At 45.2% G+C, this 123147-nt stretch overlaps 3 protein-coding genes across 3 annotated transcripts; all 3 read left to right on the top strand.

Annotated features, from left to right (window-relative positions):
- Positions 1-3054: 3054 nt before the first annotated feature.
- Positions 3055-38866, top strand: C5H1orf115 (chromosome 5 C1orf115 homolog). The gene is made up of 2 exons (XM_069768470.1): positions 3055-3425; positions 34619-38866. Exons 1-2 carry the CDS (start codon positions 3132-3134, stop codon positions 34739-34741), a joined length of 417 nt encoding a protein of 138 aa, XP_069624571.1. The 5' UTR covers positions 3055-3131; the 3' UTR covers positions 34742-38866.
- Positions 3441-11784, top strand: LOC138681175 (uncharacterized). Its single transcript, XM_069768469.1, has 4 exons — positions 3441-9360; positions 9866-9975; positions 10069-10215; positions 10690-11784. Exons 1-4 carry the CDS (start codon positions 9178-9180, stop codon positions 11609-11611), a joined length of 1362 nt encoding a protein of 453 aa, XP_069624570.1. The 5' UTR covers positions 3441-9177; the 3' UTR covers positions 11612-11784.
- A 4909-nt stretch (positions 38867-43775) lies between the features above and the next one.
- Positions 43776-70540, top strand: LOC138681174 (mitochondrial amidoxime reducing component 2-like). The gene is made up of 7 exons (XM_069768468.1): positions 43776-44030; positions 60565-60738; positions 61144-61309; positions 62002-62142; positions 67598-67662; positions 67761-67832; positions 70332-70540. Exons 1-7 carry the CDS (start codon positions 43813-43815, stop codon positions 70456-70458), a joined length of 963 nt encoding a protein of 320 aa, XP_069624569.1. The 5' UTR covers positions 43776-43812; the 3' UTR covers positions 70459-70540.
- Positions 70541-123147: the final 52607 nt, after the last annotated feature.

Here is a 123147-nt window from a genome sequence, read left to right as displayed (position 1 = left end):
CTGTGGCCACCCGCACCGCTCCCAGGAAGTATCGGATGCCCCGTTGGCATTACGCTGTGGCCACCCGCACCGCTCCCAGGAAGTTTCAGATGCCCCGTTGGCATTACGCTGTGGCCACCCGCACCGCTCCCAGGAAGTTTCGGATGCCCCGTTGGCATTACGCTGTGGCCACCCGCACCGCTCCCAGGAAGTTTCGGATGCCCCATTGGCATTACGCTGTGGCCACCCGCACCGCTCCCAGGAAGTTTCAGATGCCCCGTTGGCATTACGCTGTGGCCACCCGCACCGCTCCCAGGAAGTTTCATATGCCCGTTGGCATTACGCTGTGGCCACCCGCACCGCTCCCAGGAAGTTTCGGATGCCCCGTTGGCATTACGCTGTGGCCACCCGCACCGCTCCCAGGAAGTTTCGGATGCCCCATTGGCATTACGCTGTGGCCACCCGCACCGCTCCCAGGAAGTTTCAGATGCCCCGTTGGCATTACGCTGTGGCCACCCGCACCGCTCCCAGGAAGTTTCAGATGCCCGTTGGCATTACGCTGTGGCCACCCGCACCGCTCCCAGGAAGTTTTGGATGCCCCGTTGGCATTACGCTGTGGCCACCCGCACCACTCCCAGGAAGTTTCGGATGCCCTGTTGGCATTACGCTGTGGCCACCCGCACCGCTCCCAGGAAGTTTCAGATGCCCCGTTGGCATTACGCTGTGGCCACCCGCACCGCTCCCAGGAAGTTTCAAATGCCCGTTGGCATTACGCTGTGGCCACCCGCACCGCTCCCAGGAAGTTTTGGATGCCCCGTTGGCATTACGCTGTGGCCACCCGCACCGCTCCCAGGAAGTTTCGGATGCCCTGTTGGCATTACGCTGTGGCCACCCGCACCGCTCCCAGGAAGTTTCAGATGCCCCGTTGGCATTACGCTGTGGCCACCCGCACCGCTCCCAGGAAGTTTCAGATGCCCGTTGGCATTACGCTGTGGCCACCCGCACCGCTCCCAGGAAGTTTTGGATGCCCCGTTGGCATTACGCTGTGGCCACCCGCACCGCTCCCAGGAAGTTTCGGATGCCCTGTTGGCATTACGCTGTGGCCACCCGCACCGCTCCCAGGAAGTTTCGGATGCCCTGTTGGCATTACGCTGTGGCCACCCGCACCGCTCCCAGGAAGTTTCAGATGCCCCGTTGGCATTACGCTGTGGCCATGCCCCTGCTCCATACATTGTCCATAGCACCGCCGGAGATGGCACAGCGCTGTTTTTTCTGTTTCATGGGCAGGAGATTTTTGGAACTAGGAAATGAGGTATTAATATGTGAAATTGCTTCGATATTTCCATTCCGTGAGATCCTCATTAATGTCACCTGGGGCTGGCACGGTGCGATAACTGGAGGGGGTAGAAAGTTTATAGAAGAAATAAACTTCAGAGAAGACGGATGTATATCCTGGCAGACGATCCTGCGGTTATAATCTCCCAGGATTCGGTCGGTCACAAGGACTTTATTAATAGTATAATGAGAGCGGGTCACATGCCGGATTGTGTTGTCTGCAGCAATGTGCGGATTAACCCCTGGAGAACCACAGTTTACACTCTGTTCATTCTAACAGATGTAGGGATTGGCTCAGGTGAGCAGAGGCAGGGCCGCAGTAATAAGGCAACACACAGGCTTACAGTCCAAACTTCAGTGTTTATTGGCACTTTAAACAGTCCGAGACAGAAAGAAAGAGAAAAAAACAAACATACTCCAGCTTGGAGAACCACTGGTCTCAGACTCACCCTTTCACGGGACGGGCTTAACTAAGCGGCTGCCAGGTCAGCGGCTTCCGCCAGGTGCCATTCCAGGGCTGCTAACAGTCATGTCACCAACCTTTGTGACATGTGTGGCAGAGAAAACAGTTCAGGCTCCTTCCAGCCTAGCTCCACACCCAGACTAACATGTGCCAAACAAAAGAAACCCCATTACATAGTCTATAGCCACACCCACAGGTGAGGTATCCATCACATGGGCTGATCACATGATCGTGACATCACTGCAGGTCCTCAACCTTAGGAAAATAACAGGCCAAAACTTATCCTGCTGGGAGAAATATATCTCCCGTCCAGGGCTTCATATTGTACCGCCATATAGTGCGAAGATCACACTTTGATATTCAATCAGTGGTCACATATTACTGCCATATAGCAGTCTCTAAACAGCACCCCTTTAAGGTGCCCACTTAAAGGGATTTTCTATGTGATTGCGATGTGCGCACTGTCATGATTCCCCTGTGGGGTGGTCACGGGCCGACTCAATCCTCCTGTGTTTAGAACTTTGCAAGAAGCGGATGAAAACACTTCTTCTGTCCATAGTGTATGTATAAAATAAGATCTTCAGCTCCCCCTAGTAATATCAGATTGGTGGAGGTCTGACACCTGGCGCTGCCACCGATCAGCTTCACATGTAAATATTATTCACAGCTCCATACACCATCCAGTGGCCATTCCTGGGTACTGCGACTCAGATCACATCCACTTTAATAGGAACTGAGCTGCCGTAAAGGGGAACGGGCACTAAGAAATTGGTGATAATCACTTGTGCAAAATTACATCAGTGAAAATATCCCAGTGACTAGACTGCCATGGGAAGTGTGTCTTATTTTTAGCTCCATACTCCCTGTTTTTACAGTGATGGGATTAGGAGAATGGCACTGATAACAATCCTGGGACAGGGAGGGGACATCCTGTACGAAGATAAGTAAATAAACAAAGTATGAATGAACAATGGGCCATAAGACCCCCACTGTGTAACTAGACAAAGGGTCTGCTGCAGAGCCAGCCTTGGACAGGGTCACATGGGAGACACAGAGGAAATAACAGCAGTTCTCATCAGCTACCACCAGGTGGAGTGCGAGAGCAGACACATTCCTGCACTGTAGGAAGTAACAGACGCTGCATTTCTCCATAACCACCACTAGATGGAGACATAGAGCAGACACATCTGCGCCATAGGAAATAATAAGATGCAGTTTTTGAAAGGCACCACTAGGGGGAGAGGTGGAGCACACAAACATTCCTTTGCTGTAATCCTATCAGAAGCAAAGTCCATGTTATTGCTGCATTTACCTGCTCGGTGCTGCAAGCTGAAAGCACAGACTGATCCTGAGAATGGCAAGAGGCAAGAAGAAAAACAAGTACAGAAAAATGCACCCAGACAAGGTGCAGGGGGAGACTGCAGAGAAAGAGGGGAGCAGGATTCAGCTGGAGCTGCAAGAGCTTTCAGAGCAATGCAAGAGCAAGAAGAAGAAGAAGAGGAAGCAAAAGAAAGAGAGGAGCAGTAAGAAGGTTCACCTGTCCCCCCTGCCTGACAGGTATGAACCCCTGGAGGAGAATGTGGAGGACACTGAGTGCAAGGAGGACAAGAAGTATAAGAGGAAGCAGAAAGTCAAGAAATATGCAAAGGTGAGAGGGGAGCAAGGAAAGGAGCATGTGCAGTTTACCGGCAGTCCTATGTAAGACCACAGGTGTTACACAAGAGACACCGATCCTACACCTATGGCCTTACATAGGACTGCCGTATCATAACAAACTCCGCTCTGCTACATGTAACTGCTTAGAGCAAGCTCTGCTCTCGGCTTCCAAGACTATACTGGACAGAGGCCATGCTTGGATTTGTAGTCCCCCAACAGCTAGTAATAATAGACCCAGATCAGATGTACACTGTTGTGAGAAATGTGATTATTTCACGCTGTGCCGACGCATTTTAGCTTTCGCTTATGTTCTAGTATAGGAAAGTCCAGCCCTGAGATTTTGGGATCTATTGTTTTTCCAGGCATATCCTGTGTACGTGGAGCGTGGACTATCGGGGCACATTCACATGATACAATAATGATGCATTTTTTTTGCCATCGTCAGCGATCATTGAGAACCGATAAAAAGTCCCAAATATTCTCAGATTGTCAGAAAGTGTTCATCCATTTACACAAATCTCAGGGACAATTAATGGCCGATAACGGTGGGGTTGAAGCCAAACGTGTGATTTGAGAAAATGTGACCGACCAGCTAATGTGTATAGACAGGGGCATAACTATAGTGGGGGCGGGGGCTCTGGAACTTGGCAGGGCCCAATATATCCCTGTGACCCACATAAGAAGACCAATATCATGAAAGTTTCAAGATGGTTGGGGGCCCCCAGATTGAGATTTGGCATTGGGGCTCACAAGCGTAAAGCTACACCAATGTTTGGGGTCTGAATGAAGATGTTGAGGCAAGAAGGATCGGGCTGTTTTATGTTGATATGCCCAGTCCTCTTTGATCTTAGAGGAGATAAGCAGCTGCCAGAGGTGTCCTCAGAGTATGGGGTAAACCGCCACTGTCATAGTTTGCCCAAAAAAGTGTTGAAAGAATTCCCATATCGCCCAATACACAGCCCTAGTAAAACCATTTAGGGGTACGGTGTTCTGCCTCCTAAGAAAGGAGCACGTGGGTCACAGTCCGGAGGAGACCTCTATAGTCCGCACCCTGGTCACTGAAAAAGCAGCAAACACCATCCCAAACTCCATTGTTCAAAGGTATTTGGGGGCTGATCGGGGTCCTTGCCCTCAACACCTTGGTTTGCCCCTTGTCCTCATGACACTGGGAACTGTCCACAAAATCCTAATCCCAAACAACCTCCTTCTTGTTACTTTTATGACCCATCATTCAAAGGGGCAATAAAAGCGAGTTAGGTGGGGTCCAACGAATGCATGCGGACTATCAGTTTGACTAAGTAAGGAAAAAGTTAAAGACAAACAAAAACATGAGTGACGCTGTTCCTGTATTAAAAATGTCACGCTGTGACAGTCTTCGGTAAGGAAGGGGGGAATCAGACTGTCCCTGGAACTGGGACCCTAACTATCCCCATCCCTGGGGTACTCTTGAAGGTAGAGAGGCCCGAGTCTCCAACCTTACTATGCTCCTGTTAAGCCCTGATCTGTCACCTCCCACCCTAAGAGAAATGGGACAGAAATGTAAGACAGACAAAATAGGGAAACCCAAAAACCTCTATCATACAAAAGCACTAACCAACAATAGGGAGGAGGACAGGGACAGGGAGGAATAAACTAAACGGGAACAGGGACCAGGAGATAAACACACACGAACTACCGCAAACCACAGATAACTACTACAATAACTCCATCCAACCACTTAGCTTTAGAACATAGCACAGAAAGGCAAATCTTTCACAGGCAGGGACAAGGAGGTCTGACCAATTTTTATAGGCAGAAGTAATGACCAGATCAGAAGCAGCTGAAATAAAGCTGCAAGTTTCCGACGAGCAAAGAAAGTGTCATTTACCTCTTCAGCACTAGAGGAAACTAAATCATTTTAATATGGGACACAAATAACACCATCTCTACAGAAGACCTGCGATTTGTTACCCAACGTGACCTTCTAACTCCGGGAATTCCAGGGGTACGTGACACCCTTCTGACAAAAAAATATGCACGAGTTGTCGTTGTTGGATAGTGTGTAGCAGAAAGTGAATTTGTGGGCATTTATGGGGTCCGTGACTGCAGTAAGGCAGGACTTAAATGTCCTGTGATTTACCAAGTTTGGGAATTGTCTCAAGAACCTGGAGGGGAAAACAAACACCAAGGGCCGATTCATCATTTTTAGTTTTTCTTTTTTGTTAAGTCACTTTACTTTTTTGACTTTTTTTGTGGTTTTCAATGATGTTTTTTGAGCAAAGTTTATCAAAACGTGATTCATGAATTTTGCTCAAAGGGAAAATTTTTCTTTTATTCCTCTCTCTAATTGATTTTGTGACTTTTTAGCGGGAAAAGTCAGAGGTTTCGTTAACTGGAGTAAATAAAATCGCTATTTTTTTTTAATTTTTTGTTTTTAAAGTTGCATTTCATAAATCTGTCTGAAATACCTGGAAGAGCCACATTAATATAAAAAATAAGAAGAGTAACTAAACCACGTAACACAACTGGAAAAACAGAGCTAATTGTTAGATGAATTTGTTACAAATCAAAAAGTCCCTAATTGAGAGGCGGAAATGATGAATCGGGCCCTAGGTCTTTACCAAAACCTGACATGATGTGCGGCTTGTTGTAAACTTGGTTATGGGGCTCCAGGTGACCAGGACCAATGAGACTGGGGACATTAGGTCGCCTATATTGTTCTCCTGATACATTGGATTGTGGATCTATCATTGTCCAAATGTTCCTTTTTCTTTATTTCTTGCGTTAATTAATTATTAAGTCACAACACTCATGTTTCCTAATCGTAAAAACACAAATCAGTGAACTCTAGACTATGACCAACTAAGATATGTCAACGGTGAGATCAGCATTACCCAACTCATCCACCTTAATAACGGACTGTAAAATGACAAAAAACTTAATGTATGTATGTATGCACTTCCCGTCACCGAAGCTTTCTAACTAATTTAGCTTAATACATGTTATACTATGTACAAGAACAACTACAGTAATACTGCCCCTATATACAATATAACAACTATAATACTGCCCCCTATACACAAGAATATAACTACTATAATACTGTCCCCTATGTACAAGAATATAACTACTATAATACTGCTCCTATGTACAAGAATATAACTACTATAATACTGCCCCTATGAACAAGAATATAACTACTATAATACTGTCCCCTATGTACAAGAATATAACTACTATAATACTGCTCCTATGTACAAGAATATAACTACTATAATACTGCCCCTATGAACAAGAATATAACTACTATAATACTGCTCCTATGTACAAGAATATAACTACTATAATACTGCCCCTATGAACAAGAATATAACTACTATAATACTGTCCCCTATGTACAAGAATATAACTACTATAATACTGCCCCTATGAACAAGAATATAACCACTATAATACTGCCCCCATGTACAAGAATATAACTACTATAATACTGTCCCCTATGTACAAGAATATAACTACTATAATACTGCTCCTATGTACAAGAATATAACTACTATAATACTGCTCCTATGTACAAGAATATAACTACTATAATACTGCTCCTATGTACAAGAATATAACTACTATAATACTGTCCCCTATGTACAAGAATATAACTACTATAATACTGCCCCTATGAACAAGAATATAACTACTATAATACTGTCCCCTATGTACAAGAATATAACTACTATAATACTGCCTCTATGCACAACAATATAACTACTATAATACTGCTCCTATGTACAAGAATATAACTACTATAATACTGCTCCTATGTACAAGAATATAACTACTATAATACTGCTCCTATGTACAAGAATATAACTACTATAATACTGTCCCCTATGTACAAGAATATAACTACTATAATACTGCCCCTATGAACAAGAATATAACTACTATAATACTGTCCCCTATGAACAAGAATATAACTACTATAATACTGCTCCTATGTACAAGAATATAACTACTATAATACTGCCCCTATGAACAAGAATATAACTACTATAATACTGCCCCTATGAACAAGAATATAACTACTATAATAGTCCCCTATGAACAAGAATATAACTACTATAATACTGCTCCTATGTACAAGAATATAACTACTATAATACTGCCCCTATAAACAAGAATATAACTACTATAATAATGCTCCTATGTACAAGAATATAACTACTATAATACTGCCCCTATGTACAAGAATATAACTACTATAATACTGGTCCTATGTACAAGAATATAACTACTATAATACTGGTCCTATGTACAAGAATATAACTACTATAATACTGCTCCTATGTACAAGAATATAACTACTCTAATACTGCTCCTATATACAAGAATATAACTACTATAATACTGCTCCTATGTACAAGAATATAACTACTATAATACTGCCCCTATATACAAGAATATAACTACTATAATACTGCTCCTATGTACAAGAATATAACTACTATAATACTTCTCCTATGTACAAGAATATAACTACTTTAATACTGCCTGCTATGTACAAGAATATAACTACTATAATACTGCCCCTATGTACAAGAATATATCTACTACCGAGGCCCTTGAAGAAAAATGGGCTGCATGGTCGAGTCACCATAAAAAAAGCCATTACTGCGTAAATGCCACAAAGTATGTCACCTACAATATGCAAAACAGCACAGAGAGAAGCCTTAAATCTTCGGGAACAAGGTAATTTGGAGTGATGAGACCAAAAGTGAACTTTTTGGCCACAGCCATAAACGTTACATTTGAAGAGAGGTCAAGAAGGCCTATGATGAAAGGAACACCATTCCTACTGTAAAGCACGGAGGTGGATCGCTGATGTTTTCGGCATGTGTGAGTTACAAAGGCACCGGAAACTTGGTCAAATTTAAGGAAAGATGAGTGCAGCACTTTATCAGCAAATATTGGAGGCAAATTTGCAATCATCAGCCCGGAAGCTGCGCATGGGACTTATCTGAACGTTCCAACAAGGCAACGAGCCACAACACAAGGCCAAGTCGACCTGACATTGGCTGCAGCAAAACAAAGTGAAGAATCTGGAGTGGCCATCTCAGTCTCCTGACCTCAGTATCATTGAGCCACTCTGGGGAGATCTCAAGCGCGCAGTTCATGCTAGAGAGCCCAGGAATCTACAGGAACTGGAGGCTTTTTGCCAAGAAGATGAGCAGCTTTACCATCTGAGAAAATAAAGAACCTCATCCACAACTACCACAAAAGACTTCAAGCTGTCATTGATGTTAGAGGGGGCAATACACGGTATTAAGAAATGGGGTATGTGAACAGTTGATCAGGGTCATTTGGATGTTTTGGGTTGTCATTATGATTTAAAAAGAGAAAACACAGTAGTTTGACAAAAAAATGGCTTCACCCAACCACTAACCATGAGTGGAAAAAAAGTTTTGGTGTTATCATTTATATTCTCTGAAAAAAAGGCCAAGAAAGCAAAAATTCTGCTGGGGTATGTAAACTTTTGAGCACAACAGAAACTACTATAAGGGTATGTTCACACGTTCCTGATTTCCCTCCTTTTTTTTTCAGGACTGAAACCGCAGCTCTTTGCAGAAAACGCAGGTGCGGTTTTTGGTGCGTTTTTGGTGCGTATTTTGATGCGGTTTTTAGTGCGTTTTTTGATGCAGTTTTTTCTGCAGATTGTCTGTGTTTGACACAAATAAAGCTTACTGCAGTGGGGGAAAAAAAAAAAAAAAATGATGTCATTTCCTTGTCCAACCCTTTTCTTCTTCCATCCTCCATTTTGGAACTTACACATCAAAATGAGTGGACGTGCTGAGCGTAGGCCAGATGACAGCCCGCGGATCCAGCTCCGCACGCCACACCGGATTGCGATCCTGGGGTTGATGATTCTAATTCTGAATCGACATGCACGTCAGGTAAGCAGATGTCTGTTTGTTTTATATATTGGGTTATGGGTACATGTCCACGTTCTGGAAACGCTGTATGTTTGGCGCTGCGTGTGGCCGCAGCGCCAAACATGCAGCGTCCACATGTAACAGCATAGTGGAGGTGATTTCATGAAATCACGTGTCCACTGTGTGTCATCCGTCAGCCCTGCGACTCCGGACATGCTGCGCGTCTTTTATGATCACAGCATGTCCGTGTTCCTTGCAGAGAAGCTGCGGCTCCGCAAGGAATAAAACAGGGCCCTATGCGTGGGGTGCGATGATGCTGGATTTGTACAATGAACACATCTGGCATCATTGCGTCCCAGAAGGGGGTGGGGCTTTGCACATAGCGGCTTTGGCGCTCCAACGATAACGACGGCCATCCTGAACGTGGACACGTACCCTTACATAATCCGCATTGCTTTCCAGGCATGTTTGATATTTTTTTCTCATTGTTGTGTTTTACAAAATATATATATTTTTTTTACTTTAGAGGCAGCGGCGGCAGAGAAGACGTGCGCAGAAAAGGATGTGGGTGCACCCGCTTGTAGCAGAGCGAACACAGAAGGGGCACTTTTATGTGCTGTACAATGATTTGAGGAGGTAAGTAGAAATGTATTGAATGACTAATTTACAATTTTTTTGCTAACAATACTTGTGAAGTAACCCTTTTTGTGTTTCTTTTTCAATTTTCAGATATCCTGAAAAATTTATCTCTTTTTGTCGGCTACCAATTATGGCATTTGACAGACTGCTCACCATCCTGGCACCCCATTTGACACAGCAAGACACAGTGATGAGGACGGCCATCTCTGCAGAGGAAAGGCTGCTCATCACCTTGCGGTAAGTAACAATTTTTTTGGGGGAATGTCGTTAGGTCTCTATTTTACACGTCTCTGTGTCCAGTATGTGTGATTAAACCCACCCAGTCCTCCTGTTGGACAGGGAGCACACATACACACACACACACGTGAGATACGGGCGAGTGTTGCATGGTAAACCCCGGCTCTGCCGCCTGCAGTCTGGAGCGGAGTCTGCACCCACATACCAATACATGGAGCCGCACGCTCCACAACAGAGTGCATGCAGCAGGTCCGGGGATTACCATGCAACACCCGGTCATATCTCGCATGCGTGTGTGCGCAAGTCCCATCAGGCCTTTTATTAATGTTTTTTAACACCCTTTGTGTTGTGCTGGGTGTTAATGCCATCATTATTGAATGGTGCTGGACGCATATTATAGCGGCCTTAACTTGTGACATGTTGTAATTACCTTTTTGTGTGACATTTCTAATTTTCTTTTTTGTTTCTTTCCAGATTTTTGGCCACAGGAGAGAGCTATACATCCCTGCACCTCCAATTTAGGGTTGGTAAATCCACCATCTCTAACATTGTGAGGTGCACATGTACCGTCATCTGGCAGAAGTTGCAGCCTATAGTGATGCCTTCCCCAACCGAGGAGACTTGGCTGCAGGTTGCAGCAGGCTTTCAGTCTGTGGCCAATTTCCCAAACTGCATAGGTGCAGTCGATGGTAAACATGTTAGGGTTCAGCAGCCACCACGATCAGGATCACGCTTCTTTAATTATAAGAAGTATTTTTCAGTGGTCCTGATGGCGGTGGCTGATGCCCATTACAAATTTGTTGCGATTGATGTTGGTGTCTATGGTAGTACTGGGGATTCTCGGGTGTTGCGAACGTCACAGATTGGGATGCAAATTCTTCGAGATGGCGCCACGCTCCCAGCCCCAAGACCTTTGCCGGGTTCCACACATCCAGTACCCTTTGTGATGGTATCGGATGAGGCGTTTCCCTTAACGACGACCCTGCTGCGCCCATACTCACGAAGAGGACTGGATGCCCGACGGAGGATTTTTAATTATCGGCCGAGTCGTGCACGCAGGTATGTGGAATGCACCTTTGGGATCATGACTAGTCAGTGGAGGATCTTTCACACTGCCATTCAGTTGGACACAGACACCGTTGATGCTGTGATAAAGGCTTGCTGTGTACTCCACAACTATGCTCGTGAGTACAACACTGACGTAGATGTGGAGTACCAGCAGCCAGTATTTAATCCAGTTGTCAACGGGGATCTGGGCAGGCCGTCCAACTCTGGTGTGCGTGTGAGAGAATCCTTCACTGACTACTTTATGAGTCCAGAAGGTGCCGTGCACTGGCAATACTCCTGTGCTGGTGTTGAGCAGCCTGACCAGCAGAGAAGGATGCATCTACACTGACCGTCCCCAAAAAGTTGCCGACATCGCTGCTAACAGTTTTGAAAACATCCCGAAGAATGATAAACGACAGCAATCAACACAAAAAATTAAAAAAAAAAAATTTTTTTCATGTTACCCAAAAAAAAAAAAAAAAATTTGGTTGTAATATAAATAAAAAATTTATTTTGGTTTAATTTGTTTTGTTTTTTTGTATGTCAAAAAAATGGTTGGTGTTTTCATAAATTAACAGCAGTATGAGATATACAATAGTTAACACATCAACCCTTAAACCACTAATCGATAGCCCATAAACCCAGGACAGCGGCCTTGTCCCCATTGTCTAAAAAGAAGAGAATATTTTGTGAAAAATAAAATTTATTGTAGAGAACACAAATTAGTGGTAATTTTTACAAATGATTTTTCAATTTGAAAAAAAAAATATAAACAGCCCCTTTCAAATTCAACAGGCAACTGGAGCTAAAAAACAAAAAAAGCTCATGGCCGGACACCAGAGTCAGATAAAAAAACACAAGAAAACCACAAGAAAAAAGAAGTACATTATATCTCGGATAATCATTAAAATTGTCAGTTTTTTGTTGAATATTAAAAATGACCAAAATATGACAGAAAAACCGTATTAACTGAAATATTCGAATATTAGGGAACGGGTGCACCACAACATCCACTATCACATAACAGGAGGGGAGAAGGGCAGGAGTTGTCAAAGGAGTTATATGTCCCTGTACATCTGTATTGAGACCTCCAGTGCCAGGACTCAGTTATATTTTTTACTCCTTTGACAACTCATGTCCTTCTCCCCTCCTGTTATGTGATAGTGGATGTTGTGGTGCACCTGTTCCCTATTATTTGAATACCAATACGGTTTTTCTGTTATATTATGTTTTGTTCATTTTTATTATTTTCAATAAACTGATAAGTTTAACGATTATCACATATGATGTACTTCGTTTTTCTTGTGGTTTTCTGTGCAACTGAAAACTTTTGCCCAATTCACGTTCAATTAAGAAAGGTGTACTCTGGAGAATTGAGGAAATTTGTTCCCTCAGTTTCATACGTTGCTCCCCCCAGCTGCTGCGAACTGCCTCTATCTCCATAACTTCCTTGGCTGTTGGACAAATACAGGGGTCTTGTAGCTGGTGTTTCAGGTGTTCTGTGTCGGGGCCTGAAAAGTCCCAACACCCCCATCAGAACCTCATTGTATGGAGAAATAGGAGCAGGGTCCTCCAGAGCAGTGAGGAACATCTGGACCATAGACATAAAAAGAGATTGTCTATCCGGTGGCAGGGAGCGTGTTTTTCTGGCGACAGTTAGTGCAAAGGAGTCGCAATGGTCATCGGTAGTTGATTTTTTTTAATAAATCCAATGTGTCACAGGCAATTTGAACCGTTTGGTCCTCTTGGTTCTTCTTTGTTTTTTTTTGTTTTTTCTCTGCTGCCACCGGATAGACAGCTCTCTTCTCCACTCTCACAGCTTCTACGGAATCAGATGCTTCAGCAGCTGCTGAAGCAGATGTTGATGCAGCAGCTGCTGAAGTGGATGTTGATTCAGCAGAAGCTGTGGGAATGGAGGGAGAGATGGTCCCTCCCACTCCAGAGGAACTGCCTGCTCCATCCTCTGTGTCGCTGTCCTCTAAATCAGCTGCAGACATGTTTCCTTCCGTCCTGTGGGGGGAAAAAAAAGATCATTAATACAATTGCACAACATATTATATATAAATAATCTTGTGGAGTGGATTTTAACTTACTTTCTCAATGTGCTGCTGGTCACAATAAACTGTAGCTCTTCACTGAAGGGGAATTTTGTTTTGCTTGGCGAAGAGCCACTCCTTGAGCAATCATTTAGAAATTTTGTGAATCGGTCTCTGATGGAGCGCCAACGTTGCCTCACATCTTTATCTACCAAAAAAAGGTTCCAAAAAAACAAACAATTTTTTAGAGATCTAAACAAATTTTATTTTTAATATACTCAAGGTTTACTAAATAAATGTAATTATAATTACCTATTTTCTGCTGTGTTGCCCCAGGATATTTGTCCCAATCCGGGAACAAGTCGCGAACTATTTTGGTCCACGCAAGTTCCCTGAAGTACTTATCCTTATAGGATTCATCGGAAGGGTCCCACAGGGCCGGATAATCACGAACCTACAATGAATACAATAGTGTCATCTCATAATCTATAGCACGACCAAGTAATGTTACACAAATGCTTTTAAAAAGTTGAAATATATCAAAGTAACCCCTAATAAATGAACACAAGCACAAACTGAAAACACAAACACCAATAAAAACGTTCGTGTGCAGTTGTTTTACTACTAGCTCTGGCGCCATCAATCCTGAGCGGTGCGTGCGCCAATCAAAAACATTAAGTAAAAAACACACTATAAACTGAAATAGTTAGGGTAGGGTTAGGGCTCATAACCCTAAGGACCCTACCCCTAAAGGGATCCTAACCGGAAAGGGATCCTAACCCTACCCCTAACCCTACCCCTAACCCTAAAGGGATCCTAACCCTACCCCAAACCCTAACCCTAAAGGGATCCTAACCTGAAAGGGATCCTAACCCTAACCCTACCCCTAAAGGGATCCTAACCCTAACCCTACCCCTAACCCTAAAGGGATCCTAACCCTACCCCAAACCCTACCCCTAACCCTAAAGGGATCCTAACCCAAAAGGGATCCTAACCCTACCCCTAAAGGGATCCTAACCCTAACCCTACCCCTAACCCTAAAGGGATCCTAACCCGAAAGGGATCCTAACCGTACCCCTAACCCTACCCCTAACCCTAAAGGGATCCTAACCCTACCCCTAACCCTAAAGGGATCCTAGGGTTAATGATAGGGTTGCTATTGTAAGGTGGCATTGAGCACGGTTAATAATTGAGAGGCGTCAATAAGACGCCTATCCATTATTAATCCTATTAAAGGTTTACTATAATATATGTGGACCTCCTAAAAAAAAAATACATAGGGTCCACCTATATTTTTAGTCCAGAAAGGCTAGGCAGACAGCCATGGGCCAATATTTGAGGCCCGGGAAGGGGTTAAAATACCCATGGCTGTTCCCAGGCTATGAATATTAACCCACAGCTGTCTGCGCAGCCTTTCTGGCACTAAAATATAGGGGGCCCAGAAAAAAAAAAAGTGTTGTGGTCCCCCTATATTTTTAGTCCAGAAAGGCTAGGCAGACAGCCGTGGGCCAATATTTGAGGCCCGGGAAGGGGTTAAAATACCCATGGCTGTTCCCAGGCCATGAATATAAGCCCACAGCTGTCTGCGTAACCGTTCCGGCACTAAAATATAGGGGGCCCCGAAAAAAAAAGTGTTGGGGTCCCCCTATATTTTTAGGCCAGAAAGGCCTATCCATTATTAAGCCAATGAAAGGGTTAAAAAAAACCCACAAAGACTAGAAAAAAATATTTTAATGAAATAAAGACACACACTTTTTGACCATATTTTATTCTTCGCTCAATCCACCTGAAGACCCTCGACCTGAAAAAGAGGCAAAATAAAAAAACAAATTCATACTCCCTGGCCCTGTCCGCAGAAATCCATCGAGGGTCCCACGAAGATCTTCCATGGAGAACAGACACATCCAGAGATGTGTCTGCTCTCCACGGCTGCAGCAACACACTGACAGGAGCCGTAGTTCCTGTCGGTGTGTTACTGCGCATGCGCGAGCGAGTTTACCGGCGGTCATTGACCCCGACACTCTCGCTTAACGGCAGTGCTGCGTGGGAAAGTTCAACGCAGCTGTACTGCCGTTAACCGAGACGCCAGAGCCATTGAACTCCGGGACAGTACGCGATACACTGCCAGGAGCTTCGCTCCTGGCAGTGTATCGCCGGAGAGCAGCCGATCGGCGTGGGACACTCGTTTTATGGATTCTGCGGACAGGGAGTATGAATTTTATTTTTTATTTTGGGATTTTTTCCTGGAGGATCGAGGGCTTCGCCTACAAGTGTGCTGTTGGTGAGTATATACTCTATGTTATGTGTTGTATGTACTGTACTGTGTGTCATGTATGTGTATTGTGTGTAGGTGTTTTGTGTAACTTTACAATTGTGCTAAGTCGCCGGACACAGGGACAACTCTCCCATCCTAATACCGGATGGGAGTAGTAGTCCCATACGGCGACTTAGCACAATGGAGGCACTATCGTCGCATGGGGACACACACACAGACACACACACAGACACACACACACACATACATACCAAATCAATCAGACGCCCGACATCGATCCCCATGCGACGGTATGCCTCCATGACAGTCTCTTCGGGAACGACACTCCGCCCACGCACTTCCGCCCACGGACTTCCTCCCGCTTCCCCGCTCTTCCTATAGCAGCGTTTCTGCACCACAAACCACAATAAAACCCGCAGATATATTTTTGATCTGCGGGTTTTACTGCGGGTTTGATCTCACAATGGAGGTCTATGGGTGCAGAACCGCTGCTGTTTCGGAAAAAGAAGTGACATGCTCCTTCTTTTTTCCCGCAGCTATTCAGCGCGGCTTTTTATGGGAAATTCAGGATCATGTGCACAGCGGTTCCTGTTTTCCATAGGGTTACATTGTAATGTACCCTGCATGGAAAACAGCTGCGGAACCGCAGCGGCAAAACCGCTGCGGTTCCGCAGTAAAAAACGCACTGTGTGAACATGGCCTAATACTGCTCATATTTACAAAACTATAGATAATAAAAATAAATACCCTTAGGACCTGAAAATAATTACACATTCCATAACAGTAGGTGGTGCATTATCTCATATACATTATTAATGCAGGGACTTCCTGAATATAATGGGTTTTCCTGAGCTGTAGACATAGCGGTATAACTATACATATTACCGTCCAGTGGAGAATGTCACATACAAGTTCCCAGACAAGGTGAGAGTCGCCCTTTGGGATCAGCAGTTTGACTGTCCCCAATAACGAACAACAGAGATGTAAGGAATTTCTTCCAGGGGATACAGACAATTTGGCCATTATTCCGGGTGATCGGTTATGTAACAGTATAACAGCATATATTCAAAGTGTAATAATTTGGGCTGTAAATATGTCTTTGGCAGTATTATATTGGCACTATTATATTGGCACCGTGGATGTCATGTTATAGTCCTGTCCACGTTATAGTAGCACTGTGTCACGTACTATTTCATGGACACTGTTAGTCATTACATGGCTCTTACATTACTGTGGCAGACACTAATATAATGTCCTCCACTCTGGAGTGCAGTATTATATGGAATTTGGCTGCCACTTTTTGTTGCATGAAGGCGGCACTATTACAAGTTTACTGTGGCAGACTTGAGACAGAACTTATTTTGTATGAAATGTAGTAGTTACTTTGTTGATAATTTCACTATCAATGTAGGGGCGCTGTGGTAGGCACCTTGTGGACACATAAGAAGACACTATTATAGGTGCACTGTGGCAGGCACCTTGTGGACACATCGGAAGGCACTCTTATAGGGGCACTGTGGTAGGCACTTTGTGTATACAGAACCAGAAACACATGGGCTACTTGCACAATGAACAAGTCTGTAAGAACCTGTTCACACACCACCAAGAAACTTGAAGACACAAAAGAGCACAGTGAGGTCAAAAATACACAGTTGTAAAAAAAAAATCACAGTAATAAGCAAGTGCTAGTCAAAAGATGGAAAAAACAGGGTATTTAGTTGATACGTTTTTTTGCAAAAAAAAGTATACTAAGCTGCTCCACCAATCGTCAAGGTATACACATATAGAGCAGTCCTACATAATGTATATAATCCCTATCTGATGTATTTAAAAACCTGATCATCTGTATAGTACCTGTATAAGCAGGGTTCAGAGAGGGAATTTTCATGTGGACATACTGGATGGAACAGCTTTGATGCAAATGACCCATAAGGAGTGATGGACTCCCTAGTCTTGTAGAAACAAGAGAACAATTACAGTACCAGAACCACATGGGCTACTTGCACAATGAACAAGTCTGTAGGAACATGTTCACACACCACAGAGTATTTTTGACCTCACTGTGCTCTTTTGTGTCTTCACCTTGTGGATACATCAGAAGGCACTATTATAGGGGCACTGTGGTAGGCACCTTGTGGATACATCAGAAGGCACTATTATAGGGGCTGTCACGATTCACACCGTGACCGTCACCCCCACGTCACAGATCGGGGTGACTTTAGGCCAACAGTCGGCTATCACATGTGCAGGGGGGCTTATCTTAGTTATCCCTCCACTCCACAATGTGATGAAAAAACACACACAAGGCTATTGACCTCTTAGTTTACAGCAGGGGCTTATTCTAGGTATCCCACTGCTCTTCAATATACCACGAACTGCAGGGATTTATGTATATCCCGCTTACAGTTCCACTTAAAACTTGCAGCTCTCTGGCGCCCCCCTTACGGTCAGGTCAGATTAGGTACTGCACCTAGGGTAATTAGTCGCCAGAAAGGCTGCCTGCTATGTACTGACTATTGGGCATGCTGCAGCGACGCGATAAACTACTCCCACTCAGGCAGGAACAATAATTATCAACGCCGCAGTCGCTAAAACAACACCCAGAGGCCTGCACACGGTAAGCTGCCACCAGCTTCGATTAAACGGGTCCGAAATTAACCCAAAACAGTAGTGCAATTCGCTTCAGGAGACAGGGTACGTTTTAGAACAGGAAGAACGACTCTAGTATTAAATATTATACTCCATCAAAGGTTTCAGGCAGTGTTTATAAATTAAGTCATATAAATATTGAAAATATGTACAAGGTAATTATAAAAAAAAACAGGAGTTAAATGAGAAATAACACTTACATGTGTTCAGATCATGTGGGCAACCAGGCTAGTGGAGTTTCCATCTGTCCCAGTGCATTAGGAACAGCTCTTCAGGTCAGACTCACATGGGTTCCAGCAGACAGACTCCCTGCTGGGGTCTGGCCAAAAACTTATAAACTGCAGCCTGTGACATCACAGAAAGGGCTGGCTATCCCAGACCGTCCTACCTTTTCAGTCTTACTAGATTTAACACAAGTTTGTCTAATGCCTGTATCTCCGCTACAGAACACGTCATAGTCATAACAAACCCAGCATCCATCTTGTATTAACATTGGCATTCTAATGAGATCAAATATGTCCTATTTGTGATGCATAATTACAGAGAAATCCCTACTTTTTTACCTGATGGAGTTAGAAGCTCATGTTTAGAGTGGTTGACAGATCCGCCGAGGGACATAAAGAACATATATTTTTTCCTTTTTCTAGCCTAACTCATTAGCCCAATATCTTATCATATTAGAACAAAGACTCTCATGGATTCTGGAAGCTTCTAAACCAGTTTCAGCTAGTACACTCTCCTGGCAGCTATGCCAGTCGTAAATACCTTTCTTCAATAAAACTCTTCCACATGCATTGACAAGACACGCTCTTGCCTGAGTGAAAGGGAAGGGGGGGGGTATAGCCCACAGCCTGGCTAACAAGAGAAACTAAACTTATATGATATTCCATACAATATCGTGACACCTCCCCCTTTTGGTGTGCGCTACGGAGGCAGAACCCCTCGGTATGCCTCCATGTGCACCTCAGTAGGTTCACCCTGGCGGGACAGTCCATCTGTATTTCCATGCTCCCTGCCCGTTTTGTGTTCAATGGTGAAGTCAAACTGCTGAAGGGCAAGGCTCCAGCGTAGCAACCTGCCGTTGCTTCCACACATGGCGTTTAGCGAGCGCAGAGGGTGGTGGTCGGTCACCACAGTGAAGGTGTGACCGTACAAGTAGGGCTGCAAGCACTGCAGGGCCCAGACTATGGCCAGGTACTCCTCGATGGTGGGGTAGGCCACTTCCCTTGGCAAAAATTTCCGGCTCAGGTATAACACGGGGTGCTCTTGGTCCTCCGAGTCAACCTGGCTGAGCACAGCACCAAGGCCAAACTCACTGGCATCAGTCTGTACCAAGAACGGTCACTGCTGTCGACTGCTTTCAACACAGGGGCATTGCACAGTGCTGTTTTCAACGCCTGGAAGGCCCTTTCACAGCCATTGGTCCAGTTGACGATGTGGGGTAGCTTCTTCCTAGTGAGGTCCGTCAAGGGTTTTGCCAGGCTACTATAGTGCTGCACGAAGCGCCTATAGTACCCTGCAGTGCCCAGGAAGGACATCACCTGTTTCTTGATCCTGGGGGTGGGCCAGTTCACGATCACTCCCACTTTCTCAGGCTCTGGCTTTAGGGTGCCTCCGCCTACCCGGTGCCCCAGGTAGTGGACCTCTCTCATGCCCATCTGGCACTTTCCCGGCTTGATAGTCAATCCTGCTTGGTGAATTCGCCTGAGCACCTCCTTGAGATGCTGCAGGTGTTCCTTCCAGGAGGGACTGAAGATGGCAGTGTCATCCAAGTACGCCACTGCGTACTTCTCCAGTCCCTGAAGCAGGAGGTTGACCATCCGCTGGAAAGTGGCTGGGGCATTCTTCATGCCGAAGGGCATGACCGTGGACTTGTACAATCCAAAGGGTGTGATAAAGGCGGACTTCTCCTGCGCCTCGGGGCTCAGGGGAATCTGCCAGTATCCTCGACTCAGATCCTTTATTGTCAGGTATTTTGCGCCAGCTAACCTCTCAAGCAGCTCCTCGATGCGCGGCATTGGGTGTGCATCAGAGGCTGTGATGGCGTTGAGCCCCCTGTAGTCCACGCAGAACCGGGTGGTCCGGTCTTTCTTTGGCACGAGAACTACAGGTGAGGCCCACACGCTCTTTGACCATCGAATCACCCCCAGCTGTAACATCTCATCGATCTCCTGGCGCATAATCTGCTGCACCTGGTCGGAGATTCGATAGGGTGTCCGCCGTAGTGCGGCGTGATTCCCGGTGTCCACCTCGTGGACTGCTAACTCAGTCCTCCCAGGTTGGTTGGAGAACACGACCCGGAAGGGTTCCAGTGTGGTTTGCAACTGCAACTGCTGGGGTTCAGTTAACGAGGCGCTTACCTCCACGTCCTCGATGGACCCACCGGTCTTGGCTTGGGCCAGCATGTCCAGGAGGGTGTCTTCCTCCCCGTCTTCGGGCAAGCCGCAGACCGGTAGGACGAAAGGTTCACGTTCATGATGAGCCTTCATCATGTTGACGTGAAAGGCCTTTTGCCAACCCCGAGCGTGGTCAAGCGTGACCACGTAGGTGACCGGGTTGAGCTGTTGGGCCCTCCCAGGCTGCCTGAAGCTTATCCTTTGGTACGGGGACCAGCACCCACACCTTTTGACCCATGTGGTAGGTCCGCTCCCGGGCGTTCTGGTTGTACCAGTGCTTCTGGTCAGCCTGAGCCTGCGTCATGTTGTCATGCACCAACTGCGTCAAGGTCTGCATCTTGTCACGGAAGCGCATGACATACTCCACTATGGACACTTCAGAAGGGTTCGGCTCCTCTTCCCAGGATTCTCTTACCAACCCAAAGGGTCCCTGGACTCGCCTGCCGTACAGGAGCTCGAAGGGGGAGAACCCCGTCGAGGCCTGCGGAACCTCTCGGTAAGTGAATAGCAGGTGTGGGAGGTACCACTCCCAGTCGCGCCCTTGGGTCTCAACCAGCATGCGTAGCATCTGTTTGAGGGTACCATTGAAGCATTCACACAAGCCATTGGTCTGTGGGTGATACGCACTCGATACCAGGTGCTTCACCTGCATTCTCTTACAGAGAGCCTCCATTAGGCGAGACATAAATTGGGTCCTTTGATCAATAAGCATTTCCCTGGGAAGTCCTACACGTGAAAAGATGGCCAACAGGGCATCCGCCACCTTATCTGCCATAGTTGACGACAGAGCTACTGCCTCTGGGTACCGGGAAGCGTAGTCTACCACAGTAAGGATGTATTGCTTTCCAGAGCTGCTGGGGACGGCCAGCGGGCCAACAATGTCCACTGCGATTCTCTGGAAAGGCTCCTCTATCACTGGTAAAGGGATCAGGGGAGCCTTAAGAGCAGGCCCCGCCTTCCCCACTCTTTGACAAGTGATACAGGAGCGGCAGTAGTTTGACACATCTGTCCCCATCTTAGGCCAATAGAAGTGTTGAGACAGCCGGGCCTTAGTTTTGCTGATCCCCAAGTGTCCAGCTAGCGGGATCTCATAGGCAATCCGTAACAACTCACCCCGGAATTGCTGTGGGACGACCAGCTGTCTTTCCCTCAACCACTCCTTTTGCGTTTCTACGGGTACTGTCTCCCGGTATAACCTTCCTCATTCCCAGAACACCCTCTCCTTATCAGTCTCAGAGGTGGGCGTCTTGGCAAGTTGTCTCAAACTCTCTAGGCTCACATCTGTGCGCAGAGCGGCCTGAATCTCCTGGCTAGGGGAAGCCAGAAGCGATGCCAGGGTCCCTTCCCCACGGGAACCCTCTGGGACCTGCTCTGGGTCCACCTCTAGTTCAGTCACACTGATGACTGAGGAGGGTCCGGAAGGCAGACAGATATCTGCGTTCCGGGCACTCTGACTGCGGGTGACAGCAGCTACGTAGGCTGTCTCCTCGGGGGTTTCTACAGACCCATCAGCCCGGCGCTGCTATGGGCTCTACCTCCCCATCCACCCCCACCACTTTAGGGGCAGTGCTACTTCTGGGCCAGTTACCTTCCTCGGTGGCACTGGTCAATTTCATGGAGTCACCTCTCTCACGGTTCCCATGCATCTCCCCATTTCCTGTAGCACTGACACTTGCCCCTGCTAGGGGTTCCTCAGCCATCTCACTCCGCAGAGCGACGAGGCTGAGCACCCCTGTACCTATGGATACATTAACCTTTGCAGAAAAATGGTTATCAGGTTCAGTTGGCACAAGTACAACATTTTCACCATCAATCCTAGGGAAAAAATGGTTATCAGATGCATCATTACAAGATAAAGCATGGTCAGGTAACACATGCGATTTCCCATCATCATCATCATCATCATCAGGGTTAACGTTACCCTCATTAGTAGATTGGGGAGGGGTGTCAGGGACGTAGTATGCAACCATCCTCCCCAAATCAGTCCCCAACAAAACATCAGTGGGCAAATTATCAGACAGCCCCACTTCCTTCACCCCGCTCCCGGCACCCCAATCAATATAAACCCGGGCCATCGGTAAGGGACAGCTGATGCCCCCAATCCCAGTGACAGTTAGGGTTTTCCCCGGAATGATTTCTTCAGGGGCCGCCAGTTTGGGTCGGATGAGGGTTCGTTCAGCCCCGGTGTCCTTGAGGCCTGTAGCAACATGGCCTCCCACAGTGACGTGCTGTACGTTGTCACACACCCTCCCAACCACACCACCCACCAAAAGAACTGCTGCATTAGGCCATGGGGCCTTTGCTGAGGGGTTCTTTGGCTTGTCTGGACAGTAGTGACTGATATGACCAGGCCGCCTGCAGTGGTAACACTGGCGAGGTTTGGTGGTAAATCTGGTGTTGTTGGCCACGGGGACAGGACCTCTGGTGTGTTGGCTGGCAGGGGTACTGGCGTTGGATGCAGGCTTACCCCCTCTCCAGCTGGTGTTGACTGGCTTCCGCACTTCCGATCTACGGTTGGCCTCATAGGCATCGGCAATCTGCGTTGCTTTCGTCACATCTTTGGGTTCTCTGTCCATCATGAACTGTCGCACCTCAGCTGGGCAAAGATGTAAGAACTGGTCTTTGATCATCAGGTCTCGCAGCTGTGCAAAGGTGGTCACTGACAGTCCTTGGGTCCACTGGTCAAAGTGGGTCCCCAGTCCATGCACCACATCACTGTAACTGTCGTGTGGGCCACGTTGGAGGGTCCGGAGCTTTCTACGGTACACCTCGGGTGTAAGCTGGAACTTGGCTATCAGAGCCTGCTTGATGGCCTCATAGTCTCCATCTTGTTCTTGAGGGAGGGCAGCAAACGCCTCCAGAGCTTTGCCTCTCAGCCCTGGTGTCAGGTATCGGGCCCAATCATCTGTAGGCAGCCGGTACTGTCTGCAGGCTTTCTCAAAGGCCCGCAGAAACGTGTCCAAGTCCCCGTCCTTCTCCATAACAGGAAAGTGATCGGGCCGGGGCTTCGGTATCTGAGCGCTGCTGGGCACACAGCTCTGGGTGGTGGAGGGCATCCCCCTGCCAGAGCATCTCCAGTTCATGTTCTCGCTGGGCTTGGCGCTCGGCTCTCTCAGCCTCTTCGAATTGCAGGACCAGCTGCAGACATTTCTCTAGGTCATCTGCAGAGCATTGTTGCAGAGCCAGCTGCAGGTGGATGTCTGAGCTCCCCTGGTTGCAAGTAGCGCCGGCATTCAGTGTTTGGAACTCTGCTGCAGCACCACCTCTGCTCGTGCTTGCTTCTGCGGCCACTGGTCTCTGAGAGCGGTCTAGAGCGGCTTGGTCTGCTTCAAATTGCACCAGTTCAGCGACCATTTGAGCCTTGGTCTTTCCCGCACAGTCATGCTGTGACATGCACAAGGCCATAAGAGTGTCCTTGGACTGCTTCTTATAAAAGGTTTCTCCCAGCACAACCATGGTTGCCAAATAAAAGATAGGATAGAAAAACGAAGAGAAAGGAGGGGATAATTATCAGTACACAATTGTCTCAAGACTAATAAACACTGAGTTCGTTCTCCAAACTTATTTGCGCAAGTCCTCGCAAGAACTTTGCAAGTTTTTAGTGAGATGAATGATTACTCAAACCAAATCACTAATGCTCTAAGATCCCACCGCTGCCACCAATATGTCACGATTCACACCGTGACCGTCACCCCCACGTCGCAGATCGGGATGACTTTAGGCCAACAGTCGGCTATCACATGTGCAGGGGGGCTTATCTTAGTTATCCCTCCACTCCACAATGTGATGAAAAAACACACACAAGACTATTGACCTCTTAGTTTACAGCAGGGGCTTATTCTAGGTATCCCACTGCTCTTCAATATACCATGAACTGCAGGGATTTATGTATATCCCGCTTACAGTTCCACTTAAAACTTGCAGCTCTCTGGCGCCCCCCTTACGGTCAGGTCAGATTAGGTACTGCACCTAGGGTAATTAGTCGCCAGAAAGGCTGCCTGCTATGTACTGGCTATTGGGCACGCTGCAGCGATGCAATAAACTACTCCCACTCAGGCAGGAACATTAATTATCAACGCCGCAGTCGCTACAACAACACCCAGAGGCCTGCACACGGTAAGCGGCCACCAGCTTCGATTAAACGGGTCCGAAGCTAACCCAAAACAGTAGCGCAATTCCCTTCAGGAGACAGGGTACGTTTTAGAACAGGAAGAACGACTCTAGTATTAAATATTATACTCCGTCAAAGGTTTCAGGCAGTGTTTATAAAATAAGTCATATAAAGATGTTACAATATGAGACAATTGAATATATGTACAAGGTAATTATAAAAAACAGGGGTTAAATGAGAAATAACACTTACATGTGTTCAGATCATGTGGGCAACCAGGCTAGTGGAGTTTCCATCTGTCCCAGTGCATTAGGAACAGCTCTTTAGGTCAGACTCACATGGGTTCCAGCAGACAGACCCCTGCTGGGGTCTGGCCAAAAACTTATAAACTGCAGCCAGTGACATCACAGAAAGGGCTGGCTATCCCAGACCGTCCTACCTTTTCAGTCTTACTAGATTTAACACAAGTTTGTCTAATGCCTGTATCTCCGCTACAGAACACGTCATAGTCATAACAAACCCAGCATCCATCTCGTATTAACATTGGCATTCTAATGAGATCAAATATGTCCTATTTGTGATGCATAATTACAGAGAAATCCCTACTTTTTTACCTGATGAAGTTAGAAGCTCATGTTTAGAGTGGTTGACAGATCCGCCGAGGGACGTAAAAAATATGTATTTTTTCCTTTTTCTAGCCTAACTCATTAGCCCAATATCTTATCATATTAGAACAAAGACTCTCATAGATTCTGGAAGCTTCTCAACCAGTTTCAGCTAGTATACTCTCCACTGCAGCTATGCCAGTCGTAAATACCTTTCTTCAATAAAACTCCCCCACATGCATTGACAAGACACGCTCTTGCCTGAGTGAAAGGGAAGGGGGGGGGGTTTAGCCCACAGCCTGGCTAACAAGAGAAACTAAACTTATATGATATTCAATACAATATCGTGACAGGGGCACTGTGGTAGGCAACTTGTGGACACATAAGAAGACACTATTATAGGGGCACTGTAGTAGGTACCTTATGGACACATCAGAAGGCACTATTATAGGGGCACTGTGGTAGGCACCTTGTGGACACATCAGAAGTCATTATAATAGGGGCACTGTGGTGGGCATTTTATGGACACATCAGAAGGCACTATTATAGGGGCACTGTGGTAGGCACCTTGTGGATACATCAGAAGGCATATTATAGGGGCACTGTGGTAGGCACCTTATGGACACATCAGAAGGCACTATTATAGGGGCACTGTGGTAGGCACCTTGTGGACACATCAGAAGTCATTATAATAGGGGCACTGTGGTGGGCATTTTATGGACACATCAGAAGGCACTATTATAGGGGCACTGTGTTAGGCACCTTGAGGACACATCAGAAGGCACTATTATAGGGGCACTGTGGCAGGCACCTTGTGGACACATCAAAAGGCACTGTTATAGGGGCACTGTGGTAGGTACCTTGAGAACACATCAGAAGGCACTATTATAGGGGCACTGTGGTAGGTACCTTGTGGACACATCAGATGGCACTATTATAGGGGCACTGTGGAAGGTACCTTGTGGATACATCAGAAGGCACTATTATAGGGGCATTGTGGCAGGCACCTTGTGGACACATCAGAGGGCACTATTATAGGGGCACTGTGGTACGCACCTTGTGGATACATCAGAAGGCACAATTATAGGGGCACTGTGGCAGGCACCTTGTGGACACATCAGAAGACACTATTATAGGGGCACTTTGGTAGGCACCTTGTGGATACATCAGAAGACACTATTATAGGGCACTGTGGTAGGCACCTTGTGGACACATAAGAAGACACTATTATAGGGGCACTGTGGTAGGCACCTTGTGGACACATCAAAAGGCACTATTATAGGGGCACTGTGGTAGGCACCTTGTGGACACACCTGAAGGCACTATTATAGGGGCACTGTGGTAGGCACCTTGTGGACACATAAGATGACACTATTATAGGGGCACTGTGGTAGGTACCTTGTGGACACATAAGAAAACACTATTATAGGGGCACTGTAGTAGGTACCTTATGGACACATCGGAAGGCACTATTATAGGGGCACTGTGGCAGGCACCTTGTGGACACATCAGAAGGCCCTATTATAGGGTTACTGTGGCAGGCACCTTGAGGGCACATCAAAAGGCACTATTATAGGGGCACTGTGGTAGGCACCTTATGGACACATCAGAAGGCACTATTATAGGGGCACTGTGGTAGGCACCTTATGGACACATCAGAAGGCACTATTATAGGGGCACTGTGGTAGGTACCTTGTGGACACATCAGAAGGCACTATTATAGGGGCACTGTGGTAGGCACCTTATGGACACATCAGAAGGCACTATTATAGGGGCACTGTGGTAGGCACTTTATGGACACATCAGAAGGCACTATTATAGGGGCACTGTGGTAGGTACCTTGTGGACACATCAGAAGGCACTATTATAAGGGCACTGTGGCAGGCACCTTGTGGACACATCAGAAGGCACTATTATAGGGGTACTGTGGTAGGCACCTTGAGGACACATCAGAAGGCACTATTATAGGGGTACTGTGGTAGGCACCTTGTGGACACATCAGAAGGCACTATTATAGGGGTACTGTGGTAGGCACCTTGAGGACACATCAGAAGGCACGATTATAGGGGCGCTGTGGTAGGCACCTTGAGGACACATCAGAAGGCACTATTATAGGGACACTGGTAGGCACCTTGTGGATACATCAGATGGCACTATTATAGGGGCACTGTGGTAGGTACCTTATGGACACATCAGAAGGCACTATTATAGGGGCACTGTGGTAGGTACCTTATGGACACATCAGAAGGCACTATTATAGGGGCACTGTGGTAGGCACTTTATGGACACATCGGAAGGCACTATTACAGGGGCACTGTGGCAGGCACCTTTGGACACATAAGAAAACACTATTATAGGGGCACTGTAGTAGGTACCTTATGGACACATCGGAAGGCACTATTATAGGGGCACTGTGGTAGGCACCTTATGGATACATCGGAAGGCACTATTATAGGGGCACCGTGGCAGGCACCTTGTGGACACATCAGAGAGCACTATTATAGGGGTACTGTGGCAGGCACCTTGAGGACACATCAGAAGGCACTATTATAGGGGCACTGTGGTAGGCACCTTATGGACACATCAGAAGGCACTATTATAGGGGCACTGTTGTAGGCACCTTATGGACACATCAGAAGGCACTATTATAGGGGCACTGTGGTAGGTACCTTGAGGGCACATCAAAAGGCACTATTATAGGGGCACTCTGGTAGGCACCTTATGGACACATCAGAAGGCACTATTATAGGGGCACTGTGGTAGGCACCTTATGGACACATCAGAAGGCACTATTATAGGGGCACTGTGGTAGGTACCTTGTGGACACATCAGAAGGCACTATTATAGGGGCACTGTGGTAGGCACCTTATGGACACATCAGAAGGCACTATTATAGGGGCACTGTGGTAGGCACTTTATGGACACATCAGAAGGCACTATTATAGGGGCACTGTGGTAGGTACCTTGTGGACACATCAGAAGGCACTATTATAAGGGCACTGTGGCAGGCACCTTGTGGACACATCAGAAGGCACTATTATAGGGGCACTGTGGTAGGCACCTTATGGACACATCAGAAGGCACTATTATAGGGGCACTGTGGTAGGTACCTTGTGGACACATCAGAAGGCACTATTATAGGGGCACTGTGGTAGGCACCTTATGGACACATCAGAAGGCACTATTATAGGGGCACTGTGGTAGGCACCTTGAGGACACATCAGAAGGCACTATTATAGGGGTACTGTGGTAGGCACCTTGTGGACACATCAGAAGGCACTATTATAGGGGTACTGTGGTAGGCACCTTGAGGACACATCAGAAGGCACGATTATAGGGGCGCTGTGGTAGGCACCTTGAGGACACATCAGAAGGCACTATTATAGGGACACTGGTAGGCACCTTGTGGATACATCAGAAGGCACTATTATAGGGGCACGGTGGTAGGTACCTTATGGACACATCAGAAGGCACTATTATAGGGGCACTGTGGTAGGCACTTTATGGACACATCGGAAGGCACTATTACAGGGGCACTGTGGCAGGCACCTTGTGGACACATAAGAAAACACTATTATAGGGGCACTGTAGTAGGTACCTTATAGACACATCGGAAGGCACTATTATAGGGGCACTGTGGTAGGTACCTTGTGGACACATCGGAAGGCACTATTATAGGGGCACTGTGGTAGGCACCTTATGGATACATCGGAAGGCACTATTATAGGGGCACCGTGGCAGGCACCTTGTGGACACATCAGAGGGCACTATTATAGGGGTACTGTGGCAGGCACCTTGAGGACACATCAGAAGGCACTATTATAGGGGCACTGTGGTAGGCACCTTATGGACACATCAGAAGGCACTATTATAGGGGCACTGTTGTAGGCACCTTATGGACACATCAGAAGGCACTATTATAGGGGCACTGTGGTAGGCACCTTGTGGACACATCAGAAGGCACTATTATAGGGGCACTGTGGTAGGCAATTTATGTACACATCGGAAGGCACTATTATAGGGGCACTGTGGTAGGCACCTTGTGGATACATCAGAAGACACTATTATAGGGGCACTGTGGTAGGCACCTTGTGGACACATCAGAAGACACTATTATAGGGGCACTGTGGTAGGTACCTTATGGATACATCATAAGACACTATTATAGGGGCACTGTGGTAGGCACCTTGTGGACACATCAGAAGGCACTATTATAGGGGCACTGTGGAAGGTACCTTGTGGACACATCAGAAGGCACTATTATAGGGGCACTGTGGTAGGCACCTTGTGGACACTGTTGTGAATTCTGTTTTCGAACTCCCTCCTGTGGTCATGAATGGTACTTCGGCGAGTTCTGTCCATGGACTCCCTCTGGTGGCTGTGAGTGGAGCTGCTGCTTCTGAGGTTCCTTCCACAGGTGACGTAGTTTATTCTTTGGCTGGCTGTTCTATTTAACTCCACTCAGATCGTTACTCCATGCCAGCTGTCAATGTTCTTGTACTGGTTCAGTTCGCTCTTGGATTTTTCTGGTGACCTGTCTACTCCAGCAGAAGCTAAGTCCCTGCTAGTTAATTATTTGTTCATTGTTTCCTTGTCCAGTTGGCTATCATGATTTTGCCTTCCTAGCTGGAAGCTCTGGGATGCAGAGTGGCACCTCCGCGCCGTGAGTCGGTGCGGAGGTCTTTTTGCACACTCTGCGTGGTCTTTTGTAGTTTTTTGTGCTGACCGCAAAGTTACCTTTCCTATCCTCAGTCTGTTTAGTAAGTTGGGCCTCCCTTTGCTGAAATCTGTTTCATTTCTGTGTTTGTGACTTTCATCTTTACTCACAGTCAATATATGTGGGGGGCTGCCTTTTCCTTTGGGGAATTTCTCTGAGGCAAGGTAGGCTTTATTTTCTATCTTTAGGGCTAGTTAGCTCTTAGGCTGTGAAGAGGCGTCTAGGTCGTGTTAGGTACGCTCCACGGCTATTTCTAGTTGTGTGATAGGATTAGGGGTTGCGGTCAGCAGAGCTCTTACTTCCCAGATCTTGTCCTGTGTGAGTTTAACCATCAGGTCGTTCGGGGTGCTCCTAACCACCAGGTCCATAACAGGACACATCAGAAGGCACTATTATAGGGTCACTGTGGTAGGCACCTTGTGGACACACCTGAAGGCACTATTATAGGGGCACTGTGGTAGGTACCTTGTGGACACATCAGAAGGCACTGTTATAGGGGCACTGTGGTAGGCACCTTATGGACACACCAGAGGGCACTATTATAGGGGCACTGTGGCAGGCACCTTATGGACACACCAGAAGGCACTGTTATAGGGGCCCCTTGGCAGGCACCTTGTGAACACATCAGAAGGCACTGTTATAGGGGCACAGTGGTAGGCACCTTATGGACACATCAGAAGGCACTATTATAAGGGCACTGTGGTAGGCACCTTGTGGACACATCAGAAATCATTATAATAGGGGCACTGTGGTGGGCATTTTATGGACACATCAGAAGACACTATTATAGGGTACTGTGGTAGGCACCTTGTGGACACATCAGAAGGCACTATTATAGGGGCACTGTGGTAGGCACCTTGTGGACACATGAGAAGGCACTATTATAGGGGCACTGTGGTAGGTACCTTGTGGACACACCAGAAGGCACTATTATAGGGGCACTGTGGTAGGCACCTTGTGGACACATCAGAAGGCACTATTATAGTGGCACTGTGGTAGGCACCTTGTGGACACATCAGAAGGCACTATTATAGGGGCACTGTGGTAGGCACCTTGTGGACACATCAGAAGGCACTATTATAGGGGCACTGTGGTAGGCACCTTGTGGACACACCAGAAGGCACTATTATAGGGGCACTGTGGTAGGCACCTTATGGACACATCAGAAGGTACTATTATAGGGGCACTGTGGTAGGCATCTTATGGACACATCAGAAGACACTATTATAGGGGCACTGTGGTAGGTACCTTATGGACACATCAGAAGGTCACTATTATAGGGGCACTCTGGTAGGCACCTTGTGGACACATCAGAAGTCATAATAGGGGCACTGTGGTGGGCATTTATGGACACATCAGAAGGCACTATTATAGGGGCACTGTGGTAGGCACCTTGTGGACACATCAGAAGGCACTATTATAGGGGCACAGTGGTAGGCACCTTATGGACACATCAGAAGGCACTATTATAGGGGCACTGTGGTAGGCACCTTATGGACACATCAGAAGGCACTATTATAGGGGCACTGTGGTAGGTACCTTGTGGATACATCAGAAGACACTATTATAGGGGCACTGTGGTAGGCACCTTGTGGACACATCAGAAGGCACTATTATAGGGGCACTGTGGTGGGTACCTTGAGGACACATCAGAAGGCACTATTATAGGGGCACTGTGGTAGGCACTTTATGGACACATCAGAAGGCACTATTATAGGGGCACTGTGGCAGGCACCTTGTGAACACATCAGAAGGCACTATTATAGGGGCACTGTGGTAGGTACCGTGTGGACACATCAGAAGGCACTATTATAGGGGCACTGTGGTAGGCACCTTATGGACACATCAGAAGGCACTATTATAGGGGCACTGTGGTAGGCACCTTGTTGACACATCAGAAGGCACTATTATAGGGGTACTGTGGTAGGTACCGTGTGGACACATCAGAAGGCACTATTATAGGGGCACTGTGGTAGGTACCTTGTGGACACATCAGAAGGCACTATTATAGGGGCACTGTGGTAGGCACCTTGTGGACACATCAGAAATCATTATAATAGGGGCACTGTGGTGGGCATTTTATGGACACATCAGAAGGCACTATTATAGGGGCAATGTGGTAGGCACCTTGTTGGCACATCAGAAGGCACTATTATAGGGGCACTGTGGTAGGCACCTTGTGGACACATCAGAAGGCACTATTATAGGGGCACTGTGGTAGGCACCTTGTGGACACATCAGAAGGCACTATTATAGGGGCACTGTGGTAGGTACCTTGTGGACACATCAGAAGGCACTATTATAGGGGCACTGTGGTAGGTACCTTGTGGACACATCAGAAGGCACTATTATAGGGGCACTGTGGTAGGCACCTTGTGGACACATCAGAAGGCACTATTATAGGGGCACTGTGGTAGGCACCTTGTGGACACATCAGAAGGCACTATTATAGGGGCACTGTGGTAGGTACCTTGTGGACACATCAGAAGGCACTATTATAGGGGCACTGTGGTAGGCACCTTGTGGACACATCAGAAGGCACTATAATAGGCGCACTGTGGTAGGTACCTTGTGGACACATCAGAAGGCACTATAATAGGGGCACTGTGGTAGGCACCTTGTGGACACATCAGAAATCATTATAATAGGGGCACTGTGGTGGGCATTTTATGGACACATCAGAAGGCACTATTATAGGGGCAATGTGGTAGGCACCTTGTGGACACATCAGAAGGCACTATTATAGGGGCACTGTGGTAGGCACCTTGTGGACACATCAGAAGGCACTATTATAGGGGCACTGTGGTAGGCACCTTGTGGACACATCAGAAGGCACTATTATAGGGGCACTGTGGTAGGTACCTTGTGGACACATCAGAAGGCACTATTATAGGGGCACTGTGGTAGGCACCTTGTGGACACATTAGAAGTCATTATAATAGGGGCACTGGTCGGCACCTTGTGGACACATCAGAAGGCACTATTATAGGGGCAGTGTGGTAGGCACCTTGTGGACACATTAGAAGTCATTATAATAGGGGCACTGGTAGGCACCTTGTGGACACATCAGAAGGCACTATTATAGGGGCACTGTGGTAGGTACCTTGTGGACACATCAGAAGGCAGTATTATAGGGGCACTGTGGTAGGTACCTTGTGGACACATCAGAAGGCACTATTATAGGGGCACTGTGGTAGGCACCTTGTGGACACATTAGAAGTCATTATAATAGGGGCACTGGTAGGCACCTTGTGGACACATCAGAAGGCACTATTATAGGGGCACTGTGGTAGGTACCTTGTGGACACATCAGAAGGCACTATTATAGGGGCACTGTGGTAGGTACCTTGTGGACACATCAGAAGGCACTATTATAGGGGCACTGTGGTAGGCACCTTGTGGACACATCAGAAGACACTATTATAGGGGCACTGTGGTAGGCACCTTGTGGACACATTAGAAGTCATTATAATAGGGGCACTGTGGTAGGCACCTTGTGGACACATCAGAAGGCACTATTATAGGGGCACTGTGGTAGGCCCCTTGTGGACACATCAGAAGTCATTATAATAGGGGCACTGTGGTAGGCCCCTTGTGGACACATCAGAAGTCATTATAATAGGGGCACTGTGGTAGGCACCTTGTGGACACATCAGAAGGCACTATTATAGGGGCACTGTGGTAGGCCCCTTGTGGACACATCAGAAGTCATTATAATAGGGGCACTGTGGTAGGCCCCTTGTGGACACATCAGAAGTCATTATAATAGGGCCACTGTGGTAGGCACCTTGTGGACACATCAGAAGGCACTATTATAGGGGCACTGTGGTAGGCCCCTTGTGGACACATCAGAAGTCATTATAATAGGGGCACTGTGGTAGGCCCCTTGTGGACACATCAGAAGTCATTATAATAGGGGCACTGTGGTAGGCACCTTGTGGACACATCAGAAGGCACTATTATAGGGGCACTGTGGTAGGCCCCTTGTGGACACATCAGAAGTCATTATAATAGGGGCACTGTGGTGGGCACCTTTTGGACACTGATGGTGGCGACATGGGCACTGTGGATGTTATTGTAATAGGAGCCGTGTGGCTGTATCGGGGACTCCATGACTTGCACTGCAATGTATGATGTCCCCGGAGGTGTATGGATTCCAGCCTGTCTCTCTCGGCGGCTCTCTGCACCCTGTGACTCAGCCTGTGATGACCTATAATGTCCATTATTGTATCTTGTGTTACTTGCGCTGTCTGCAGATTTCAGGGATTACGTAATCCGCACCAGATTACGCCATTAATGGAGAGAACTCCAGCAAAGTTTTATGTGATGTCATGTGACCAGTGAGCAAATGTCGGTGCAAATGCAACTTTCGTCCCTGATCAGTGATTAAGAGGGGTTCAGGGAACCATTAGGAGGCAACGCTAAATTTCAGCCTCGGGTTGGTGCGTTTAGTTCTCCTCTTAAGAGTCATTTAAAGGGACATTGAAGCCCAAGTCTGACTTTATGCTCCATTTTAGTTCTTCATTGTTATGTAATGTATTTTTTCTTCTTGATACTTTTTTTTTAGAACTTTGGAAAAGCCTTGAGAGCCGCCGGCCGCTACATGATTATTGGCCTGCAGGGACTGGCGAACGCCTATGTGGCTCCGTTCGGGGTCACTTCAGTCGTGCTTTCAGCGTCATCTCACTAAATCCGTTTGGAGAACTGTATTCCGACATTTCATAGAAGAAGAGAAAAAAATGGACCAAACAGTGGAAGTTATAAAAATGACACGATGAAGAACCGCGAGGAAGGAACATGGTGGCACCTGATCATCTCTTATATTATACCATAGACAGTAGCCACCGGCTCCTCCTAAAGAATGGCGGCAAAGTCTAAAACTGGAAATATTGACTTTGAGCATTTACCCTTTAAAAAAATATATGAAGTCACATGACAACCAATATGGCTGCCATGAATTAGACCATGCTGCCGTCTATCAACATCTATGGCAACCCCTTGAAGGGCTGTCATGGTGGCCATATTGGTTCCCAGAAATGGTACCAAGGTTGTACTTTCAACTGACATGTAATTCTCCATTTCACCTTTAGAGGCCACTATAGGGAAAATTACTAACCGCTCCTTGCTTAAAGGGGTTGTCCATCATTGGCGACAATTGTTTTTTAAAGGGGTTGCCTAGAGCACTTGTCATGCTCATGTGAAAACGAGTGTATGGGGGTCTATGTATAAAACAATGTCTATCAACTTTCCTGTAGTGAATTTTTAGGGGCTGTAGTCACAGCTCGGGCAGATTCTTGAGTGGCCCATGGGTCGCCATTGCTAAGAGGAGGGCAGCACTATCTGTGGTGGCACAAGGACACACCCTGAGGAGATATGTGCATTTTATGAAGAGGATCAGAGAGATTTAGTATGTGGCTGAAGGATAGTCGTAGGTTTGTATTATAGTAGAGCGTAGAAGAAGGAGGAGATTTTATTACTTGTGGCGAGAAAGATAGAGGATGGAGTATGTGGAATTAGGGTTAAGTTTTGACTGTTTAGCATACTAGAACCAACGAGATATTTCAGAAAGATCCCCTCAAAAACAAGCTGATCACAGGTGATCCTTTGGTGGATCTCTGGTGATCAGATGTGATAGTGATCAGTTTCCCCGCAGTGCCTCCACAGGTGAAATGAGGTATTACATAGCACCCATTGAAATCTAAAGGTAACTGATGTAGTACATAGACATGCTGGGTCCTCCAGAAAGAGGCACTCTTTGTAGCAACTGATCTCCTCTCTGGGTCATACATCGTGCTCCTAAACTGCTCCTTCTATTAACTCAAGATAGTCTTGAAAATAAATTATATAAACCTTAAAACCCTTTTAAAAAAAGACCTGTCACCCGGTGAAAAGTAGTTTGTTTTGCTCCCATTTTATTTCCACTGATCCTCTGAATTTTCCGCTTTTTATTTTTTTTAAATCCGCCAAACAGTTCCAGAGATATGGGTCTTTTTATTTACCGCTGTTTACTGCTAAGGGGACGTGGCTCGCAGGATTTTTTCTGGGGGCGTGTCTTTAGGCTATCTTGTCCTGTGAGTCACGCCTCCTTGCAAAACACCAAAAACAACAGCAGCAAATCGAAAATCCCATATCTATAGAACCGAATCTCGGATTTGAAAAGCGAAAAAACTCCAATTCTCAGTGGAGCAGTGGGAATAAAACGAGAGCAAAAAACTGGCCACTTCTGACCTGGAGACGTGTCCCCTTTAAGCAGTGAATATATGCTAATCTGATGTTTTGCTCCCTGTTTTAGAGGCAGATCATCTGGGAATGTAGATTACACTGATTGTTCTTCTGTTTACAAATGGGACTTTATATAAATGGTAGTTATACCATCGAGTAACCGGATAGTATTGAGGATGTCTACCTCGTCCTTTATGTGTTAATGAGCAAAATTGAAATAATATAATCTAAAACAAAAACATCCTGTACATTTCAAATAGATTTAACATTTTTCAAAATTGCTGCTTGCTGTTAGTGAATGGAAACCTGATTTTTATCCAAATGCTAAACAGCAACTGTCCTCTCCGTCATGCCCTGCTGCTAAAGGCTCATTACAAGAAAGATACACTGCAACTAATCATTTTCCTGAGTCTGTTGGACATAATCAGAAGAGATTTTCAGCCTCTGGATGCAAATAAAAGCATTTATAGCCAATAAAAGTAAGCAGAGATATAAACAATAATGAGAAAAGTGTATTTCTGAAGAAAAAAAAATTATATATATATATATATATATATATATATATATATATATATATATACCGTATATATTATACATTGAAACAGCTTTAATTACATAAACCCCTTTAAAGTGAAATGAAATGCACTCTAACATATATTTGTATATCAGAATCATCTCTTTAAAATAAAGTTTCATCTTTAAACAGGTTGAATTTTCATCTAAAACACTACGCTAATTTTTTTTTAAATGAGTCTTTATGAGTTTCGGATCAACTGTAAAAGATCATAACATTTTGTTACCTGCAGTCACTACTAGAGGGAGCCGAGATGTTTACTGCATACAGTGTGCAGTGACCTCTAGTGGTGGCGGAGGGAGACACTATTTTATCGGTTATTTCTATGTCTATGCAGATGAATTGGAAATTCTATGATAACTATAAAGATATAGTAATAAATAAATCAATACAGAGCACTGAACCTTAATAAGATTAAGAACACAAAATAGTGTCCACTTAGAGACATTCACATTTTGGAGAAGGTGCAATTCAAAAAACGCCAAAAATATAGCAATGATAGTTGATAGATAATACTTGTTTTAATAATACTTGTATTTTTATCTAATATATCATATATGTACAAGCAATATAAATAATAACACAGACATGAAATAAAAAATACCAGAAATTATGTAATCAAGTCCGCCCCTCCCCCATCAAAATGAAGACCTCCTCAAAAATGAGGAAAAAAAATTTTTTACATACCGTATGTGTGTGTGCAATTCCACAATTTTTGGTGATTTATTTTAGTCATTTTGTCCTAATTTTAATCTTATTTGTGTGACGATTTTTTTTTTTTCAGTTTTTTTAATCATTTTGTCCTAATTTTTTATCTTATTTGTGTGATGTTTTTTAACAATTGTATAAGTTGAGATACTTTTATGAAGATTTGTATACTTTTGGATATTTTGGTTAATTATCATGAAGATTTAGGTGTAAATTGAGAACCAATGGGCTGAGCGACAATTTGAAACATTTCACGAGTCATGAAAAAAATTGTTTTACTTGTCAAATACCAATTTTGAATTATGTAAATGTTTTCCTGAGCTGTGTTCATTTCTCAAAGGAACAGTGCACCTATAAATTAATTAAACTAACCTTTAAAGGGTTTTCCCTATCTTCTTAGGTGACTATTGTTGGATAGAGCTAGTAAAAACAAGCACTTTTGCAATTTACTGGTTAATAAAATTTGCTGCCGTTCTTGAGATATTACCATTTTTCTTTTTTTTTTACACCTTGTTGCCTAGGAGACCGACCGCCGCTGCTATTTAACTTACAAGCACTGGGCTGAACCTGGATGTGATTAGTAGGTAAAGGCATGCACCAACAATCAAGAGCATAAAGAACTAGTTTTAAAAACTTAAGCACAAAAAAACAAGAATTTATTTATTTTTTAAAAAAGCTCAAGCACAGCACGTGTTCTGCTGTCTAGTAGCAGTGGTCGGTTTCCAAGGTAACAGCCTGTAAAGAAAAATGTTAATATCTCAAAAACGGGTGAAAATTTTTATAAGCAGTAAATTGCAAAATTTCTTTTATTTACAAGCCCTATCCAACAATCTGACATTTATGAAGATGGAAATAACCCTTTAAATAAAAAAAATGAAATAGAATTGACCTGGCTGTTTGTCATTTTCTGTATGATCAGTCTTGTAGGAATCCTGAGGTTAATTTGCTGATGATCAGTTCCATCTTTTGCTGCTGGTGGAATGAAGTCTTGTTCTCATAGCCTTAGTAATATTTTGTCCTACAGCACACAGGTCAGAGGGGAGAGGCTCCTGCTGCAGCCAGGAAAGTGAGGGGGGAGGCTCCTGCTGCAGCCAGGACAGTGAGAGGGAAGGCTCCTTCTTCAGCCAGGACAGCGACTGGCAAAAATAATGACATGGTTTTTATAGTGAATGAGTCCTGCAACCACAGTTTATTCTGTATATTTGTTCTGTAGGAAGACATTTTAAAGATAATTAATAATTAACCCTATAAGTATTGTATATTGAAGTCTTTGTAATGTACATTCTGTGTAAATAAAGTTTTTTTCCCCAATCTTTTCAAATAGAATCTTGCAGAAAACTAACAACTATTGTTAATACAAACAGGTCTCTTGACTGTGTGGACCAATCAAATAACAGATGTCTCCGAAGTGATCTGGTGAGAGGCAGACGCTTAAGTTCAGCTACACAGGGGCCCATGGGGGAGGGGGGCCCAACGAGGGAGGCGGTGGTGTGTTATTACTTATTATGGTTTATGTAGACTCCTAGGAATCATAGTACACATCCAACCACACAGGACACTAGTATGTTCATTATCTCCCTTTGTTGCGCGGGGAAAGTGGTCCCTCCCTGTGTGGGAATTAATCTTCCCCTAGATAGATTTTGGTAAATTTTATAGTACCCTGAATTCAAACTCAGGACCCCTAACCTGGAAGGCAGAAACAGTAACAATGAGCCAAAGGCTGCAAGTGTAGGAGAATCTTCTCTGCATAAAGATCTAAATAGTTTTCTTCACCTATAGTACATAGAGGTAAACCGTACATTAGGGATAAAAAAAAAAAAAGTGAAAATTAAAGAATAAATATTGTGCACGAGTAGTGCAATGTTTGGAGCTTGCGCGCTTAGTGCAATGTTTGGAGCGTGCACGATTTGCACAGTGTTTGGAGCGTGCACAATAAGCGCACTGTAGCGTGCACGATTAGCACAGTGTTTGAGGCGTGCAGGATTAGCGTACTGTTTGGAGTGTGCACGATTAGTGCAATGTTTGGAGCGTGCGCGGTTAATGCAATGTCTGGAACATGCACGATTAGCACCGTGTTTGGAGCGTGCACGATTAGCGCACTGGAGTGTGCACGATTAGTTCACTGTTTGGAGTGTGCACGATTAACACACTGAAGCGTGCATGATTAGCGCACTGGAGTGTGCACGATTAGCGCACTGGAATGTGCACGATTAGCGCACTGGTTTGAGTGCACGAGTAGTACCGTGTTTGGAGCGTGCACAATTAGCACACTGATTGGAGCGTGCACGATTAGTGCAATGTTTGTAGCGTGCACAATTAGTGCACTGTTTGGGGCATGCACGATTAGCGCACTGTTTGGAGTGTGCACGATCAGTGCACTGTTTGTAGCGTACTCGATTAGCGCACTGTTTTGAGCGTGCATGATTAGCACCGTTTTTGGAGCGTGCACGATTAACGCACTGGAGCATGCATGATTAGCACCGTGTTTGGGGTGTGCATGATTAGCGGACTGCTTGGAGTGTGCACGATTAGTGCAATGTTTGGAGCGTGCGCGATTAGTGCAATGTTTGGAGCATGCACGATTAGCACCATGTTTGGAGCATGCACAATTAGCGCACTGTTTGGAGCGTGCACGATTAGCACCGTGTTTGGAGCGTGCACGATTAGCACACTGGAGCGTGCACAATTAGCGCACTGGAGCGTGCACGATTAGCGCACTGGAGCGTGCTTGATTAGTGCCCTGTTTGAAACGTGCTTGATTAGCGCCCTGTTTGGAAGGTGCTTGATTAGCGCCCTATTTGGAGCGTGCACAATTAGCGCCCTGTTTGGAGCGTGCACGATTAGCGCCCTGTTTGGAGCGTGCTCGATTAGCACACTGTTTGGAGTGTGCACCATTAGCGCACTGTTTGGAGCGTGCACGATCAGTGCACTGTTTGTAGCATACTCGATTAGCGCACTGCTTTGAGCGTGCACGATTAGCACCGTGTTTGGAGCGTGCACGATTAGCGCACTGTTTGGAGCGTGCACGATTAGTGCCCTGTTTGGAGCGTGCTCGATTAGCGCCCTGTTTGGAACGTGCTCGATTAGCGCCCTGTTTGGAGCGTGCACAATTAGCGCCCTGTTTGAAGCGTGCACTATCAGCACCGTGTTTGGAGCGTGCACGATTAGTGCACTGTTTGGAGCGTGCATGATTAGCACACTGGAGCGTGCACGATTAGCGCCCTGTTTGGAACGTGCTGGATTAGCGCCCTGTTTGGAGCGTGCACAATTAGCGCCCTGTTTGAAACGTGCACGATTAGCACTGTGTTTGGAGCGTGCTCGATTAGTACCCTGTTTGGAACATGCTCGATTAGCGCCCTGTTTGGAGCGTGCCCAATTAGTGCCCTGTTTGGAGCGTGCACGATTAGCGCCCTGTTTGGAGCGTGCCCAATTAGTGCCCTGTTTGGAGCGTGCACGATTAGCGCCCTGTTTGGAGCGTGCTTGATTAGCGCCCTGTTTGGAGCGTGCACAATAAGCGCACTGTAGCGTGCACGATTAGCACAGTGTTTGAGGTGTGCAGGATTAGCGTACTGTTTGGAGTGTGCACGATTAGTGCAATGTTTGGAGCGTGCGCGGTTAATGCAATGTCTGGAACGTGCACGATTAGCACCGTGTTTGGAGCGTGCACGATTAGCGCACTGGAGTGTGCACGATTAGTTCACTGTTTGGAGTGTGCACAATTAGCGCACTATTTGTAGTGTACTTGATTAGCGCACTGTTTGGAGCGTGCACGATTAACACACTGAAGCGTGCATGATTAGCGCACTGGAGTGTGCACGATTAGCGCACTGGAATGTGCACGATTAGCGCACTGGTTTGAGTGCACGAGTAGTACCGTGTTTGGAGCGTGCACAATTAGCACACTGATTGGAGCGTGCACGATTAGTGCAATGTTTGTAGCGTGCACAATTAGTGCACTGTTTGGGGCATGCACGATTAGCACCGTTTTTGGAGCGTGCACGATTAACGCACTGGAGCATGCACGATTAGCACCGTGTTTGGGGTGTGCATGATTAGCGGACTGTTTGGAGTGTGCACGATTAGTGCAATGTTTGGAGCGTGCGCGATTAGTGCAATGTTTGGAGCGTGCACGATTAGCACCATGTTTGGAGCATGCACAATTAGCGCACTGTTTGGAGCGTGCACGATTAGCACCGTGTTTGGAGCGTGCACGATTAGCGCACTGGAGCGTGCACAATTAGCGCACTGGAGCGTGCACGGTTAGCGCACTGGAGCGTGCTTGATTAGTGCCCTGTTTGGAACGTGCTTGATTAGAACCCTGTTTGGAAGGTGCTTGATTAGCGCCCTATTTGGAGCGTGCACAATTAGCGCCCTGTTTGGAGCGTGCACGATTAGCGCCCTGTTTGGAGCGTGCTCGATTAGCACACTGGAGCATGCACGATTAGCGCACTGTTTGGAGTGTGCACGATTAGCGCACTGTTTGGAGCGTGCACGATCAGTGCACTGTTTGTAGCATACTCGATTAGCGCACTGCTTTGAGCGTGCACGATTAGCACCGTGTTTGGAGCGTGCACGATTAGCGCACTGTTTGGAGCGTGCACGATTAGTGCCCTGTTTGGAGCGTGCTCGATTAGCGCCCTGTTTGGAACGTGCTCGATTAGCGCCCTGTTTGGAGCGTGCACAATTAGCGCCGTGTTTGAAGCGTGCACTATTAGCACCGTGTTTGGAGCGTGCACGATTAGTGCACTGTTTGGAGCGTGCATGATTAGCGCACAGGAGCATGCACGATTAGCGCCCTGTTTGGAACGTGCTGGATTAGCGCCCTGTTTGGAGCGTGCACGATTAGTGCCCTGTTTGAAACGTGCTCGATTAGCGCCCTGTTTGGAGCGTGCACGATTAGCGCCCTGTTTGAAACGTGCACGATTAGCACTGTGTTTGGAGCGTGCTCGATTAGTACCCTGTTTGGAACATGCTCGATTAGCGCCCTGTTTGGAGCGTGCACAATTAGTGCCCTTTTTGGAGCGTGCACGATTAGCGCCCTGTTTGGAGCGTGCTTGATTAGCGCCCTGTTTGGAGCGTGCACTATTAGCGCCCTGTTTGGAGCGTGCACGATTAGCGCCCTGTTGGAGCACTCGGCGGACTTTTTTTTTTGCGCATGCGGAAAATTCTTGATGTCTGAATGAGGCTATGGCTGTGTGCACACGTTGCTGTTTTTTCGCGTTTTTTTTCACGGTTTTTCCCAATAAAAACGCTATAAAACCGCAAAAAAAAAAACGCATACAATAAGCATCCCATCATTTAGAATGAATTCTGCATGTTTTGTGCACATCGCGGTAAAAAACGCAGCATGTTCATTAATTTTGCGTTTTTTTTTGCGGATTTCCCACTACAAAATGCATTGGGAAATGTCCGGAAAAAAACGCATCAAAAACGCAACAAAAACGCACCAAAAACGCGGCAAAAACGCATGCAGATTTCTTGAAGAAAATTTCAGGTTTTTCTCAGGAATTTTCTGCGAGAAATCCTGAACGTGTGCACATAGCCTAAGGGTATGGGCACACGTCAGGTTTTTTTACTGACAAAATCCTGAGAATTCTGCCAGAAATTCGCGTTTTTTTCAGCGCGGATTTCTCGCGGAATTTGCGTGGTTTTTGCGCGGATTTTTTGCGGAATTTTTGCGGGTTTTTTTTTTTTCCCTGAATGTCAGTTTTGCTATTAAATCCGCAAAAAATCCGCAAAAAGAATGAGCATGTCCATTCTTTTTGCGGATTGCGTTTTTTTTGCGGAAAAAAATGCATACATCTGCACAAAAAATGCGGAATGCATTCTAAATGATAGAATGCATAATTTTAGCGTTTTTTATGTGGATTTATAGCGTTTTTATAGCGAAAATCCGCAAAAAATCCGGACGTGTGCACATACCCTTATAGGTGATGTTCCCTGAGCAGTCTGGAAAGTAAATAGTTAAAACGGCCTAATAATGAGATTAATGATGCCGAATCACTGATGAGCCGCAGAGGTTTTTTTTTTTTTTTTTAACTCTATCCGATCCAGAACGAGAGGGAAGAGTGGCTGGAGGAAATGACCTGATGGACTAAGTTAATGATTGGAAATTGTTAAATAAGAAGCGATCAGCGGAGGCCTCCTCCTGGGCCTGAAGCCAAGCTTTATGAAGAGGTGAACACTTGTTTTTCAGAGTTGGCTCAGAGGTCAGTTGGGAGGAATTGGACCCTTCCCTTAGTTGCAGCGGTTTTGTTATGGAGGCCGTCCGCAAGCAGCGCAGTCTCCTGGTGTGCGCGGCCGGGCTGGTGGCGGTCACCTGGCTCTTTCTAGTTAGAAGGAAGAAGAAGCAGCTGCGCAGGGTGGGCGAGGTGTCCCAACTGTTCCTCTATCCGGTGAAGTCGTGTAGAGGAATCGCCCTCGAAGAAGCAGAGTGTAGAGAGTATGGACTGAAAAATGGACCCCTCCGAGACAGGTATGGGGGGATGTCGCCACCTGCACAGCACCGTGGCCTAGGACTGTGGTCTCCAGCTGGTGGCTCTCTCACTGTGGTCAAACTACGACTCCTTGTCCACTTTGGTAGTCGCGAACTGTCGGGATGTGTTAGGAGTTGGAGTTTTTCAACCCCTGCGGAGCTTCAAATAGAGAAGACCAGTTACCTGGGGACCACCGTGACCGCACACGCTGATTGTAAAAGGGATTGTCCACTGTCAGGAAAGTGAGGCCCAAACTGTGTAAAACGTGTAAACCCTGCCGGTATCGCCCTCCCTGGGTCACCACTGTGGTTCCAGGCCCTGTGTTTTGGCGTCACTGAGATCCGTGGCTGTGCCAGGGTTGGCCGCCCTCAACAACCCCCTTTTAATGACTTATGTTGGGTTAGATTTTATTTCTAGTAGTGAAAGGAACGTTTTTTTTTTTTTTTTTTTTTCTGTGAAAATAACTGCTTATTATAAGGTCACGTTCACACATTCCGTATTTGTAGCCAAAATCAGGAGTGGAGAAATCAGAGGGAAAGTATAATAGAAACACGTCACCACTTCTGTATTTATCACCCACTCCTGGTTTTGGCTACAAATACTGAATGAAAATACTGACCATGTGAATGTGGCCTAAAGGTACCATCACATTTTAGCGACGCTGCAGCGATCTAGACAACTATGCCGATCGCTGCAGCGTCGCTGGAGAGCTGTCACACAGACAGCTCTCCAGCGACCAACGATACCGAAGTCCCCGGGTAACCAGGGTAAACATCGGGTTACTAAGCGCAGGGCCGCACTTAGTAACCCGATGTTTACCCTAGTTACCAGTGTAAATGTAAAAAAAAAAAAAAAAACAGTACATACTTACATTCCGGTGTCTGTCGCGTCCCCCGGCGTTCTGCTTCCCTGCACTGTGTAAGCGCCGGCCGTAAAGCAGAGCGGTGACGTCACCGCTGTAATCTGCTTTATGGCCGGCCGGCGCTGACAGTGCAGGGAAGCAGAACGCCGGGGGACACGACAGACATCAGAATGTAAGTATGTAGTGTTTGGTTTTTTTTTTTTACATTTACACTGGTAACCAGGGTAAATATTGGGTTACTAAGCGTGGCCCTGCGCTTAGTAACCCGATGTTTACCCTGGTTACCAGTGAAGACATCGCTGCATCGGCGCCACACACGCCGATTCAGCGACGTCTGCGGGAGATCCAGCGACAAAATAAAGTTCTGGCCTTTCTGCTCCGACCAACGATGTCACAGCAGGATCCAGATCGCTGCTGCGTGTCAAACACAACGCTTTCGCTATCCAGGACGCTGCAACTTCACGGATCGCTAGCGATATCGTTAAGTTGTTCAGTGTGAAGGTACCTTTACAGTAGAGTCCAGCAAAAATTATTTATCTTTTTTTCAGTCGAGTCAGTTGGGTCTTGAGTGTCACATTTCAATTTACCATATAATGTACTGGCAAAAAAGTGGGGTGAAATGGGACTTCCTATATTTTTTATTTTTTTTTTATCCTAGCTGTAACTTTTATTGTTACAATTTTGTTGTCCTTATGACATTTAAATTATTATTTTATTTTTTTTTTTTTGGTTACGGATGCCCGTGATTTTCTGGCAGCTTAGATAAAAAGGGCCAAAAAGTCTGTAGAAAACGCGTGCAGCAGACCAATGACGTCTTTGTGCTGTAGGTGTCTAACATTGCAAAGTACAGGAGAAGATCTGTAACTTTAGCAATACCGCGGTCTTATACGCGAATGTGAAGGGGGGGCCTTCGGCTGATGAAGGGGTGCAGCATCAGAAAACAAGTCGCAACCTCCAATACTAAGCTACAAAAAGCCTGACAAGCACCTGTGAGCAGAATAAAGCTAGTGTGAACAGGTGCAAGCGGCTATGACTGCATCTACTATATAATTGTCTACGGGTCACTTCCGTCTTTGTCTGTCCCTTCTGTCACGGTTATTCATTCGCTGATTGGTCTCGCCAGTTGCCTGTTATGGCTGCCGCGACCAATCAGTGACGGGCACAGTCCGGAAGAAAATGGCCGCTCCTTACTCCCCGCGGTCAGTGCCTGGCGCCCGCATACTCCCCTTCTGGTCACTGCTAACACAGGGTTAATGCCGGCGGTAACGGACCGCGTTATGCCGCGGGTAACGCACTCCGTAACCGCTGCTATTAACCCTGTGTGTCCCCAACTTTTTCCTATTGACGCTGCCTATGCGGCATCAATAGTAAAAAAATGTAATGTTAAAAATAATAATAAAAAAAAATACAAAACCTGCTATACTCACCCTCTGTAGTCGCTCGCGCCAGCCGCCATCTTCCGTTGCAGGTTCCGGTGGCAAAGATGGTATGGCAGAAGGACCTGCCATGACGTCACGGTCATGTGACAGCGATGTCATCACAGGGCCTGCGCTCATCCAACCCTGGGATCGGAAGCTGCCGTGGACTACAAGGGGCCCTCGGAAAGGTGAGTATATGTTTGCTTTTTTTTTTTTTTTTCTACCTGTGACAAACCTGGCTGGTCAATATACTACGTGGCTCTGTGCTGTATACTACATGGCTGGGCAATATACTACGTGGCTCTGTGCTGTATACTACGTGGTTGGGCAATATACTACGTACTACTACGTGTATACTATGTGGTTGGGCAATATCAGGGCCGGACTGGGACTAAAATTCAGCCCTGGCATTTGAAGTCACACAGGCCCACTTGTCACATGGTGACTGTATAATATCTTTGTACACTTGTAGGTTACAAGAAGTGAGGAGTGTAACACGACTATATAACATAATTACAGCTGTATCCAGCATTAGAGCTCAGTCCCCATAGAATGTAATGCAGCACAGCCACCATACAATATAATGCAGCCCAGCCCCATAGAATGTAATGCCAATAGCCCCACAATCCAGTTATCACTCATTGATATAAATAATTAAAAAAAAAAAAAAAAACACTCACCTTTCCTCTTGCCCCGCGCTGCTCCGGTCTCAGCAGCTGCAGTCTGCCCGCCCGGTCACACAGCAGGTGCGCGATGATATGACGTCATTGCGCACCCGCAGTGTCAGCAGCAGGCAGAGCGGGGAATGATGGGAGAGGGAGCGACAGCAGACGCTCTCTCCTCCATCATTGCATTCAACTGTATCGGCGTCTGACGCCGGTATAGTTGAATGCGGGGCCGGGAGTGTGCCGACAGCGGCACACTCAAGCGGCCCACTACGGCCACTGGCCCTTCTGGCATTTGCCAGAACTGCCCAATGGCCAGTCCGGCCCTAGGCAATATACTACGTGGCTGGGCAATATACTACGCGACTGTGCAATATACTACGTGGACATGCATATTCTAGAATATCTGATGCGTTAGTGCAGCGCCCCAGAGATCTGGTCGTTGCAGTATGACACTCTGCCGCTAAGGGGAGTTGGAGTGCCCCCAGACACAGGGCCACGCGTTCTCGGTACCGGGCCTCTCTGGTTCGGTTCTGAGGCTGTCACGGTGGCTAGACCCGGTCCGCGACCCTGCTAAGGGGCGTCCAATAAAGGTATAAAGGTGGTGCAGTCTGTCAGGGGTTCGTGATGCCACCTGTGGTGTTCGGTCAGGGTGACCGACGCTGCTGTGGGGTCCGCTGGGGTGATGGAATGGCAGCTGGATGGTATACCTTCCCACAGGTGAAGTATGTCCCCAGGGCTTCCCAGTGAGGTGGATGGTAATGGTGTAGGGTGCAGTCAATAACGAGGACACAGGGTTGCAGTCTCTTTACCTCTTTACTGAAGACTTCAGGATCCTCAATCGAGAGCACAGTTAACAGGGCTATCTGAGACCAGCCGGTCCGATGGGCACATCCAGAGTTTCCTTCGCAGATGGAAATCGTTGCCTACCACTAGCGCCTGTGTGTTGTAGTCCTACCTTGCTGAGCATTCGAAATAGTCCTCACAACTGCTGTTCTCGTTCGTTCATTCTCTACAGCTCTTTCTCTTTGGTTCCAGATGTTTCTAGTTCAACGTCCCCCAGGTATGTTATGGCTAGGACGCACCCATATGACGGGAAGGCCTGGAGGTCTTCCGGGACCCTAGAGACGCCCCTCTCCCACTGTTGCCCCCTATGTCTTTGTAGGTGTAGTAAGGTAGACAGCCAACCTATAATTAACTGTCCTGCGGAGTTCGAAGTAAGGCCTAGAGTCAGTTACTCCCGCGGTGTACCAGCTATGCGCCTCAGTAGGATGTTGCCTCGGTCTCACGGCACGACTCCTACTGGCTCTCCTTTGTGCTTGATCTCGTTTACACTGTTCCACAATATCCTTCCCTTCGTGTCTTTCTTAGGATACCGCCGCGTGGTGTGCAGGTGCGGTTACGTTCTGTTCTGTTCGCTAGGCTCCTGCCAGGTTCCCACGCCTGACAGGGACCCCCCTGTGTCTTCTCCCTGCAACACCCACTGCCACGGGATGTTGCCTGAATCCAACCCAGTCAGCTTCTGACTAACTTCCTATCCAACTCCTAGTTTTACCAGTGTGAGGAGTGGCCCAATAAATAAAGCCTTTTTCTCCCTCTAGTGGCTGGAGTGTGAAGTGTAATGTGTGCTGGTGATACCTGGTCAGGAGAACTCCTTAGTGCCATCAGACGTACCATCACTCCCCTTAGTGGCAGAGCGTCATACTGCAACGACCAGGTCTCTGGGGCGCTGCAGAGTGATGGTACGTCTGATGGCACTGAAGGAGTTCTCCTGACCAAGTATCACCAGCACACATTACACTTCACACTCCAGCCACTAGGGGGAGAAAAAGGCTTTATTTATTGGGCCACTCCTCACACTGGTAAAACTAGGGGTTGGATAGGAAGTTAGTCAGATGCTGACTGGGTTTGATTCAGGCAACATCTCGTGGCAGGGGGTGTTGCAGGGAGAAAATTCAGGGGGGTGCCTGTCAGGCACCTAGTGAACAGAACGTTACGGAACCGTGCCTGCACTACCTTGCGGCGGTATCCTAAGCAAGAAACGAAGCGAAGGATATTGTGGAACAGTGAGAAACGAGATCAAGCGCAAATAAAGAACCAGTAGGAGTCGTGCCCTGAGAACAGCAACATCCTACTGAGGTGCGTGGCCGGAACACCGAGGAAGTTACTGACTCTAGGCCTTACTGCAAACTCCGCAGGACAGTTAATTATAGGTTGGCTGTCTACCTTAAATTTCCTACGAAGACATAGGGGGCAACGCGTGGAGAGCGGCGTCTCTAGGGTCCCGGAAGAGCTCCAAGCCTTCCCGTCATACGGGTGCGTCCTAGCCATAACATACCTGGGGGATGAGAAACTAGTAACATCTGGAACGAAATAGAAAGAAAGAGAGAGAACGAACTAGAACAGAAGTTGTGAGATCTATACCGAATGCTCAGCAGGGTAGCACTACAACACACAGGCGCTATTGGTAGGCAACGATTTCCACCTGTAAAGGAAACTCTGGATGTGCCATCGGACCGGCCGGTCTCAGACAGCCCTGTTAATCGTGCTCTGGATTGAGGATCCTGAAGTCTTCAGTAAAGAGGTAAAGAGACTGCAACCCTGTGTCCTCCTTATTGTCTGCACCTCACACATCACCATCTACATCACTGGGAAGTCCTGGGGACACACTTCACCTGTGGGAAGGTATACCATTTAGCTGCCATTCCATCACCCCAGCGGACCCCGAGCAGCGTCGGTCATCCTGACCGAACACCACAGGTGGCGTCACGAAACCTTGACAAACTACCATCACCCCTTTTATTGGACGCCCCTTAGCAGGGGACGGACCGGGTCCAGCCACCGTGACAACCCCAGAACTGAGACAGAGAGGACCGGTACCGAGTAACCTGTGGCCCTGTGTCTGGGGGCGATCTATTAGAATCGGGCCACCATCTAGTATACAAATAAAAGCCTAGAGCAGCACTCTGTAAGCGCTACGATGTATGAAAATAGGCTGCTATATTGGTTTTTCCCATAGATATATGGTGGTTGTCATTTAAGGGGCTAAAGGGGTTTTTCCATATCCAACAAGACAGATTATCAACGCAAGAGTGCCGACAGCCAGAAACCCACCCCACTGATCACAGGAATGGAGGAGTAGCGCACATGTGGGACCACTCGTCCACTGATACAGGGTCCTGGAGATACCATATAGTTATCAATCTGGTGCATAGGATATTAATGTTATTTAGAGGGCAACCCATTTAAAGTGTAAATCCACCTTATGCTTTAAAGGGAACCTGTCACCAGGAATAATGTTAACCTGCAGATATGGGGTTAATCTGCAGGTTAACAGCGCAGCCAAATACAGTGGGAAATAATTTGGTTATTCCTGTGTAATATGCCCATAGCAGGACTGAGTAAGACTAAGTATGGAGCCAGTTGTGACATTATGGGCCCATGTTCAAGATTTTGGAGGGGTCTGTTGGAATTTTTGCCCCTTTATCCAGAAGATCATTTGTGAGGTCAGACCCTGATGATGGGGAGAGGCCAGGATCACAGACCCTGATGATGGGGAGAGGCCAGGATCACAGACCCTGATGATGGGGAGAGGCCAGGATCACAATTACCTGTCTAGTTGTTGGATGGGGCTGAGGTGCGGGCTCTGGCTAGCCGCTCATGTTCTCCCTCCATGTCTGTATGGATCTTGTGCGCTGGGGAAACTGTTCCGACGAAGCTGGAAGCTACAATTGTCCACAATATCTTGTGTTAAAGAATTAAGATTATTCAGTCGCCATGACAGCACAACGAGAGAGGGGATCCGCCCTTCAGGGACAGGAAACCTACAGACATAAAAGGGCGGTACCTCTCTCCCACGTCAGTTGGTTTCCTGTCCCTGACAGCGGAACCTCTTCAGACAGGCCTGTGAAGAAGGTCGAAGGTATGACACGTCCCCACCCCTGGCAGGCTGATACTGGTAGCGGGGGGCCCCCTACCTCGGCCTGATCAGGGGGCAGGAAGCACCACACGGCAGGGGGACTGTTGGTGTAGGTGGTAGCAGGAGGAAGCAGCCTCACACAAATAGGCTGGCTTCTATGGTGTCCGCAGTAAATGGGTACCTGTGGAGGATCTGGAGGAGGGAGTCTACGCTTGGTGCGGCTGCTGGGTCCTCGGAGTCCGTCTGTGCCTAGCGGGGGTCGGTATCGGTCCGGTGAGGTGTCTGCTGCCGTCCCGGTCCGCGTGTCTGCTTGGCGCCGCTGCCGCGTTCGGAAGGGGCGTGTCCGGATGACGCGGCGCGGCCAAATGACGTGGCCGGGGATGCGCAGTAGCTGGTTTCTTCCGGCCAATGGCGGCGCCCAGCTGGGGGCAATCCGGGCTTCGGGGATGGTCTGACGGAGGTTTTTCTGTCGGGCGGGGGCGGCGCAGCACGGAGCGGTGGCGGTCCCTCATCGATTAAGGCGGCACCTAGGATTCCCTGCTAACCCCCATCGGGGGCGGTACCCTGGGGGCCTTTTTTAAACGCTGCACACATGGTGGCTGGTGTTCCATTCCGTAATGGAGTCGCCAGAAGGAACACAGAGCTGCCAGCAGCACCAGCAGCAGCAGGAGCTTCAGCAGTTAGAGAAGCCCCGGAGGAGCTCCCAGCATCGGTCTAGTGGCAGTAGCCGCGCTGGTGGAGCTAAGGAGGCTCAAACTTTAAGACCAAAGTCCTCAAGCCGTAAGGAATTGCCGGCTGCGAAGGACCCCACCCCCCCCCCCCCCACATCTACGGTACCACTCATTACTGGCGGGGTAAGTGATCTTCGTGAAAGTTCACTTAGTGATTATTTGTTCCCCTTATTTTCCCTCTCTCCTTATTAGGGGAGGAAAAGTTTAACTAAGGCCAAACATAGGCAGTGTGCCGAATGTGCAGAGCCACTTCCAGAGGGGCATTTAAGGAAATTGTGCAAAACATGTATACAACGTTTACTGGAGGAAGAGGCTCCTGATCTGACCTCCACAATTAGAGAGATGGTTAGACACGAAGTGAGAAGTTCTGTAAAGTCCAAGTCTCGGGTGACGGAAGTTGAAAGGTCATCCCCTTTACCTGATGAAAATTCGGACTCTGGTGAGCTGAGCTCTGGGTCCCTCCCGTCTTCCTCCTCCTCTGAAGATCTGGAGTCTAGTTGGGCCTGTTTGTCCTTAGATAGGGTTAACCATCTTGTTAAAGCAATTAACAGTACAATGGGGATAGAGGACGCCCAATCAGAATGCTCCATTCAGGATGTAATGTTCAAAGGTATTGAGCGGAAGTCCCGTAGAGCCTTTCCAGTGGTGGACAAGATAAAATCACTAATTTCAAAAGAATGGAAGAAACCCGAGAGAAAGGGGTCACTTCCGCCTGCATTTAAAAGAAGATATCCCTTTGAGGAGGAGGCTTCATCCTCATGGGATAAGGTTCCGAAGCTGGATGCGGCAGTCGCCAAAGCATGCAAAAAAACATCTCTCCCCTTTGACGACTTGGGGAACCTAAAGGACCCATTAGACAGGAAAGCTGATACTTTTCTTAAAGGAGCTTGGGAGACTTCGGCTGGGTCCTTGAGACCAGCTATAGCAGCCACCTGTACAGCCCGGTCCTTGATGGTATGGTTAGGACACCTCGAAGATCAGCTCAAGGATAAGGTTCCCAGAACTGAAATATTATCCTCTATGCCTATAATCCAGGATGCGGCAGCTTTCCTTTCGGACGCATCAGCAGACTCGGTCAGGTTGGCCGCCAGGTCCTCAGCGTTATCTAACGCGGCCCGGAGAGCACTATGGATAAAATGCTGGCCAGGGGACTTACAGGCCAGAACAAAGTTATGTAGCATCCCCTGTGAAGGAGCTCACTTATTCGGACCGGTCCTAGATGAATTATTGGAAAAAGCAGGGGATAATAAACGCTTCCCTTTCCTAGGAAGACCCTTTTACAGACGGGATTACAATAGAGGATGGTCTAGCCGTAGAAGGCCGTATAGAGATTCTAACAGGGAATCTACCAGATACGACAGCAACAGAAGAAGGGGTAAAGGATTTATGTTTAATCCTTCACGAGAATTTAAGAAACCGCAATGACTGGCGGACCAGGTGGGGGGTAGGCTTTCGGCCTTCTACCCGGCCTGGGTACGGATCACGAGTAGCCCATGGATTCTAGGCATCGTGGAAAAAGGCCTAAAGTTTGACTTCCACCATATTCCTCGAGACAAGTTTATGTTGACACCTGTTCGTTCCTCCTCTACAGAGCAGTTGGCGCTGGAGTCTGAGGTCCGGGAACTTCAACAAAAGAAAGTTTTGGTCAGAGTCCCTACGGGAGAGGAAGATAGGGGGCTTTATTCCCCTCTATTCCTGATCAAAAAACCTGACTGTTCATATCGCACTATTATTAATTTGAAAGGCCTGAACAATTTTTTTGTTGGTTCCCTCCAAGATGGAGTCGGTTAAAACAGCAATAAAGTTACTCTTTAACCATTGTTTTATGGTTGTCTTAGATCTCAAAGACGCCTACTACCATGTTCCTATACATGTAGATCATCAAAAGTTTCTTAGGGTGGCGGTTTCACTAGCTGGCACGATAGAACATTTTCAATATCAGGCACTTCCCTTCGGAGTCGCAGTTGCACCCAGGGTGTTCACTTAAATCATGGTGGAGGTTATGGCACACTTACATGAACAAGACATATTAGTAATCCCATACCTAGATGATTTACTAATTGTAGGTCACTCAGATTCACATTGCAAGGACCAGCTAGAAAAAGTGATGAGAGCTTTGAACGACTTGGGCTGGATAATCAATCTCAAAAAGTCACGTCTTCAGCCCCTAAAAATACAAGAGTTTCTGGGATTTATTGTAGACTCTAGTCGGCAGGAGTGTCGCCTGCCGGACGCAAAGGTAGCTAAGGTTCAACAGCTGGTCACCAGGGCGATTGGCAATCCCTTAGTGTCAGTTAGAAGTGCAATGTTTCTCTTGGGCACTCTTACGTCTTGCATCCCGGCGGTCCTCTGGGCCCAGTTCCACACAAGGACACTACAATGGGACGTTTTACACAATTCCCGTTGTCTAGGGGCTCACCTCGATAGTAAATTTACACTTTCTGCGGAGACTACACATTCACTTGTTTGGTGGACTCACACTTCAAATCTACATAGGGGAGTCCCTTGGATAAATCATGTTTCTAGAGTTCTGACTACGAATGCTAGCCCTAAGGGATGGGGGGCTCACTTAGGGGAGGATTGGGTTCAGGGGCTATGGCCTCAGTCTGAAGAGGACTCCTCCTCCAATCTAAAAGAGCTGTTGGCTGTAAAACATGCCTTAAATAAATTCCTTGTACCCCTACAGGGTCGACACGTCAGACTATTATCGGACAATCGGGTAACTGTGGCCTACATTAATCGTCAAGGTGGTACACGATCCAGTTCATTGATGAAGGTCGCAAATCATATTTTTCAGGTGGCCGAAGAACATCTTCTCTCTCTGACGGCACTTCATATAAGAGGAAGTATCAATACCAAAGCCGACTACTTAAGCCGCAACAGACTCAGACAGGGAGAGTGGTCGCTAAATCCAGCCGTCTTCAAGCAGATCATTCAGTTATGGGGTTGTCCAGAGATAGACCTTTTTGCCAGCAGGGGGAACAAAAAATTGCACCAGTTCTGCTCCCTAAATCCAAAAGACAACCCATATGCGGTGGACGCTCTACTAATATCTTGGCGTGTCAGTCTCGCATATGCCTTTCCCCTCTAAACCTAATGCCATTAGTTCTGAGGAAGATTCGGGAGGACAGGGCCCAGGTAATCTTGATAGCCCCATTCTGGTTCAAGAGGCCATGGTTTCCTTGGCTGAGGAAGATGTCTGTCTGCCAACCATGGATTCTCCCAGAACTGCCAGATCTACTCTCCCAAGGCCCAATCCTCCATCCACGAGTAGCCAACTTACACCTAGCGGCATGGAACTTGAAAGGTCTTTACTGAGGGGGAAGGGATTCTCTCAGAATTTAGTAAATACACTCCTTAAAAGTAGGAAACCCTCTACAACGAGCATCTATGTTAGAGTGTGGAGAAAATTTCTGTCATGTTCAAGGGCTCAAATTGACCAGAAACCATGTATAAACCAGATTCTTGAATTTTTACAGAAAGGACTAGAGATGGGCTTGGCCACAAGTACTCTCAGAGTACAAGTGTCGGCTCTGGGGGCACTATACAATCTTAACTTAGCCAGTAATCACTGGATATCCAGATTTTTCGAAGCAGTCACTAGGTCCAGACCAATCATCAAACAAAGGTTAGTCCCATGGGATCTGAATCTGGTTCTCTCAGCCCTATCGCAAGCCCCATTCGAGCCTATTGATACCATTCCTATAAAAATCCTTTCAATCAAAACAGCCCTCTTGGTTGCACTCACATCTGCTAGAAGGGTTAGTGATCTGCGGGCACTTTCCAGACATCCACCATACATACAGTTCAGGGAGGATAGAGTAATCTTGAAACCCGATCCCCCTCTATCTTCCGAAAGTTGCGTCAAAATTCCACATGGTACAGGAGGTAGTCCTACCCTCATTTTGCTCCAACCCTGCTAGCGATAAAGAACGTAAATATCATTGCTTGGATGTAAGAAGATGCCTCCTTAGCTATATTACAGTTTCAGATACCTGGAAAAAAGATAACTCTGTTTGTAGCCTATCAAGGGGTGATGAAAGGTCTTAGAGTATCTAAAAACACTCTAGCTAGATGGATCAGGGAGGCAATCTCTCTCGCTTATACAGCAGGTGGCAACGAAGTTCCAGATGGTATAAAGGCACACTCCACGCGGGCTGTAGCATCTTCCTGGGCGGAGAGGTCAGAAGTATCGATCGAAGACATATGTAAGGCGGCCACATGGTCTTCTCCTTCTACCTTTCTTAGACACTACAGATTAGATCTGGGTAGTTCCTCAGACCTTACGTTTGGGAGAAGGGTGCTGGAGGCTATTATCCCCCCCTAGTCTTCCTTGTTTTCTCTGAAAGTCTCTCGTTGTGCTGTCATGGCGACTGAATAAATACGTACGCTACTCACCTGGTAGCAGTGTTTTTTCAGGAGCCATGACAGCACCCTTAGATTCCCTACCCTATTTTTTGGATGATTCAATACCCTTTCGGTTTTCCTTATAATTGCTTGTTCACTTACATAATAAAATGTATTGGTTTATATGCTGCATCTGTGTTATTAACCTTGGTGGTCCTCTCATGCTCTGGAACCAACTGACGTGGGAGAGAGGTACCGCCCTTTTGTCTGTAGGTTTCCTGTCCCTGAAGGGCGGATCCCCTCTCTCGTTGTGCTGTCATGGCTCCTGAAAAAACACTGCTACCAGGTGAGTAGCGTACGTATTTTCTCGTCATTGGAGCTGAGGGGCCCTACCCTGACACCTGATAACGGCCCCATAACATAATTAGGACCCAGTCCTTTATTTCCATATAGTGTGTAAATAAAGGGTATGACTGCAGGATCAGACTACACAAGGTTTGTTTGTAGTCTGTAGCCATGGAAACGCATAGGTCTGTGTAGAAGATGCAAACACAAAATGGTAAAAGCATTTCAAACAAAACTTGTATTTTTCTTATTACTATTTTAGATGCATTGTCATAATTAATTAAAAAGTTCTCCATTCTGAAGGCTTTTTTTTTTTTTATATTATAAAGGGACATGAAGGGTTTGCGGATGGATGTGGGTACTCTGTCAGACTGAAGTCACATGATTACTGCAAGTCAGGTCATGTGTGGTCAGAAGGCTTCCTATACTGAAAATGCAGCCTCGGGTCTCTATGTATGAGGGGAGTTTATAGGTGTAGTCATATGAAGAGTTAATGCCTATAGTGGGGTCAGATTAGGTGACTCTGACTCATGTCACATAACAAATATACAGTTGCCAAGATAAACCCTGGAAGGCTCAGGAACTCATGGTATAACATAACCCTTCTAGCAATTGTAAGACCTTTGCTTTTAGACAGTACATGCATCGGCTTACGAGAGGATTCCCAACGAGTCCATGATTCTCTCACAAAATGTCTGTCCAATGCCATCTGAACCCCGCTATAGAACAAAATGTCCAGGATTTCTATATTGTGTTGGGTTTTTGAGTTTTGTGACCTTGAAGTAGGAGATGCCGGCTGGCCACCTAAACTTGAACCACTGCCCTCCAGTCGTGACTCTAAACTGGATATATATATATGCAGCGCCCCAGAGACCTGGTCGTTGCAGTATGACGCTCTGCCACTAAGGGAAGCAGCGGTACGTCTGATGGCACTAAGGAGTTCTCCTGACCAGGTATCACCAGAACACATTACACTTCACACTCCGGCCACTAGGGGGAGAAAAAGGCTTTATTTATTGGGCCCCTCCTCACACTGGTAAAACTAGGGGCTGGGGAGGAAGTTAGTCAGAAGCTGACTGGGTTGGAACCAGGCAACATCCCATGGCAGGGGGTGTTGCAGGGAGTAGGCACAGGGGGGTCCCTGTCAGGCGTGGGAACCTGGCAGGTGCCTAGCGAACAGAACATTACGGAACCGCGCCTGCACACCCTGCGGCGGTATCCTAAGAAAGACACTAAGGGAAGAATATTGTGGAACAGTGTAAACGAGATCAAGCACAAAGGAGAGCCAGTAAGAGTCGTGCCGAGAGAGAAAGGCAACATCCTACTGAGGCGCGTAGTCGGTGGCCGGATCACCGTATGAGTAACTGACTTCAGGCCTTACTTCAAACTCCGCTGGACAGTCAGTCATAGGTTGGCTGTCTACCTTCTACACCTACGAAGACATAGGGGGCAACATTGGGAGAGGGGCGTCTCTAGGGTCCCGGAAGACCTCCAAGCCTTCCCGTCATACGGGTGGCGTCCTAGCCATAATATACCTGGGGGACGTTAGAAACTAGTAACATCTGGAACCAAAGAACAAGAGAGCTGAAGAGAACGAACGAACGAGAACAGCAGTTGTGAGGACTATTCCGAATGCTCAGCAGGGTAGGACTACAACACAGGCGCTATTGGTAGGCACTGATTTCCATCTGTGAAGGAAACTCTGGATGTGCCATTCGGACCGGCCGGTCTCAGATAGCCCTGTTAAACGTACTCTGGATAGAGGATCTTGAAGCCTTCAGTAAAGAGGTAAAGAGACTGCAACCCTGTGTCCTCGTTATTGACTACACCTCACACCATCACCATCCACCTTACTGGGAAGCCCTGGGGACATACTTTACTTGTGGGAAGGTATACCATCCAGCTGCCATTCCATCACCCCAGCGGACCCCACAGCAGCGTCGGTCACCCTGACCGAACACCACAGGTGACATCACGAACCCCTGACAGACTGCAATACTACTTTCATTGGACGCCCCTTAGCAGGGTCGCGGACCGAGTCTAGCCACCGTGACAGCCTCAGAGCCGAACCAGAGAGAGGCCCGGTACCGAAACGTGTGGCCCTGTGTCTGGGGGCACTCCAACTAATATTTATATTATATTAGATCACTGAGCCCTCCAAATTGTGAGCTGAACATACACTGGCTCCCAGATGAGAAGTCAAGCCATGGAAACAAGAACTTTTCCAGGAATGTCTAGTCTCTGGTCTATCACCAACCCTTGGTCACCCCTAGTTGGCTTCTACAGAACCTCTTCTCCATTTTGAGTGAGAGGAGATATCACCATACACCACTATTTGGGCATCTGAAAGGGCATTGTGTATGGTGGGTGGCCATATATTTATTTATTTTTTTTGGGGGGGCGGGGATTTGAATGAGGCTGGAGTCACACTCAGCGTAAGACAATACGGTCCGTATATTATGGCCGTAATACGCTGAAAAGTCCCCAAAATAGTGGTCCGTAGCTCCTCCGTAGGCAGGGTGTGTCAGCGTATTTTGCGCATGGCATCCTCCGTATGTAATCCGTATGGCATCTGTACTGCGTGTTTTTCTCGCAGGCTTGCAAAACCAACATACGGCTATACAAGGGATCCATGTGTTAAAAAAAAAAAATATATATATATATATATATCTCTAAGGGTTTTTCTGTCTGTCCTGGAAATCCCGCGTCTCTGATTGGTCGAGGCCTGGCGGCCTCGACCAATCAGCAACAGGCACAGCGACGATGATGTCATAAAGGACGTAAACATCTCACGTTTCTGATTCAGCGACGGGCACAGTATCGACGTAGATGTCATAATGGATGCAATGGCGACGATTATGTCATAAAGGTTGCCTCGACCAATCAGCGACTGGCACAGTCTGCCGCGAATTCTGTAATCATCATTGTCCATATACTACGGGGACATGCATATTCTAGAATACCCGATGCATTAGAATCGGGCCACAATCTAGTATATATATATATATATATATATATATATATATATATATATATATATATATATATATATATATATATATATATATATATATATATATATATATATATATATAAATATATAATTAGTCAGTAGAAACATATATGTATATATTATTACTTCATACAGCGCTAGATAGCTTTAAAGCTGGTAATTCAATTACCGGCTTTTGCTATCTCCTGCCTAAACCCGACATGATGAGACATGGTTTACATACAGTAAACCATCTCATATCACCATTTTTTTTGCATATTCCACACTACTAATGTTAGTAGTGCGTATGTGCAACATTCGGCCGTTCTAGCTATTAAATTAAAGGGTTAAATTAAAAATTGGTGTGGGCTTCTGCACAATTTTCTCCGCCAGAGTAGTAAAGCCAGTGACTGAGGGCAGATATTAATAGCCTGGAGAGGGTCCACGGTTATTGCCCCCCCCCCCCCCTGGCTAAAAACATCTGCCCCCAGCCACCCCAGAAAAGGCACATCTGGAAGATGCGCCTATTCTGGCACTTGGCCACTCTCTTCCCATTCCCCTGTAGCGGTGGGATATGGGGTAATGAAGGGTTAATGCCACCTTGCTATTGTAAGGTGACATTAAGCCAAATTAATAATGGAGAGGCGACAATTGACACCTATCCATTATTAATCCAATACTAGTGAAGGGTTAAAAGAAACACACACACACACATATTAGTAAAAATTATTTTAATGAAATAAAAACAAAGGTTGTTGTAGTATTTTATTCTACGCTCAATCCTTCTGAAGACCCTCGCTCTGTAACAAAGTAAAAATAAACCAACAATATCCTTACCTTCCGAAGATCTGTAACGTCCCACTATGTAAATCCATCTGAAGGGGTTAAAATATTTTGCAGCCAGGAGCTCTGCTAATGCAGGGGCATAGAGAATAATTGGGACGTTTGTTAGGCGAGTTTTACGGACGTATTTTATGCGCTCATACGTCCGTAAAACTCGCTAGTGTGACGCCGGCCTAAAGCCGAACCTTCTTGTAGAGCCAATATAACCTTTCCCTGCATCTTCCAGTGGTTGTACGTGAGGAGACTCTGTTCCTGCTCTGCTTGTGGGCCCGGCCATGGGACCATGTTTGCAGTTGAAGACCATTCTCCTGAGAGTCTTGGACTTGAGATCCACATAAGGTTGACTAGAGTGAGTAAATGGATGTGTATGAAATGATTGTGACCTGATACCTGAATGATCTTTCATTCCAGACATTGGCTTGTTGTAAAGGAGGACAAGGTCCACGTTACAGCCCGACAAGAGCCACGACTGCTGCTGATAACTGCGACTGCTGACAAGGATCACTTAACTCTCCGTGCCCCAGAAATTGGTGTCCTCCAAATCCCATTAGAACTGCCGAAAACAAATGCGGTCTTTACATGCAAGTATGTGATATAAGGTTGTTCCCATATCGTACGTTTGGCTCATCCATCGTGTGCTATTTTCCAAACTTTCACTCAAGTTAAGGATCCACCTCTCCACTTAGTGGTGGGGTCCATTCCCAAAGCGCAAGCTGATCTTGGACCAGCATCTTTCATACATTGCTTGGATGACATACGCCATAAAAATAGAAAATGGGACTGCTCCTTAAAAGATTAATTTGTTTGTCTGTAGTCGCCATTAGGGGAGCTTGGTTTATACAGTGCCTCCTTCAGCTCATTTATGAGACCTTATATGGGCCAACACAATATTCTGTTCCCAGGTATAAGATCAGACTTGAGACCCTGAGATTCCAGTTGACTGCGTGTTTTCAGCACACGACTCCATTATGTTTTTTTTTTTTCTTTCAGAGTTCATGGCAATGATGTTCAGGGCAGAGACTGTGGAAATGAAGCCTCAGACTGGGCAACCAACTACTTAAAGAGCTCCCAGACCTTTCGTCTTGTTTATTTTGAAGAACATATGAAGACCAGGAATCCAAAAAATGAGTTTCCACTGTATACCGAGAGCGGTCAGGTGAGTCGGTGTCATGTTTGATGTTAAAGGTGAACTCTGGGTAAAAGAAACAAGTGATGCAGTCAAATACAGTGATGTATATCTGGTGTTGTCCCATTATTTGACTTATTAGGGATCCTGGGCAGAGTTCACCTACTTCTATCACTGACGACCTATCGAGGATTGGGGGGGGTGGGGAAGACTAAAAAAAATGCCAGTCATCCACATCAGACTGGTATGATATTTGGGAGAACAATATTTCACGGCTTGGGTAATATCGAGCACTACATCTTATCTAGCACATCGTTCAGCTTCACAACCGCATTCACAATCCTACTGCTTTCCTGTTGACTCTCAGGCTTTCATTCAGAAAAGGGAGCTGGGGACTTTAGAGGAAATTATAGATTTTTATTTTTTTTCCTTCATTCTAATGGGTGGGGGGAACCTTTATAGTTATGAAAAAGATGGTGAACTGCGCAAAAACCTCACTTTGACTCTGGTCACCGGGACCTTCTGATACTATTTTGTACACATACCTTCCTGTTGTAATGCATGGAGGGGGTTGTAAGGGTAACCTCAGGCATTTTGCTATAGACTTTGGTGCCGCAGAGTTCCTCCTGTTATCTTCCCAGCGTCTGTGTTAATCTTCGTAATCATGATCAATCATTGAGTTTCAGCAATGCCCTGGGTTTTTTTCCATCCTGGTCCTGCAGGTGGCGTATCCTGATCTTGCCCCTTATCTGGTACTTTCTGAAGCGTCCCTTGAAAATCTAAACGCCAAGCTAGAAAATAAAGTATCCATGAGAAATTTCCGCCCTAATGTAGTGTTTTCTGGATGTGAGGCATTTGCTGAGGTAAGCTTATTTATTTTTGTTTCATAATTTTTTTTTTTTTTTGGTTTTTGTCCAATCTTGATACTCCTCAATTACCAGTGATGTACTTCTACAGCCAGTCCAGGCTTTACCTGCTGCTACCACAAGGGGGAGCTCAATGCCTTGATTTCTACTGTTCTGCTTGAATTCATGGCAGTATCTCCCCCTAGTGGTGACTGTATAATCTGTATGTAGTGAGCTCCCCCTAGTGGTGGCTGTATAAATCTGTATGCAGTGAGCTCCCTCTAGTGGTGGCTGTATAAATCTGTATGTAGTGAGCTCCCTCTAGTGCTGGCTGTATAAATCTGTATGTAGTGAGCTCCCCCTAGTGGTGGCTGTATAAATCTGTATGTAGTGAGCTCCCTCTAGTGGTGGCTGTATAATCTGTATGCAGTGAGCTCCCTCTAGTGGTGGCTGTATAATCTGTATGTAGTGAGCTCCCCCTAGTGGTGACTGTATAAATCTGTATGTAGTGAGCTCCCCCTAGTGGTGACTGTATAAACCTGTATAGTGAGCTCCCCCTAGTGGTGGCTGTATAAACCTGTATAGTGAGCTCCCCCTAGTGGTGGCTGTATAATTCATGTGCTGTGACCACCCCCTATAATGATGAGTTTGAATCCATATGCAGTGAGTTCTGCCTAATGGTGAATGTATGAATCTTTATATAGTCGGCTCCCCCTAGTGATGTCTCTTTAACCCCTTAAGGACCAAAGGTATTTGTTTGAGGGGTTTTTTCCTCCTGGCTTCAATAGTCTCCATGGGAGACTGGATAATCTGTTTCTAATCACCTGTGCTACATAGAGCAGACTATCGTGGCAAATCCACAATTCATTCTTTACTAGATGAACCGCCGGAAACTGTAAAGGATGGATAAAACCCCCAAATCATCTGAAAACTCTTGGAGGGCGTCTGGATTACACCCTCGATGGGTGCAAATTCTGGATAATCAGTACATGCTTAGATCTCCCAAAGCCGTGAACCTTCCTGTCCATGGAAACAGGAAATGGGAATTTTACAAAATCTCCTCTCGCCTCATGTGAAGGGCGAGGACCTACGGCTTAGGAATTGCTCAGGTGCCGCCATCTAGTGGGAGAAGTATAGAACAACGTTTTACGCCGCATGTAAAGTCGCACTTTTCATCAATTCGCGGTTTGTTTTTTGGATGCAATTGCCACAATCGCTACAGACTTCACATATCTTAAACTGAAACCTGATGCTTTGTTGGGATTCAATGGCAGTTTTTCCAAGAATGACTCCAGAAACTTGAGACAGAATTCCATATAATTTTATTTCTACATCTTATGCCAACATATCTCGCAGCACTATATATTTTAGTGGGGACTTGTGCAGACAATAAAGACATTACCAAATGATCGCATAAATCAACAGATGCCAAGAGGGGCGAGGGTCCTGCTGCACGCAAGCTACAATCCGTTGCAATCTATATTTTTAATCTCCAAACTTGCAAAGTGTCTGGTTCTACATGTTCTTGAAAATGCAGGCTGCGATTCATCAAGACTGGTAACTGGTTTTCTCGCCATCTTGTTGCTGTGGCATTAGGGGCAGGCAAACTAGGCATTTGCCTAGGGCCCCTACTTCAGTCAGTGGCATGCCACTAATGGCAGCAAACCACGAGGCTGCTATGGGGTCCATAAGTCAGGAGGGCCCACATCACACTTTCAACTGTATCTGCATCATGTTTTTTGGTTAAAAAAAAAAAAAAAAAAAATCCAAAGCAATTGCATTTCACTTTTTTTTTTTTTTTTTTTTAAACTAGCGCTATCATGGGTTTGAAACTAGTAAGTTGTCAGACTAACTTTAATCTCCTTCGATGGAATCACTGACTTGGTGGATCAGGGAAACGCGGTAGATTTAATATATCTTGACTTCAGCAAAGCATTTAACAAAGTATCTCATACCATCCTTATTGAAAAAAATAAAGTATGGATTGGACAATGCTACAGTTAAATGGATTCATAACTGGCTCAGTGATAGGACCAAAAGTGATCACAAATGGCTGCGCATCTAATTGGAAGTTTCAAATGGGGTACCACAGGGCTCTGTCCCAGGCTGGTGTAGTTCATCTTTATCAATGATGTAGATGAAGGAATTGAAGGTAAACTGATTACATTTGCTGATGACACAAAGCTAGGAGGGATAGCTAATACTAAAGAGAGGATTCAAAAATATCTAAAACAAATTGAACTGTGGGCAGCAACTATCAGTGGTTTTAATTGCAAAGTCCTACATCTGGGCAAGAAAAATTCATATACAGAATGGGAGGATTCAGGCTAAGCAACAGCACATGTGAAAAAAAACTTAGGCATACTAATAGATCAGACTGCACATGCATCAGCAGTTTGATGAAGCAGCAAAATAGGCAAACACAGTTCTAGGATGTATTAAGAGAAGCAAAGAGTCTAGATCACTTGGCGTAATTATCCCCCCCTCTTTGGTCAGGCCTTATCTAGAATACTGTGTCCAGTTCTGGGCACCACATTTAAAAAAAAAAAAAAAAAAGCAAATTGGAGCAAGTTCAGAGAACAGCAACCAGGATGGTGACCGGTCTGCAAACCATGTCCTATGAGCAGCATCGGACTGGAGCACCTTGGGCCCACCAGAGAAAATCATTCTTGGGGCCCACTATGTAGCTACATAGAAATAGATACAAGACCACCAATTGTGTGATAAAACACGCTAATATCCGGGTATAATATAAGGTAGTACACGTCTTAATTATGTAGCAGGTGTTGGGGTAGCCCCCTCAAACAAAATAAAGTGGCCCCCTCATAGGGTACAATGTATCCCCCTCACAGAATATAATGCAGCCCCCTATAGAATATAATGTAGCCCTCCCATAGAATATAATGCAACCAGTCTCAGAGTATAATGCAGCCCCCATAGGGTATAATGTAGCCCCCTTAGAGTATAGTGCAACCCCCTCATAAGGTATAATGCAGCCCCTTCATGGAATATAATGTAGCCCCCTCTCATAGGGCATCATGCAGCTCACACCCCCCATACAACCAGCCAGGACTCAATAATAAAAAAAACACAAAAAAAGCACAATACTCGTCGCTCCCACGCTGACTCCAGCAGCGGCTCTGCTCCGATGTCAGGAGCTGCGCTGCTGTCGGCCTCACACACAGCAGGTGCGCGATGATGTGACGTCATCGTGCACCCGCTGTCTGCAGTGAGGGGAATCATGGGAGAGGGAGCGTCATCTGACGCTCTCTCCCCATTAATGAGCGCTGGGGCGGCATTGGTGCCGGGACCCCTGGCTTACGGCCCCATAGCGACCGTGTGGCTGGGGGCCGATGAGGGAGCAGCGGGGGGGCCCTGGCCTGCAGGCTCTGATAGCGGGCAGTGTTTAGCCGCAATTTGCGGCAAATGCTGCCCGCTATTACAGTGAAATGAATTTACTCCTCTCCACGCCCATGGGTGCGTGAATATTCATTTCACTTTAGCAGCAGGGACAGGTTTAGGCTTCCTGTCACCCGCTGCTTCTCCGCTGGTACTGGGGGCCCCTGGAGCAGCGGGGGCCCTAGGCACTGCTGGCACTGTATGCCAGCAGGTGTCAGGGCCTGGGCCCACCGGAGAATTCTCCGGTGGGCCAGTCCAACCCTGCCTATGAGGAACAGCTAGAGGCTTCGGGAATGTTTAGCTTGCAAAAGAGAAGACTGAGGAGACTTAATAGCGGTCTACAAATATCTCAAGGGCTGTCAGTGTAGAAGGATCATCTTTATTCTCATTTGCACAAGGAAAGACTAGAAGCAATGGGATGAAACTGAATGGGAGGAGACACAGATTAGATATTAGAAAACTTTTTGACAGTGAGGGTGATCAATAATGAGTGGAACAGGCGGCCATGAGAGGTGGTGAGGTGAGTTCTCCTATAATGGAAGGCTTCAAGCAGAGGCTGGACAGACATTTGTCTCTGGTTTACTGAATCCTGCGTTGAGCAGGGGGTTGGACACCATGACCCAGGAGGTCCCTTCCAGCTTTACCATTCTATGGGGATCATTGTAATCTATTGAGTACTATAGGCTGTGTATTATAATTTATGGGGGTTCATTATACTATGTGGCGGACTACGGTGTGTTGGGCTACTGTCACACAAGCGTCGGATTCGGCCCGTCGTAATGCGTCGGGCCGAGATTCCGACGCTAGCGTTTGATGCGCCGCACAACGGGTGCAGCGGATGCATTTCTCCGGCGCATCTGCTGCCCCATTGGGAGGTGGGGGCGGAGTTCCGGCCACGCATGTGCGGTCGGAAAAAGCGGTCCGTCGGCAGCAAAAAAAGTTACATTTAAAGTTGTTTGTTTGTTTTTAATTCTCCCGGCGGTCCGCCACAACACGGCGCAACCGTCGCACGACGGTTGCGACGTGTTACAATACGTCGCAATGCGTCGGTAATGTTACTCTATGGGGTAAAAACGCATCCTGCAAACAACTTTGCAGGATGCGTTTTTTTTCCCCCTAAACAATGCATTGCGACGTATTAAAAAAAAAAAACGCCAGTGTGAAAGTACCCTTATGCTAAACAAGCAAAATGCTGCCTATTCATCGAGTGCTCGTATTGTTTATGCTGGAACAAAAATCACTTTACCCAGCAGCACATCGCCTGATGAAAACCTCAGATATGCTGCTAAGATACTATAAGGGGGCAGATTGATCACTAGTAGATCAATCTGTGCCCATCATTCTTCCTCAGCCGGTGTGAAGAGGTGGAGAAACCAGTGTCTGACTACAATATTGCTGCTCGCGCTCGTTTAATGGCCTCAACCTAATCCTGCAGATAGCATAGGGGGTGGCAGCAACTTATGTCTCCCTTTTGAGCACTTATCTCTTCAATCAAGCAGGTCCCCTGACGATTAGCTTGGAGGAAACGCGTCGGGACTGACCACAGGGAGAGTGCAGGGCATGTTTGTGCAGGGGTAGCTGTGGACTGCCCTTGTAAGGGCAGGAGTTTTGGGGATAGACTTCTGTTGGCCCCATAGGGAGTTGGTGAGAATGTTCTATTTTTTACCTTGACTCTTATTAACGACACCGTGGTACAGGTGCTATGTTTTTTGTTATTTTGCGATATCTGTTCATTTACATGCAACCAACTACATGTAATATTGCCTCATGATTCATATGTATCTGTTTCTGGTAGTTGGCGCGTGAATCATTTGTTGGTCTGCCTTTTTATCCGCAAACGCCTCTGCAGGCGGTGTCTTTTGAATCCTTTTAGGGGTCTCTTTTCTGTGTCTTTGAGACCTTACCCCATGTGTTTTTATATCACTTTTGGGTGACTTTGTTTGTACTTTTATATTGCTCTAGTAAAAGTTACGTTTTATTCTGAAATCCTTCAAAGTGTGCACATATTTCTTCTTCTGATTCGCATTCAGCCGGCCGTCACCAGATGTTCTTATTCATTCTTGTTGTCCTGCAGGACACTTGGAAGGAAATACAGATTGGCAATCAGGTGACCATGAAGCGCGTCATCCCGTGTTTCAGGTCAGTGTCCCCAATGTTCCCTTACGAGGTAAGCCAATGCTGGTATCAATAGGATCACGGACTCCTTTTTTTTTTTTTTTTTTTTTTTTGCCTGGCAGATGTATCCTGACCACTATAGATCCTGATACCGGAATTATTAATACGACGGAGCCGCTGAAAACGTTGCGCAGGTTGGTAACTGGTGCTAACGGAGATATTTCCCTACAATAAAATGACAAGTTCTTGGGGCTTTTTTTGTGTATACTACTCCTTTTGCTAATGTCTCCATGGGAACAGTCCACAAACGGGACGTGTATAGGATTCTTGCTAACCTTTCAAAAGTACAGTCCAGATTGAAGGGATCCGACTACTGTTTGTAGTCTGTTCCCATGGAGACAGTCTTCATTAAAGGGCCACTGTCACCCCCCTCCAGCCGTTATAAACTAAAAGCCACCTTGTGCAGCAGTAATGCTGGATTCTAACAAGATGGCTCTTTTAGTTTTTGGTTCATGTATTCCCAAAATAAAGCGTTTTGAAACTTATCCAAAATACCTTTGTCCATGGAGGCGGGTCCTCACTCCCCAGCTTGAACCGCTACTCTGCCGTCACTCAAATCTTCAGGGGCTTTTGGCGCCGCCCCCTCCGCGCTGTTCTCGCTTCAAAACCGGCACCTGCACTGTGTACTACTGTGTTGTGCAGGCGCAGTGAGCTCTGACCGTCTGACGTCCCAGCCAGGCTTGCAGACTGCACCAGTGCGGCCACCCACCTTGTTAATCCCGGCCCCACAGTGTGTTATGCACAGTGCGGGGCTAGGATTCCTGGGCATGCGCACTGCGTGTGTCAGACTGTCACCCAGGTCCCCCACCTTACAGCATCTGTATATTCAGCTGATCGTGCCTCCTCCTAGCAATTCTTTCCCGGCGATTGCTAGGAGGGAAAAAAAAAAAAAATCCCTCACCTATCACGGTCTCCCACTGTAATCCATGTCTGGGGATAAACCATTTTCAACACGGGTGGTGCCAAAATGCGACTGTCAAGGCTGAGAACCACTGAGGAATGAGCTGCTGAAAGCTCGGCCTCAGTGACTAGCTGTGATGTCATCAAGGCTACCGCTGGTCACTGAGGCTGCATTACCGGCCGGCACCTAAACTGTGGTGAGATCACTGGGAGATCTGCAGTGAATTCAGCACTGCACCATGAAACTTTCTCCCTGTGCTAGTCGTGATATCACAGAGGGATACCATAGTTCAGGGGCATGGCTGGGAACATAGCCTCAGTGACCTGCGGTAACCTCGATGCTGTCACTGAAGCTGAGCTTGCAGCAGCTCATTCCTCAGTGGTTCTCAGCCTGGACAGTAGCATCTTGGCACCTCCATTACTATGCAAAGTGCCAGAATTGACACATCAATTTTTATGCTGGCAAGGGCCAATAACCTTGGCCCCTGGCCAGACTGAGAATACCAGTCCCCAGCTGTCTGCTTTAGCTTGACTGATTATCAAAAATGAAGGAGGGAATCCTGCGGTTTTTAAAATTTAAAAAAATAAAATAAGCGTGGAGACCCCTATATTAATATTCTTAATAACCAGTCGTCCTATACTTGACAGCTGAGGGTTGCAGCCCACAGCTGTCAGTTTTGCCTTGCTGGTCATCAAAAATACAGGGGACCCCACACCGTGTGTATTTATTTTTTTTTGTTAAATGATTTAATTAGAGTGCAGATGCTGGCTGAATGCTCCCATCAGCTGCTGCGTGCTCTCGCTGTTAGCGACAGCAGGTGTAGGCTGATGGGAGGAGTAGTCCCATCAGTCCGATGCCAGTGACTGGAGGTAAACTTTATGCCTCTTATCAAAGCTTAAGAATCGTGGATCTCTAAACAGCGGTAATGACTTTGCCACATGATTATGTACATGACAGTGTGAGAAACACCCAGTGTTCAGAGCTGAATCCGCACAGTAACCTGAACTTCCTGGTGAAGTAAGTGTTTGGGGTCTGTGCTCAAACAGTAGGGGTTTACTGTTTGGGTTCACCCATCTCTAGTCACAAGTCAATGGACGATCAGTGAAAAACAAAAAAGGCCATATGTCCCCCATGGTTTCTCCCTGCACAATGTTTCCTTCTACCCCATGTGTGTGAAAATCCCCATCTTGATATGCCAGTAGACATCCACTCTCAGCCAGTCATACAAATCCCATCAGGAACTTTTTCCCCTAACCATCTGTGGGAATGCTCCTGCGCACCCCAGAACCCCCATTAAACACCCAGTTTTGGGTGGGGTTTGCATAATATATTTTGGCCTAGGAGTTTTCAGAAAATTTAGGACGATTGGCAAGCATGTAAATGTCTTTGAAGGCCCTAAAATATATAATTTAGGCCAGGAATACATTTTTTTTTTTTTAAATCAATAAAAATAAAACGCAGCACCATGAATTTCATAATTTTTAACTTTTGGCTGTTTTTGCAAAAAAATTTAACTTTTTATCTTAAATACTCGTGGGAGATCTGATTGGTTGCTATAGGAAACAGTCAAAGCTCTGCTTTAATTTTGTAATCTGCTACTGAAAAATGAAAGCTGTGATTGGTTGTAATGGACAACAAGGCCAGTTTTTGTTCTTAATTACACCTCTCCCCTCCCCCGATTTCATCTTGAACATTATGCAATGGTCTAATGAGGCTTTTAATGTTCTTTCAGTTATCGCCTTTGTGACACGGAGGACAAAAAAGTGTTCAAGTCGGCTCCATTGTTTGGGCAATATTACAAGATTTTGAAGAAGGGTAAAATAAGAGTTGGGGATCCGGTGTACGAGAAAACGGCCTGAACACTGAATGGTTGAAATGCTGGACGGTACCAATTGGGATACTATATTCATGAAATTTATTAAACTCTTTGGTCAATTAGACAATCAGAAGCTTGTTGTTGTTTTTTATAACTGCCACAAATTGCAGTATGTTTACTTGTTCCATCCGATTCCACAGATTATGATGTTGCTGTTTTATGTACATGTGCCCAGTGGGGGTCAGTTCGGTTCCCACTCACGTTGGCATCCTCCAGACATCTCGTGTCAGGTGCATCACACTTACTGTAGGGCTTCGGCATCCAGAAATCCCTCTTCTGGAACCAGGGCTACAATTAATCCAGAAGAAACAAGGTTCATAAGGCTAGGTTCATATTGCGTTAGGGCAATCCATTTAGCGCTAAGCGCTAGCAGATTGCGCTAACGCAATGTCTTTTTCAGGGTCGCGTTTAACATCCCCGCTCAGCGGGGAACGGACCTCGGGCGCGTCACAAAACACCGGCCAAAAATGGCACTCGCTAGCGATGCGCGTTCCCATTGCTGCCAATGGGCACGCTAACAGATGCGTTGCACGGCGTTAATTTCGCCATGCAACGCTGTTCGTTAGCGCCGTCCCATTAATGCAATGTGAACCTAGCCTAAAAAACAAACTTTTACTTGGTGAATTGCAGCATTTACAGGAAGATGTAGAGGATAAGGCCCAAAGGGTTTTCATCTTTCCCACATGTACTGGGAACAACCTCCGCTCTGGTTCTCGGTATAGGTAGGATGTCCCTCGGACTTCTCTCTAGCCCTAGGGAGTCCTCACCACTGCTAGCTGTCACAGCTCCCGGGTATGAATGCTGCGGGGAGAGCTGCATACAGCCACAACGGAGCTGAGCTAAATGCCAGGTACTAACCTGGTAACCAACAGGACCTTGGACATGTCAGTGGGAGGAGGTCAAAGGATAGAGCCAGATGCTGGGGAACAGAGAAGGGAGAAACACTAGAGTTAACAAACAAGCAAAGATCGGAGCCAGATGATCACGAGGTACCAAAGGAACGAGACAGGGGATTGTCAGAAGCCAAGCCTGAGGTCAGAAATCCAGAATGGCAAACAGAGTAACACATGGAGGACAAGGTAAACACAGTGCAGACCGAGCGCACACACTCCAGGGGTCAGACACACAAACCAAAGCAAAACGTATGGCTTACAGAGAAACCCAGATAGGAGTGAGTATAAATGCCCATCCCATCTTGAAAGAGAGGCCAACCATTTTAACCCTGAGAGAACAGGACATTAACAATGTCCTAACCATGACATTAGCAGTATATTCAAATTGCAGTCACCCCCCCCCCCACACCTCCCGTGTAGCTTCACAGGCTGAGATTACCCCAGGCCCCCAACATCATCTCGAGGTTGCCCCAGGCTATTAGACAGAATCACACTGAAGGGTATTTTCGGCAATTCACTGCCCCAAGTATTAGGCCTATGCTGTCCCTAGCAGTCTCTCGACTTAGGCCTGCTACTACACATGCTGGCTTTGCCACTTCCTGGACTTACCACTAAGGCCAGCGTCACACACAATGTATAAAATCTGTCTGTTTTTCACAGATGAGAATCGCACAAATGTTTTCCTGAACAGTGATCTGTATGTCATCCGTGTGCAATGCAAGGGTGCAATTTTTCTTGCATGTAAGCATCCGTGTGACATCAGTATGTCGATTTTTCTCACCAGCTTGCAAAATGGACATACAGTTGTGGCCAAAAGTATTGACACCCCTGCAATTTTGTCAGATAATACGCAGTTCTTCCTGAAAATGATTGCAAACACAAATTCTTTATCATCTTCATTTAATTTGTCTTAAATGAAGAAAACACAAAGAATTGTCCTAAAGCCAAACATAAAAAAGGGGGTGGACAAAAGTATTGGCACTGTTAGAAAAATCATGTGATCCTTCTCTAATTTGTGTAATTACCAGCACCTGTAACTTACCTGTGGCACCTAAGGGTATGTTTCCACGTTCAGGAAACGCTGCGTGTTTGACGCTGCATAGAGACGCAGCGTCCAGATATTACAGCACAGTGGAGGGGATTTCCGGCGGCCCTGCGATTCCGGACATGCGGCGCGTCTTTTTAGATCGCAGCATGTCCGTTTACCTTGTGGTGCCGCAGCAAGGTATAACACAGGGCCCTATGTGTGGGGTGCGATGAACACATCCGGCATCATTGCGTCTCCAGAAGGGGCGGAGCTTTGGGCGGAGCGGGTTAGCCCCTCCATCAAAACCGCTGGCCATCCTGAACATGGACACATACCCTTACAGGTGTTGGCAATAACTGAATCACACTTGCAGCCAGTTGACATGGATTAAAGTTGACTCAACCTCTGTCCTGTGTCCTTGTGTGTACCACATTGAGCAGGGAGAAAAGAAAGAAGACCAAAGAACTGTCTGAGGACTTGAGAAACCAAATTGTGAGGAAACATGAGCAATCTCAAGGCTACAAGTCCATCTCCAAAGACCTGAATGTTTCTTTGTCTACTGTGCGCAGTGTCATCAAGAAGTTTAAAGCCCATGGCACTGTGGCTAACCACCCTAGATGTGGACGGAAAAGAAAAATTGACAAGAGATTTCAACGCAAGATTGTGCGGATGTTGGATAAAGAACCTCGACTAACATCCAAACAAGTTCAAGCTGCCCTGCAGTCCGAGGGTACAACAGTGTCAACCCGTACTATCCATCGGCATCTGAATGAAAAGGGGACTGTATGGTAGGAAACCCAGGAAGACCCCACTTCTTACCCCGAGACAAAAGACAGGCTGGAGTTTGCCAAAACTTACCTGAAAAAGCCTAAAACGTTTTGGAAGAATGTTCTCTGATCAGATGAGACAAAAGTAGAGCTTTTTGGGCAAAGGCATCAACGTGGTTTACAAGAGAAAGAGGCATTCATAGAAAAGAACACGGTCCCTACAGTCAAACATGGCGGAGGTTTCCTGATGTTTTGGGGTTGCTTTGCTGCCTCTGGCACTGGACTGTTTGACCGTGTGCATGGCGTTATGAAGTCTGAAGACTACCAACAAATTTTGCAGCATAATGTAGGGCCCAGTGTGAGAAAGCTGGGTCTCCCTCAGAGTTCATGGGTCTTCCAGCAGGACAATGACCCAAAACACACTTCAAAAAGCAGAAAATGGTATGAGAAAGCACTGGAGACTTCTAAGGTGGCCAGCAATGAGTCCAGACCTGAATCCCATAGAACACATGTGGAGAGATCTAAAAATGGCAGTTTGGAGAAGGCAGCCTTCAAATATCAGGGACCTGGAGCAGTTTGCCAAAGAAGAATGGTCTAAAATTCCAGCAGAGCATTGTAAGAAACTCATTGATGGTTACCGTTGGTCGCAGTTATTTTAGCTAAAGGTTGTGCAACCAAGTATTAGGCTGAGGGTGCCAATACTTTTGTCTGGCCCATTTTTGGGAGTTTTGTGTGAAATGATTAATTTTCCTATCGCCACGACAGCACCCACAACGAGAGAGGGGATCCGCCCACCTTCCGGACAGGAACCTACAGGTTAAAAAGGGGCGGTCCCCCTCGCCCTCCAGTTTTGGGTTCCTGTCCGGACGGCGGAAGCCTACAGGTCTCGTTCACCTACCCGGGTCCGCCAAGCCTCTGTGCGGTGTCCAGGTGAGAACGGCAGTCGGGGGCCCGGAAGCAGCGTCGGGGGAAGTCCTGTGTTCAGCTTCCCACCCTCGTCTGGCAAGGAGCGGCTGAACGCCGAAGTGGCGTTCCCAGGGGAAGGCACGCCGCCCTGGGTCGTCCACACGCGCGCGACGCTGCGGGAGCAGGTCGGCGCTTATGACCCGGAAGTGATCTAACGACTTCCGGAGGAGGCCGGGAGGAGGAGCGCGGGACCTTTGAAAAGAAGGCAGCGCTTGGTGAGTGGTGTGCGGCAACATGTCTTCCACAGGAGACGCCGAACACCGAAAAGGAGAGCAGCAGCAGATCTCAGAGTGGAGATGTGGCACGCGGGCAGCAGGATCCTGGCACGTCACATCGCACCTCACCCCCTCAGAAACCGGTACTCTATTTTCATCAGCGGTGGTGAGTGTTATATCTGAGCCACTGGCTGATACAACTGTCTTCTATACTATGTTTTGTTATAGGGGAAGAAGGCCTCAAAGTCCAAACATAAGCAGTGTGCGTTATGCACGGAGCCAGTACCTGACACCTATGTAAAGAGATTATGTCAGACGTGTATATGCCGTACGTTAGAGGAAGAGGCCCCCCTTCGTGTATCGGATTTGAGGGAAGTAATTGGGGAAGAAATAAAATCTTCTCTTAAATCTAAGCGGCATGAGAAGAGTAGTATGGAAATGGTATCCGATTCCAGCCCTTCGTTGCAGGAGGGCGAGTGCTCGGAGAGTTCATCACCATCCTCCTCAGATGAGGAAGGAAGGCCTTGCTTTGCCACAGATAATATGGAGACCTTAATTAAGGCAGTCCGTGCGACTATGGGTGTGGCTGAGAGTAAAGAGCCGAAAACAACCCAGGAGATCATGTTTGCAGGGCTGAGCCAGAGAAGTCGCAAAGCTTTCCCGGTGGTAGATACCATTAAAGATCTGGTCAAACGGGAGTGGGACAAGCTGGATAAAGGGTTCTTGCCTTCGGCCGCAAAAAGAAGGTACCCCTTTGAGGATGACACCTTATCCCAGTGGATGAAGATCCCAAAAATAGATGCAGCAGTAGCCTCTACCTCAAAAACAGGCTCGCTACCGTTAGAGGATGTAGGACTCCCTAAAGATCCTTCAGACAGGAAGGCTGACATGCTCCTTAAGAAGGTGTGGGAAGCATCATCTGGAGCCTTTAAGCCCGCAATCGCAGGCACCTGTACGGCAAGATCCGTTATGGTCTGGGTGACTCAGCTGGAGGAACAGCTTAAAGCAAAAGTACCCAGGGATAAATTGTTAAACTCCCTGTCTCAGGTCAGGGAAGGAGCGGCTTATCTAGCGGATGCCTCGATTGATTCCCTGAAATTGGCTTCAAGATCGGCGGGTCTCTCAAATGCAGCCCGACGGGCACTTTGGCTAAAAACCTGGAAGGGGGATGCTCAGGCAAAAGCCAAATTGTGCTCCATTCCATGTAGGGGTGAGTACCTATTCGGCCCGGTGCTGGATGACATCCTTGCAAAGGCAGAAGACAGAAAAAAGGGATTTCCTAAAACGTTTAATCCCACTTTTAGGAATGCCTTCCGGAGACGCATGCCCTTCAGAAGATTCCAGTCAGACCAGCAGGGAAATAATCGCGACTGGGAAACATCGGATCAAAAGAAGAAAGGTGGATACTATAAGAACCCTTCATCTTTCTCAAGACGTAGACGTAATTACAGATAAAACTGATCTACCGGTAGGGGGAAGACTAAAGTTCTTCTCAGATAAATGGAAAAAGATTACTTCTAGTGCCTGGATAATGGGGGTGATTGAGTCAGGATTAAAATTAGAATTTTTGAGAACTCCACCAAATCATTTTGTGATAACATCACTGGACACTCTGGCCCAACAACAGGCCTTAGAATTAGAGATTCAACAATTGCTTACAAAGCGAGTTATTGAAGAGGTACCAAAACATCAGGAGAAGACGGGTTTTTATTCTCCGCTATTCTTAATCTCTAAACCTGATGGGTCCTTTAGGACTATCCTAAATTTACGTAAATTGAATAAATATCTTCAGTACCACGCTTTTAAGATGGAATCCATAAAATCAACAACTAAGCTTTTGTTTCCTAGGTGCTACATGTCGGTCTTGGATCTAAAAGATGCGTACTACCATCTTCCAGTTCACAGAAATCACCAGCAATTCCTCAGGATGGCAGTATGGGTAAACCATCAGATTAAACATTTCCAATATTTGGCAATGCCCTTTAGTAAAAATTCTAGGTGCCATGGATAGACCAAAGTTATCTCGGAAGTAATGGCCCATATTAGGGAAAAGGAAACCCTTGTAGTGCCCTATCTAGACGATTTTTTGATAGTTGGAAATTCAATTGCCCAGTGTACGTTTAGGGTAAATGCCATAATATCATCCCTACAGGAACTCGGGTGGATAGTCAACTGGGAAAAGTCAAAACTGGAACCCACAAGACGTCAAATCTTTCTAGGAGTTCTTCTAGACTCAGAAGATCAGTCATCCTTCCTACCAGAAGAGAAGAAGCAGAAGATCATTCAAAGAATCACGGCTGTAAGGAAAACTCCAAACTTAAGTTTAAGAGACGCAATGTCTCTACTAGGATCTTTGACTGCATGTATATCGGCAGTGAGATGGGCTCAGGCTCATACTCGAATGCTTCAATACGAGGTTCTTCAAGCAGAGAAAGATCTTCACGGTGCTCTGAGCAGAAAATTCGGTCTATCTCCCGCCACTCTTCACGATCTGAGATGGTGGCTCAATCTGGCACATTTGTCAAAAGGGGTTCTCTGGACCATCACTCCGAACAACGTAATTACAACAGATGCCAGTCCGTTCGGTTGGGGAGCCCATATGGGAGACATTCTAACCCAAGGGCGATGGTCGATTCAAGAATCCCAGAATTCCTCAAATCTAAGAGAGCTTGTGGCAGTCAAACAGGCTCTTCTTTGCTTACTACCATCCCTGAGGAATGCACATGTACAGATACAAACAGACAATATGACTGTGGTAGCCTACATCAATCATCAGGGGGGACAAGATCACGATCCCTAATGACCACTACAGCACAGATATTGTCTCTTGCCGAGAATCACTTACAATCCCTGTCGGCAGTTCATATAAAAGGGGAACTCGATATAGAGGCGGACTATCTCAGTCGCCATTCCCTTCGTCAGGGAGAGTGGTCCCTAGACCAACAGATGTTCGATCGAATAGTCAATCTGTGGGGTTTGCCGATAATAAATCTATTTGCTACGAGGAAGAACAGGAAGGTCAGGAGGTTCGCATCCTTGCACATGGCAGACCAACCATTCATAGTGGATTCCCTTCGTGTCCGTTGGGACTTCCAGCTGGCTTATGCCTTTCCTCCTATGTGTCTGATTCCGATAGTTCTCAGGAAGATCCGGGAGGAAGGAGCCAGAGTGATCTTAATTGCCCCCTTCTGGCCCAGGAGGCCTTGGTTCTCTCTCCTCAGGACAATGTCAGTGACCGATCCCTGGGTGCTGCCAGTAGTTCCGGAACTCCTTTCTCAAGGTCCATTTCGTCATCCAAATTTGGAGACTCTTCACTTAACGGCTTGGAACTTGAGAGGGAGCTTCTGAAAGAGAGGGTTCTCCAATGCTTTAATTACTACCTTATTGAAAAGCAGGAAATAGGTTACTACAGAGATCTATACAAAAATTTGGAAAAAATTCCTTATGTTTCATCAGCAACCATTAGGAGATAAGGCTCCGATTTCAGCTATTTTAGAATTCCTTCAAAAGGGCTGGGAATTGGGTTTAGCAGTCAACACTCTAAGAGTTCATGTTTCAGCCTTGGGAGCTCTATATAACAGTGATGTAGCTGGTAATAGATGGGTTGCTAGGTTTATTAAGGCATGTCAGCGTTCTAACCCAATCCATATTGTAAGAATACCCCCTTGGGATCTAAATCTGGTGCTTGAGGCGTTGACCGAACCTCCTTTTGAGCCATTAGACTCTATTTCGATAAAAATTTTAACTTTAAAGACAGCTCTACTTTTAGCATTAACGTCTGCCAGGAGGGTCAGTGATATACATGCGTTATCAGTAGATCCTCCCTATCTAATAATTCTCCAGGATAAGATTGTCCTAAAACCCGATCCTGCATATTTACCAAAAGTAGCAACTAAATTTCATAGAAGTCAGGAGATTTATTTACCATCTTTCTATGAAAAATCCAGGTTCAGAAGAGGAGAAAAAATATCATACCCTAGATGTAAAGAGGGCGATATTAGAATACCTGGATAGGACACAAAGCTGGAGACAGAGTAGGGCTCTGTTTGTTTCTTTCCAGAATCAGAAAAAAGGTTCTGGTGTCACGAAGAACTCTATCGCTAGATGGATTAGAGAAGCGATATGTCTTGCCTATTCTGCCAGGGGAGTAACGCCACCAGAAGGCATCAGTATATAGGGCAGCACACTGCAGCGCCAAAACATGCAAACTTGAAAACACAAAATTTGAACTGCATTACTGCACTGAAAATATGAAAAATGAGAGCTTTTAGCGCATAAAAATGGCCAATTTTATGTGCACCTCGTAGCCACGATAAGGCATCTCTCTTATACGAGGCCCTACGCTTGACCTACCTCTCTGAGAATAAACGTCTCCATCTGAATGGGTACATGTGAAACCTCTCCTTGGACTCAAATTCTCTCTCACTGTGGAGGGGTATTGGACCTATTATAATTAAAACACCTGAAGCTAGGAGGCGGGGAGTGCACGATCAGAAGGCTAGAGAATACATTTCAAAAAACCTGACCTGCACATCCAAACATAGACACAGTGTGAACAGGTGCTGAACCCAGAGTCGCCAACTCGTACATATTTAAGTAAATAGGGCAGCACACTGCAGCGCCAAAACATGCAAACTTGAAAACACAAAATTTGAACTGCATTACTGCACTGAAAATATGAAAAATGAGAGCTTTTAGCGCATAAAAATGGCCAATTTTATGTGTACCTCGTAGCCACGATAAGGCATCTCTCTTATACGAGGCCCTACGCTTGACCTACCTCTCTGAGAATAAACGTCTCCATCTGAATGGGTACATGTGAAACCTCTCCTTGGACTCAAATTCTCTCTCACTGTGGAGGGGTATTGGACCTATTATAATTAAAACACCTGAAGCTAGGAGGCGGGGAGTGCACGATCAGAAGGCTAGAGAATACATTTCAAAAAACCTGACCTGCACATCCAAACATAGACACAGTGTGAACAGGTGCTGAACCCAGAGTCGCCAACTCGTACATATTTAAGTAAATAGGGCAGCACACTGCAGCGCCAAAACATGCAAACTTGAAAACACAAAATTTGAACTGCATTACTGCACTGAAAATATGAAAAATGAGAGCTTTTAGCGCATAAAAATGGCCAATTTTATGTGTACCTCGTAGCCACGATAAGGCATCTCTCTTATACGAGGCCCTACGCTTGACCTACCTCTCTGAGAATAAACGTCTCCATCTGAATGGGTACATGTGAAACCTCTCCTTGGACTCAAATTCTCTCTCACTGTGGAGGGGTATTGGACCTATTATAATTAAAACACCTGAAGCTAGGAGGCGGGGAGTGCACGATCAGAAGGCTAGAGAATACATTTCAAAAAACCTGACCTGCACATCCAAACATAGACACAGTGTGAACAGGTGCTGAACCCAGAGTCGCCAACTCGTACATATTTAAGTAAATAGGGCAGCACACTGCAGCGCCAAAACATGCAAACTTGAAAACACAAAATTTGAACTGCATTACTGCACTGAAAATATGAAAAATGAGAGCTTTTAGCGCATAAAAATGGCCAATTTTATGTGTACCTCGTAGCCACGATAAGGCATCTCTCTTATACGAGGCCCTACGCTTGACCTACCTCTCTGAGAATAAACGTCTCCATCTGAATGGGTACATGTGAAACCTCTCCTTGGACTCAAATTCTCTCTCACTGTGGAGGGGTATTGGACCTATTATAATTAAAACACCTGAAGCTAGGAGGCGGGGAGTGCACGATCAGAAGGCTAGAGAATACATTTCAAAAAACCTGACCTGCACATCCAAACATAGACACAGTGTGAACAGGTGCTGAACCCAGAGTCGCCAACTCGTACATATTTAAGTAAATAGGGCAGCACACTGCAGCGCCAAAACATGCAAACTTGAAAACACAAAATTTGAACTGCATTACTGCACTGAAAATATGAAAAATGAGAGCTTTTAGCGCATAAAAATGGCCAATTTTATGTGTACCTCGTAGCCACGATAAGGCATCTCTCTTATATTGGCCATTTTTATGCGCTAAAAGCTCTCATTTTTCATATTTTCAGTGCAGTAATGCAGTTCAAATTTTGTGTTTTCAAGTTTGCATGTTTTGGCGCTGCAGTGTGCTGCCCTATTTACTTAAATATGTACGAGTTGGCGACTCTGGGTTCAGCACCTGTTCACACTGTGTCTATGTTTGGATGTGCAGGTCAGGTTTTTTGAAATGTATTCTCTAGCCTTCTGATCGTGCACTCCCCGCCTCCTAGCTTCAGGTGTTTTAATTATAATAGGTCCAATACCCCTCCACAGTGAGAGAGAATTTGAGTCCAAGGAGAGGTTTCACATGTACCCATTCAGATGGAGACGTTTATTCTCAGAGAGGTAGGTCAAGCGTAGGGCCTCGTATAAGAGAGATGCCTTATCGTGGCTACGAGGTACACATAAAATTGGCCATTTTTATGCGCTAAAAGCTCTCATTTTTCATATTTTCAGTGCAGTAATGCAGTTCAAATTTTGTGTTTTCAAGTTTGCATGTTTTGGCGCTGCAGTGTGCTGCCCTATTTACTTAAATATGTACGAGTTGGCGACTCTGGGTTCAGCACCTGTTCACACTGTGTCTATGTTTGGATGTGCAGGTCAGGTTTTTTGAAATGACCAGAAGGCATCAGGGCGCACTCCACTCGGGCCATGGCATCATCCTGGGCGGAGAAGGCAGATGTCCCCATTGAAATGGTCATCACCTTCCACCTTTTTATAAGCACTATCGCCTTGATCTATCTGCTAATTCCAGCTTACAGTTTGGCCGTTCAGTACTTAGTGCTGTGGTCCCTCCCAGTTAAATAGTCTTTGAAAGTCTCTCGTTGTGGGTGCTGTCGTGGCGATAGGAAAACCGGTTTTTACGTACCGGTAATAGGATTTTACAGAGTCCACGACAGCACCCATACATTCCCCCCCGTATTTAGTTACTTATTCCTGCACTCTGTTGGAAGGTGTGCCTTAGAGATCACTCTATAGAGGTGGTGGTATTTAGTAGTGTTTAAGATAATATTGTCATGTACTGATTCATTGGCGGTATCCCTTGTACTCTGGAACACAAACTGGAGGGCGAGGGGGACCGCCCCTTTTTAACCTGTAGGTTCCTGTCCGGAAGGTGGGCGGATCCCCTCTCTCGTTGTGGGTGCTGTCGTGGACTCTGTAAAATCCTATTACCGGTACGTAAAAACCGTTTTTTTTTGCTTCATTCTCTTTTGTGTTTTTTCATTTAAGACCAATTTAAATGAAGATAATAATACCAAAGAATTTGTGATTGCAATCATTTTCAGGAAGAAATTGAGTATTATCTGACAGAATTGCAGGGGTGTCAATACTTTTGGCCACAACTGTATAATGGATCCATGGCCTCAAATATTCTTGAAAACGTGTATGCGCAGACTTCTCTCCTGACCCGCAGTGAACTGACATCGTGGGAAAATATTCAGAAACTTTCCCATGCTACAGAGTTTGTGTCCGGTCAGGCGGGGAGGCTGCGCATGCAGCTCTTCATTCATTCCTCCGTGTTTTACAGCCTGGCCGGTCGCATTAGCTCCGCTCTGGGTTGTAAACTATTTAACCACTTGAGATGGATTTACAGCATGGGACTTCACTGTACGGCAGACAGGTATGGGATATTGTTGCTTTTTTATTATTTTAGAATTTTTTTACAGGAGAACGAGGGCTTCGCTTGGGATGAGTGCAATAAAGAAGTTAAACCTGTGTTTCATTAAAATACTTTATTCTTAATGTGTGTATTTTTAACCCTTTCATACTACTGGCTTAATAATGGATAAGTGTCTTATTGACACCTCTCCATTATTAAACAGGCTTAATGTCACCGTACAACAGCAAGGTGACATTAACCCATTTTTACCCAATATACCAATGCTTCTTGCCAGAAAAGGCACATCTTACAGATGCGCCTTTTCTGGGTGGCTGGGGGCAGATGTTTTTAACCAGGGAGGCCTAATAACCATGGTCCCTCTAGTGTATTAATATCTGCCTTCAGTTACTGGATTTCCCTCTGGCAGAGAAAATTGCGCAGGAGCCCACACCAGGTTTTTTTTTTTTTTTTCCTGTGAATTAATCCTTTAATTTAACACCTTCAGCTCCCAAATTTTACACACACGAACATTATTAGTGAAGGATATATAAAAATATAATGGATATGAAATGGTTTACCTGTCAGGTTCTGCAATGATTTTACAGAACCCGACAATTGAATTATTGGCTATTCTGCACTCTAACTCTCTATGAAAAAAAAAAAATGTCAATGACTTGTATATCTTCTACCTATACATACGTGTCAATGACATATATTCTACCTATACTATGTGTAGACATTTATTTTATCTATTCTAACCTGTCAGTGTGATTTTTACTGTACACTGCACTGAATTGCCGGCTTTTGTAAAGGACACGGTGCGTATTTCTCACAAGTCACACTGATGGTCCGTGTGGTGTGCGAGTTTTTCTCGCACCCATAGACTTTCATTGGCGAGTCTTGGCCGATATGCGGTGCAAATTGCAGCATGCTGTGATTTCCCTCGCACATATAATACAGCTTAGAAAACAATGGATGATGGGAGCTGCCCCATAGAGTAACATTGGTCCGAGTGCTATGCGACTTTTTTTTTTTTTTTGGTATCACAAAGCCACTCGTCTGTATTTCTCGCTAGTGTGACTCCGGCCTAACTCTCAGTTCCCCTCCCAAACTGGGCCAGCCATTAGTTAACCCTGTCTCTAACTGCAGCCCCAGTGGGTATAATTCTTTTTAGAACATGCATAAACATCAAATGCATTTAACCCTTGGGGGCTGGTGGTTTGCTCCCTAACACTCCATCACTGCTACAGTAAAAGTACTCAAACCCTGTGAATTTTCCTCCTTTTTTTATGTTCCACTCACAAGCTAAAATGTTTATTTGCATTTTATGCTATATACAAGCACAAAGGCAATGATAACTATTTTAAAATGTTTAGAAAATCATGTATTTATAAAAATACAAATCTGAAATCTGATTTGTATTAAACCTCCTGGAGTCAATGTATTGTAGGACCACCTTTCGTTGCAATTACTGCTGCAGTCTTTTGGGGTCTGTCTCTACCAACTTTGTACATCAAAAGGTGACTTTTTATTTTTCCCCTTCTTCTTTGTGCACTCACTCTTTTGGGAGATTGGTTGGAGATGTCTGTGAACAGCAATTTTAAGTTTTGCCACAGATTCTCAATCTGATTTAGGCCTGGACTGTGACTGGGCTGTTCACACACGAGGACAGATTCTCCCAACTGAGCTGTGGATCTCTGCATCTCCTCAAGAGTGACCATGGACCTGGACCTCATGGCTGCACCTATAATCATTGCTTGGGATGTCAGAATAGGTAAACGGCCATGTCCTATTAGGTTTGCACTTGTCATAGTCCTTCCATTTTTGGATGATGGATTGTTTAACGCGCCGTGAGATGTTCTGAGCTTCGACTTTTTTTTTTTCCTATCTTAACCCTGCTGTACTCTTCTCTACAACTTTATCCCTGACCTCTGAGGCCTTCACAGAACAGCTGTAGTTATACTGAGAAGAAATTAACATATGGGTGGGCTCAATTTGCTAAATAAAATACTGAGCGGCTAAACTCCTCTAGAATTCACATAATTAGTCATGTCAGACTACAGGGGCCAGAATACAAATGCACCTCACAATTTTCAGACTTATATTTTTAAAATACCAGAACAAATACGTGCTGATTTGTGTTGGTATATCCCAGAAAATTCCAATAAAATTAAGTGTGCTCCTGTATTGTGGAAAAGTTCACAGGCCTGAGGTTCCTCACTCCTGCAGTTTTCTGGCTCCTTTATCTCAAAGAAATGCAATAAATGTTGTCAGTTCCCCAATGCAGAAATAGGCTGGGTTCAGATGGTCGCTGTAAAATTGCATGCAGTCTGTGTGCAGCTCCATGTGCTCGTCTGCATGGGTGCAGGATCTGCCTTCTATTTAATGCACTATTCTCCATAAAACAAACCAAAACTGTGAGTGTTGGGATTTCTTTCAATGATCCATATGGAAAATCATTCTATTTCATCAACGGATCATAAAATGGATCATATTTTCAGGATTTCTTAGGTTTTGCACAGGTAATGGAATTATCACCTGGACAATAAGGAAAGCCTGAAAACCTGATCTGTTGGTGGTTCTTGAGGTGAGTAATGCCATTCTACAGTATAAGATTAAGATCAGGGTGTCACTGGTTTACCGTGATAGAGAGGAGCCAGAAGACCGCAGTGTCTAATTTTTCCTACTCCTCCACTGGTTAGAAACACTTCACCTTCATATAAAATGCAGGTTTCTTTTAGTAGTGCAGGAATTAATCTGCTCAGTTGAGAGCTCTTGGAAACTTTCCTGTATTATGTCTCTCAACTGTTCACTGTCAACCACTCCCATCTCCTATATAATCTGGGCCCTTGCCAGCACTCATTGCCATAGCTTGCTTATGTTGCATGGTTGGATATGGTGGATGTTTGAGAAGGTGTTTGGTGGGTTTATTTTGAGACTGTGTGCTAATTCCTCTCCTTGTCCTACTTTGGTTTTACCCCATCCTCTACTACCTGGTGTAACCTCTGTTGTTTGCATGATTAGCATTTTCCTTTATCCCTGTTTGTATTACCTTGTTAGTCTGGTTTATTATGGTACATTACGATGCTCCTCTTGCCTGGGTGGGGGAAGGGTGCAGACTGAGGACTGATTCCAGAGCGAAGGCAAAGTGTGTCCTGGTGTCTTCACCATCAGAAGTGATCCAGGAAACAGGGCGATCTAATGCGCCCCTGGGACGCCCGAGTCATGACACTGGGGCTGGGAAGGGAAGTGAGGGGGAAAAACTCACTTTCATGTTTCGTGAACCAGTCCAACCAGTCCAGTTGGTTTCCAGTACCATCTCTATGCTGACGACACCCAATTATACACTTCTGCTCTCGATATCACACCGACCTTTTTAGAAAACACCAGTGATTGTCTTACCGCTGTCTCTAACATCATGTCCTCCCTCTATCTGAAACTAAACCTGTCAAAAACTGAACTCCTCGTGTTCTCTCCCTCTACTAACCTACCTTTGCCTGACATTGCCATCTCCGTGTGCGGTTCCACCATTACTCCAAAGCAACATGCCCGCTGCCTTGGGGTCATCCTTGATTCTGACCTTTCATTCACCCCCTACATCCGATCACTGGCTCGCTCTTCTTACCTGCATCTCAAAAACATTTCTAGAATTCGCCCTTTTCTTAATTTCGACTCTGCAAAAACTCTGACTGTTTCACTTATTCATTCTCGTCTGGACTATTGTAACTCTCTACTAATCGGTCTCCCTCTTGCAAAACTCTCCCCGCTCCAATCTGTCCTGAATGCTGCAGCCAGGATCATATTCCTCACCAACCGTTACACCGATGCCTCTACCCTGTGCCAGTCATTACACTGGCTACCCATCCACTCCAGAATCCAGTACAAAACTACTACCCTCATCCACAAAGCACTCCATGGCTCAGCACCACCCTACATCTCCTCCCTGGTATCAGTCTACCACCCTACCCGTGCCCTCCGCTCCGCTAATGACCTCAGGTTAGCATCCTCAATAATCAGAACCTCCCACTCCCGTCTCCAAGACTTTACACGTGCTGCGCCGATTCTTTGGAATGCACTACCTAGGTTAATACGATTAATCCCCAATCCCCACAGTTTTAAGCGTGCCCTAAAAACTCATTTGTTCAGACTGGCCTACCGCCTCAATGCATTAACCTAACGATCCCTGTGTGGCCTATTTATAATAAAAAAAAAAAAAAAAAAAAAGGTTCCTCGCATCATGTTCTCATACACTTTATGCAGTATTAGCCCTCTGTGTCTGTACTGCTACATACTTAGGCAGTTAACTGGTTCATGCAGCTTTACATGAACACCTGAGCCCTACACTATAGCTGGTCCGAATAACTAAAGCAATTGTTACCATCCACCTCTCGTGTCTCCCCTTTTCCCCATAGTTTGTAAGCTTGCGAGCAGGGCCCTCACTCCTCCTGGTATCTGTTTTGAACTGTATTTCTGTTATGCTGTAATGTCTATTGTCTGTACAAGTCCCCTCTATAATTTGTAAAGCGCTGCGGAATATGTTGGCGCTATATAAATAAAATTATTATTATTATTATTATTATTATGGTATGACCCCTCTGATAATCCCGGTACCCATTTTACTGCCTCTGAATGAGACCGTTGTGTGGCAGTAGATTTGTTCCAGTGCGTCAGAATTCTTTTTGGCACTGTGAGTTAGGAGATGGAATACATTGCATTGTATACCGACGACTAAAATGTACTTTGCAGCCATCTACTGGCCAATGAGTGTATATGACAGTCAAGTGATTATTCTCCTCACAACAAGCTGCCATAGAAACTACTGGGAGGAACCTCCCAGCTCAGGGCTCGGACACTTCCTGAGGTAACTCCCAGTTCTGGGCGGTTCAAGATGCCTGAGAGCGCAAACCCTATTGCTCCCAGCGCATATTTTCCATGTGAGTCCACACTGAGGGAACATTTTTCTCCTCGTAATCTCCTCCGGAAAGGAGTGAAGCTTCTTCCAGTCAGGAGGGAGAACTCTGCACATGTGCTCTCCTGCATACTGGTTATACTGGTTATCCTGTTTGCTTCTAGCCAGGACCAGATCCATGTGTCTGCCATGCCACTGACTTTGCTTTACCTATCCCCTTGCGAAAGGGAATGGAAGGCTCAAAACTGTGGCTCTCCGTGGAAACAATCTGCGAAGGTCCCTCCATCAGTGTAATATTTCTTGGACTACGCAAAGCATTTCCTCTAATAGCAAGTGAAAAGTTCTCTGCCCCAGCCGCCCTGAGAGGCCATAACCTTGCTTGTCTCATGAGGAGAGAACCATTACTTTCATATGCACAATATACTGTGAACTTTGCTTTTTAAGAGAGACTGTGCCCTGTTACCTCTTTAAGTAAAATTATCATATTTACAAGTTTACCTGCGAGTCTGGCTGCATGAGATTGGACAAACACCACGGGTGCTCTAAAACCTGCACCCAGACACCACCCGACTCATTGGTGCATTCCTGCTACCGAGAGTCCATTACTTAACCAGCAATTCTGCGTCTTCTTTCTTCTCTAGGGAACTATAGTGCTAGTATGGCTGGTACTTATCACCTTTCTTTTTCTGGCTCTCTGGAACTCCCTGCCCGGGGAACTCTTTGTTCTGTGTAGCCTATACTGTCCCATTGCGTTACCTTTTATGAGTTGTAAACTTTGGACCATACTGCTAGGCGTCCTCTTCCAGGAATTCACTCTGTCACTTTCCTCATTTTTGCTCTTTGTCGTGCTATCTTTTTCTCGGTCTCCTCTCAAGACTAGGGGACATTCACAAACTGTGCCACTGCTACCACTGGACTTCAGGTCCTCTTACTATGCACGTGGTTGGTCATAAGAATTAGGCGGTGACATTCACAAACTGTGCCACTGCTACCACTGGACTTCAGGTCCTCTTACTATGCACGTGGTTGGTCCATAAGAATTAGGCGGGGACAATTACAAACTGTGCCACTGCTACCACTGGACTTCAGGTCCTCTTACTATGCACGTGGTTGGTCCATAAGAATTAGGCGGGGACAATTACAAACTGTGCCACTGCTACCACTGGACTTCAGGTCCTCTTACTATGCACGTGGTTGGTCCATAAGAATTAGGCGGGGACAATTACAAACTGTGCCACTGCTACCACTGGACTTCAGGTCCTCTTACTATGCACGTGGTTGGTCATAAGAATTAGGCGGGGACAATTACAAACTGTGCCACTGCTACACTGGACTTCAGGTCCTCTTACTATGCACGTGGTTGGTCATAAGAATTAGGCAAGCCCTACAATATTGTCCACAGGTATGAGTGGAGCCAGGATGGGCAACAAAAACTTTCCCCGATCATCACTATTACTTTACTTCAGCCTGCCTAACGAGGATTCATCATCCTCCGGAATCAGAAGAGTCATAATGTGCCACGCAAACTTAACCCTATTATTCTGCTTCCACAAGCCTGGTTCATCCATCCACAGGTATTAAAGGAGCCAGGGTACATTAAAATGACCTTACCCAAATACCAATACTCCACATCCACCAATCCAAAAAGAAGGGGTAATCTATCTGCAGATATCAGTGGACCCAAGGTTTGTCATGAAAACATTCCCCCCTACCATTTCTCCACCTCTAACAGTCAGAACTGTTCATATCTGATGGGAAGGATTCATACATACATGCTGCTTCTACCAAATTCTGATCCTCTTATCCGCATGTTATAGCAGAAATCTGGATTTTTATGACCAGGCAATGGTTTACATTCCTCTTTTACTTTTTCTCTTTTATCCACTGGTGTCTAACCCTTCTGGAATTTGTCTTCTGCCATTACAGTCCATCCGTGCTACAGAATGTTGAGTTGTGCATTCAGACACGTTGGTTGGACATGGCCTTTATATTCAGTTGCAGTCTTCTTAACTGTACTCCTCCTGCACGTTCATAAGAACAAATTCTCACATCCTCCTCTGACCCCATTCATCAGAATGATTCCTCAAATCCTACTCTGACCTCTTTCTTCAGGGTGATTCCTCACATCTTTCTCTGATGCCTTTTCATTAGTAGATTCCTCTTCATCTTTTTTTTCTACACCTTTTTATTAGAACGATTCCTTACATCCTGCTCAGATCCGTTTCATCTCAATGATTCTTCACATCCTCCTCTGATCCCTTTCATCACAACGATTCCTCCAATCCACATATTATCTCTTTAATCGACCAGTTTCTTTTATGTTCTTTTCACTGTCAGTTTTTCTCAATTACGGTCATTCTTGATATACTCTTCACCTTCCTTGACTTTTTGTTGGCATGACAAAGCCCAACGAGGGTGCCAGCTTTGTCTTCAATCAATTCCTTGGCTGCTCTAGCTCCAATGCATTGAATAAAATTGATCTGAGTGCTGCATTTTCCTATTGCAATGTGGCTTCAGACTCAAATTGATCCACAGAATAGCAATCACATGATTTTTTTCTCCATTCTGGGGTCAGTTTGCAAACCGAAAAACTCCAATCGTGAGAGAACCAGTGCCACCAAAAGTGGCCATTTTGTGAAATTATGCACTGCTTTCATACCTGTACACTAGTAAGAAATATTATCCTCTGATTTTTTTATTTTTTTTACATTTTATTTTAATTTTTCCATTATAGTTATTTTTATTACAAAAAGTAAAAATGAAATGAGATGATAAAATGTATTATGCTCTAAAATATTTGCTCTAAAATAATTTTCTGCGTCGCCAGCAGAAATAATTAAAGGCCGTGCTTACACGATGATGTGTTAAAAGCTGGGAAATAACTTTATCGCACGGCTTAGCTCTGGAATGTGTTGTCTTCCACTAATCCGACAGTATTTTTTTGTCTACAATTTTCCATAATAATTTAAATAATAATAAAACATGGGTCGGCGGAATAAGGGTCCGCATAGCAACATTGTGACGGCAATTAGTGAATGTTTTGTTCTTTGATAAACAATTGAAGAGATAATTCCTGAATAGGTTTAGCTTTTATGGTCACGGACTGTAAACAGAGCAGCCGTCGGGGTGAGTTTTCTGTTGCGCCCAGTGCTATGTTTTATAGAACTTTATACAGTAAGGTGAATGGCGACATCCATCACCGTCCAGCTTGTGCCGAGAAAAAACATCGCCAGTATTAAACACAGGCTTCTTTTGTATTTATTTAATGGCTAGCTTCGTATTGAAGGTAATTGCAGTCCTTTAAAAAAAGATGTTGCCTCGAGATTGTATCTTTGGATTGGGGGGGATATATATTTTATTTTTTATTCTAAATCTTTTTTTTATTTTTGGCTGTGTTTTGATGTGATATCCACATATAAACTTGAAAACTTACAGTTTTCACACTGGATACCAGAGCAGTCACAATAAGGTTACGTTTCCTGCAGCTAACTTTTTTTTTTTTAGCTTTGCTGTGTAGACTTAGACGCAATGAGCAGAGTCATATCATTATCATTAAAAGGTGGGCTCTGTAAAATTTGAGGACCAAGATTAGATGTTCCATGGCTTCCTTCAGGAGTCCTGTTTGAGAGATAAAGAGTTCTTATTCCTATCCTAGGGTAAGGTTCTTCAACTCCTCGTCTAATAGGGAAATCTATAGATTTTAGAGTCCTAATTATTTTACCATCTACTGGCTAACATGGTACAAAAGATATATATCTTTCCTGTGTCTGTTAGGGAGACATGAAGCGTCTAGGCCTTGAGGAATGGAGTGGGAAAAAGCATTCCTTTTAATCACTGGTGGACACACAGAAGAGACCCCTGTGAAAGAACAGAACATGGACCCTTTGCAGTCCGATGGATCCTCATAATGCACAATTCTACCTGCTTTGGAGGTGGTCGTGGACCCCTTACGTCTTGGGCCCCTGAGCAGGTTGCAACAATAAAATGTAACATGTGAATTTTTAGAGTTTGCCCATTTTTTTTTTTCCTGCATCCAACACATTGACTTCAATTATTGGACCAGATTGTGATGGCTGAAGCAGCTGGAAAGTTTAGGTCTTGTAGCAGATCTTATGGGATATTCCCAGTATATGGAAGGTACCCATTATACGGCAGGTTGTCAGCTTTTCCTGGTATATGGCAGTCATGTGGTGTGTCCCCGGTATGCGGTAGGTCTTGTGACGTAGCCCTGGTATACGGCAGGTCTCGTTGGGTGTTCAAGGTATACACTAAGTTCAGTGTGTGACATGTCTTGGGTTGTGTACCCTGTATACTGCGAGACTTGTATTGTGTTCCTCATATACTGCGGGTCTTGTGTGTTCCCGGTATATATTACATCTTGTGGGGTGTTTCCAGTATATGGCAGGTCTCATGGAGTGTTCCTGGTATACAGCAGTCACGTGAGGTGTCCCTGATATACAGCAGGTCTTGTGTTCTGTTCCTTGTACAGTATATGGCAGTCTTGTGGTTTGCTCTCGGTATCCGACAGTCATGTGGGATGTCCCTGGGATGCAGCAAGTCTTGGCTATTCCAGCTACACGGTGGGTCTTTTGGGGTGTTCCCTGTATTTGGCACAACTTGTGTGGTGTTCCCCAGTGTACGCTGTAACTTGTGGGGTGTTCCCGCGTAGGGCAGTTCTTGTGTTGTGTTCCTTGTATAAGGCACTCCTTTGGTCTGTTCCTTGTATACAGCACTCCTTTGGTCTGTTCCTTGTATACAGCACTCCTTTGGTGTGTTCCTTGTATACAGCACTCCTTTGGTCTGTTCCTTGTATACAGCAATCCTTTGGTGTGTTCCTTGTATACAGCACTCCTTTGGTGTGTTCCTTGTATACAGCACTCCTTTGGTGTGTTCCTTGTATACAGCACTCCTTTGGTCTGTTCCTTGTATACAGCACTCCTTTGGTCTGTTCCTTGTATACAGCACTCCTTTGGTCTGTTCCTTGTATACAGCACTCCTTTGGTCTGTTCCTTGTATACAGCACTCCTTTGGTCTGTTCCTTGTATACAGCACTCCTTTGGTCTGTTCCTTGTATACAGCAATCCTTTGGTGTGTTCCTTGTATACAGCAATCCTTTGGTGTGCTCCCAGTATACGGAAGATTTTTTGGGACTGTTCCCAATATACAGTTGTTACATGGGTTGTCCATGGAGTAAGGTAGGCCTTGTCATATTCCCGGTTTTCATATGGAAGGTCTTGTGGGGTGTTCCTGATTTTGCAATGTCCGAGGTTCACAAAGGGGTTTAGAAGTATTGGAAGTAAGACATATGAAGCAAGAAAGTGTAAGTAATGGTCATCAGTAGCAATTCAGGAAATTTGTGCACCTTTTCCTGCAACACTTGTGTCTCTCGACATCTTTCAATTTGTCCTTAAAAAAGAATCTTTCATCTCCTGTAAACCTTTGTGTAGTAACCGGTTTTATATTTTAGCTTTCCTTTCTCAAATACCTGACAGCTGATCCATTTTGCCTGATCCACGGGCAGCATCAGTTTAACCATATGTGTTTGACTCTAAAATTCTGAGTCTTTTTCAGAGAAAAAACGCGCTTTATGTAGGAGAACTATATGCCTGTAAAGAAGAAAAATACAACACATATTAAAGTGCAGAAACACTCCTACATGTGTTGGCGCAGCCTGTTTCTCATAGCTATTGCTGCTGCCTTCAATGCTACAGGTTGGGTGTGTTCAGATCCTGGGGCAGACCACACTTAAAGATAGGAGAAGAATGGGTTAAAATGAATGTAAGGCCGGCGTCGCACTCGGCGTATGAAAATACGGTCCGTTTCTTACGGCCGTAATACGCAGAAATGTTCCCAAGATAGTGATCCGTATGTCATCCGTAGGCAGGGTGTGTCAGCGTATTTTGTGCATGGCATCCTCTGTATGTAATCCGTATGGCATCCGTACTGCGAGATTCTCTCGCAGGCTTGTAAAACGGACATACAATGGATCCATGTGCTCAAATATTCGTTAAAACATATATACTGTTTATTATATATATATATATATATAATGTATATATATGTATATGTATATGTGTGTGTATATATATATATATATATATATATATATATATATATATATATATATATATATATATATATATTTTTTTTTTTTTTTGCCTATGCAGCATCAATAGTAAAAATATGTCATGTTAAAAATAATAATAATAAAAAAAAAAACCTGCTATACTCACCCTCCGCCACCTTTCTCGCTCCTCGCCATGCTCCCGGGACCGCTCCATTGCAAGCGGCAGCTTCCGTCCCATCCCAGGGCTGGTGTGTGGCAAGGATCTGCCATGACATCACGGTCATGTGACCGCGATGTCATTGTGACGCCCAAGAGACCGGGGTACCCAGCACCGGACCAATGGGGTCTGTCTCTTGAGGGGGGTGTCACGGGTGGCTTGACACGGTGCTGTGGCCTCAGGCAATGCACAGTGTAAAGGGTATCGTGAGGGAACAGGCACTTACTTGATCAGCAGCAGGTTCTCCCAGCGGTGATGATCCCAATCCTGGATAGATGGCTATTGTCCAAATGAAAGACTGAGGCACTGAAACGTTTAACCAGTTTACTTTAACAAAAAAGAATTTACAACCAGTCCTGTCACCGGAGTCTGTATGGGAACTCTGAGTTACTTTGACCCTGCCGGGGTCTTCGCCTCTTATTGTACGCAATATCTGTGTGGCCCTGCTGCTGTATGTGAACTGGCTGCCGGCCCAATCTGTCCCCTCCGGGTCCTGGTTCGACGGGCAACCCGAGTCCTTTTATCGGCTTACCCCCTCCAGGAGTACCGCTGAACTCTGTGTCTGTTGCTGCGTCCAACCCTAGTGAAGCTGATATCACCTCACGTTTTTCCGGTTGCTGTATTATATGTAATGAATACAGCCACGGATCCGGTATCCGTCTTTGCGCCTGTTCTGGGTAGTGATTAATGCTACCCGGTTCTCACAATGTCCTTTTTCTCTATCCCTCTTCTCCTCAGGCCGGTGATTTAGGCCTGGTAACAGTCACAGGGCTGTTAGAGATTCAACTGTATGACCTCTCACTTTCAGCTCCTTGGCCCAACTGCCATTTCTTCTCTCAGACCAGAATGGATCAAGGGGAGTCTCTGGAGCTCCCCCTTCTGGCCGGAGGTGGTAGTGCAGTCTTGCTATTTTAGTATTTGCATTTACTGTCAGTAACTAATTTTGTGGCAAATACCCCTAGGGGTGCCACATTATCATAGGTCCTTCTCACACCAGCCCTGGGACCGCAAGCTGACGCTTGCAATGGAGTGATCCCGGGAGCGTGGCGAGGAGCGAGAAAGACGGCGGATGGTAAGTATAGCAGGACTTCAACGGGCTATAGGTGAGTATATGTTTATTTATTTTTTTAAGTCTCTATACTACGTGGTTCTGTGCTGGCCAATATACTACGTGACTGGGCAATATACTACGTGGCTGGGCAATATACTACGTGGCTGGGCAATATACTACGTCGCTGTGCAATATACTACATGGCTGGGCGATATACTACGTGGCTGGGCAATATACTACGTCACTGTGCAATATACTACGTCGCTGTGCAATATACTACGTCGCTGTGCAATATACTACGTGGCTGGGCAATATACTATGTGACTGGGTAATATACTATGCGTTGGAATCGGGCCACCATCTAGTATATGTGTGTATATATATATATATATATATATATATATATATAATATAATATAATATAATATAATATAATATAATATAATATAATATAATATAATATTATATATATATATATATATATATATATATATATATATATATATATATATATATTTTCATACAGCGCTAGATAGCAGAAAAGCCGGTAATTCAATTGCCGGCTTTTCCTATCTCCTTCTCAAACCCGACAGGATATGAGACATGGTTACATACAGTAAACCATCGCATATCCCTTCTTTTATTACTTATTCCTCTTTAGTAATGTAAGAAGTGTCTTGGTGTCAAATTTGGGGGCTCTAGCTATTAAATTAAAGGGTTAAATCCCAGAAAAAATTGGCGTGGGCTCCCGCGCAATTTTCTCCGCCAGAGAGGTAAAGCCAGTGACTGAGGGCAGATATTAATAGCCTGGAGAGGGTCCATGGTTATTGCCCCCCCCCCCCCCCCGGCTAAAAACATCTGTAAGATGCGCCTATTCTGGCACTTGGCCACTCTCTTCCCATTCCCTTGTAGCGGTGGGATATGGGGTAATGAAGGGTTAATGTCACCTTGCTATTGTAAGGTGACATTAAGCCAGATTAGAGGCTTCTATTATGATACCTATCCATTATTAATCCAATAGTACGAAATGGTTAATAAAACACACACATTATTAAAAAGTATTTTAATGAAATAAAAGGGTGTTTTAATATATTTTATTATACTCTTAATCCACCTGAAGACCCTTGTCACCTGAAACAAAGTTAAAAAAACAACCAACCATATTCCATACCTTCCGTCGTTCAGTCTTGTCCCACGATGTAAATCCATCTGAAGGGGTTAAATCATTTTACACCCAGGAGCTCTGCTAATGCAGCTGTGCTCCTGGCTGTAAACCTTGGTGAATGAAAGGAATGTAGGGGAATGAACTGTAGTTACCTCAAGTCGCGGTAATGCGCCTTCTGCTGGATGACCCTTCATTACCCCACATCCCACCGCTACATGGGAATGGGAAGAGAGAGGCCAAGTGCCAGAATAGGTGCATCTTCCAGATGTGCCTTTTCTGGGGTGGCGAGGGGCAGATGTTTTTAGCCGGGGGGGGGGGGGGGGGGGGCCTGGGGCAATAACCATGGACCCTCTCTAGGCTATTAATATCTGCCCTCAGTCACTGGCTTTACCACTCAGGCGGAGAAAGAAAATTGCGCGGGAGCCCACGCCAATTTTTCCGGAATTTAACCCTTTAATTTAATAGCTAGAGCCCCCAAATTTGACACCAAGACACTTCTTACGTTACTAAAGAGGAATATGTAATAAAATAAGGGATATGAAATGGTTTACTGTATGTAAACCGTGTCTCATATCATGTCGGGTTTGAGAAGGAGATAGCAAAAGCTGGCAATTGAATTACTGGCTTTTCTGCTATATCGCGCTGTATGAAATATAAATACAGTATGTATATATATATATATATCTTCTTACCTATTCTATTCTAACCTGTCAGTGTGATTTTACTGTACACCGCACTGAATTGCCGGCTTTTTCTAACACCGCTGCGTATTTCTTGCAAGTCACACTGTTGGTCCGTGTGTAATCCGTATTTTTCTGGCTTCCATAGACTTTCATTGGCAGATTTTTTGCGCAATACGCTGACAAACGCAGCATGCTGCAATTTTCTACGGCCGTACAAGACCGTATAATACGGATACGTAAAATACGGCAGATAGGAGCTGGGCCATAGAGAAGCATTGTACCGTGTGCAATCCGTATTTTCTGCACCTCTCATACGTCCGTAAAACTTGCTAGTGTGACGCCGGCTTAAGTGTGTAGAGAGCAGAGCAATGAACCGAGTAACACAGGTGCCCCGCATGGTGAAGTGATGTAGACCTGACCTCCGGGAAAAGATCACCCAAATTTGTACTCTCCCACTGGATTCTGGGACCGTTGGGAACTATGGAACAGTAAACAAAGAAATGAATGAAAAATATAACCAAAAAGTTTAGACTTCTTTGCTTTATAAACTCATCATCCACTAGATGGTGCCAGACATCTGGATACTTGGATGTTAAACACCTAAAGTAATGACTCTGAGCAAAGTTTATTTAACTTAAAACAAAGTGCTAATGTGTTTTTATTTCTTCTCCTTTGTGACATATTGTCATCAATTACAACACAAATATTTATTTTACCGTCAAGAATTAACAGAGCAGTGGAGGGTGTTCAGAAACGGGAGAACGTATAATCTTCTACAGTACATGGGGCTGGTTGTACATCATGTAAGAATGACAAATAGTTTAAAGTGATGTGGATGTTAAATAGCTTCCATGTCTAAATATTCTAAGATACAGAGCAACACGTAACTACAAACAGAATGCTACACATCAAAATATCAGGCAGACAATGGCAAACCTGAATGTTAATTATCTGCTCCCTGAAGTTATCATTACTATAATACTGCCCCCGATTTAGAAAAATAAAACTACTTTTATACTGGCCCTATGTACAAAATGTAACTACTATAATACTGCTCCTATGTACAAGAATGTAACTACTATAATACTGCTCCTATGTACAAGAATATAACTACTATAATACTGCCCCTATGTACAAGAATATAACTACTATAATACTGCCCCTATGTACAAGAATATAACTACTATAATACTGCCCCTATGTACAAGAATATAACTACTATAATACTGCTCCTATGTACAAGAATATAACTACTATAATACTGGCCCTATGTACAAGAATATAACTATTATAATACTGCTCCTATGTACAAGAATATAACTACTATAATACTGCCCCTATGTACAAGAATATAACTACTATAATACTGGCTCTATATGCAAGAATATAACTACTATAATACTGGCCCTATATACAAGAATATAACTACTATAATACTGCCTCTATATGCAAGAATATAACTACTATAATACTGTCCCTATATACAAGAATATAACTACTATAATACTGTTCCCTATGTACAAGAATATAACTACTATAATACTGCCCCTATGTACAAGAATATAACTACTATAACACTGCTCCTATGTACAAGAATATAACTACTATAACACTGCTCCTATGTACAAGAATATAACTACTATAATACTGCCTCTATATGCAAGAATATAACTACTATAATACTGTCCCTATATACAAGAATATAACTACTATAATACTGTTCCCTATGTACAAGAATATAACTACTATAATACTGCCCCTATGTACAAGAATATAACTACTATAATACTGCCTCTATATGCAAGAATATAACTACTATAACACTGCTCCTATATACAAGAATATATCTACTATAATACTGCTCCTATGTACAAGAATATAACTACTATAATACTGTTCCTATGTACAAGAATATAACTACTATAATACTGCTCCTATGTACAAGAATATAACTACTATAATACTGCCTCTATATGCAAGAATATAACTACTATAATACTGTCCCTATATACAAGAATATAACTACTATAATACTGTTCCCTATGTACAAGAATATAACTACTATAATACTGCTCCTATGTACAAGAATATAATGTTTTTTCAGTGATGTTCTGTCTGTTCGGGAATGCATTAGCTATACTGGTTTGTGAGTGTCATAAACAAAGCTGTTGAAAGTCGTCGTGGGCTGAGATTGCAAGTTTTATTTTCTCCCTTTTTATATATGACAAACAAGTTCTGTTTTCTTAATTTCACACCCTCTGCCTCAGTGGTTATGAAAATCATATACAGGAACAGAGATACATCAACCCCTCGCCCCCCGTCTCGTGTATAACCTGTGCCCCCCCATTGCCATCTGCCTTTACTCCCATGTGACAGGGCAGCCGGTGGTACAGAGCTCACCGATACCAGTGCGGCCCTGTAACAGGAGTCACACCAGGGTAACAAGTCCGTCAATGACATTTCTTCCTGAATCTTCTTCCATCACCTGTAGATAATCTGTAGAGTGATATTATTGACAAGTGGAAGGAACTGTAGAAACTCAGCCATGAAGTGGAGACCACGTAACATTACAGAGAGCGGGGGGCCGAGTGTTGAGGAGCAGAGGGCAGAAAGGTGACCACCGGACTTCTCTATCCAAGCCTGATGGAGGAGCCTGGGTTTGGTGACTCTTGGAGGACGTTACCCCCTGACTGCTTTGTGCTCCTGTACAGATGGTGGAGGAGCATGATGGTGTGGGCCTTAGCCTCTTGACTCCAGCGATGGGAAATCTTATCTTCAGCACAAGACGTTGTGGACAATTGTATCTTCAGCTTTGTGGGAACAGTTTGGAGTTCGCCCTTTTCTGTTCCCCATGACTACGCCCCTTGCGCAAGCTCCATACGGAAATGGAGAGAAATTGAGTCTGGAAGAACTTGACTGGTCTGTTCATGCACCCATCATCTTTTTTTTTTTTTTTTGGACCTTACGTAAAGGCGTCTTCCACATTTGTGGATCGCCCTCTGAAACCATGAAGCTTCAGATGAAATTTAGTCAATTATCAGTCCATTAATATAAGCTCCGATGAGTCGCGGCTAGTTTGTATTTTTAGGCTAATTAGGGCTATAACCTCGGTAAAGTAAGTTAAAGGATGACTTAATCGGCTATTAGACTCACTATTTAAGTGCGAGCTCTGCTTCTTCTAAGACTTCCAGACAGCTGGAAACCAATTCTTTTAAAGGACTCCTGGTTAATATCACAGCGAGAAGCTTCCAGTAAACAAATGAGTAATTGATGGCGGAGCACTCACAATGCTACTGCCTCTCCGCCTCGCCATGACTCACTTGTGAACCAGGACTGTCCTCCGAATGCCATAACATAGCAAAAATGATGGTTCTATCTTGAGAATTCTTCTGTGTAGATAGTTGCCAAGATTGAAGCTGTAATGGTTTGTTATTACGACCTTTGTTATTACATTAGACTCTAGCGCTTGAAATATGTACATACTTCAAGACAGTGTTTTAGTCTTTCCTTTGACCTAACATCATAGTTTAGACTTAAAAAACAAAAAAACATTTAGTGTCACAAAAAAAAAAGAATTTAGAAAAGGCGTAATCTTTCTCTGCCGGCCATAAATACAAATGTGTTTTTTAGAAGAGGTCTTGTTAATTCAGCCAAGACTGATGTGCAGCCATAGATCAAATAAATGGAGAATTAAAACTGGCTGCTGCTCAAAAAGTTAAAAAAAAAAAAAAAATTCTTTGTTTGAGACTCAACATCACGGTTGTTTCAGGACGAGTCCTAAAAAAAGAGAGAACAAAAGTTGCAAAAATAGAATAAGAAATAATTTAGTTGTTAAACTCTTTAGGATAATTTTTTTGCATAGACTTCCATTAACGGGTTGCTTCATCTGCAGGAGCACACCGCTCCCTTTCCTCCCAGTTTCCTGTTCAACAGCAGACACTGCGCTCCTGAAGATTGTTGACCGTTTGGACCAATGGTTTGGATGTTGCTGGTCCAAGATATGTGCTTTCCGGTGCTACAAGCAGATGCGGCATCTGAGGAGCGTAAGGGAACTCCAGCAAAGAGCTTGTAAGCACAGTGCATGCTCTGCCGCCACATCTGCCAGACTGTAGCGGTGACCAGTAAACTAGATAAGTGGAATTATACAATAAAATTAAAATTTCCTAAATTGTTTAGAATAGAGATGATATTTGAAGTTGTCGGACTGCAGACTTGTCAATCTTCACATTGCATGAATAACGCGCTGTGAGGATTCTCCGATTCCGGGAGTGGCGGGCACATAACCGCAATTTTGTTTTCATACATGTGGTTACGTGCCGACTAGCCGTGCGTGGCAAGTGTATTAAGTGAGGCCGAACAGAGTCTAGTTGGAATGTGGCCAGAAGTGTGCACATAGCCCGCTCCCCGCACCGGAGAATCCTCACAGCATGCAGTGAGTGCGATGGGAGGATTCACAAGTCTGCAGTCACTCTAAGGCCGGACATCCCCTTTTAATAACAAATAAGTTGCTTTTTACAAGCACTTAGGTATTTGAACCCTTAGTGTTGTTGAGACTAACCCTTTGTTTTTTGTTGGACGGAATCATTGAAGCTTTGGGATTTCTGATGCTAATGATGAAGCTGAGCCGATAATCAATAGCATCTTGTACTGTCTTATATGATGTAGTATCAGAGGTGCAACTTGAAACTTCTGGGCCCCAACACAAACTCTGTAACAGGGCCTCTACCTTCCATGTAAGGTGCTCTTTTTATATAATCTAATTTTTTTTTTTTTACCCAGTTAGGTACCAGAGCCAAGGTGCATCTGAGTTATTTCCTCCTAAGTGGTGTGTGCCAAGATGTCTAGATGTCTACATAGTACCTGGTCTCTCAATTTGAACTCTAATGACGCCGCTGACCAAGGGAGGCTGACTGTTAGTGAGTTGAGTGATGAGGAGCAATGCCGTAACTTGAAGCTCATGGGCCCCAATGTAAAATCCTAAATGGGGCCCCAAATATTGTAGGTCTTTAATAATATTGGTCAACATCTGATATGGCCAAAGGAGTCTTCTGGGCACCTTTCTCTGTCTAGATTGACCACTTGATGTTGTAAGGTAGACAGGATGTCATGGTTAACAGTTGCCTGAGGGACACAATGCTAGATTGAGAATTTCTCTCTGTCATCTCCACAGCATCGGCAGTCATCATGGGGTCTTCCACAACCGTTCAGTATTTTGAAGGCCACTTCACTTTAGGGGTTCTTTCTCCAGCAGGCCCAACTAAGTCATCAGTTGAGAACAGGTCTGGTGGTGTAGTCGCTGGTGCGCAACTACTCTATCAGATCACTGGGTCTCTTCTCCTCCAGTCAGGCCCAACCTCAGACTCTGGACCTCTCGTTGCTCTATCTTTGCTGGGGCTCCTGAACTTAGTGGCACTGTCACACACACTATCTGTTGTGAATTCTGTGGCTGAATTCACTCCTGTGGTCACAAGTGGTACTGCAGCTTCTGAGCTTCCTCCCTCAGGTGTTCTGGTGAGCTCGTTAACTGCTTCATTACTTAACTCCGCCTGATGCTGCTATCCTTGCTCCTTGTCAATGTTTCAGTGTTGGATCTGAGCTTCTCCTGATTGTTCCTGTGACCTGCTGCTCTGTATAGCTAAGTGCTTTTTGCTTTTTTTGTTGCTTTTTTTCTGTCCAGCTTGTCTTTTGTTTTGCTGGAAGCTCTGAGACGCAAAGGGTGTACCGCCGTGCCGTTAGTTCGGCATGGTGGTTTTTTTTTGCCCCCTTTGCGTGGTTTTGCTTTAGGGTTTTTTGTAGACTGCAAAGTTCGCTTTACTGTCCTCGCTCTGTCCTAGAATATCGGGCCCCACTTTGCTGAATCTATTTCATCCCTACGTTTTGTCTTTTCATCTTACTCAGTCATTATATGTGGGGGGCTGCCTTTTCCTTTGGTGAATTTCTCTGGGGCAAGTCAGGCCTATTTTTCTATCTTCAGGCTAGCTAGTTTCTTAGGCTGTGCCGAGTTGCCTAGGTAGTTGTTAGGCGCAATCCACAGCCGCTTTTAGTTGTGTTTAGGATAGGATCAGGTGTGCAGTCTACAGAGTTTCCACGTCTCAGAGCTCGTTCTTGTATTTTTGGGTATTTGTCAGATCACTGTGTGCGCTCTGATCGCTAAGCACACTGTGTTTCTGGATTGCCTTCATAACACCTGTCATTAGCAAACATAACCGTACAAGGAGCCACACTAATGATTCTCAATAGAGGGAAAGAAAAAGTTCTGACATCATTTTTTTTTTTCCTGCTCTGTGTTCACTTTTTTTTTTTTCCCCTAGACATTCGGGTGATTCTGGACACAGGTGTGGACATGGATATTCAGGGTCTGTGCTCTTCAATGGATAATCTCGTTATAAATGTACAAAAAATTCAAGATACTATTGATCGGAAATCTGTTAGAACCAAGAATTCCTATTCCTGATTTGTTTTTTGGAGATAGAACTAAGTTTCTAAGTTTCAAAAATAATTGTAAGCTATTTCTGGCCTTGAAACCTCATTCTTCTGGTAATCCTATTCAACAGGTTTTGATTATTATTTCTTTTTTGCGCGGCGACCCTCAAGACTGGGCATTTTCTCTTGCGCCAGGAGACCCTGCATTGAGTAGTGTCGATGCGTTTTTCCTGGCGCTCGGATTGCTGTACGATGAGCCTAATTCAGTGGATCAGGCTGAGAAAAATTTGCTGGCTTTGTGCCAGGGTCAGGATGATATAGAAGTATATTGTCAGAAATTTAGGAAATGGTCAGTACTCACTCAGTGGAATGAATCTGCGCTGGCAGCTTTGTTCAGAAAGGGTCTCTCTGAGGCTCTTAAGGATGTCATGGTGGGATTTCCTATGCCTGCTGGTTTGAATGAGTCTTTGTCTTTGGCCATTCAGATCGGTCGACGCTTGCGCGAGCGTAAATCTGTGCACTATTTGGCGGTACTGCCTGAGGTTAAACCTGAGCCTATGCAGTGCGATAGGACTATGACTAGAGTTGAACGGCAGGAATACAGACGTCTGAATGGTCTGTGTTTCTACTGTGGTGATTCCACTCATGCTATTTCTGATTGTCCTAAGCGCACTAAGCGGTCCGCTAGGTCTGCCGTCATTGGTACTGTACAGTCCAAATTCCTTCTGTCCATTACCTTGATATGCTCTTTGTCGTCGTTTTCTGTCATGGCGTTTGTGGATTCGGGCGCTGCCCTGAATCTGATGGATTTGGATTATGCTAAACGTTGTGGGTTTTTCTTGGAGCCTTTGCGGTGTCCTATTCCATTGAGAGGAATTGATGCTACACCTTTGGCCAAGAATAAACCTCAATACTGGGCCCAGCTGACCATGTGCATGGCTCCTGCACATCAGGAAGTTATTCGCTTTCTGGTGTTGCATAATCTGCATGATGTGGTCGTGTTGGGGTTGCCATGGCTACAAACCCATAATCCAGTATTGGATTGGAATTCCATGTCGGTGTCCAGCTGGGGTTGTCAGGGGGTACATGGTGATGTTCCATTTTTGTCGATTTCGTCATCCACCCCTTCTGAGGTCCCAGAGTTCTTGTCTGATTATCAGGATGTATTTGAAGAGCCCAAGTCCGATGCTCTACCTCCGCATAGGGATTGTGATTGTGCTATCAATTTGATTCCTGGTAGTAAATTCCCTAAAGGTCGATTATTTAATTTATCCGTGCCCGAACACGCCGCTATGCGCAGTTATGTGAAGGAATCCCTGGAGAAGGGACATATTCGCCCATCGTCTTCACCACTGGGAGCAGGGTTCTTCTTTGTAGCCAAGAAGGATGGTTCGCTGAGACCGTGTATTGATTACCGCCTTCTTAATAAGATCACTGTTAAATTTCAGTATCCCTTGCCATTGTTATCTGACTTGTTTGCTCGGATTAAGGGGGCTAGTTGGTTCACTAAGATAGATCTTCGTGGTGCGTATAATCTGGTGAGAATCAGGCAAGGAGATGAATGGAAAACTGCATTCAATACGCCCGAGGGTCATTTTGAGTATCTAGTGATGCCGTTCGGACTTGCCAATGCTCCATCTGTGTTTCAGTCTTTTATGCATGACATCTTCCGTGAGTATCTGGATAAATTCCTGATTGTTTACTTGGATGACATTTTGATCTTCTCAGATGATTGGGAGTCTCATGTGAAGCAGGTCAGAATGGTTTTTCAGGTCCTGCGTGCTAACTCTTTGTTTGTGAAGGGATCAAAGTGTCTCTTCGGTGTGCAGAAAGTTTCATTTTTGGGGTTCATCTTTACCCCTTCTACTATCGAGATGGATCCAGTTAAGGTCCAAGCCATCCAGGATTGGATTCAGCCGACATCTCTGAAAAGTCTGCAAAAGTTCCTGGGCTTTGCTAATTTTTATCGTCGCTTCATCTGTAATTTTTCTAGCATTGCCAAACCATTGACCGATTTGACCAAGAAGGGTGCTGATTTGGTTAATTGGTCTTCTAAGGCTGTGGAAGCTTTTCAGGAGATGAAGCGTCGTTTTTGTTCTGCCCATGTGTTGTCAGCCAGATGTTTCTCTTCCGTTCCAGGTCGAGGTTGATGCTTCTGAGATTGGAGCAGGGGCGGTTTTGTCACAGAGAGGTTCTGATTGCTCAGTGATGAAACCATGTGCTTTCTTTTCCAGGAAGTTTTCGCCCGCTGAGCGGAATTATGATGTGGGCAATCGAGAGTTGCTGGCCATGAAGTGGGCATTCGAGGAGTGGCGTCATTGGCTTGAAGGAGCTAAGCATCACGTGGTGGTATTGACTGATCATAAGAACTTGACTTATCTCGAGTCTGCCAAGCGCTTGAATCCTAGACAGGCCCGTTGGTCGTTATTTTTTGCCCGCTTCGACTTTGTGATTTCGTACCTTCCGGGCTCTAAAAATGTGAAGGCGGATGCTCTGTCTAGGAGTTTTGTGCCCGACTCTCCGGGTTTATCTGAGCCAGCGGGTATCCTCAAGGAAGGAGTCAGTGTCTGCCATCTCCCCTGATTTGCAGCGGGTGCTGCAAAAATTTCAGGCGAATAAACCTGATCGTTGTCCAGCAGAGAAACTGTTCGTCCCTGATAGGTGGACTAATAAACTTATCTCTGAACTTCATTGTTCGGTGTTGGCTGGTCATCCTGGAATCTTTGGTACCAGAGAGTTAGTGGCTAGATCCTTCTGGTGGCCATCTCTGTCACGGGATGTACGTACTTTTGTGCAGTCCTGTGGGATTTGTGCTAGGGCTAAGCCCTGCTGTTCTCGTGCCAGTGGGTTGCTTTTGCCCTTGCCGGTCCCAAAGAGGCCTTGGACACATATTTCGATGGATTTCATTTCTGACCTTCCCGTTTCTCAAAAGATGTCAGTCATTTGGGTGGTCTGTGATCGCTTTTCTAAAATGGTCCATCTGGTGCCCTTGGCTAAATTGCCTTCCTCCTCTGATTTGGTACCTTTGTTCTTTCAGCATGTGGTTCGGTTGCATGGCATTCCTGAGAATATTGTTTCTGACAGAGGTTCCCAGTTTGTTTCAAGGTTTTGGCGAGCCTTTTGTGGTAGGATGGGCATTGACCTATCCTTTTCCTCGGCTTTCCATCCTCAGACTAATGGCCAGACCGAACGAACCAATCAGACCTTGGAAACATATCTGAGATGTTTTGTTTCTGCAGACCAGGATGATTGGGTGTCCTTTTTGCCGTTGGCTGAGTTCGCCCTTAATAATCGGGCCAGCTCGGCTACCTTGGTTTCTCCATTTTTTTGCAATTCTGGGTTCCATCCTCGTTTCTCTTCAGGACAGGTTGAGTCTTCGGACTGTCCTGGTGTGGATTCTGTGGTGGATAGGTTGCAGCAGATCTGGACTCAGGTAGTGGACAATTTGATCTTGTCCCAGGAGAAAGCTCAACTTTTCGCTAATCGCAGACGCCGTGTTGGTCCCCGACTTCGTGTTGGGGATCTGGTTTGGTTATCTTCTCGTCATATTCCTATGAAGGTTTCCTCTCCTAAATTTAAACCTCGTTTTATTGGTCCGTATAGGATTTCTGAGGTTCTCAATCCTGTGTCTTTTCGTTTGACCTTCCCAGACTCCTTTTCCATACATAATGTATTCCATAGGTCGTTGTTGCGGAGATACGTGGCACCTATGGTTCCATCTGTTGAGCCTCCTGCCCCGGTTTTGGTGGAGGGGGAATTGGAGTATATTGTGGAGAAGATTTTGGATTCTCGTGTTTCTAGACGGAAACTCCAGTATCTGGTTAAATGGAAGGGTTATGCTCAGGAAGATAATTCCTGGGTTTTTGCCTCTGATGTTCATGCTTCCGATCTTGTTCGTGCCTTTCATGCGGCTCATCCTGGTCGGCCTGGGGGCTCTGGTGAGGGTTCGGTGACCCCTCCTCAAGGGGGGGGTACTGTTGTGAATTCTGTGGCTGAATTCACTCCTGTGGTCACAAGTGGTACTGCAGCTTCTGAGCTTCCTCCCTCAGGTGTTCTGGTGAGCTCGTTAACTGCTTCATTACTTAACTCCGCCTGATGCTGCTATCCTTGCTCCTTGTCAATGTTTCAGTGTTGGATCTGAGCTTCTCCTGATTGTTCCTGTGACCTGCTGCTCTGTATAGCTAAGTGCTTTTTGCTTTTTTGTTGCTTTTTTTCTGTCCAGCTTGTCTTTTGTTTTGCTGGAAGCTCTGAGACGCAAAGGGTGTACCGCCGTGCCGTTAGTTCGGCACGGTGGGTTTTTTTTGCCCCCTTTGCGTGGTTTTGCTTTAGGGTTTTTTGTAGACTGCAAAGTTCGCTTTACTGTCCTCGCTCTGTCCTAGAATATCGGGCCCCACTTTGCTGAATCTATTTCATCCCTACGTTTTGTCTTTTCATCTTACTCACAGTCATTATATGTGGGGGGCTGCCTTTTCCTTTGGGGAATTTCTCTGGGGCAAGTCAGGCCTATTTTTCTATCTTCAGGCTAGCTAGTTTCTTAGGCTGTGCCGAGTTGCCTAGGTAGTTGTTAGGCGCAATCCACAGCCGCTTTTAGTTGTGTTTAGGATGGATCAGGTGTGCAGTCTACAGAGTTTCCACGTCTCAGAGCTCGTTCTTGTATTTTTGGGTATTTGTCAGATCACTGTGTGCGCTCTGATCGCTAAGCACACTGTGTTTCTGGATTGCCTTCATGACACCTGTCATTAGCAAACATAACAACTATCTATCTACAATCTACTGACCATGAGGTGCGGTAATTGCATCCCTGTTGTGAATTCCGTTCTTGGGCTCCCTCCGGTGGTTGTAAATGGCACTTTTGTGAATTCTGCCCTTGGGCTCCCTCTGGGGGTTTTGAGTGGAACTGCCACTCCTTGGGTTTAGCTTTGCAGCTGCTTTCACTAATCGTCTCTCCTGGCTCTGCTATTTAACCTGGATCTAGTCTTCAGCCTATGCCACTTGTCAATGTTCTCTGGCTGGATTCACATCTCTGCTTGGATTCTCCTGGTTTCCTGACCAGTTCTGCAAAGATAAGTTCTGGCTTTGCTCTTTTCAGTCCACATGTTGTGGACTTATTGTTCTGTGCATTCTATTTTTGTCCAGCTTGTCATTATGGATTTTTTCTGTTAGCTGGAAGCTCTGGGAAGCAGATTTACCCTCCACACCTTTAGTCAGGTGTGGAGATTTTGTAAACTCTGCGTGGATTGTTTTGTAGTTTTTATACTGACCGCACAGTATCCTTTCCTGTCCTATCTATCAAGCTAGACTGGCCTCCTATGCTAAAATCTGATTTCATCTCTGCGTATGTTATTTTCCCCTCCTCTCACCGTCAATATTTGTGGGGGGCTATCTTTCCTTTGGGGATTTTCTCTGAGGCAAGATAGGTTTCCTGTTTCCATCTTTAGGGGAAGTTAGATCTTAGGCTGTGCCGAGGGGTCTAGGGAGCGTCGGGTTCCCCCCACGGCTATTTCTAGTTGCGCTGCTAGGTTCAGGGTCTGCGGTCAGTACAGATACCACCTCCTTCAGAGCTTGTCTCATGTTGTTCCTAAACCACCAGATCATAACACGTCCCCAAAAACTCCAGCCCCACCTTGAATGGGTCCTTTGCATCCCAAAGCTCTGAAGTTCAAACACATGTCATCCCTCTTGATAACTTAATGGTCAACTGCAGGCACCACGGAATGGTTTTAACTGCTGACAGATATATAAATGCCTCTGAGTTCAATACTAGCTGTATATATGTATATGCAGTGGTCTTCCCTAGTAGAAGCTCTATGTAGCCCAAATTATATAATTTGTCAATATGGAAAAATAGAAATTTATTATACACATTTATTTTGAGTAGAATTAGCAGGAAATGTTGTTCCTTAAGGAAGAACTTAACTTTGAGAAAAGTGGACTAAAATCTTTAGCAGGGACAATCTGGGTTTTGCTGTAGGGACCTTTGCATGTGCCAAAATAGCGAAATCTTCTGGATCAGGGCATTTTGAATAACAAAACTATAGACACTTTCCTTGAGGGAGAATTTACAGCTATCTCCGCTTTGAAGAAAAACTTAAATTCTGGTCCATCTCAGAACTTTTGGACATTTGCTCTTCGACAAGTTGACATCACAGAGCAGAAAGTAACCATGTCCCGAATCCCGAGAACACAAGGCATTCGTAATTTGCTTATATTTAGGATTCCAGCTTGTAGCTGCTAGCGACTTGGAATTGGTTACTGAAATTATCTTTTTGTGAGACGGAGTTGGTCCAAAAATGTACAACCATTTGTTTCTATAACTATAAGCTCCGTGTTGGATTCATCAGATGTGAGTCCCAATCTTTTCTTTTAGATAGGTCGTCTAAACCAGCAATCATAGTAGGATATCGGAGTGGTTCCCACCCTTTGGATTGGGTGAGCACATGGACACATTGGTGGTCAATACAGAAGGCGTTGGATTGGGAATTAATTGAGGAACTCAAGTCAGTAGTAAGATGGATACTTAAGAAGTGTTGACCAAAATAACTTGGGACTCTGCTAGAAGAACATATACAAAATCTAACTTCTCTAAGATAAAAAGTTAGAAAAACAGACTTATCACCAGCTTGCTGATTTTTTTTTTTTTTTTTCCAGATAGCAAGGAGCCATTTTTTTACCTTCTGTATCGTAAAGCGCATCGGAAAAATATATATTATGTATATTTTCCAATTCCACATAAATTTTATATTATTTTCTGCAACACTCCTAGCAGTCAATCTGTCCTCACGAGAGATAACAGGTAGCGTTACGTTCCTATCTTTGTACATTTCCTCCAATATACCAGTATGACCAGAGGAGACAAGCCTCGAAATTCTTGCTGCTGAGACAAAAAAAGGCATTTCAGGTGTCTTAATTCTTGTAACTACGTCTTATAGATGAAAGCATTTTTATCTTCATGGCCTGTTATAAATTTGTGTACGACACCAAGCAGCCGCCATTTATAGACTCTCATGGAAAAATACTACCCTTAGTCCATAGCTGAAGCTATAATGAATAGCCCAAATATTGTAAGAGAGTGACGGATATTGGTGGTGATACTATCCAATGCTTATAAAGCTTTCCACCAATTTTATTGCTTTCTGAATGATATTCTCCACATAGGAATGTTACCTAGCTCCATGTAATATATACAGCGTGTCAAACGTAAGTTTAAAAAAAAGGCGTTAAAGATGGTGAAGACCATGAAAGGGTTTGCAGAAGACTTCATAGTGGATATTGGAAAGTGTAATGTAACCTTTATATGGCTTAACAACAAAGTATCTCATTTCCCATCCAATGTGATCCTATAATATGACATTTTATTCCATCCTATCCCATCGTACATCATCTCATCTCAGACCATCCTATCCTAATCATTTCTTAGTTTCCAGTATTTCCCACCCTACGTCATCCAACCTCTTTCTATTTTCTGTTAGTCCGTTCTATCCCATCCCCACCTTCTCTATCTTATCCTTTACCATCTTCTTCCATTGTTTTCCAGTCCATCCTATATCATCCCATCACACCATCACACCCCATCCTATTCTATTAATTACATTCTTATTTTTCGGCCACTGGCATCCCACCCATTCTATCCCAATCCATCCTCATATATCCCATCCTACGCTATCCCATCTCATTCCATTTTATCCCATTCATTTTATCCTTAATTTCCATCATTCCTCATCCTATCTCATCCCATTTCTTTCAATTCAATCCTAACTAATCCTGCCCCATTCTGTACAAACCAATCCTGTCGAAATCAATTGTATCCCATCCTAACTCATTCTGTCCAGGGTCGTCAACTGTTCAATAATTCCAGAGCAATCCGTAAAAATAGAGCGTTTTTTGACCTGTCTATTTAAAAAAAATTTAAGGCATTTGTGATTTTTTTTTTTTTTTTTTAAGCTGAAGAAACTTATACAGATTATTTTGCCTGTAATTATAATCATTTTATAGTTTACAATGAATGTAGCGGATGTCAGAATTATGGGCTGTAGACATATACCACTTATAGACACAATTAATTCACCGGTCACCCTGACGAAGAAGGACGCTGTTCCTTTGAAATGCGTTGGTTTCTACCTTGTCCTTAGTGCCGCTCCGTAGCTCTCCAGCTGTGACGTCACACGCTCAGTTCTCCATCGGCCATCTTTCCTGTGCTCGTATCCAGGGACGCCACCGGCCGGGGCTTTCCCTGGCTCTACGCAGCCTCCCTGCTACTGCCGCGTGCAGCTCCGCTCTGGTAACCTGCAGATCCCCACCGTACCTCTGCACCTCACGTCTCATCACTCTTCCTGCGGCGCCAGGCTCAGCTCCGTACTTGGACACAGCGACGCTTCACTGCTCGGTACATCCTCAAGGATCCAGGTACTATTTCCATACGGGGTCGGGCGCCTTGCTGATTTTGTCTGAGTTTGTCATAGTACTGTTTATGCATTGTGCGCCTGCATACCATTCACTTCACCTGGCTGCTTATTGGGCCTTTGTCCTTTTGTAGTGGGCTTTATTTGATTTAGGGGTCTGTTTGGGCACACTGGGGGACTCTTTGTGCCAGGATTTTACACATTCCCCTCTTTTCTCCTAGTGTTTTTTTTTTTTTTTCCTTCATGCGCGGTCTCTGGTTTCTTCTCATCCATTGTTTGTATCAGGGGTGGCGTCTTCCCGGTTCGAGTCCAGCTGCATAGGAATCCAATTTTGTTTAGTAAGCGCTGGTGTGTTCACTATTTTATAGCCATTACAAATTCGTCTAACTCGTCCCATACCGTTAGTTTCAATTCCATCCCGTTTTATTCTATTTTATCTAACCTAATCCCATTTCTTCATACCGTATTAATTACATTCAGTCTATGCCAACCTAGTTTCTCCAGATTCATCCTATGAGTTATATCCTCAAATCCAATTTATACACTATCCCAACCTTATTTATCGCACCCAATCCTATCATATTCTCTTCTATGCCATCCTCCCTCCCAAAAAAATCAATTTCATCCATCTCATGTCTAGATTCCTTTCCCAATATGCCCTATATTTTTTTTACCGTAATTTATTCTTAGGATTGTAACTACGGTAATTATATTGTGGTTTTCTTTCGTTCTCTCCATAAAATGCCTATTGGTTGGTCCCATCCCCTTAACTATCAGTTGCTAAGAACATGTGTAGGAGTTGGCCCAAAGATCACAAAAATTAAAATTGGACCAAGGATCACAAAACAAAAATTCAAAACAAAACACCAGTCTCTTCTGTGCCAGGTGGCAAAATCTGCACCCATAATGAACAATGGTGAGAATTTAATCATTATTACTATTATTATTTATTGTTATAGCGCCATTTATTCCATGGCGCTTTACATGTGAGGAGGGGTATACCTAATAAAAACAAGTACAATAATCTTAAACAATACAAGTCATAACTGGTACAGGAGGAGAGAGGACCCTGCCCGCGAGGGCTCACAATCTACAAGGGATGGGTGAGAAAACAGTAGGCGAGGATAGAGCTGGTCATGCAGTGGTTTGGTCAATCGGTGGTTACTGCAGGTTGTAGGCTTGTTGGAAGAGGTGGATCTTCAGGTTCTTTTTTAAGGTTTCGATGGTAGGTGAGAGTCTGATGTGTTGTGGTAGAGGGCTCCTGAGTAGGGGTGATACGCAGGAGAAATCTTGTATACGATTGTGGGAAGAGGAGATAAGAGGGGAGTAGAGAAGGAGATCTTGTGAGGATCGGAGGTTGCGTGTAGGTAAGTACCGGGAGACAATAATCGATATTTACTGGTCTATGATCCAAGTCCATCATTATTTCATCATGGCCAAGGGTGGTAAGAGGTGGTCATGAATTAACGAAGGGTAAGTGAAATACTTTGTGGTGTAGACGGAGGCCGCAGAAACTTATACTACAGAGTGCAGAGCTAGCCCACAAAGACTGGCAAGACGTCTCCAACATTGGCCACTATGAAACTAATTGCCATCCACAACGCCCCTCTAAGGGCTGCCACTAATGCAGACTACCAGGAGATTCTGGAGGTAGTAGTTTTCCAATATTATGAGAACCACAGATTAGATAATAATTTTTATAGCCTATAATTATTTTAGCATGTTGGTCAACTCTTCTGGACCATTTGGGAGGCTTCTTTAAAAAGGGGAGATCCTGCGGACTACTGGAAGAGTTGGGAAATCTCACAGGCACCGTTGAAACCTTTTCGTAATGCTGCAAGTTTTCTTATGTATGATACCTGGATCTTCCAGAGTTCAAACAAAGTAAAGACTGAGTCGTAGATGCTCCGCGGGGGCAAGGAAGAGGTGTGGAGAGCCCTGGCCAATGACAAAAATGCATGTTCTCCTCTACGGAAGGATTCCACCAAAATTGTGTTTGAGTTGTAATAACTTTTCATTGGAACATTTGAATCCCCCAATCCCCCATCCCCAGCCCATAATAACTATTAACACCAGATCTTACAAAGTATGGCTCGCAGCATAATAATTACTAATGGATGGATTCTGTCTCGTCTTAAGTTCGTTTACACAGCCTCTGACCACAAATGTTTTCTGTTTTCACTGGAGCACAAATGAATAAAATTTTGTAAATCAGACACAATGAGAATTTTTTCATTAAGCGACAACGGAAATACCCATAATGCCTCACTGGTATTTTAATCATTCCGCTTCTTCTTTTTTTCTGGGGACTTTGATGTTTTCTGTGAATTATATAGGCCATGAAATCAATGTAAAGCTTATTCTCAGGGCTGGAGACAAAGTCCATAAATACTCATAACTGAATATACGGAGCTATATTATGCCGTCTACTCAGTTTATGTCTACCGCATGGTTAAACTATGGGATTATTAACGAGGATGACACGGCCTTCTGCTTGAAGAAGGGTTATGCATGATTCACTGGTGGTTTTGTATATAACATTACATCCATGGGATAAACACTAGGACTGTTCTGGTTTCCAGTGAATGGAATTAAGCTGTAAACTCTTCCTTGGGGTCGGGGTTGGGATCTGTGTATCCAAGGCCTGAGACAAAAGTCTGTTCCTCTGTAGACAGTGTGATAAATCCTATTTCATCTGTCTTTATGTATCACTTAGGCTGAATTAATAAAGTGTCAGGTTTATTAGATAGTCTGGATTTTCGAACTTCTATTGATAAGGTAGAGGAAGTCCAATAATGTCAGCCAAGATGAAAACGTCTCAGAATTTCTTATCTTGGCCATCAACTATTCCAATAACAACCATAGCGACCACTACAGGCCCACCGGTCTTAAGAAAGCTGTTGATAACACAATGTTGTCACATGAAGAAGACCAAGAAGACCCAAGAGAAAGACGGAGTCTAGCGGAGTTTGAGCTGGGGTGTGAATTCTTGTATGGTCTGGTCTAAGGTGTTATAACTCTTAGGTCTGATCTGGGGTCTGATGGTTTAGAGCCCTGTATGGAATCTGATAATCTAGAGTTTTTGTGTGAAATCTGATATTTTAGGGGTCTAGTGTAGATAATGATGAATTTAGGGGCCTGATAAATTAGATCTTTAGACTGGGGTTGGATCAAGTTTAAGGTTTGATAATTTAGATTACTGGTCTAGGATCTGACTATTTAGGTGTTTGGTATGCAATCTGATAATTTAAGGGTCTTGTCTGGAGCCTAATAAATTTGAGGGTTGATTCTGGAGATTGATGAATATAGGGGCCTGATTAGGGGTTTGGTCTGGGTCCTGGAGCAGAACAATATTGTATCATACAATTATTAGGTTCTGTAGAAGGACGTAGATCTGGGTATTTATTATGATGGAATATAGGCTGAACTGGATGGACAAATGTCTTTTTTCGGCCTTACTAACTATGTTACTATGTTACTATGTTTGATGAATTTAAGGGTCTGATAGTTTAGTGGTCTACTATGAGATTTAATACTTTAGGGGTTAGGTATGGGATCTGAATCTTCTAATTTAGAGGTCTGGTCTGAGGTCTGCTAATTTAGGGGTCTAGTTGGGGGGTCTAATTAAATTAGAGGTTTGTTCTAGGGTATGATGAATATAGCAGTCTGATCTGGAAGTCTGAATGGTTTTAGGGGTCTGATTGAACTTTGTTTGGTCTCATGACTGTATAGCTTTAGTTTGAAAAATATTTAGAATTGAGAGTCCTCAGTGGTTGATACTAGTGATGAGCGAGTGTGCTCGTTGCTTGGGTTTTCTTGAGCACACTCGGGTGGTCTCCGAGTGTTCATGACTGCTCGGAGATTTAGTTTTCATCACCTCACCTGAATGATTTACAGCTACTATCCAGCTTGATTACATGTGGGGATTCCCTAGCAACCAGGCAACCCCCACATATACTCAGCCTGGCTAGCAGCCGTAAATCATTCAGCTGGGGTGATGAAAACTAAATCTCCAAACACTAACAAATACTTGGAGACCACCCAAGCGTGGTCAGGAAAACCCGAGCAACGAGTACTCTCGCTCATCACTAGTTGATACCTTTTAATGGCTAACTGAAAAGATGGTAACAAATTGCAAGCTTTCGAGACTACTCAGGTCTCTTCATCAGGCATAGACTAATAGAAATTCTGAAGAATCACATATTTATGCACAACACTGCACAGATAAATGCCATAGATAAGACAAGTGACGTGAAGCAGAATTACCATTATGTGAGTGATAAACCGTTATGTCCATAAATATTGGGACAGTTCATAGATAAGGAATGTGAATGTTTTATTGTCCTCTGATTGGGGTCTGATTCTGTTGCGATGACCCCACATGGTCTGAGAAGCAAATTCCTTAGTTAAAGTAAAAAAGACATAAATCCATGCGACACATTCATTCCTGCACTGAGAGTGTCAAAGGTCATCATCAGCTTATATTCCCAGACTCTTCTGTCTCTCTGAGATTTGAAGCTACCTTTTAATACAAGTAATTTCATGTCCATAATTCTATGATCAGGGAGACAAAAATGTATTGCCACAGGTAGATCCATTCTTTTTTTCTCTTGTTGTGTGGCGATGAGAATTAATTCTTGTTTTAAGCTTTTGCCCTGTCTCCCCCATATACAAAACCACCAGTTGGACATTTAGTACAAATAATTAGGTACACCACATTAGGGTTACGCAGCTGAAAGTACCTGGTATCTTGTAGTCCTGATGTGAATTGGGGATATTTATCTTGTCTGTTGTCATTATAAATGGACAGGTTTTACATTTTTTCTGATTTCAAGGAAAGGTTCCTGCAGTTGTTGGAGAGGACAGGGAGCTCTTGACAATGATGCTTCTTAGATTTGGGGGCTGCCTAAAACACAGTAGTGGGGGGTCTGGAAAAATGGATTGTAAGCGGGCATCTTTTTGTAGTAAAGGTTGTAATTTCCGTGCAGCTCCCCTTAGCATCTCCATATTTGGATAGTAGGTGACTACTAGATGTACCCGGTTATTTTCTTCTTTAGCGATGTAATGTAGCAGATGATTCCTTGATATTCTAGTTGCTCTTGTAATTTGGTTTTCAATTGTTCTTTGATGGTAGCCCTGATTCAAAAAGGTCTTTCTGAGGTGACCAAGGTGTTCATCTCTAGCCATGGGGTTGGAACATATACGGTTGTATCTGATGGCTTGGCTGTAGACAATAGACTTTTTGGATGGAAACTGTCCAATTTAAGGTATGTTGGACGGGCGATTGGCTTCTGATACAGGGATGTTTCTATTTCATTGTTCTGCAGCTTAATGATGGTGTCCATAAAGTTAATTTCAGTGCAGGAGTAGGTGAGTGTTAAGAACAATTAAATAGAAACATCTGTGTATCAGAAGCCACTGGCTAACATGGTACCAAGATATATATCTTTCCTGGGTTAGGTATGGGATCTGAATCTTCTAATTTAGAGGTCTGGTCTGGGTTCTGCTAATTTAGGGGTCTAGTTGGGGGGTCTAATTAAATTAGAGGTCTGTTCTAGGGTATGATGAATATAGCAGTTTGTTCTGGAAGTTTGAATGATTTTAGGGGTCTGATTGAACTTTGTTTGGTCTCAGGTCTCACGAATGTATAGCTTTAGTTTGGGATCTCATGAATTTACCCTTCTGAGGTTTTAGAAGTGTGGCGCCCCAGGGTCCTGGTCGTCACAGTAGCATTGCTTTCCTCACGGGGAGAGTGATGTTACGCTTGAAGGCAAGAAGGGATACCTGTAACCAGGTACCACAAACATGCAACACCTTTACACTCGAGGCCACCAGGGGAAGCTTTTGATCCTATTTGCTAGGTGACATATATATATATACTGGTAGTCTGTAGGGAAAGTTAGTTCGCTCCTGACAGAGCTCCAGTGAGTGAGTTCTTGCCAGGAAACAGACTGGATCAGTCTGAGGCAGAGGAAGGTTTTATGGAGCTGTGTAGTGGCAGTGCAGCAGTTCCTGGAAAAAGACATTCAGAAAGCCGAATACATTGCAGAGAGCGTGCAGGAGAGCAAAGCACAGGAGAATATATAAGGGGGAGATCAGCCCCGAGCAGGCTGCCTCCTTCTGAGGCGCAGAAACCGGTAGCCGGAACACTAAGGATCGTAAGGCCCTCCACGTCTTACATCAGAGACCGGCAGGACAGCTGAACTCTACGTTACCTGTCCGACCTAACACCCAGGAGGCACGGTGGCACCCCTCAGAGGCCGGGGCATGCTAGAGTCCCTATAAACAGCCTCAAGCCACCAGTCATATGAGTTATGTCCTATCCTACCCGGGGGACAGAGAGAGAGATAACATCTGTGAGCACCTTTGGGTCTGTTATCTTAAAATTAATCCATCTCTAGGATTACTCTGCCAATTCTGATGGGAGCATAAAATTGTGACTGAGATCCTAATTCTATTCCTGTGTCACTTACTGGGTGTCTAGTCACAGTGGGAGTCAAGCTCGGGAGTCCCAAGTTCTTGATGTTTATGAGCTGCTGGCTCCATACAGTATAATGTCCACACAATCCCCCAAAATATTATTTTTTTCTCATAGCCTCTCCACACAATTTAATTCTCTCACACACACACACACACACACACACACACACACACACACACACACACACACACACACACACTATGATGCCCCCAAAGCCCTCCACACAGTATGATGCCTGTACAGCCCTCCCACACACAACGTAGGTTTCCACTACAGCATGATACCCTCACAGTCCCCTGCACAATGTAATGTTCCGCACAGCCTCCTCACACTTTATAATGCCCTCACACCTGCCCACAATGTATGATGCCTCTTTTCCCACAGATAAGTAACTTGAGAATGTCACGTGAGTGACCTGAAGATGCTAGAAGGGCCCCCTTCAGTCTTTACAAAGACAGAATGGCAGAACAAGGATCTGATGGTTACTTTTTCCATAATTATATTAAACTTCACCTATGTTCCAAGGAAATGAATACACTTAAAATGACTACATGCACCCGACTTCCCAGGACGAGACCACTCCCTAAGTTTAGTACTATTCCACAGGATCCTGTGCAGTTGGGATGAAAGTTTAAGTGGTTAATGTATTTTCCGACAACTCTATCTCATTTAATAGATAACGACTAAACAAATAATCTGCAAATCACTTTTTTAAATAATATGTCATCTTCCCCCCTCCCATGGAAAAAATCACTCCAAAGAACTAACCAGTAAATGACTCTCTTCTGTGTAACTTGTTGCCCACTGCCTGTTGTCAGTTGTAATCTGTCTCCATCAGCTGAGATGCTGACATGTATTGCAGGAAGTTGGGTGAGTCGAGTCATTGTCTCTCTACAGGAAGTGGGCATGCTTCTATATCTCCCTACCAGAATTGGGGCGAGTATTTGCCTCTCTACACAAAGTGGGGTTGGGTCTTGGTCTCTCTAAAAGAAGTAGAAGTGGGTCTTTTTCTGTCTACAAGAAGTGGGTGTAGGTTTTGGTCTCTCTACTAGAGATGAGCAAACATCGTCGGCTCCCTCCTTATTCGGCAAGCTACAGGGCTTAGTGAAGAAGCTGTATCGAGATCCCATATACCTGGAGTGCTCCTGATAATCGTTCCTCGGGGATCTGCACTAACGGGATCGGCTAACACAATCCCTTTTGGGACATTGCGTTAGCGCAGTCCGTAGCGCTATGCGCTAAACGGACTGCCCTAACGCAATGTGACCCTAGCCTAAGCGATATAGCTTGCCGAATAAGGAGGGAGCCGATGATGTTTGTTCATCTCTACTATCCACTGGAAGTGAGGAGAGGTCTTTGTCTCTCTACAGGAAGTGAAGTGTTTATCTCTGCTGGAAGTGGGGTGGGGTATTTGCCTCTTCTACTCTAGGAAAGGATGGGTCTTTGTCCCTCTAGAAAAAGTAAGGACAGGTTCTTTGCCTCTACATGAAGTGGGTTTAGGTCTTTGTCTCCACAGGAAGTGTGGGCAGGTCTTCATCTCTCTACAGAAAGTGGTGGTGGGTCATTGTCTCTTTACCGAAAGTCCGGTACTTGTTTGAATCTCTACAGAAAGTAAGGGCTGGTCTTTGTCTCTATAAGTGGATTTGTCTGTGTGCAGGAAGTGGGGACGGGTCTTCATCTCTCTAGAGGAAGTGCTGTTGGATCTTTTTTCTCTACAGGAAGTGGGAATGGTTCTTCGTTTGTCTACAGAAAGTGGGTATGTTTTTTTGCCTCTCTACAGGAAGTGGTAATAGGTCTTTTTCTCAAAACAGGAAGTGGGGACATGTTTCTCTCTACAGAAAGTGTAGACAGGCCTCTGTTTCTCTACAGGAAGTGGGGGCAAGTCTTTTTCTCTCTAAAGGAAGTGGGGACAGGTTTTTGTCTCTATGTTCCTGCTCTCCTGTCTACCAATATGGATACAGATAAAACGGAAAGACAGGCTTTCAGTTTAGGGTAGGCAAGCCATTGGACAATGGTGGAGTGGTTCCTGGATATATTGGTTTGGTATGTGCACCAAAAGGAGTTTTAAAAACACGATTTAAAGAATCAAGTCAGTAAGACTGTGTTTTTCTGTAGTTTTTTTTGTAAAAGGACAGGTTTAAAGGAAACCTGTCATCAGGGTTATACATATTAACCTAAAGCCATGCGTAGATTGATCTTCTAGCAGTCTTTGGAAAAATGTCGCCAGCGGCAGCGCATGAGCAAATTGAGATCTCGTGTCATCGTTGAGCAGGGAGCTAAATCTGAGCATGCACAGCCACCTGCGCCTGCCATTTTCCTGAAGACTGCCAGAAGATCAATTTGCGCATGCGCCGTTTCCGGCGCCATTTTTTATTGAACCTCGTTGAGAGATCAATCTGTGTAAATGCCACCCACAGATAGGACAGAATTTAAATAAGGAAGGAGATAGACAGCTGAGGGGCCATGGCAGAGCTGAAGACCCTACCCACAGTCCCACTCCAATACATGGAGACCAAAACTTATAATGATGATTTTATAAAACCCAGGCTACGGATTTCTTCACTTAAAATATGTATTAAATCAATATATCAGCGCCATTATGGCAATGAGTTTAGTTTAATATCTTTAACCCTGATGACAGATCATCTTTAAGTCTATCCATAGCATTTGGAGCTCTGTATCATATAGAGCTATATAAGATAAAGGTGACACTTCACTATAGCTCATATACAGAATGCGGGACAATTAGCTCTATCCTGGTACCAACCATTGCATGCGGTATATATCACCGCTAGTACCACACCTCGGGGTCACCGCTGGGTTTATTTGCACAGTAGTGCTTGTGTAGCGTCCCAGAGTCCTGGTCGTTGCAGTAATATCATTCTCCTCTAGGGGAGGGTGATGTTACGTTTGGAGGCAAAGAAGGACAACTGCATCCAGGTATCACAAACATGCAACACATTTCACACTCCAGGCCATCAGGAGTGCTCCTATTTATTAGGTCACTCCCCACACTTAGGTAAATCTGGTTGCCTGTAGGGAAAATTAGTCAGTTGCTGGCTGAGCTCTGCTCAGTTAGCTGGTTCCTGGCAGGGGTGGGATCCTGTCAGAGATCGAGAAAGAAGGATACGGAGCTGTGCATGCCCTCAGAGCTGCAGCTCCCAGAAAGACATCGAAGGCAGAACTGTATTGCAGTGAGCATGCAAAGATGTAGCAAAGGAGTGGATATCAGAGGGGGACCAGCCCTACACAGGCTGCCTCTTTCTGAGGTGCAGAACCCCGGTAGCCAGAACACCGAGGGAGCAACGATCCTTTATGCCTTGCTCCAGAGACCGGCAGGACAGCTAATTTCACGTTACCTGTCTGCCCCATACCCAGGAGGCATGGTGGCACCCCTTAGAGGCTGGGGCATGATAGAGTCCCTATAAACCGCCTCAAGTCACCGGTCATACGGGTTTGTCCTATCCTATCCGGGGGACAGAGAGAGAGACATAACATCTACAACAGTTGTGAGGACCTTATGAGAAGTTTAGCAGTAAGGGACTACAACACTGCAGCACAAAGGAAGGCTACTGATTTCCACCTGGACAAAGGGACTCTGGACTTGCCTCCAAACCGGCCGGACTCTGCCTGCCCTGTGATCTGGTGTCCTGGACTGTGGATGCTGAAGTCTTCAGTAAAGGTAAAGAGACTGCAACCTTGTGTCCTCATTCTTCACTGCGCTTCACACCAACCACCATCTACACACCGGGAAACCCTGGGGATATACTTCACCTGTGGGAAGGTATACTATCTAGCTGCCATAACATCACCCCAGCGGACCCCTTAGCAGCATCGGTCATCCTGACCGAATACCACAGGTGGTGTCACGAACAATCCCTTTAAAGACCTTTCCCTTTTACATGGACGTCCCAGGGCCAGGGACCGGGTCAGCTACCGTGACATCCCCCTGTGAACTGAAGGACCCGGTACCGAGTACCCCATGGCCCCATGGGGGCGGTCCACTTGCAGTAGTAAATGGAGGATGGTGAGCGGTGAAAGTTACGCCACCATTCGCACCAAATATATTGCTTTTTTTTTCCTGGATCTGTTTGCTTGGTTCTTTGACTTTCACTCTATTAATTTAATTCATTTTAGACATTACCGTGTCCCATACCATAAATACTATGGATCCCGCCTGTCAATAAAACCCCAGAGAAAGGCGAAGAATAGAATCCCAGCTGTTAGCGCGCAGGCTGAAATTCCTGCTCTCCATCCAGCCATTTCCGAAGCTCTCAGGGAAATCATGTTAACAGCTGCTCCGATTCATATTCATGGCTGTTTATATAAGGAGAGGACGTTTCAGAGCCAGTAGACTATTATAGTTATTGACTGTTTATAAAGGTTATCCAATGTAGCAATTTTTATCAGCCGTAATTGTTCCAATGATTTAAACTCCCTGTAAACAGTAGGAGTCGACATTTGTGGGTTTTAGCGACTGTACCGCGGCGCTGAAAACCCTTTTATAAAACCCTATGACAGACGGTTAGGCTTCTCTCAAATAAAGGGGAATCATGGTTTCAAAACATTATAAACATTTCTAATTTACTTTGCGCATCAATTCTTAACCGTTTTCAAGATCTCTGCTTGCTGTCAGTGAATAGAAATGTTGATCGCAAGGCAGATAATCTGGTCACGTGATGGACACACGGCCGGATACCGTTACAGTATTTCTTCTGAAAGCGATGGTTTATTCCATTTAGGAGGCATGAAAGTGTTATAAAGGGGCAAGGAACAGAAAAAAAGTATTCCACATTTAATATGATACAGTTGTGATTAAAGGGTGAATGTTCCCATTCAATAACTGCAAGCGGAGATCTTTTTGAATGGTCAGAAACTGATACAAAAGAAAGATTAAAAAAAAAGCATTAGACTTGTGGGCACTGGGATACCGGTTATCTGCCATAGACTCACATTGGATGGGAGCCTCTTGCTCGGATTTGCTTGCCCTGGATACTTTTTTTTTCTGCCTATGGATCTTAGACTTTGATATACACCACATAGGAGACACCTAGACTGATGTACAGTTAGGGCCAGAAATATTTAGACAGTGACACAAGTTTTGTTATTTTAGCTGTTTACAAAAACATGTTCAGAAATACAATTATATATATAATATCGGCTGAAAGTGCACACTCCCAGCTGCAATATGATAGTTTCCACATCCAAATCGGAGAAAGGGTTTAGGAATCATAGCTCTGTAATGCATAGCGTCCTCTTTTTCAAGGGACCAAAAGTAATTGGACAATGGACTCTAAGGGCTGCAATTAACTCTGAAGGCGTCTCCCTCGTTAACCTGTAATCAATGAAGTAGTTAAAAGGTCAGGGGTGGATTCCAGGTGTGTGGTTTTGCATTTGGAAGCTGTTGCTGTGAGCAGACAACATGCGGTCAAAGGAACTCTCAATTGAGGTGAAGCAGAACATCCTGAGGCTGAAAAAAAAGAAAAAATCCATCAGAGAGATAGCAGACATGCTTGGAGTAGCAAAATCAACAGTTGGGTACATTCTGAGAAAAAAGGAATTGACTGGTGAGCTTGGGAACTCAAAAAGGCCTGGGCGTCCACGGATGACAACAGTGGTGGATGATCGCCGCATACTTAATTTGGTGAAGAAGAACCCGTTCACAACATCAACTGAAGTCCAGAACACTCTCAGTGAAGTAGGTGTATCTGTCTCTAAGTCAACAGTAAAGAGAAGACTCCATGACAGTAAAT

The sequence above is a fragment of the Ranitomeya imitator genome, chromosome 5 (genome assembly GCF_032444005.1).
Source record: "Ranitomeya imitator isolate aRanImi1 chromosome 5, aRanImi1.pri, whole genome shotgun sequence".
Taxonomy (NCBI): Eukaryota; Metazoa; Chordata; class Amphibia; order Anura; family Dendrobatidae; genus Ranitomeya; species Ranitomeya imitator.
Note: the sequence above shows the minus strand (reverse complement) of the source record. Positions and strands in the feature narration are given on the sequence as shown.

Bases quoted from the DNA above. Each gene is read 5' to 3' on its own strand.
- LOC138681174 (XM_069768468.1), top strand. From the start codon at position 43,813: ATGGAGGCCGTCCGCAAGCAGCGCAGTCTCCTGGTGTGCGCGGCCGGG. The intron at 44,031-60,564 runs GTATGGGGGGAT...CTTTCATTCCAG, and splicing joins AATGGACCCCTCCGAGACAG to ACATTGGCTTGTTGTAAAGG. The intron at 60,739-61,143 runs GTATGTGATATA...TTTTTCTTTCAG, and splicing joins AATGCGGTCTTTACATGCAA to AGTTCATGGCAATGATGTTC.
- C5H1orf115 (XM_069768470.1), top strand. From the start codon at position 3,132: ATGGCAAGAGGCAAGAAGAAAAACAAGTACAGAAAAATGCACCCAGAC. The intron at 3,426-34,618 runs GTGAGAGGGGAG...CTTTTTTTTTAG, and splicing joins AAGTCAAGAAATATGCAAAG to AACTTTGGAAAAGCCTTGAG.
- LOC138681175 (XM_069768469.1), top strand. From the start codon at position 9,178: ATGATGTCATTTCCTTGTCCAACCCTTTTCTTCTTCCATCCTCCATTT. The intron at 9,361-9,865 runs GTAAGCAGATGT...TTTTTACTTTAG, and splicing joins TGAATCGACATGCACGTCAG to AGGCAGCGGCGGCAGAGAAG. The intron at 10,216-10,689 runs GTAAGTAACAAT...GTTTCTTTCCAG, and splicing joins AGGCTGCTCATCACCTTGCG to ATTTTTGGCCACAGGAGAGA.